This window comes from Sinohyriopsis cumingii, chromosome 1 (assembly GCF_028554795.1).
Source record: "Sinohyriopsis cumingii isolate HCF-2022 chromosome 1, ASM2855479v2, whole genome shotgun sequence".
Lineage (NCBI taxonomy): Eukaryota > Metazoa > Mollusca > Bivalvia > Unionida > Unionidae > Sinohyriopsis > Sinohyriopsis cumingii.
In genome coordinates this window covers 54,225,174-54,369,352 of record NC_142961.1, presented here as the reverse complement: position 1 = coordinate 54,369,352, position 144,179 = coordinate 54,225,174, and the positions used below count along the sequence as shown (strand labels likewise).

The 144,179-nt window shown below is 35.8% G+C and overlaps 2 protein-coding genes across 4 annotated transcripts; one reads left to right on the top strand and one right to left on the bottom strand.

Moving 5' to 3' along the window:
• The first annotated feature begins 31,462 nt into the window (after positions 1-31,462).
• On the top strand, positions 31,463-72,803 carry LOC149806890 (cell division cycle protein 20 homolog). Of its 2 annotated transcripts, none has more exons than XM_089931860.1 (8): positions 31,463-31,834; positions 48,837-48,971; positions 52,614-52,816; positions 56,461-56,558; positions 59,671-59,893; positions 69,836-69,961; positions 71,534-71,720; positions 72,052-72,803. In XM_089931860.1, the coding sequence occupies exons 1-8, from the start codon at positions 31,585-31,587 to the stop codon at positions 72,165-72,167; spliced, it is 1,338 nt and encodes a 445-aa protein (XP_089787986.1). In that variant the 5' UTR covers positions 31,463-31,584; the 3' UTR covers positions 72,168-72,803. The 2 variants fall into 2 exon arrangements, with proteins under 2 accessions (XP_089787986.1, XP_089787914.1); XM_089931788.1 differs by having other exon boundaries at positions 31,487-31,837.
• A 17,412-nt stretch (positions 72,804-90,215) lies between these two features.
• Positions 90,216-133,280, bottom strand: LOC149806889 (acid sphingomyelinase-like phosphodiesterase 3b). 2 transcript variants are annotated; one of them, XM_089959165.1, is made up of 7 exons: positions 133,101-133,280; positions 122,048-122,264; positions 119,757-120,010; positions 109,607-109,770; positions 106,617-106,803; positions 104,453-104,487; positions 97,819-97,930 (listed from the first exon to the last, which is right to left on the bottom strand). In XM_089959165.1, the coding sequence occupies exons 1-6, from the start codon at positions 133,180-133,182 to the stop codon at positions 104,462-104,464; spliced, it is 930 nt and encodes a 309-aa protein (XP_089815291.1). In that variant the 5' UTR covers positions 133,183-133,280; the 3' UTR covers positions 97,819-97,930; positions 104,453-104,461. The 2 variants fall into 2 exon arrangements, with proteins under 2 accessions (XP_089815283.1, XP_089815291.1); XM_089959157.1 differs by lacking the exon at positions 104,453-104,487 and having other exon boundaries at positions 90,216-97,930.
• Positions 133,281-144,179: the final 10,899 nt, after the last annotated feature.

Sequence of the window (144,179 nt, the reverse complement as noted above, 5' to 3'; positions counted from 1 at the left end):
AACAAGTTCAAGAAAATGTTTTACTTACCTGTTCACTCCCACGAATACACTTCCAGACTGACTGGGATAGAAAAATTCTGGGTGTCTTTTATAGTCATCAGGCATACACAAAATGTTCCAGAAAAACTCAATCACGTGATTTGTAGGTTTTGGAATTCTATTAGTTTTGAAATTCAATTAGTTTGAAAACTGTCAGATTTCGAATTCAATTAGTTTGTGATTCTATTAATCGGAAAACTCAGCCAAGTATTATATTATTCTGGAATTTAATTAGTTATTCTAGAACATTGTGCGCAGGTGGCCCAGAATTCTTCGTGGTGTCAGTCTGGAAGTGCATTCGTGGGTGTTAACAGGTAAGTAAAATATTTATTTAGTAATCTGTGGGCTATTTTTGCGCTATATTACACAATTGTATATCGTCATGATTGAGGAATATAATTTAATTATATATTTATTGTATAATGAACTATGAAAATATTAATGCCATTAGTTCCGCAATTAAAAAATTAAAACATGACGGTATAAAAATATCTGAATTAAATACTGAGAAAATTATTTGGGATTTTAAATCACTACAACTACGAAAAATTGAATATAGATATACACTACCAGCAGAATACATATTGATTAAGCTAATTCAACAGTCAATGTTTCAATCCTTGGCGACAGTGAAAGATACAGAACTTTAGAAAAATTCGTAAGTCTCACGCGCAGTTAAAAAAATTAGATTAGAAATTTAAAGGAGGATTTTAAATCACGATTTTCTAAATCGGACGTAGATTCTTACACAGTCATTGCCTCGTTATAAATCTTAATCATTTCTGTGAACTCAGTATCTGATATTATTCCATCACTAATTTTTGATGATATCAACGAAGATAATTTGGAGTAGGCTATCGTCGCTGCGTGCAACTTTATTGTATACTCATGTAGTTTTGTATTTGCACACGTAGATATTTTTCGCGATGATATTAAGAACACCAGCAATTGTTGTTGCAGCTGAAACACAAATTGTTGTAATTGCTGGTGATGTCATTGTTATTCGTGATAGCAATACGCCTGTTCCAGCGATAACAGCGGATGCCAAATACACAATTATTTCAACGACAAATACAAACCAGCGCTATTTTTTTACTTTTACTGTCAACAATATTCTTTAATTTTGTTTGCCATTTACGTGCTTGATTGTATCTAAAACGTTGAACGTCGATTGGGGGTTCATCATATGTTAAGTAGGTAGTAGTTTAGCGAATATTTCAAGACACCAATAATGCAACACGGGGTTGCCTTTTTCTTCAGGTTCCACCACGAATGTTTCCTCGTCGTTTTGATCCAACATAACTAACTGGTTAATTGGAAGACGCCGTCGTATTGTGGTGGATATCGTAAATGTCGTAGTACCAAGTACTGATAATCTGTATAACCCGGTAACCTCAGTGTGCTGTTTAATGGATTCATTAAGTGGTGATCATAGAGTTGATCCAGATGCAGCCGTATACACTACACTGTCGGTAATTGTTTTTATGTCAACCAGTTTAATATCGATGACTGGTGGACTTCAACAAAATTCATTAATGGCTCTATTTATGTTTGTACGAAAATTTTAAAACGTTTAAACATGATTAGAATATTAAGATCTAAATGTGGTTATTCCATCATTGATTGTCATTAACGAGTTCATCAGCGAAATGTTGCTATCATCTATATATTTCTTCGTCGCAGCGTCATCGCTTGATTCTGGTTCTCCAAGACCAGTAATATATTATTAGTCATATTGAGAGAACCAGTCATTGTATCACCTCCTGTTAATAAACGATCATTTATACAAGTTCTGATTGTCTTGTTGTTGCTGTCTACATATCTTTTTTGTTACCACATCATCATCTGATTTTGATTCTCTCACATTATTAATTGTATTTTTACTCATATTGAGATCGCTGTACATAATATCCCAAATTCTTCTGATACGTTCAGAAATTTCTCCCATGATTGATAGAACTTATTTCTCTGATTTTTTAATTTTACCGATTATAGTAAACGCCACTAAGTTATCTTCGGTCGCATCTGGAACCCGCAGAATAATATCTGTCAACGGGATATTACTCGTCTTTAATCGTCCTTGTTTATCCTGAAAACAACGACTTCATTTTGGTCCACATTTGCAAGACTAAAAAAATTAACGAGTTCATCCTTGGCCTCGTCATGGGTTGCATATTTGGATAAGTCGCTTTGCTGAGTTTTACTCAGGCGAGAAGATCTTCCATAAATATCTACCATTGTATATTAACTACGATCTGTTTAAAATGTTGGACAACGTGGTATACTCGTGCACAACTTTATGAGGTGGTATTAGGGACTTTGACACAGCATCGAGTACAGCAATTACTTCACGTCCACAAATTGACAGATCTGTTATTGCCTGTGTTCGTAATGTTGAATACCAGACTGGAGCGTTTATCGTGCTTATATATTTTAAAAATTCTTTTGGTGGAGCCAGTCCATACGAATAAAAATAAATAATTCCACATGGATCAATCACGTATGCAACACAGCGAGTACCTGTGCCAAAAATTTTATCGAGATTAATAATACCAGTTTCAAATTTATTTGGTTGTTTTGGTAATTGATCACGCATAAAAACACCTACAATTTCTTATATTTAATTTATTAGCAGCTTGATGTAAATCAAAACTAGACATAGGAATAATCATCGAAGTGTTCCTGGAAGTCTCAGACCTTTTCCGTGCAGTGAGGGGTTCCTGGCAATCTTAGACCCCTTCCCCTGTTTTAGAAGTCTTTATTCATTTTCCTGTTGCCTTCTTTAATGTCATTCCAGCGCCAGTTCCAAAAGCACTAAGTGCATCTGCTTTTGCAACAGTTAGTGCCTCAGCAGCAATTAACTCTAGTATAGCTGCAAGAAGTGGAAATATACCACCTGTTTTAAATACGTCTTTAATGGCATCCGCAGAGAGATCAAATTTAACACCGGTATTTGATCGTTTTGCGTTATTGAAGTGTTTGAGCTAACGTTCAGTCAGTGATAGTTTATTTTGACCACCTGTAATCTGATCTTTTTTGTTCCAGAATTCTTTTTTGATACTGATTGTAGATTTTTAATCTGACCAGGAGTCAGACTGACACTAACATGAAAATATGACATTATAATTATAATGAGCGATTTAATTACATGTTTTCTAATGGGGCATCAATAACTCTCATTCGTCCATCAACATCTTCAAGCAAGATTGTTTTATCTGAGAGTATAACAGCGATTGCTCTATAACCATCATCAGGCAGTCGAGCTACGCAAGCTCGGAAGTGTATATCAACGACTGTTTGTCTGAACAAATCCAAATGTTCCAGTGAAAAGTAATAGATTGGATATAATGTTGTGAAATCCCGCTAAGATATCTGCAAACCAGAATCAACATTCTGATCACGTCCCATGAATGTCATCAACCGATCATAAGCAGATGCAACATGATTTTGATCAAAATTAGCAAAACTTCTTCGGAAGGTTCTTGATGTCCATTTATCTTTATAGCAACTTCACTAACCCCAAGCGTGTCAAATACCATTGGATTTCTTTCCTGCGAATCTACTCTGGCATTTTCCTGAAATGCGATGAATATATGTCGAGGTGCTGACACCCAACCTGCTGTGATGCTATATGCCATGTGAATAAACCAGCAGCATTAATTTGAACGCTATATGTGGTCACCATTGTCAAGCATGACAATGTTGATTTACCGCCTTGACCCATGAAAGATAACAATCGTTGTTCTTCATCGATCGATGGAGTCATTACTGTTAGTATTATTTTACCGGCATCAACTGCGTTGGGTCGCCAGATTGCATCATTGTCGGTGGGTTTTCTTACAAGTACCATGGTGTGTTTAGCACCAAATATAACTTTTCTTACATTTCTACAGAATCCAAATATATGTGATAGTGGGATCACACATGAAAAATGTTCTTCTCCATTTAATACTGGTCTGCGCACTGCCAATCCGAAGTTGAAATTTTCATTCATCGATGTAACTTCAGTTCCAGCTGCATTCGTTGCCTCGTTATTGCTATATGGGTGATCAGTGGTATCCTTTGCAAACATCGTGCCAAGCCCAATATTGTCGTAGCAATATCAACATTTTCGAGACATGATTCAATATTATTTCCGTCAATCATGTATATGGCACTGTTAAATAATGCCATAAACCATTGTTAACAAAACCAGGTCGATCTAAAAGTCCGTATGCTGTAACATCTTCTTTCAAAAGTGTACCTTCTATTTCAATAGACACTTTAGCAGTTAAAACATATTTACGTTATCTTGAACTTGTAATTCGATTCGTCCAAGTGCGTTAGGTACACGTGCGTCATAAGAATAATACTGATATTCGCACATATTCATCTTTGAGAACTGGCGCATCTTTGTCAAATGCTGGATCAGATACACGTAAAAGCATTTTATTATAATTTTTTTGTCTAACACGAAGACCACTTACTGCTATAAACTTACAATTATTCTTTTTTCTTTTTTTTTTTTTCTTTTTTTGATAGTGGTACACCAGCCAACTCTGCTAGTTTTTTATTTGCAGCTTGATTGATTATTTTACTAAAATTTGCAGGTATAACTTCAGTGCTGGGTAATTTTACTGGCTAAGGTTTCTGCGTATTAATCGTGCTAGTCTATCCTTGATTGCTGAGAATGATTTACCGGTAACATCATCAGCAGCAGTTATATCTTTATCACAAACAAAATCAATACCTTTCATTGATAATTATTTTGCAATCGGCATTGCTTTTGGGGCTATCTGTCTGACAAACATCACTGAGTCCATCTCCATAGGTAACTTTATATATTGGTAATCACAACTTTATCACCCTGACCATTACAGGTCCACGTTGAGCATTATGCATGATCATCTTATTTCCTTGTCATTGATCTAATTGTATACCCTCAATCACTGTGATAATCATCCACGATTTAATCGATTAACATTAATATACATGATACTGCCTGTAAGTAATCTTTGATAAATATCCGCTGCTTCATTAATGATTTCTGGGGAATTATTACCGGCTCGTTTTCAGCCAATCAGAATTTCTAATCGATCAACATCTGCAAGAACTTTATTGGGCATGAGGTAACAAGACCACTTCCTTGAGTAGCAAAACCACTTCTAGTTGCTCCTTCTTCCTCACTTGTTGTTTTGTCTGCTTTTTTCTTAATTGTTGCTCAGCGTAATATCCGTTTTTTGTTTAGTTTTGTCAAGTTGCAACTTCATGTCTTCATCTTTTCGTCTCCTTTATTTTCTTGTTCAATATACTTATCTGCTGTCTAGTTCAAAATATTAAAATTATTAATATCTTTATCAGATCTGATTTGCGGAGTATCAGTAGCAATGCGATATACATCCTTGACCCAATCAGCAGATTTTAGTTTTAACATATTCGGGTTTTACATACTTATCTCGTATGATATCCATACACAGCAATATTAAGTAATTGGTCTGGGTCATGGATAGCGGCAATACCTTTGGTCGTAAATTTATCTATTATTTTGGGTATTATCTTGCTTCTAGATTTTAACGGTTCAGGTTGTGATTGAAGAGGTTGCTGGAGGGGGGGGGGGGCTTGAACTGCTTGAAGACGGCCAGCAATATCAACAGACAATGTTTCAAGAGCTTTCTGAACCGCCTCAGTTGCTATAACAATTGTCTTTGTTGGTTCGACAATTGGTTTGAATACCTGTTCTGTACCTTCTGCTAATTCTACCTGAGACTCCTGACGTGCTTGTAATTGCTGCTAGACAGCATCACGGACTGGAATATATTTCTTAATTGACTATAGTCGCTCCAGAACTAGTCTAGCTGTGCGGGATTCCATTACTGATATAATAATGATTTAATTACTCACACAATACAGCAACAGGGAGGGTGCGACCAAAAATGAGTGTCCCAAAGGTAAACAAAAACAGGCACACAAATTTAGAAAAACAGGAACGACAAAAATGAAGTATCAAAATGAGCTAATCCAAATTAGAAACTCTGGGTTTTTAGTTGGAGGCTTCCGCTCTGCGTTATGACCTTGTATTTTCCATTTTTTTGTTATGAAGTTGTTTTTCTTCATAAATGGACTTTCAAGCATGTTGTCTGTTCACCCTCCCTGCTACTCTCTCTCTCTCTCTCTCTCTCTCTCTCTCTCTCTCTCTCACACACACACACACACACACACATACACACACACGGATTAACAAGCTGACTGGCCGCTGGCCACGAGAATTTGTTTTACATTCATCATGGTGAATGCGACAAGAGTTAATTCAATTAAGCATTTATATCGCGCTACATTATGTTATGTATAGGATAGAAAGAATCACGATTTGCTGCGGGAATGTACACTATTAGATCCTCGATTCAAGTCAGTTCAACACATGTAACCTACTAGCTTTGGAAGCATTTCTAGTTAACCAGGCCGTCAGCATCGAACATGAGCCTGGGATATCTCAGCCATAGCTTCCTGTAGATCCATTCCTGCCAGAAATCGTTGATACTTGTTAAGTTATTGTACTTTTTTATTTTGTTGCTATCCTTTTGGATTATTAAGCTAATTAAGGCACCGCTAGCGTGCGTGGTAGGCGTTGTAATTTCCATTATCTTCACATAAACAGATTTATTAAAACCGAATTTGTCAATTCTGTTTCTTTGTTTGTGTCCTGTACTTCAAAAAGGTTTACCTTCTTAACAAAAATTATACTACATGTGCATAATATTCTTGTGCAATTCCCCCTCCCTGTAAACCTTTTCAATGACGAATAAAGTCATATTTAATGTGAAATTTACGCAAGAAAATATGAATGAAAACCTTGAAAGAGGTTGACCTACTGAATTTCATTTTATCATATTTTTCAGGAGATGAGGTTAAATCAAATGAAACATTTCTCTCTGAAAGTAAGAGCACACCACTGACTGGACTTGGTTGTTCTTAGGTGACGTTGTATTTGTTAGGGTAGGACAAGCCGACCGAATCCAAACTTGACAGAGTGAAGCATGAGGTTGGCTTGTTTAGAAATGAATCCCTCCTTTGAAATGGTGGAAAGCTCAGAAGTACAAGTTCCCACTCCCTGCACAACTAGCTAGGAAAAGCTCGCATTCCTGACACTTCCGTGCTTTCAGATAGTCTCCACTACAGTAAGTGACCCGCACAGAGGGCTGTTTTAAGTTCAGACATAGTCGATATGTCAATTTTCATTAAGAAAGATATGCAGTGAGTTGTTTAGCGTCTTGCTAACAATGCTCTTGTTAAGTTTAACATGAAACACAGACAGACTCGAAACGGCAAAGAAATAACATGACTGTTTTCAGGTGTTTGTAGACTTGTTTCATTTGTTAATTAATTTGTATGTTCATTTGACTACCTTTGAAATCTTGCAGGGTAACATCACTTAGAGATCTTGTAGTCTTCAAAAAGAAAATCTTGTAGCAATTATTATATTGCTTTCATTAATTGTTCCTGTATTGCAGTATGGGTTTGGTATAATGCAGTACGTTTTGGGGCGTATCGTTGCACCCCTAGATAATTCACAGCACATGAAGTATTGAAAAATAATCAGTAATACTTATGTTTAGCTCAGTATTTATCTTTGATTTACTTGTGTTATATTTGTAATATACAATAATACAAACCAAATCATTATGTCAATACAGTATATTCAATAACACAGACCTAATCATTATGTCATTAAGGAGATTCAACAACACAGACCTAATCATTATGTCATTAGGGAGATTCAACAGCACAGATCTAATCATTATGTCATTAGGGAGATTCAACAACACAGATCTAATCATTATGTCATTAAGGAGATTCAACAACACAGACTTAATCATTATGTCAATACAGTATATTCAATAACAGAGACCTAATCATTATGTCATTAAGGAGATTCAACAACACAGACCTAATCATTATGTCATTAGGGAGATTCAACAGGACAGATCTAATCATTATGTCATTAGGGAGATTCAACAACACAGACTTAATCATTATGTCAATACAGTATATTCAGTAACAAAGACCTAATCATTATGTCAATACAGTATATTCAGTAACACAGACCTAATCATTGTGTCCTTAAGGAGATTCAACAACACAGATCTAATCATTATGTCATTAAGGAGATTCAACAACACAGACCTAATCATTATGTCATTAAGGAGATTCAACAACACAGACCTAATCATTATGTCAATACAGTATATTCAGTAACACAGACCTAATCCTTGTGTCCTTAAGGAGATTCAACAACACAGATCTAATCATTATGTCATTAAGGAGATTCAACAACACAGACCTAATCATTATGTCAATAGAGTATATTCAATAACACAGACCTAATCATTATGTCATTAGGGAGATTCAACAGCACAGATTTAATCATTATGTCATTAAGGAGATTCAACAACACAGATCTAATCATTATGTCAATACAGTATATTCAATAACACAGACCTAATCATTATGTCATTAGGGAGATTCAACAGCACAGATTTAATCATTATGTCATTAAGGAGATTCAACAACACAGATCTAATCATTATGTCAATACAGTATATTCAATAACACAGACCTAATCATTATGTCATTAGGGAGATTCAACAGCACAGATTTAATCATTATGTCATTAAGGAGATTCAACAACATAGACCTAATCATTATGTCAATACAGTATATTCAGTAACAAAGACCTAATCATTATGTCAATACAGTATATTCAGTAACACAGACCTAATCATTATGTCATTAAGGAGATTCAACAACACAGACTTAATCATTATGTCAATACAGTATATTCAATAACACAGACCTAATCATTATGTCATTAGGGAGATTCAACAGGACAGATCTAATCATTATGTCATTAAGGAGATTCAACAACACAGATCTAATCATTATGTCAATACAGTATATTCAATAACACAGACCTAATCATTATGTCATTAAGGAGATTCAACAACACAGATCTAATCATTATGTCAATACAGTATATTCAATAACACAGACCTAATCATTATGTCATTAAGGAGATTCAACAACACAGACCTAATCATTATGTTAATACAGTATATTCAGTAACAAAGACCTAATCATTATGTCAATACAGTATATTCAGTAACACAGACCTAATCATTATGTCATTAAGGAGATTCAATAACACAGACCTAATATTATGTCAATACAGTATATTCAATAACACAGACCTAATCATTATGTCCTTAAGGAGATTGAACAACACAGACCTAATCATTATGTCATTAAGGAGATTCAACAACACAGACCTAATCATTATGTCATTAAGGAGATTCAACAACACAGACCTAATCATTATGTCAATACAGTATATTCAGTAACACAGACCTAATCCTTGTGTCCTTAAGGAGATTGAACAACACAGACCTAATCATTATGTCATTAAGGAGATTCAATAACACAGACCTAATCATTATGTCAATACAGTATATTCAGTAACACAGACCTAATCCTTGTGTCCTTAAGGAGATTGAACAACACAGACCTAATCATTATGTCATTAAGGAGATTCAACAAAACAGACCTAATCATTATGTCAATACAGTATATTCAGTAACACAGACCTAATCATTGTGTCCTTAAGGAGATTGAACAACACAGACCTAATCATTATGTCATTAAGGAGATTAAGTAACACAGACCTAATCATTATGTCAATACAGTATATTCAATAACACAGACCTAATCACTATATTAATACAGTAGATTCAATAGTACAGACCGAATCAATACAGTATGTTCAATAATACAGACCTAATCATTATGTCAATACAGTATATTGGATAATGCAAACCAATACAGTAGATCCAATAACAGACATAATCATTATAGGAATACAGCAGATTCAATAATGCAAACCTAATCATTATAAAAGTACAGTATATTCAATAATACAAACCTAATCATTATATAAGTACAATATATTCAATAATATAGACCTAATTATTTTTATAAATACAGTATATTCAATAATACAGACCTAATCATTATGTCAATACAGTATGTACAATAACACAGACCTAATCGTTATATGGGTATAATAGATTGAATAATACAATCATAATCATTATGTCAATACAGTATATTCAAAAATATAGACCTAATCATTATATGAATACATGAATACAGTAGACTCAATAATGCAGAGCTAATCATTATGTTAATACAGTACATTCAATATTATTATATGCTCTTTTTTTCCCCCGTTAACTTTACTTTGTCAGAATCGTTCGATATTACCCGGTACTGAACTCGCGCGACAATACACATATAACATTCACTTGCATAAAGGAACTACTTTCTATTGTAAACAAACAATGGACGCAGACGCCAGCACTTTTGATTTGTACACAAATCATGTACACTCGCGTAGAGGCTCTTTACGTTGTGGTTGTTTAAATTTGTTTCTGAATGAACTAAAACATGTTTCGTGGACTGCCACATACCAGCTGCTTTGGCACATTCCGTGTTGATACAATGTTACGGATTTAGGCTAGCTACATTATATAAGATACGCAAGATAAGGTCCTTACAAATAACATACAAGTGACAAGTCATATACTCTCTTCTTTAGCTAGTGATAAGAATGGCAAAATAAAATATACTTACAGTTTTACATCCTGAATTTCCCCAAAATGTATTTTCTTAATTCTGCAAATCCGAATTACATGAGCCATGTCATAGGTTTTCAATCTGGATTACACTTTTCGAAATTCTGCTGTAATTTCGATGATAAGTGCAATTGCATCCTCCTTATTGCACTCAAAATGAAATAAGCATTCAGTTCCATAGCGTCTTTTTGATAATTGCAATTGAAAGACTTCATATTTTTCCCACATTATGATTTCAAACATTCAAATGACAGAAACAGAAACACATTTGCAGATGTAAACACGCTTCTCCCGCGCCACTTCAATCCGATGTATTTCATGTAAAATTTGCACAGATGAATCCAGTCCAAAATCACAAACTTTCGTCGAATCGAAACAAAATACCAAAATATATTCATTCCAGATTAAATGGAAAAGTTGTTGCAATGCGCATTCATTCACAATATGACTGCAAATTTCAATTATAACTAGACACGCCATTTTCTTTCGAAAGTTATGTCGAGCGCGCGACTAAGGTCAAATTTATCTGGGCGGAGTTATATGCGTATTAATAATGATGTCATTGTGTAATGACAAATCTGCGCTTGCGTATTTAGTTTGGAATACTGCATTCATTCATTTACGTTGTTTCTTGTAGTGTATTTTGTTTATTTAATTAAACCTTAGGTAGAATTTTAAAAAATGAGCATATAATAAAAAGGTTACTGCATTTGTATGGGAAAATATGAACTCATTTTGTCGGAAAGGATATACTGCACTCCCAAGGTCGTGCAGTATTCCATCCCAAAACTCGTTCATATTTTCCCATACAAATGCAGTAACCTATAAATATAGACCGAATCATGTCAATACAGTATAGTCAAGAGTATGGACCAAATCATTTTATGAATACAGTATATTCAACAATATCGACCGAATCAATACAGTATATTCAATAATATAGACCGAATCAATACAGTATATTCAATAATATAGACCGAATCAATACAGTATATTCAATAATATAGACCGAATCAATACAGTATATTCAATAATATAGAACGAATCAATACAGTATATTCAATAATATAGACCGAATTATTATGTCAATACAGTAGATTCAATAACACATACCTAATCATATAAATACGATATTTTAAGTAATGCAGACCAACTCGTTGTGGCGAGACGGTAGAGTCAGTGGCGCAGGCCGACTCGATGTGGCGAGACGGTAGAGTCAGTGATAATGGCCGACTCGCATTGGCGAGACGTCAGAGTCAGTAGCTCAGGCCCATTCGGTGTGGCTGGACGTCAGAGTTAGGCGCAGGCCGATTCAGTGTGGCGGGACGTTGGAGTCAGTGGCGCAGGCCGGCTCGGTGTGGCGGAACGTAAAAGTCAGTGGCGCAGGCCGATTCCGTGTGGCGGTACGTCAGAGTCAGTGGCACAGGCCGGCTCGGTGTGGAGGGACACCAGAGTTGGTGATGCAAGCTGGCTCGGTGTAGCGGGACGTCAGGGTCGGTGTCGCAGGCCGGCTCAATGTGGCGGGACATCATAGTCGGTGACGCAGGCCAGCTCGGTGTGGCGGGATGTCAGAGTCGGTGGCGCAGGCCGGCACGGTGTGGAGGACGTAAGAGTCGGTGGCGCAGGGCGATTCGGTGTGGCGGGACGTCAGAGTCAGTTGCGCAGGCCGGCTCGGTGGTGCGGGACGTCAGAGTCGGTGCCGCAGGCACACAAACACATATTTCCATGAATATAGTAAATCATAAATATGTAAGGTCAAAACTGTATGCGGCTATTTCATTTTGCATTAGTCGAGGAGACTCATGCTTGTCATTTCTTTAAATAACAACTACTCCGTTTTATTGTTCAAAAAAGATGCTTTTCTAGTAGCAATCATGAGCAGCTGATTTACTATCAGTTTTTATCAACCGAAATTGATTTAGTCTTGTTTTATTCCTCTCTCTCTCTCTCTCTCTCTCAAGACAAACATTATGTTAAGTGGACGTATTTGTCATTTGCAGTGAACTATATACCCAGTCAGATTAAAATCAAGGTATACTTATGATTAGTATTTTAATCAGACTAGCATTAGTATTTTAATCAGACTAGCATTAGTATTTTAATCAGACTGGCATTAGTATTTTAATCAGACTGGCATTAGTATTTTAATCAGACTGGCATTAGTATTTTAATCAGACTAGCATTAGTATTTTAATCAGACTAGCATTAGTATTTTAATCAGACTGGCATTAGTATTTTAATCAGACTAGCATTAGTATTTTAATCAGACTGGCATTAGGATATAATGCAAAAGCTAAGAAATAAAATCCATTTTCTTTAATAGCGAATGGTGTAGGTCGGGAAGGCGCCACTCCCATATTTCGATATAGGGAAATACGGGTAAAATTAATTAATCAAATTTAAATTAATGTTGCATTTTATAATCATATGATTATTTTTTATCCTTTCAAAAAAATTATGGGGGGTCATTTTGGGAAATTGGACTATAAAAACCAATGGAACAATTTTTTATAAGCATTGACCAGTTTTTGTTGTTGTTTTTTTTGGAAGCATGAAACGAAAAGATCATACAGATTTAAGCATAGTTTGCACAATGTTTCTCTGGCTCATAATTCAGTGAACATGCAAAGACAAAAGAATTCTTAAATAGTAAATACATGATTTATCAATATTTGGTGCAAAAAGAAGTGTTTGAAAATAAATGAAATCATTAATTTCCAAAAACTTAAATTTTTTCCTTGCGTTGCTATTAGTCGCTGTGAGGTCATTGGCGTTAATATGACAAGAAAGCAACAGTGAAATTTAGGGCCGTTAAAAATGGTCACCATTTACTACAAGTGTGCGGCGTTACCACGTAATCTGGTTCCCTGCTTCGCATACTCCCTGCGTTACACTACCCAATGATAAATACCACGATGCTTCTTAGCTGGTACCCTGGCCCTACCTAGTGACTGGGTGGGACATGATGCTACATGTCTGTGGTATGATGCCCCAGTGCTAGTAATCAATATAAAATGTTTCAGCCCAGACATCGTAGCGATATGATTAAAATTGTAAAAGCTACATTTAAACACACACACACACACACACACACACACACACACATTTTGTACCCTAATTTCAGCCTATCATTTTGTGGACCAGTATTCAATTCAATCAAATAATTTCACAGTGAGCGAAATGTAAGGATATGTGTCTATCATTATTATATTTACTGATTTTTGCTAAATTTTCACAATTTATGAGACCATGTTCTCAAAAATTAAGCTTGCATTGACCTTTCATTCTCCTGTGACATTAGACTACATATATTACAAAGCTTGAATAGAGTGCTTGTTCGTCGGACTGTGCTCCCCCTTAAGAGGGAATACAATCGCACCATCATCAGGACCTATATTTCCTAAACTAAAGTTTGCAGAGACTTCTCATGCCCTTGCGACTGTGTAAAGTTTGAACAGAATGATATTGCATTGTACGTCCGCCAAGTCCCCTTAACATGGAATGCAACTGCACCATCCATATCGTCTATATTTCATGTCACGTGTGCTTATCTATATGTTGGTGTTATCTGCACCACATTAAGGAAACCTAATGTCTGCTTACAACTGAGACATCTATAAAGACAAGCTTAATCACTTGGACGTACTTTTTCAAATTTGTGACTATTTAAAGCTTCAATTTTTTTTTTTTTTTTCGTTTTAATTTTGCAGATTTCTCTGTTGGGGAATGAAATGAAATGTTTCATCATTCATCTTGAAATCTACATCACCATACGTCATGCAAAGTACTTTTGATAACTTGCACTGCTCGAACTGTTAGATTTAAATCATTTATGTTTGACTACTGAGGAAATCTGATGAAGAGATGCATCTAGAGGACAGGTCATAATGTCAAGAATAAGTCACAATAGCATACTTTCTGCTATCTGCTGGCATTATTATTAAGGAAACGATAGGAAAATGGCCTATTATATACACAGAAAAAAGCACAAATTGTGTAAAGCGTTTGTTATTCTTCTCTGTGATCTATATATATCCACGTGACTGTACACATGATACATGACCCTTTTAAAAGCAACGTCTATGCTCATTGCTTACAGATTGTGTTTGGGGTGGTGACCCTTTTAAAAGCAACGTCTATGCTCATTGCTTACAGATTGTGTTTGGGGTGGTGACCCTTTTAAAAGCAACGTCTATGCTCATTGCTTACAGATTGTGTTTGGGGTGGTGGTTGATGCATACAACAAAAGAAAATTAATGTTCAGTAAAACATTTTCTGTGCGCCAATAAAGAACAGCCGAAATGTAGCACTTTCAACGTGTGAACAAGCTACTGTCAGTAAGATAAATATAATGGAACCGATTTTTTTTTCATCCCGGACGCCAATTCTTGTATCGTTGTTGTTATTGTAGTTATGGGGTTTAACGCCATTTTTCAGCACACGATAGGCTATGCATGGAGGCCAGTATTAATGGTGGAGGAAGAACCCGGGAAAACCCCGGGAAGAACCACCGACCCACGAGAAGCTACTGGCAAGCTTTCTCACATACCCACATTAGCCGCATCCTAGACTCGAACCCACGCACACAGAGGTGAGATGGCAGTGATCTGTAACGGAGAGCGCTTTAGACCACTCGGCCACTCGGGGCCCCAATTCTAGTATCAGTTGTTCCAGAGCTACATGCCCTTTTTAACACATTCACTCGGTAAAGCACTTAAAACACGAAACCATACAACATTATATCTAAAGTTTTACTTATCATTTTCTCCGATAAATTTGATTTATATCAGTATACCCGATATTACCTACACATCGGCAATTTTCTTTATATCAGAAGGACTCGGGTCAAAATTATAACTTCCGGTCATTTTTGCAAATGTCAATACTTGTTTACAAGTTTTGCGGATTAGAATTTCACATTTAGTTGATGCTATAGGATCGATTGGTACCTATAGCAGATCTGCGAGGAACACAACTGAATCTGTTCACTTGAAATATTAAAAACTGTTATTTCCATTATGAATTTGACCGCTCCGGTGGCCTAAGTGGATAGAGCGTCCGCCTCGGATGCGGGAGGTCACGGGCTCGAACCCCGGCCGAGTGATACCAAAGACTTACAAAAATGGTACTAACAACTGCCCCGCTAGGCGCTCCGGTGGCCTAGTGGTTAGAGCGTCCGCCAAGGATGCAGGAGGTCGTGGGTTCGATCCCCGGCCGAGTCATACCAAAGACTTACAAAAATGGTACTAACAGCTGCCTCGCTTGGCGCTCAACATTAAGAGGTTAGTGTTAGGACTGGTCGGCCTGGTGTCAAGATAATGTGACTGGGTGGGACATCATGCTACATGTCTGCGGCATGATGCCCCAGTGCTAGACATCACTATAAACTGTCACACTGCAGACATCGTAGCGATATGACTGAAAAATTGTTAAAGCTACGTTAAAAATCCAAATCACACACACACACACATACACACACACACACACGTCCACCATATTAGTTCAAATAATGATTACTTCCATTCTCAGCCTCGTTTGTTTGTGTACCATATAAGGACATTTAGGCCTTATTTGGAAACGTAAACAAATCGTAGTAAAAATATGGCGCGGATTTTGAGTCAGAAATTAAGCGCAAAAGTAAATACGGTTTATCGACAACTTTGAAATTCCACCAAGAAGTCATTATTCGCCACTTGATTAATAATAACATAGCGTAGAATATCCAAATATGGTCTGGCAAGCCTTACATAGAAAAGGGTTCACGGCGAGAGTCTCGCGTTATCTGTCATGGCGGACACGGTGTGGTTAGTGTAACATGGCAATTTATTTTATCGTGTAAGGGCTTAATAAATTTAAAATAAGCCAAACTTCTTTCACAACATGATTATACTTATGTAGTAGATTTCTACACTATTTGTTTTTCTGACTTTAGTGATGACTTTTATTGCTCCATTACATGATATGGGATCAATTCGTAGCCTCAACCACAACAAATCAAGTTAAGGCTACAACACACACACACACACACACACACACACACACACACACACACTCCATTATGAATTAGCTTACTTATGGTAATATATTTTAAACCAGTACATCGTCACTTAGATTTCCTGTATATCTAAATCTGCCCAAATTGCCTTAAATTTTATGATAGCTACTGTACCTTATTAGTCATTTAGACTGTAAATGGCAGAACGTAATCTGATGAACATACTTCTTGAAATCCCATATATTTTTGCGATAAATAGTCACTTTAATACATGTCCATTCCTTAACATTTCTTTGTGTCCCTACGACAAACTTAACGAGTTTTTTCCTGTGCTGGCGCACGTAATATTATTTTGAAATCTCCATATCTAGCACATTTTAACTTAATCTACCCACATTTTCCTGATCTATAAAATTAAGCGAAGTATATTATATCTTTTCAGGTCTAGCCTGGTATCTGGAACAAGATGGAGGAGTTAGATTAGATGAGTATCTCTCCAGTAATTAAGTGGTGATACGAATGTCCCATTAAAACATGTCCAATCTAACTGTTATAAGTTACCAGGATTAGTTTATATTACCATACTGACATATAGCAATTCAAAGACATTGCTTATATCTTCACGAGAGAGAAAAGCACAATTGCTCAGTAAGATATAATCTTCAAGGACCTATGATGTCCTAATACATTGTCGTTTATTGTGGTTGTTGACACTGAAACGCGATGCGTTTTTCTGAATAAAAAAACATGTAAAAAACATTGTACTGGTTCCATCAAAATTGAAAATTTGAATACGCTATGCCAGAAACTGAGTATACAACACAACAAATGTGGAACATAGTAATTGTCATTGTTACTGGACCGCTCCGATGGCCTAGTGGTTAGAGCTTCCGCCTCGGATGCGGGAGATCGGAGGTTCGATCACCGGCCGAGTCATGCCGAAGACTTACAAAAATAGTACTAACAGCTGCCTCCATTGGCAATCAGCATTAAAAAGTTAGTGTTAGGACTGGTCGGCCTGATGTCAGGATAATGTGACTGGGTGGGAATTCATGCTACATGCCTGCGGCATGATGCCTCAGTGCTAGACATCACTGTAGACTGCCACACTGCATCGTAGCGATATGACTGAAAAATTGTTAAAGCTACGTTAAAAATCCAAGTCACACACACACGCGCACTTATTGTTACTGTACACCTATATGCTTTTGAATCGGCATTATGCGACAAAAATAAATGTGTTTTCTAGCATCACTACCCCTAGATAAAATGTTATAAGTTGTACAGGTTCGAGCTACCACTTGTTGTAAATAATATTAGTTGTTGTCTACAATTTGTCAGTCTGAATTTCAATACTTGTATACAAAATTTAATGTTACGTTAAAATTTATTTTTTAATTTAAAAGTTTATTTAAAATTGTAATAAAATTTAATTTATCAATGTTTTTATATTTCAAACATATTTTCAGATTGAAAATAACTAAAATTATATTTAAAGTTTTACTACACTGAAAAATTCCAATAATTAAGGAAGACAGTTTTGGCGTCTCAATAGCTCTTGTGCCAAAACTTGCACTCTGTACAACACCTATACTACACACTTTCTGACAGCTGTCACACACCTTGTTTGCCATGAAAGTCATGAAGACTTCTTGGGTAAAGTTGAAATAGGTGTGGCATGCAAATATAAAATTTTATTTGACTTAAATGTTCCCTAAATATTTTGGCCTGATAGGACTCGGGTCACAATTATTTCTTCCAATTCAGTAGCCACGAATGTCGTCCCAATCTATTTTTAGATATATATAAAAATTCCTCATTTTGTTGGTGATACTATAGTTTTAGGCATTTTTGGTTTTTATGTAAAGGTAATTTTTTATTCCTTAGAAAATGAGCTTCATGGTGTTGATGTCTGTGCTTTATAAGTGAGTAACGCGGCAGTAATGCTGATCCGATAGTGAGATCGGCGACCAATTGCATGTTGCTCTGTTTAAAGTCCAGGCTCAAAAAAAAAAATCCATTTAAACTATGGCAAGAACTTCACTGTGGGTTGTTCTTTGAAGGCCTATCATTAACATATCATCTATTAGGATATGGTCATAGTGGAAAGCTCAGGAATGAGACTCAGATATGGAGACTATACAGGAAAAACAAATGTGATCTGTCTCCTGTCACAGTGTCATTGGTCATTTAGTTTTAGGAAAGGTCAATGTTGAAAACGATCATCCCAGTTGTAATTATATGTAGAGATACGATATGGGACCAGTCAATGTACTTTTCACTGTACTGGTACTTCGATAGTTTCTGTCAGTAAGGAATGTAAGGAAATTCATGAGCAATCTTGTTACTAATTTGATGTTATTAAAAGCATGTTTTCATTTTTCAGGATAAAATAATTCCAAAAGTTATTAATTTTTCTTATACAAGATAGTAGTATTCATCAAAAATTAGTTCTATAAATTGGAAATATTTTTTTTAATTTATGAATCTTTAATGATGCTATAGTTGGAAAGTTCCAAATATGCCAACATTTTGTGAAATTCGGGCCATATCCAAATTTTTGGAAACATTTCAAATTCAAAATAATTTTGTAAAAACTTTTTATCGCTATTTATTAACGTGTGTGTGTGTGTGTGTGTGTGTATGTGTGTGTGTGTGTTAATTATATGCATCCCTTTGTAAGACTAAGAACTACCCCAAGACCTTAACAAGAGCAGTTGATTGAATTTTACCTAATTTCTCAAAGTCACTAAATATTTTCTCGTTTGTTGAGACAGTGTATTTCTATTTTCTGGTTGTCTCTGCTAAACATCTTGTCCCGGGTGTTATGATTCCACTCAAAATTACCCTACCGAGTATATCAATAGTGTGATTAGTGTACGAGTCTATGCTCTTAAAATAAGTAACAGAAAAGATTTAAAAGCAACAAGCTTTGTAAAATTCGAACAAATAATTTATTTCCCTAGAATAGAAAGTGAAAATGAACTAAAGAATTTACATATTGCGAATTAAATCCCAAAAATAATCATAGAATTACAGACACAAGTCCTAATAATTTGATGTTCTGAATAAACTTTAGTAGAAATCCAAATTAAATACAGTGATGAAGGTGTTGATGTGTTGTGGCGGCCTGTATCCTGTTGTTGTACCAACCGTGTTTTGTTGAAACAGTAATATATTTCCAGCGTTTGAATTCGTTATTAATCCCAGTGAATGTCTCTGTCCAAGAATCGTATTGTTTTTATGAGCACATGTATTTCCAGAGAAAAAAATCACTGAATTAAATAATTTGAATAATTAAATTCCAGCACAAATAAATTATTGGACACAACATAATGCAATTGATTCTACCTCAAGATCTTATAGCACGAATGAATAATCTTTCTCGTGACGAAATTATATAGTCCTCTACTTGATCTCAGGTCACAATTAGCATTTTCTACAACGAAGAAAAACTATTTCCTAATGGAAAATAACCTCATTGAAACTTCCTAATATTTGCAAAATAAAATGCTACTTATAATTAGAAAGTCTGTTACTAAAAATATAATATGTAACCTGGATAATATCAGAATCGCCAGGAAAATTGTAGGTGAATTCCAATAACCTAGACCCAGACCCAAACAAACGTGTTTATTTCTATTAATAATGATCCTGACGCTAAACCAATACACATAGAGAATATTTGTTTAAAAATAAATAATTCCGGTCAAGTTGAAAATAAACTTGATTTTGGACAAGGTTAAGTCCAGGAGAGAGTGTTACAATACGATAGCATTTATTGAAATAAAAAAATAAATTATAATTACAAAAAAAACAAAAAAAAAACAATGCAAATTAAATATACTCATCATTAAGAGGTTAGTGTTAGGACTGGTCGGCCTGGTGTCACGATAATGTGAATGTGTGGAACATCATGCTTCATCCTGCGACATGATGCCCCAGTGCTAGACATCACTGTAAGCTACCACACTGCAGACATCGTTGCGATATGACTGAAAAAAACGTTAAAGCTACGTTAAAAATCCAAATCACACACACACACACACACACACACACACTCGAAGTCTTTCACAAAGTGTCAGCTATAGCGTGAGCTTAATCACATTTCCGTTACAGTTCTTAGATTACAACTTGTACAACAATGAACACACACATAGTACATGCACATTTACTGTACGTGTGAGGTAATGACCATACAATGTTCAGGAGGGGACTGCGTTTTTCTTTCGATCCAAGAAATATTTTCTTTTATCACAAAATAATTATAATTTTTTTCAAATAATGTAATAAAAATACCATATGTTACTGTTTTGCTTTCAATCAGAACATGATATTTTCCCACCAGTTTGAGAACCGGAAAAGAGAAGATAAGAAATACAAAAATCAGAGGTCCCTGCTTCATAAAATTAAATCTGTAGGTCCCTTATACAATTGCGATTTACCGTGATATGTATAGCGGTATGTTAATAAATATCGAGGTATACCGCGAAGCAAAATTATTCATGGTACCAGTTGAACTATTTAGCTGAGGTTGTTTGTTTTTTCTTGCTTTTTTTTCCACCCCACCTAATTTATGATAGGTTAACATTATAGTTTTCCCAAGAACACTCTGCGGCGTGAACCACTGTCTACATTTGACTAAATAAAAACACGGTATTGCTAACATTTGCATGAAAATTATTAAATTCTTTTAAATATCTTGAAGTTTTAACCATGCATACCTAAAAATCAAACAACATCGTATATATTTCCACTCTGAGTACTTATCGTTTGCTAATGTTAATTCTGCGCCATAAGTTTGGAACCCAAAATACCTTAAGGGATTCAAGCCGTTGAAGGTCCCAAATTCAAAAGCTGGCTATTGGTTCGAGGCAACAATAGATTTTTATTAGCTATGCATATTTTCGACACTCTTAGAGCAACAAAAGTCAACGAGACCTTTCTACAGCGTTTGAAAATAATATTGAATTATCTAACAGTTATCACGCGGAGATCGCAGAGATTCTTGCCGTTTCACGTCATCTGTAGTATCATGTTTAATAATGAAAACAGTGAAATGATTCGGTACACACAACTGCAACATCACTATCATCCAATTTTATCAACAAAGTTCTAAGCAAGAAAGACGATTAAAATTATTGACCCTGACAACCAGTACACCCTACGTAAATACATTCATGGAGAAAGACACGAGTCTCCAAAAATGTTACAACATATCTACACGTGTTAATCGGCATCTATCACGTATTCGATAATTGTCTTCAGCTATAGTTCGTACTTCGTACATACAATGTGTGAAGCTTCAAAAATTTTGATATGCCAACATATTAACGTATCACTTTATGTGAATCGGACTGTTCCAAACAGACCCACGAAATTCTTGCGCAGTATTCTCATTGCAGATTGACTGCGACATAGGAATTTTCCTTGCCCCGCCTTCTGGTGGTTGTTGTAGGGTTTAACGCACTTTTTCAGTACAAGATAGGCTATACATGGATGCCAGTATAAATGGTGGAGGAAGAACACGGGAAAACCCCGGAAAGAACCACCGACCCACGAATACATTTTGAATCACTATTGGACAAAGTAACACATTTATAGTCTAGATTTAGTAAAATGTCTGCATCCAGTAAACCATTAATATGAGTATCCAACAAACTGAATGCTACTTTAGTGGAATCAACACACTTTATGTGGAAACATTGTAAACAGTTTAATCAACATCCATATATATCTCGTCAAATGCTCCAAGCGAACGAACTATGTGATACCACACAGGAATTTCGATTGGAGATCCAGTGTTGAAAATGATGTCCGTATCAAGTGTTCTATTGATATTACATTTTCTCTTCGAATTATAATTAGTAAAAGAAAATCTACTTCTAAATGTTACTGGTTGTCATTTGTGCATTATTGATTAAATTCGCATCTGCAGCTATTATATCATGCACAAGACTTTAAATGTGAACTGTCTCAGCCAGAACTCAGTGAATGCCGAAATTAACCGGTTCTTCTATCCAAAATCTTTCCACTAAAATAAACACTGATAAGCAGAATCTCAAATGGGAACTCATTCAATACTAAATTTAGGAAACTCGTTCAATAATTTCCAGCTTTTTCTCACCAACGCTCGCATAAGTTGGAAATTGTTCTACTAGTTCCATAAACTCCGTATTAAATCATTACCTATTTGAGATCCTCTATATATAAAATATCTAATAAGTTTGTAAGACATCCAGAAATTGTTTTTCATGCGATGTATAGTTTTAGAAATAAATAGAAATCTGGTTTGCCAAAAACATGAATCAGTCAGGCGTCCTTTCCTACATGAATGTCATGTACATTTTTCTTTAAAAAAATAACTTTGAAATTAATCTACATCATGCCTTGACGCGGAGTTAAATTCCCTTGTTATATTTTAATCATATACAAACTGATATCTAAATCAAATACAGACTGGTTTTCATGTAGCTTCTTTTGCAATTAAATAAATGTGCACTAAAATAGAAGGTTTAATGAACACATGTTGACAAAGGAAGAAAATATTGTGCTCGAAACAGCAGTTTATCAGAGTTTTAATTTTGCAAAATTATGTATTATAACATAAGAAAGCATGAAATTCAGTAGTGGAACTGGTAAATACATCACTGGTAAGCTCCAACGAGTGCGCAGACTAGCAGAAATATCAAAACGTACGGCACATCACTCGACCATTCCATGAACCGTCATGTGATCTCTGTCTTGAACACTACATTCAAGAACTGGAAATTGATGGATCAGTAACTATGGTGACTATATATATGTATGCGCGCGCGTGTGTGTGTGTGTGTTGTCTTTAACAAAATGATATCCATTCGATGTAAATCAGTGTGACGGTCGACATCCCATTCTATTTTGAGGCAAGACGAGACACATTTCATAGTCTCCGTGTCATTCTATTTGTGATTTTGAGTATTTTACGAGTTTTTTAAAGTTGTTTTTCATAAAGAAAGAAACCAGTTTGTTTATAAGAATCGATAGATATAAACATATGCAAATTTGCGGATAGCCACCGAGCAGCATCCTTTTTGAAATCTGAATGCAGCATGCTATTCCATCAAGATGTTCATGGCGTATAATATTATTCATTTTGTTTCATGAACTTCATGTACACACTTTTTTTATACTTCTTTTTGTATATAAAAACTTTATTGACATACATAAACTTCACGTACACACTTGCATTTATTACTGGCATAAATAAACTTCATGTACGTCATTGTATTTATTACTGGCATACATAAACTTCATTTATACTATTGTATTTATTACTGGCATACGTAAACTGCATGTACACTATTGTATTTATTACTGGCATACACACATTTCACGTACACTCTTGTATTTATTACTGGTATATTTTGTAAGGACCTGTCAAACATTAGACAACTGTGCATGTGTCTTAAAGGACTAGAGAGGCTAATTATTTATAATATTAAACAGCATACAGTCTCTCCTTTTACTAAACACTTGAGGATTTTTTTTCCCCGTAAACGCGTCACGTTTTTTGTAAAATAAGATCTGCTTATTTTGACGAAACGTATCGTGTGTGCGCACTGAATCTGTTTACATAGTTTCGCTGGTTATTGGTTATGCACGAGGAAGTGCAAAGACGGCCACATATTTCGGTTTATATATATATATATATATATATATATATATATATATATATATATATATATATATAGCAATGTGACACCGTAATAGCTATTGTTAGGATATGACCCCTCCCCAAGGGTATTGTCGTAAAAAAGCTGTTAAAATTCAGTCAATTAGTGCTGTTGTGGGTTTAACGCCTTTCTCATCGCACGATAGGCTATACATGGCGGACAGTAAATTTGGTGGAGGAAGAACCCGGAAATAAATTAGTTTTAGTCAGCATCTTCATATGTGTCAGACCGTACGCCAAACAGTGCACGATGGAACATGATATCTGTCAGACCGTACGCCAAACAGTGCACGATGGAACATGATATCTGTCATACCGTACGCCAAACAGTGCACGATGGAACATGATATCTGTCAGACCGTACGCCAAACAGTGCACGATGGAACATGATTATCTGTCATACCGTACGCTAAACAGTGCACGATGGAACATGTTATCTGTCAGACCGTACGCCAAACAGTGCACGATGGAACATGCTAAATTAGGACATTATTACAAATTCGAATGAAAGAAATGAGTTGCCAACAAGAATATTGGGTGTTCGTGGTGAAAATTTCAGTCATAATTTAAAAACTAAATACGCAAAAGAATTTGCAAATAATGTATTAAAAGGATGGATCCCCAGACATAATTTACCTATATCCGTTTAGCTTATTCTAAAACCACTGAATAAATTGGTATGAATGTCAGCATAAACCATCGGAATTGGATCATTAAACATAAATTTCTCAAGGTAAGGGAGAAAGAAAAAAAAAACAGAAATCGGAAGGAAAGAAAGAAAGTAAGAACAATAACAAACGGACAGAAACGAATGAAATAATGACTGAACGAAGAAAATTAATGCAATAGAAGCAAAGAAGAACTAAGAATATATATTTAAAAAAACAACCATTTTCTAATGGAAAATAACCTCATTGAAACTTCCTAATGTTTACAAAATAAAATGTTACTTATAATTAGAAAGTCTGTTACTAAAAATATAATATGTAACCTGGATAATGTCAGGTTTCCCAGGTAAATTGTAGGAGAATTCCAATAACCTAGACCCAGACCCAAACAAACGTGTATATTTCTATTAATAATGATCCTACGTTAAAAAAGAACCATATACATAGATAATATTTATTTAAAAATAAATAATTCCGGTCAAGTAGAAAATAAACTTGATTTTGGACAAGGTCAAGTCCAGGAGACAATGTTACATTACGATGGCATATATTGAAATAAAAGAATAAATTATATTTAAAAAAAAAAAAAAAAAAACAATGCAAATTAAATATACTCATCATTAAGAGGTTAGTGTTAGGACTGGTCGGCCTGGTGTCACGATAATGTGAATGGGTGGAACATCATGCTTCATCCTGCGACATGATGTCACAGTGCTAGACATCACTGTAAACTACCACAATGCAGACATCGTAGCATATGACTCGAAAACGTTTTGTTAAAGTTACGCTAAAAATCCAAATCACACACACACACACACACTCGAATGTCAGCACGATGTCTTTCACAAAGTGTCAGCTATAGTGTGAGCTTAATCACATTTCCTTACAGTTTTTAGATTAAAACTTATACAACAATGAACACACACATAGCACATGCACATTTACTGTACGTGTGAGGTAATGACCATTCAATGTTCAGGAGGGGATTGCGTTTTTCTTTTGATCCAATATATATTTTCTTTTATCACAAAATAATTATAATTTTTTTCAAATAATATAATAAATACCATATGTTGCTGTTTGGCTTTCAATCAGAACACGATATTTTTCCACCAGTTTGAGAACCGGAAAATAGAAGATAAGAAATACAAAATCAGAGGCCCCTGCTTCATAAAATTAAATTTGTAGGTCCCTTATACAATCGCTATTTACTGTGATACGTATCGCGGTATGTTAATAAATATCGAGGTATACCGCGAAGCAAAATTATTCATGGTACCCAGTTGAACTATTTAGCTTAGATTGTTTGCTTTTTCTTGCTTTTGTTTTTTGTTTTTTTCCACCCCACCTAATTCTTGATAGGTTAACATTATAGTTTTCCCCAGAACACTTTGCGGCTTGAACCACTGTCTACATTTGACTAAATAAAAACACGGTATTGCTAACATTTTCATGAAAATTATTAAATTCTTTTAAATATCTTGAAGTTTTAACCATGCATACCTAAAAATCAAACAACATCGTATATATTTCCACTCTGGGTACTTATCGTTTGCTAATGTTAATTCTGCGCCATAAGTTTGGAACCCAAAATACCTTAAGGGATTCAAGCCTTTGAAGGTCCCAAATTCAAAAGCTGGCTATTGGTTCGAGGCAACAATAGATTTTTATTAGCTCTGCATATTTTCGACACTCATATATATATATATATATATATATATATATATATATATATATATATATATATATATATATATATATATATATATATATATATATATATATATGTGTGTGTGTGTGTGTGTGTGTGTGTGTGTGTGTGAAAATTAGGCTAATATGTTGCCTGTTAAGTCGCTCGCCGGGGCCCCTAGTGGTCGAGTGGTCACTGCCATCTTACCTCTGTCTACGTGGGTTCGAGTCCCGGAATCGGCCAATGTGGGTACGTGAGAAACTTTCCAGTAGCTTCTCGTGGGTCTGTGGTTCTTTCCGGGTTTTCCAGGGTTCTTTCTCCACCGTTTATTCTGGCCGCCATGTATAACCTATCTTGTGCTGAAAAAATGGCGTTAAACCATACAACAACGACAAGTCACTCGCCGACTAAAAGCTTCCCGTGGAGATATTTTCCACGCAAATGAAGATGAGGCTAGTCGCATTAATAATAATAATAATAATAATAGCAGCAATTGCAACTTTGGATGAAGCTGATTAGGAAGAAGACAATAAAGAAATAGAACTATAAAAAGAACAGTCTACAACATAATAAATGTGGGTTTTTCTTCTTCTCTTTATTAAATTATTTTGATACTCCATTTTTGAAACAATACGTGTACACGCTGTAAAAACATACAAACGAAAAGACAAACAATACGTGTACACGCTGTAAAGACATACAAATCAACAGACAAACAATACGCATACACGTTGTAAAGACATACAAATAAAAAGACAAACAATACGTATACCTGTTGTAAAAACATACAAATAAAAAGACAGACAATACGTGTACACGCTGTAAAAATATACAAACAAAAAGACAAACAATACGTATACACGTTGTAAAGATATACAAATAAAAAGACAAACAATACTTGTACATGCTGTAAAGACATAAGAAATCAAAAGACAATACGTTTACACGCTGTATAAATATACAAATAAAAAGACAAACAATAAGTATACACGTTGTTAAAACATACAACAAAAATACACAAACGTGTACATGTTGTAGAGACATACAGATAACAAGACAAACAGTGCGTGTACACGCTGCAAAGACATACAAAACAAAAGACAAACAATACATGTACAAGCTGTAAAAACTTACAAACAAACAGACAAACAATACGTACACACGTTGTAAAGACATACAAATCAAAAGACAATACGTGTACATGATGTTAAAACATACAGATAAAAAGACAAACGATACGTGTTCACGTTGTAAAGACATACAAATAACAAGACAAACAATACGTATACACGTTGTAAAAACATACAACAACTAGACAAACAATGCGTGTACACGCTGCAAAGACATACAAAACAAAAGACAAACAATACGTGTACATGCTATTATAACATACAAATAAAAAGACAAACATTACGTGTACACGCTGTTAAAACATACAAATAGAAAGACAAACGTGAACACGTTATAGAAATATACAACAACAAAAAAGACAAACAGTGCGTGTACACGCTGCAAAGACATACAAAAGAAAAGACAAAATTACGTGTACACGTTGTAAAAACACACAAACAAAAAGATAAACAATACGCATACACGTTATAAAGACATACAAATAAAAAGACAAACAATACGTGTACACGATGCAAATACATACAAATCAAAAGACAATACGTGTAGACGCTATTAAAACATACAAATAAAAAGACAAACGATACGTGTACACGTTCTAAAGACATTCAAATACAAGACAAACAATACGTGTACACGTTGTAAAGACATACAAATAACAAGACAAACAATACGTGTACACGTTGTAAAGACATACAAATAACAAGACAAACAATACGTGTACACGTTGTAAAGACATACAAATAACAAGACAAACAGTGCGTATACGCGCTGCAAAGACATACAAGACAAACAATACGTGTACACGCTGTTAAAACATACAAATAAAAGGACAAATAGTGTGTACACGTTATAAAGACATACAAATAACAAGACAAACAATACGTGTACACATTATAAAAACATACAAACAAAACGACAAACAAAAAGTATACACGCTGCACAGACATGCTTACAAAAAGACAAACAATACGTGTAAGCGCTGTAAAAAGATACGAACAAAAGACAAACAATACGTATGCACGTTGTAAAGACATACAAATAAAAAGACAAACAATACTTGTACACGCTGTAAAGACAACAAATCAAAAGACAATACGTTTACACGCTGTAAAAATATACAAATAAAAAGATAAACAATACGTACACACGTTGTAAAAACATACAAATAAAAAGACAAACATTACGTGTACATGCTGTAAAAAGACAAACAAAAAACAAGCAATAGGTATATATATTGCAAAGACATACAAACAAAAAGACAAACAATACCTGTACACGCTGTTAAAACATACAAATAAAAAGACAAACAATACGTGTACACGTTGTAAAAACAAAGAACAAAAAGACAACACGTGTACACGCTGCGAAAACATACAAATAAAAAGAAAACCAATACGCAGACATGCTGTAAAAACATACAAATAAAAACAAACAATACGTCTACACGCTCAAAGACATACAAATAAAACGACAAACAATATGTGTACACGCGGCAAAGACATACAATTATAAAGACAAACAATACGTGTACACGCTGCAAAAATATACAATAAAAATACAAATAATACGTATTCACGCTAAAGAAAACCATACAAATATAAAGACAAAATGCAGATAAATAATGTAGATATACAAACATATTTACAAAGAAACAAAAAGTTATGCTGTGAGAAAATGGAGAAGAAATATGCAATAAAGCTGCCAACCAGTACTGTAGATGTCGAGATGATTTTATACTTTGTACTTATCATTTTATTTGCAGACAACTGCTAGGGGCTAATTTTGATTTCTAAATCTGTTTTTTTTATATTTCCAATAATCAAGTGATTCTGCTGATATTTGTCTTACAATAAAAGATAATCAGCCGTAAAGTTTTCAATAAAAGTGCCAATATTTTCTCTACTAGGTCATTAAAAAACATAAAGTGCTTTACTGTCATATTTGGTGTCAAATTAGCCGGAGGTGGACGTTTATCGTATTTCCTCCTTACCTGTGAACGACTATTATAAAAGTGTGTAACACTTTGTAAGTTTCAGTTATCGTGGTCAGTGGAAGGGAAATATTGCATAGTGGACAGGATGCACAAATTATTACCGCATGTGTAAGTATGAAGGACATTTTCCTGAAAGCCAAATAATGATAAATAATAATTAATCATTTAAATTTTATGCTGGCAATAATAATAATAATAATAATAATAATAATAATAATAATAATAGTAATAATAATAATAATATAATAATAATAATAATAATGACCAAAATGAAAACGTAATGATGATATTCATCATTATTATTATTATTATTATTATTAATAACAACGATCAAAACATTTATTTTCTCATTATAATTTTTTTCTTGTTATTGTTTATTTTTTTCCTTGTCATTGTTGTTTATTGCTGATATTACTAATGATTTTGGGACCCCGAGTGGCCGAGTGGTCTAAACTTTATTGATATACATAATACGTTACGGATCACTGCTGTCTCAACTCTGTCTGCATGGGTTCGAGTCTCGGGCTCGGACAATGTGGTTAAGCTTGCCAGTAGCTTCTCGTGGGTCGATAGTTTTTCCCGGGTTCTTCCTCCACCAATTATATTGGCCGCCATGTTTAGCCCATCTTGTGCTGAAAAATGGCGTACAACTCTATAACAACAACTAATGATTTTGAAGCCCCGGTTGGCTGAGTAGTCTACAGCGCTCGCCTTTACCAATCACTGTCATCGCATCTCTGCCCTTATGAGTTCGAGTCTCGGGCTCAGCCAATGTGGGTATGTGAGAAAGCTTGCCAGTACCATCCCGCGGGTCGGTGGTTCTTACAGGGTAAACCGAAAACAACAACTAAGGAGTTTAGTTCTTGTTGTCATGAATTAGATTCTATCGAGAGATGGGTATTAGTTTTATTTGGAAAGACGACGTCAACAACTTGTAATTTTATGCTTAAACTCTTACGAGTTGCACTATATGAATGCGTTTGTTGGTAAATCACAACTGCAAAACCTATATGTCATTATAACCTATTATCTCTTGATCTTCCGCTTTTACGATTTTTACTCTCAGTAAATATTATACAAATGAATACAATGTTGAATAGTTATGTTTAAAGAAACTGATATTGCGTTTAATATATTGATTTTCTCAATACTTTGAAATTGGCCATGTGAATCAAATAATTTCATTAATTAAAATTTGTAATTAGTACACATGTTTCTACGTAGATTTATAAATCTCTGGATTCTGTTCGTGTTTGTTACATGCACGGTGTAGGTCATTAAACAATGCGTAAATCACGTGCAAGAAGTGTTACAAGAAGGCCACGGATAGCGAGCTGTGTCACTGGGGCTCTATTGGGAATTCATTATTTCAACAGATATATTGCAGTGAATTACTTTACACATAATGTGTCTTTAGTAAACACTCACAAATCAGTATCACCTTTGTTATTCTCAGGAATAACTTTTATATCATAGTGATTTGGAGACCAAAGTTTTCTTCGTATATGAATTAATAAAATATAGTAACCTTTATCGTAACCCATTACATGCCCCATTGTATGGATTGGACACCTGTTTATTGTGAGTAGATCTCTGGCAAATCTCAAGCAATATTCGCTCAAAGTGGTGACCAGACGGACGGACGCAGAACACACGAACAATAAACTGACTTTTAAATTGAAATTCCAGAATCATGGACACTGCATCAGCCACATCAAATGGACACCGGAGAAGACCTTATGACAGGTTCATCCCCTTCCGGCCCAATCTAAACGTAGAGGAGTCCCATGCCAAGTTATTTTCCCCCACCCCTAGCCAAAAGGAAAGCGTACCGGGTCAGTATCGCCAAAGTGGGGCCAAGGGCTATTGGAGACTTTTATCCGATGCCTTTCACGAGAGGGACCCAAGAATTCTACCAATGACTCCAACTAAAGCTACACCAGGTAGTAAGTATACTCTTCAGTAACGATTTTCACCTGTATATAATTAGCAGGATTAAGGGCTATTGGTAATGCACAATGCAGTAAAGGTGGGAGGGTGTGGTATTCTAATTGTGTAGAAATAGCTTACAATTGTGGTAATAGTTATGTCCTATTTATTTCAGTTACAATCATACACCGTTTAGCAATGGGTGTGTGAAATAATAACTTATAATTAATACAATCCCATACCGGTTTGTCTACAAACTTTGATGCTGTGTACAGCAATATGGAGTATGTATGTAGTGAAAATGAAATGCCACTGACATGTATGATCCATTTAGTGGCAAAGAGAAGAAGATTTTGAAGAAAACTTGGAGAAATTGAACATGAGATGATTTTATATTGTTTGCAAATAGAATGGGTTATAGTCAGTCCTGAACAACCTTGACAATAGTTCCTAAAACATTTTAGTAAAATAAAGGCATGAAGGCATAAACAACATGCTATGACGAATATAAAAACACAACTCTCCATATATTTTGGTAATAATAATAATGACTCATATTTAGTCCCAAACATTACGATGATCCACAAATTCAAGAATCTGGAATATTAATAGCCTTTTCTCATGTATCTTTCTGTACATGTTTAATTATCTATTGTACTACAATTGGTAATTCAGTTTTCTATATTATACTAATTAATGAAACTTGAGTTAAAATCTCTTAATAATGGGTTTAAGGCAAAATGTGCGAAATCTAAGACTTTGATATATTTTCCCTTTATATAGACCACCAGCCATATTAACATATCACCTTGTATCCAGGTGTCTCAAGCATCCATGTCTTTGCTAATGATTACATGTCTTTGCTAATGATTACATGTCTTTGCTAATGATTACATTGTACAACGCTCAGAACTAATCGATCCAGTGTTAAAATGTAATACACAAAACAACATAAATAATTAGTTATCACAAATATAGAAAACGTCACTGAATCATCACTAATATATGTGTAACTAATTGGCCAAATGTGTCGACTCTTTCCCTATAAATGACATATTCGACACACCGTAGAAACCAATGGATGAAAGCACATGGACATTTAGATGAATACGTGTCATATTCACCTTAACTGAGAATGCTGCGCAATACATTCTCGATTAGTGACAATCGTGACATACACCAGAAATGAAAGAAGTACCACCTTATAAAGTATACAACTGTTCATATATCTCACCTGTTCTGTTTATAATTTTGTTAAAATTTGTCTTTTTCTAAGTGCCTTCTCACACACACTAACGGAAACGCATACCATAAATACAATAGTTCTAATATAAGAAAATTCAATATACATCCCACTGATGCACACATATTAAGTTCATTTATTATAAATAGCTAATGGTATTATTTTTAGATGGGTATTAAGAGCGAAAGACTGGTGATAACCGAAGATATAATCTTTGGCAGATTAATACGTAGAGACGTACATTCGGTGAAAGATGATGTGAAAAGAGGTTGTAGTATGAAAAGTCCATTCTTGACCCAGTGTCCCTCTTTGTGGCCCTTCCACCCGTCCTCGACTCTACCCACGTGATAATTTGGCCCACACGCGAGAGTCGCCGTTTGATCACTTTTAATTATGTCCCGGGGCAGTACAAGTACACATGTGACGTTCTGTGATTCAGTCATGAGGGGCAGTGTGTGTGTGTTTGTGTGTGTGTCTGTGTCTGTGCGTGTGTGATTTAGATTTTTAACGTAGCTTTAACGTTTTTCCAGTCACATCGCTACGATGTCTGCAGTGTGGCAGTTTAAAATGATGCCTAACACTGCGACATCATGCCGCAGACATGTAGCAATGATGTCCCACCCAGTCACATTATCCTGACACCAGGCCGACCAGTTCTAACACTGACCTCTTAATGCTGATCGCCTAGCGAGGCAGCTGTTAGAACCATTTTTAGAAGCCTTTGGTATGACTCGGCCGGGGATCGAACCCGCAACTTTCTGCATCTGGCCGGGGATCGAACCCGCAACTTTCTGCATCCGGGGCGGACGCTCTAACCACTTGGCCACCGGAGCGGTCATGTGGGGCAGAGTCTCATCCAGATGTAAGGACCCCAAAGAGCTCCAGTGGATGCCAAAAATCCAGCCGTTGATACTTTTCTGTTGTGATTGTATAAAGGAATATTCCGCAAAAGGGAAGTACTACTTCAGGTAAGTCTACGCACGTGATCAATATATAATTCTGCGGACCCAGGAAATAAATGATCGTAATGGTTAGCAGTTAATGTATTTTTTAATTGACTATTTCTGTCTGTAAATTTGAGTTTTTTCCTTTTTGTGCTCGTAATTGTCTGTGATTTTCCATTTCTGCCCATACAGTCTCAAACTGGGCTGCACTGATATTTTTATGTTCATTTGCAACCGAGTACAATTTATTGATCATATGGAGACTGGTTTGTATGGCTTGGCTGCAAAAATAATTCGTAGTATACGTGTATTCGGGAATGCTGTAGCATGGAAACTAATTTATAAGCACCACCAGAAACAAACAGTTCCTATTGATATATCACCGAAAACTATCCCAATTGCTCCCAATACGATGGCTAATGTTGTAGTGATTCCAGTCACACCAAGACCAACAATTGCTGCCGCAACAAGAGCGAAAATAGCACATACAATTCAATAGGATGGTTTTTATTTCACGATTAGCGCGGTTCTCATGGTGATATCATTTTGCAGCTGCTTTTTCGCTTTGACTATTTTTTCCCGTTGGTAAGAATAAGGGTTCGTCATAGTTCTTCTATTAATAATACAATCGCGTATTTTAATTGCACGAAAGGTAGACCTTGTCCGGTCTCATCCTCACGTGTAGGCGCAATGCATAAGCGCGCTTCTAACCAATTATTCTGTTGTTTTTTACTGGCACAGTTGTCATGCAGTTATAAAAAGCCTGCCTCGGGAAAACTTAAATCTGCTGCTATTGTGCGTGCTGGTGGACTCGTACTCAGGGGCGGATTAAGGCTCACTGGTGCCCTAAGCACTGACAAATCTTGGTGCCCCCCTTCTTTCCACGTACACCTGGGAAGATAACCCTAGGGTGCACCATGATCAAGAAACAGAACATTATGATCAATTTGCACTAGTTTTATCAATTTTTTTTACAAATCTTCATTCGTTTTTTTTTTTCTTTTCACCCTTTTCTCAACTTTGTGGTGCCCCCTTTGGCCCTGGTGCCCTAAGCACGTGCTTAGTCTGCTTAATGGTTAATACGCCCCTGCTCGTACTCCTCTCATTCAAAACACTAATTACGCCAGAACCTTTTACATATAACGATCGTCTTTGCGCAATATCTGTTACCTGAACAAGTGCATCCTTGCTGAATAACAGTCGATACCTTTCTTTTCTTAGTTGAGTCAGTATTGGTTTAAAATATTCGATGGTGAACGTTAACTGTGGGTAGATACATAGGTGAATGCCACTACACCATTGTAGAAACAATCCCGGAGTACTTTTGCATCTGTTGCTGAATTTAAAGCTTCGGCTGTTTCATGTGTACGTGCAATGACTCCAAGCTGACCTCAGGTTGGTTGTGGTACATCAGGTGATCACAAATGTCAATTTCTACTTGACCATTAACACAATTATATGACGGTTCATACGAGTGTTTGGTAACACCACTTTGACGCAGATATTCGACAAGTGGAGCACAATTGTTGTTAATAGCAAATCCATCACCCCGCCATTTAATTATGCCACTACATCACATAGGTCATATTCCATTACATATATATACAATGAGAGAAATCTAATCTTAAGCCCAAAACACCAAAGACGAGTAAGTACTAGTCAGGATAAATGCTGAGTGCTTCAATTGATTTTCATCTCCGGTGACTAAAGATGTGCTGACAATGCAACTGTGTACAATTTATAAACTTGACTGTCCGTCCTGGTAACAAATTATGATTATTTATCTCATGCAATGCACGCCCAGCCATTTAAGGACGTCAAGATCAGCCTTTGAGCTTGACAGTGCTATCTTGAATGTCTATGTTCGACGTTTTCAGTTTGCCAGTGTGATCTTCAAAAATCACAAGCTCACGTGAAGCGACACCAACAAAACACGACTAGTAAACTCCACTTTGGTGGGAAACTGGCTCAGATCCCCATCAGCGCACTGTGTCGTCGAGCAGTGTAACGTCCATAAACGTTAATAGACATTGTTGTATAATATCAAACGTACTTTAATGTGAAATCAATAAGTGTTTGCGAGGTTGGTGAATGCATTGATAAGCGTGTTTTATTTTTCAAGTCGATTTCAGTAAGTCCGACATTTACTTTGTGACAGGACATTATTACTCAAATATAAAACCGATTTTAATATGAATTTATGAAAATTCTACGAATTTTCCATAGATACATCAGTCATTCTCATTTAAATACCAGCACCTTTCTACAATAGTGTTTTGTCAGAAAGTATCAAAACATAGCACCGATAACCACCACCAGCGTTACCGACACGTGCATGAAAATACATATCAAAGGCGGACTGCTTGAACAACTTCAAGTGTTCCAATTAAAGTTAATAAATCGGGTACAACGTACGAAAATCTTGAGAAAGGTGCAAACCCGTGTCACGTTTGGATGCCGGTCCATACGCGACCACATTTTGTGATATGCACATACAATATGAGGAGTGGCTTCTGCATAGCAAAGCTGAATTTCTTTAGAGGATTCATGATGGCCGTTTAACCGCAAAAAGACCTCAGTCACTTCTAAGTTCTCAAATGTAATTTTTCTCAGTTCTCGGCCGATATCTCTCTCACGCTGTAAGTTGAAACGCTAAAACAAATGTTTTGGTGCAGTAAGGTCATGCTGAGCACTTAATTGCCAAGTAAATTGTCCCACAATAACAGTTGGTGGGTGTGCGTCTGTGGCAAGTGCAAGAAACGACAATATTAACGTGGTTCTCGACTGCATAAACGATAACAAGCGTGATTCTGTACTCAGTGAGGGGATACGTTATCCACAGTGTTAACGTTTCAAATAGACAACTTTGCTATCATCACGCCAAATGGCATCACTGGAGTTGTTTTTAGAAAACAAAGTAATTAAAATGTGACTGAGGAGAAACGCACGCGAAATGAGATGTGATCGACGCTGTGCAAATCTAAAGTTGAAATAAGGAAGCGTAAAATTTTCTGCAACTCCAGCAGCATTGCCTACATTATTTCGAGGCCGTCTAATTATGTTAAATCTGTGATCTGCATGATCAGTTACATCTTTGACAAACTTCATTGTTGGGCAAGCTGTTCTTGCGTAATCATCGCTGTATCTCGCGAGTCCGAGAATTTTTGTGGCCACGTCAACATTTTTCAGAATAGATTCAATTTCCTTTCCATCAATGGAATAATGTGCACTATAAAACAACGTCATGACACCGTCCTTTTACAAACCCCTCTCGGGCATTGGCATCCTTATCAGCATTGTTCTAGCATACCAGTTTGCCCTCAACTTCCAAAAATGCCTGAAGTGGAAGAAAAAACCTGGACGTGTCTTGTACGTGCAATTCTATTTTGAATTGCTTGGGGTCTCTAGCTGCATATAAGTAATAATGGAAGTTTCTCTTGCTTATATTCACTAACACAGGCGCTCCTGTGTAAAATGCTGGCTCAAATACGTATTTGAATTGGGCCATTAAACATATACTATATAGTATTGATTTTCATTAATACCGTACAAATCCTCTCCCCATTGTCAGATTTGCAATCACTGGCTCTAAATTAGCTGTTAAGCGGCCTCGTTAATAATTTTACTAACTGTAGACGGCATTGACTCGGTCCATGGTAATGTAATTACAATCGCCTTTGATGGTGCTCGTGCGACTAATAGTCGTAATCGGACTCGAATTGACTGAAATGCTTGTGATTTAATTGTTCTGATCGATCCACAACGATATTTGTAAAACTTGCTACGATTTGCATAACTTATTGTTAAAGCTACATTAAAAATCCAAAACACACACACAACACACACACACACACCTTACTGTGGGCACCGCGTGGTGATAAGGCTGTGAGGGCTTTTGGCGCACGTGTAAAAAATTCACGAGCAACGTCATCGAGGCCGGTTCCGTAATATGTCAACTATACGTATTTTTTCGCATTAACTACGCATATGGATTTTACATATCCACGCACGACTAGCACTGGTGTTATCATTAAATGTCAGGTCGATCTCTAATGTGCAGTTGTATTGTCAATAATTCACTACGCTGTGAGGGCTTTTAGCGCACCTGTAAAAAATTCACGAGCAACGTCAACGATGCCGGTTCTGTAATATGTCATGTATGCGTGTTTTCTCGCATTAACTACGCAAATGAATTTTACATATCCACGCACGACTGGCACTGATGTTATCATTAAATGTCAGGTCGATGTCTAATGTACAGTTTTATTTTTCAGTACTTCATTACGCAGATCACATGCCCGTCTTGATCAATAAAGGAAAAAGGTACATGTGTCAGCCCATTAATATAGCATGAAAGATACACAGATGTTGCGGGAGTAATCGATATCAAATCACCTGGTTCTACGGTTGGTGACAACCATATCTTTATGTAACCTCTGAACAACTAGACTTGTCATTTCAGACCTGTCATAACTATTACTGACGGAGTCTCAAATTGTAATGATCTACGTCGTTGAAGTAATTTTGACAATGTAAGGCCCGATATGATATCGAGTCCATTTAGGTCCTGCACGCAAAATGTGCATACTTTTCGGAAGATCTTTGAGCCAACCAAGCATTGTTTTCAAAGACGACTGTCATTGTTAAACAGGTAATGTTGATGTTAAATGGCATTTACAAAGCTGAGTGTGGGTTCTTGTTCACGACTATAAATTTTTGAGTCCTTGCCCGTCAACTCCGAAATTCTTCGTAGAACCTCATCATTGACTGAGGTAATATCGTATGCGCTGTAGAAAGATCAGTAGTATTCCAAGTGGTACCATTATCTGATGAAAACACAAATGAACTATTTGCGACCTGACCAACAAACGGTTCGGACCAACTATTAGGCCAGTTGTATTACACTCGCAGTGATGATAGTATGATATCAAGTGAGCATGATTCCTTAGCGGTCACGGGTACAGAACAAGTCGCACTGAATTCTTTTTTTAATATTAGATGGGATGGTAATCATCGAGGTAATGATCTGTGCTGTATTTAAAACAACGTGTTGCACTGATGCATAGAATTTACGTAGTATACGCACCATCTCAATTGTTTCAGAACTCATCATCGGTGTTGTTTATATCATGAATATAGTTCATGTTTCAGCGCAAGATATGTCTCTGTCCATTAAATCGGGGGCCCCGAGTGGCCAAGTAGTCTACAGCGCTCACAGTTACGGATCACTGCCATCTCACCTCTGTCTGCGTGGGTTCGAGTCTCGGGTTCGGCCTATGTTGGTATGTGAGAAAGGTTGCCAGTAGCTTCTCGTGGATCGGTGGTTCTTTCCGGGGTTTTCCCGGGTTCTTCCTCCACCATTAATACAGTCCGCCATGTATAGCCTATCTTGTGCTGAAAAATGGCGTTAAACCCCACAACAACAACTGTCCATAAAATCATCAGTGAGCAATCGCTAATTATTCGATATAGCTTCATTAATAACTTCGGGTACATTGTTACTTGCACGAGCCGATCACACCAGTATTTCTAATCAATCCGCAAGGTCTTTTGGATCGCACAGTCCACCGAGTCCGCTTCTTTTTTACTATTCATCCATCCATCTCTGCCCTTCTTCTTTTTGTGTGCGTTTATGTCTTTGAACTTTCTCTGCAGCTTTTGTTGTTAACTGTTCGAGGAGTGGTGTTCTACGTCTCTGTTTGTGTTATTCTTTGGTGAAGGTTTGGCCAGAACATTTCCATTTTGTTTAACTACCAGCTGGACAACTTTTTCCCACTCTTTTACTTCTTTTACTTAATTGTTTATCCACTCGTCTTATTCTTCCTCTGGGCGAAATAGGCGGATATTTTGTTTTGTTAGCCACTTGCTAAATTGTGCAGATGCCTCCCCTGCTTTACTTCTTCTTCTTCTTCTTCTTTATTTAGTCGAGGTATTTGTGGTGGTCGTATTTGTAAAAATTCTCTCCATAACGAATCGCCTTCAGTTCTTCAGTACACAAATGCATTATAAGTTTGCACAAAATGAACCCACCGACTACCAGTACATTTTAGCCTTGCGGTAAACTCTCTGAATACCATTTTAGGCCATTCCCAATTTATATGTGCAGAATTTGCCTTTGATGGCATTTTTAGCATGGACTGACGAAGAGTTTCTTTAAAGAATTGAGGCAGTGTTGACAAGTCTGACTTGTTTGGTGGCACCTCTGGTGTTTTGGCAAGTGCCTTTCTTACGTCTAAGTTAAGTGCCTGGGTACCTTTTGCGAGTATACCCTGAGATTCGCCAAGTTCTTCAACGTCTTCTTAGACTTTCTCCATCACCAGTGGCAAACGCGCGATAGTCTCTGCAGTTGCTCTTGCGGCTTTTAATATCTTTGATGCGTTTTGTTACCTTAAGATCTAGACCAGGTGCTTCTTCTGTTCCAGAAAGTGGTGCCACTTGTTGTACAGATGCGTTTGCTGCTATTTTAATATCCTTAGCACGTTCGGAAATTTCTTTTGTGGGTTTAATCAGCGGGCAAATATTTGTTAAAACCCCGTTGTAAGTTCTTGTTGTGTAGTCATTAGCGACTGTGACTTATCTTTGACCTTTTTTGCGGCATTCTATCACATTATTTTGAAGCAATATTTGGTATTACTGAGCAGCTAAGCAGCGTCGCTTCTCTACTGTATCCCTGTCGCAAATAGAACTGCAAATTTCGCACGTGTAATACATCACTGTGTCTTTGTGTTTGGTCCGAAGACTTAGTGCCACTTTGATGAATTCAGTTTTTCTTTGCTGCCTGACTCTAGCACTGATACGGATACAACCAAGTAACAGGCACCAACGTGGTCTCTAAGGCGAGAGGGTAATCATTGTGTGCCTCGTGTAAATGCTCAGGATATTCCAGATCCAACTTCAAAGAAGTGTCCGTGGTCACCAAGGATGTTCTGATCGTGCACGTATTATTGTGAGCCCAACCAATCCACTAAAATCCACCAACCGGAAGTAGATGTATCATGGAGCAATCGTAAAGATTATTTGTATATAGATGCATGATATAACTATTGGGGTCAGCGGGGTCATACTCATCCACGTTTGGATTGCTGACACGAACGCATCTGTGACTTGACATGGATATACCACTACGAAGTGATCGCTCGATAAACAGATTCTGATCAATATCAGTAAGCAGTTTCAGGTCATTTCTGGATTTTGACAACAGTGTATCCCAACCCATACCGGTAACGAGAAGTAATATGCATGATCGAACTTGTACATATGTATGGAAGTGTCACGAAATATTTTAAACACATCAGTAAGAAATTACACATTAGTGCGTAAAATCGTGATAGTCTCAAAGTTTTTGCACCCTAATGCTGACCAAACTTTATCTGCATGCTCAAAACAATTTCTGAAATATTTTAACGCAACAACGATGAATAAAATGCTTCCATTGATAAGGATATAAGCCTTTTTCTTCAGCAGGTCTTTACTGAGTGGACAGAATCTGCGAGTGATTTTGAAATTTTTCGGCCTCAGTTTGTTTACTAAGTTGTTCAAGGACGAATCCATAAACCGTATCGAATAGATAAACTGGAATTGCCCCAGCCGAAATATCTTGCATTTTTTCCATGTTGTTGGGGATCACAGTTATTGAGGAGTTTGATGTGGCTACTGCTTGCATTATTAAGTGGTCATGATGCACCACAGGGATTTTGGTTTTCTGGGGATAAATTCTCAACTGCAAATTGCATACGTTGTGTGCGGTACCTCTTCACGCACGAGTGATGTGACATTGGTTACGGACTTTCGACTTTCTTTGCTCTTTTCTCTTTGTCAGTAAAATAGCTTTTTCACAAAGCCAGCAGTGAGTGGCTGCGGAGAATTCACAAACGTTATGACCAGTCATAATTATGAATGCTGATGGGAAAAAGTGCTGCCGAATCCATTTTACCTTAAGTATGATCGATCTGAGAAACACAAAAACTGTTTCTGGACACCCTGGACACGATAAAGGACTGGCGGATCAGTTTTGCTATTACATTGAATTACTACATAACAAAACCGAATAAAATTTGTTAAGCAACTTGCACTGTTTGATTCATATCAGAACCAGTTGTGTCTTTGTCAGCGTCTGTAAAATCAGAGCATTCTACTGAAACGTTCAAGCAATCAAAATCCGCGTAGATAATTTAGGAGACTTTCATCTTCAGTTGTGCTGCTGGAAATTTGACAATGATTTTACCAGGCTCCGGCATGACTGTACGCTGTGATTTTTCACTGATAACACCACACTAAACGTTATGCCTGGTGAGTAGTTGCAGAGTCTTAAATACATTCAGGCAACGTCTGCAAGTAAAGTTTTTATGTGCATGCTTGTTGTGTCGGTTAAGTTACCGCGTAAGATTCTTTATCCATACGTAGTGCGATATCGAATTATGATTCTTTCATTTCACTAAGCAACAACTAATTAATCTGAACTTGTTCGCGCTGTTCATATGGGGATGATGTTAGCGGATCAGACCCTTTGTCATACCTGAACACATCAACAGCGATACTTGTGTTGAGTGTTTCAATGTGGCTTTGGTAACCTACACATGAAATTCATTAACATCAAAGTTGAGTTCATCTAAGTGTTGCTAGTATTTTCAAGGCGTATCTTGGTGATGACTAGCAGGATATAGCGCCGATAAAATTGCCCATTCAAAAGAATGATTGACAAAATTTTCCACGTTTATCACTAATCTTGGCGGGAACCACTTGTTGGTATGTAACTGGATCCACGAAACGGTTGATATATTTAGAGATGTACCTCGTCCTGTGTACATCTTTCAAGAGTCCATCCTGATCTTGCGTTGGTGTAGTTTTCTAACGTTTCGAGATCATTTTCAATGCTTTGTCAATTTTATCAGGATTGGAAACTACTGCAGTTGCTTCATTCCTGGTTATTATTTCACCTGTTTATGGTTATAGTTTATTGTTGTGGTGTCTGTGCTTGCGCAGCCATATATTTTTAGTTTTATTTCTGCGCGCTTTATAGTACTCACGAATAGATCCACAAGGCTGGCAAAGTTGATTACGTGATTTGACACGGATGCCACATTTAAGGCAGGTGTCGTGCACGTGGACCTTCAGGTAATATTTATGTGTGTTTTGTAGTTCTCGTAATGGCACGTTAATTCAGAGTTCTTATTTTCCGAGACAGGCAGCTTTGCATTTATTGCATGCCAATGCCACGGAGCTTTCCATATATTCGCCTGAGCGTTTTATTTAGTTAGCAGAAGCACTGCTAAATTTCAGTTGATCAGTCACTGTGGGTTTTTTTATTTCTCCTCCGCATCAGGTGGTACACGGATTTCAATACTAATCGGATAACGAGCCTCATAGAGTCCATTGCGCAACTTTATGATAACTCGAAATTTCAGATCAGATTTTTTCCGAAAGAATAACTCATTACTGCAATCACTGGCATCATCAAACGCCTTTGCAAATACAAGCAAGTTAAATAAATTTCAGTACCTCTAGGTCCCAAACGAGTTCGAATGACCCATCATGGAGATCAAATTAACCGTCAGTGAGTACTACACCAACTCGAATACGACCATACTTTGTGCGCTGGAATCCAATGACATCAATTTTCTTAGGACGCTGGTAAATTTCCTCGATCGTTTTTGCTTCTATGCTTTTGGCAATAGCTTCATAAAATTGTTTCAGGTGCTCGCCTTTCCTCTTCTGCGGCGGTGTAATGCCTTTTGTATAACCACTGAACAGAAGTGAGTTCGGATGCCATTCCTATCCTCATGACCCAAAAACATGTTTTATTAGTTCGTTCTTGAACCATCTCTTCACTGATCTCATCAGAAACGTCTCTCGAGTCATACGCAGTGGGCGAGTTATATTTCTTTCGAGGATTTACTCTTTCATGCAAGATATTCAGCAGATTCTTTTAGTTTTATTTGCCTCAAAATCTCCAATTTAGTTTGTTCTGTTTCTAACGTCACTCCCAAATCCACAAACTTTTCAATGTGGTTCTGGAGTTTTTTTCGAAGAATGCATATATCATCTTCTGTACTGCTTCGATAAAACTATATGATGCAGTCAAACGATACTCCGATCTTAATTTATATCCCTTTTTTGACATTCCATTTCTTTGGCAAGTTTACGCCAATTCTACAAAATAAATTACATTGTTTCAGTATATTTAGTGAATCAATGTCCTGGCTCTTTTTTTTTGTTGTCATTTCTATATAAACCACAGCAAGCGATTTTTAAATACAAAAATATTCATAACTCAACTTTTTTGGTCAGTACAAAACCATTGCTGTAAAGAAAATCAACACAGCTTTTTGATATAGTAATACAAACCTGTCAATAGTCAGTATTGATCAAAACACAGTACATTCAGTAATTACACTGAGGCTCACAGTCTCAATAAGATAAGTAAATTGTAGACTCCGCTCCTCATGACAGGATAATGTGACGTAATGTGTGTACTCACACACCTGCGGGGTCCACCTTGGATGCGGAAGGTCTCGGGTTGGAACCCCGGCAGAGTCATACCAAAGACTTGTAAAAATGGTAATAGCTGCCTCGCTTGGCGCTCAGATTAAGAGGTTAGTGTTAGGACTGGTCGGACTGGTGTCAGAATAATGTGACTGAGTGGCACATGATGGTACATGTCTGCGACATTATGTCCAAGTGATAGACATCACTTTAATCTGTCACAGTGCGGACATCGGTGCGATATGACTGGACATTTGTTAAAGCTACGTGAAAAATCCAAATTACACACACACACACACACACACACACACCTCTGCGGGACAAAATTAAGCGATCAAAAGGCAACGCTCGCGTAGGGGTTAAACTATCATATGGGTGGAGTCGAGGACGGGTGGAAGGGCCATAAAGAGGGTCATCGGGGCCTTTTTATACTTCAGTACTGACCACAGCTTGCACTTTCAATATGGAAAGTTTGATAGCCATGAAATTACAGGTCTGTTTGTAATATGACTGTCAGTCAAGCGACCGAGTTGACTAGAGGAAGGTCGATATGAAAGTCCCCATTACCAGGCATCGTGATGTTTGCTATATGCATTGTAGGCAAGACCCAAAGTATATGACAAATGTAATGCTCTTTGCATCTTAGTTTTCATACAACAAGACAATTACAATGCAGTAACTCAATATTTCAATGTCGTAAAATACAACATAATATTGCTTTATTTTAGCTCATATAAAATACATTTTCCGTAAAACAGATTGTTCTTGAACATATAAATGACAATTTGTTTATGTTAATAACATATAACTTTAAACTCGTTAAGTACTATACGCGATATTCAACAATACTTCCCTCACCCACCAATTTGTATTTGTATTGCCAATAGCGAACGTTCATAAAAGAAATGATTCGATATTGTTTCAATCAAGTATCGTTGTTCCGAATAGCGAAATTCACCTTGATTCTTCAACTTAGAGACGAAATTGTCTTATCTGCATATTTGGTGAAGCTCTACTGTTTCGCATTTTGCATAGGGTTAGAATTTTAAAAAAAGTAATGGCTATTTAAATTAAGACCTTGTTTATCTTTAGGTCATGTTCAAGAAACTTTAATTCTCCTTATTTTGTTATATGACTGATTGGTGTAATATAGGTTATAGAGTATACAGTTTGGCCTTATTTCAGACGTGAATCTTTAAAAAAAAAACCTGTTCCACTTGGTTATTTTCATTTCATGGGTTTCATAGGTAAATTGTAAAAATGAAAGAGCCGATTCATTGAATTTTCAGAAGCTGATACAGTCTAGTATGGTAAATTACATTTCCTTATTTTAATAACTGCTAAAGATACTGTACTTTGGACCAATTTGAGCTGATATTTCAAGTACGTGGGAGCAGTCAATTTGGTTAACTGCGTGCTTAGATTATGCACAGTTTCCACAAGTGCAATATCCAAAGAAACTACATAAAAGTAACATAGGGGTATGCCAATATTCTCTCCATTGTGCATGCCGCAAATGCAAACAACTTCCCCTTTCATCGGTCACACTCTCAGAAGTTCATAATATCTGTAGAGCGCCCCCTTTCTCGTACACATACATAATTTATTCCGTTGTCATTTACATGTTTGCATATCTAAGAAAGAAACTCCTACCAAAAGGGCAGATATAAAAATACTTTGATTCATTTGAAATTGTTTACTAACTTTTTTCGAAGTTTCCTAAGTCATTTACACTTTTGATGGGCCAGCCGATTATTTCAATTTCGATTAAATGGATCCCTCTCTACGCATCAGATGTGTTCACCCTAAATCAGCCTCGATATCTCCATGTTGAGTATTATTTAATGTGTATCCGTCTCATCTTGTATATGTAGCTCGATCTTCTCAAACTCTAGATTGAAACTCGTGCAAGAAAAGGGATATAATATGGCTCCATCTCACAGGGGTCTCGGGGAGGTGTACAACTCTAAAGGTGCAACAATTTAAATGACATCAATTTTTATGTGTTTTTGAAACTTTTTATAAATAGTCATAGTACTAAGAAACAAATTACTTAGATAAATGTTTGTATAATAGCTCAGAATATGAGAGTACCATATCAGTGGAATATTGCATACATTCCATTCTAAATAACATCAGTTGGAATGAAAGAGGATTTTGGAATGGTGATTCCATCTCTAGAGTCCGCATATGGAGAAGCTAAGTTGTTGTCCATTTGATTTATATTACCTCCCCAAGCGTCATAAAAAAATCCTAATGTTTAAGTAAACTATAAAAAATTCACATTTAGTCAATACTATTGACATACTTACCTGGTCCAGAATTTGTTTTAATTTATTCAATTCATTTGAAAAGATATTTTTCTTTGTGTTATATATAATATCATACTAGCAAAATGTTTGTCTGTCGACGTTGTTGTTCAAGTCTTCTCTGAATATCCCAGTTATGACTTGTTAATATTTATATAGTTTTGTACTTTGTAGGGTATCTAAATACAAGCTGTATTTATAGTATTGATCCTTTTAAATGTAGACAGGGATAATTAATCACAGAATAGTCAAACATGTTTACATGATAATCTCGTGTAGTAAAATGCACCTTTTTGTATTTGTCGTGTATAAATTAATGCAAGGGGACAATATAAAAATTTATTATGAAGAAGAAAATACGGTTTTAACATTAATATTTTGTGCCTTATGACCAATTCATGAGTAAATGGTATGTCTTTAATGCATGTCAGTTCCAGGTGCAGAACATGCTCATTCACAATTTCGCGGTCAATCTTGAGGATTAAACCTCGAATGTATGTCTATATTTGCCATTCGGACCAACTTTGATATTTAGAAAGCTACGATTGATCAAGATAATGCGAATGCATTGACCAATTTTTATTCATAATTCCTCGGTCAATCCAGTCGAAATAATACCGATGTGGTCTGAATAGATTACGGTTTCTTTTTTAGAAGACATTTCCGGCATCAAATTGTATGCTTATTGCATAAATTACTGTGTCGACAAACATTTGAGGTACATTGTTGCCTCGCAGAAATATGAGATTGTCAAAATTAAGGTATGATTTCTATATACACCTTTATGAGTTCAAACCTAGATGTATTGGGAAGTGGATTCGTTCCATATTTACAGAGGTACTTTTGGACAATTTAAATCTAAATGACGAGAGCAAAAAAAAAAAAACATTAAGTTAATGTATGAACAATTTTCAGACTTTTGTTTTATTGTTAACACCTATAACAAATAATATAAATACGTGTTTTATAGTATCACCTTTCTATGGCAGTGATGTTTTAAGTTTTTTATCCACAGTTTTATTGGTCATGATTCTGTTAAAAAAAAATCTTCTCAGCATGTTTTCCAGTGACCTGATGAAATGTGAACGAATTTTCTTATTTCAATAATTATATTATTCAGTTGTCAAACTTGTATTATGTTATGGATATTAAAAGATTTCCGATACTCCACATATTTTGTTCTTTATGGAAACAGCAAAAAGATGCTCTGGGTCTCGTGCTTTCTCAAAGGACTTAAAAGCAATTCAGCGAAAAATGAGGCACTTTAACTTTTGCGGTAATAGACGTTGTGTGCTTGGGCATCATTAAAATCAACTTACAGCGTTCACGCGCGATTCTGTTTTTCTCCCCATTAAACTGAACTAGGATATGCTTTGAGCATATTCGAGAAGGTTGGTCTGAATAGCACAGTTATTTTATTTAATGCTGACCATTATTATAAAAGAGCAACATGTAATCCCGCGCGTGAGATGACCAGTAAAAGGATAATACTGAATGTACGCGCATGTGAGGTAGACACCATCGCATGCCCTGATATTTATTTATTGAAGTTGATGATGAACAAACAGGAAAGTAAAATATTGGGAAGGAAATATGCCTGGTATAAAACATACATACACACAAATACTTTCCAAACTATCTGCTCTAAAACTTCCATTGTTATTTTTTTAACTGCAACATGCGTTGACATAAGACAAACATTTTACCACACACACCTTTATAAACTACCATTACCTCCCCCCCCCCCTTTCAGTAAATTTTCCATTATTATTGTTATTTTGATCAATATTAAACGGCAAATGAATCGCGCCCCATTCATGGAATCTGGTAGACTCCCCTCTAAGATTCATTTTCCAAGTAACCGCCATACTAAATTTTTCATTCCAGTAGATGTTTCCCGTATGTTTCATACATTATGATGCTTGTCATGTGAAAACAAAATTTAAATGAAAATGACACTAAGTGCTGAGAATAGAATGTATGATTTTTTTAAATAAATAAAAAATTGAAATTGAACATTATCTGTTGTCTGTATCAGGTTCACCTTTTCCGTGGAGTTCCCCCTGCCTGAGCCCAGATGAAGGATACGAATCCCCTCTCAACGGAAGCAAAAGAAAGGTGGCTACTTCACCGGACTGTATCATGGACATGCCGGGACTCCTGGATGATTTCTGTAATAACAACCTCCTGGTTTCTCTTGACTCCACTCCAGTTCTTCTCCCATGTAAATCCATCCTACCCAATTTCTTCCAGTTGTATCTCCTACTAGACATCGTCATGTACCAAGTATCTGACTCCAGGACCAGTCGTCACAAAACCGTCCTTCGGGAGTTGTGAACGGATCCTGTGTTTAAAATCGATGTATGAGTTCAGTGCAAATGTGCTCATTTTCAAATCACATTCACAAAATTTGGAGAGGAGATACATTAAGACACCGAAAATTTGAGAATAGTATCAAGCTTGTGTGACACAGAATAGAAACTTGTATATGCTTCTATCCATATTAATTTGTTATCAGAGAGTTAATGAATATCAAAAGTATGAAGAAAATTTTTTTTGTTGTTTCTCTTTGCATTTATCAAGATGTCGGCGTTATTCAACTTTTCATACATGAATTTTCTCAAAAAGTAAACGATTGTATGCATTTAAATGGGTATGAACATAAATTAATCAAGGAAATATATGTACTATATGGAATCGTAGCCGCTAACAAATTAAGGAAATATGTGTACTATATGGAAACATAGTCACTACTAAATCAAGGAAATATGTTATATGGAATATTGGTTACTGCTAAATCAAGGAAATCCGTTATATGGAATAATGGTTACTGCTAAATTAAGAAAATATGTTATGTGGAATAATGGTTACTGCTAAATTAAGAAAATATGTTATGTGGAATAATGGTTACTGCTAAATTAAGAAAATCTGTTATATGGAATAATGGTTACTGCTAAATCAAGGAAATCTGTTATATGGAATAATGGTTACTGCTAAATCAAGGAAATCTGTTATATGGAATAATGGTTACTGCTAAATCAAGGAAATCTGTTATATGGAATAATGGTTACTGCTAAATCAAGGAAATCTGTTATATGGAATAATGGTTACTGCTAAATCAAGGAAATCTGTTATATGGAATAATGGTTACTGCTAAATCAAGGAAATCTGTTATATGGAATAATGGTTACTGCTAAATCAAGGAACTCGATGTGCTTTTGAATAATAGACGCTACTAAATGAAAGACGCTACTAAATCAAGGAAATCAATGTTCTGTATGGGATACTAGTCACTACTAAATACTGAGAAATGTCAGTGCATAAGGTTACCTTTTTATATCTGTAGGACCTTTTCGGGAGCTAGATGTTGTAACCATAAAGCTAATGTGCAGGCAATCAGATATCAAGGTGTCATTACATTGGTGCGTTTATTTCTTTAATTAGTTTTTACTTCTAACTTGGGTGTCTCGGCCTTAACTTGCTGAGGAAGAATATCATGCATTTATTCTTTGTAAACATTACAAAGTTCTTGGGAGCCCTGGGTCTGTCCGTTTGAATCTTGACCCCGTCAGTGTAGGTATTTCAAAAAGCTCTCCAGTAGCTTCCCTTTGATCGGTGGTTCTTCCCGGGGTCGTCTTGAATTCTTCCTCCATCGAATATACCGCTGTCACGTGCTGAAAAATGGCGTAGATTCCACAAAACCACACAGTTCTTAGTTGTTGTTGTTGTAGCGTTTAACGCTATGTTTCAGCACAAGATAGGCTATACATGGCGGCCAGTATTAATGGTGGAGGAAGAACCCGGTAAAAGCCCGGAAAGAACCACCGAACCACGAAAAGCTACTGGCAAGCTCTCTCACATACCAACATAGGCCGAACCCGCGACTCGAACCCACGCAGACAGAGGTGAGATGGCATTGATCCGTTACGGTGAGCGCTTTAGAAAAAGTTCTTAGAAAAATTATTAGATAAATGCTGGTATTCTAGTCCATCTTTAGAAATAACACATAGCCTGATGTTATCACATTATTTGCTAAACATTAAGCAGTACTTAATATCTCACTTATATTATAAACTGTGTATTGCGATTAATATTGCCCCTTTTGTATATATTAAATTATTATGGGATGGTGACATAAATTGTGGAAATAAATAATCTTGAATCTTGAACTTTGATAGTCATAAGAATGGACATATTGTGAAACAATAGCACTTATTTTCAAATAAAATAACAAAAAATATCCTTATATTCGATACACATTCAGTTTCCACAAGATTTCAACCACATAGTATCCTGTACATTTTTCGGGGAGCTTTTTATTGCTTGATGCGCCCTCCGGCATGTCGTAAAAGGACACTAATGGAAACAACTTTTCTGCCCGGGATTCGTCCCCTTATGAGTTTGATTTCTATTTAAAAATATTATTATTTTAAGAATTTTGCATTTTTTTGCCTTTGTCTTTTTTCTTTGTTGGTATGTTTGCGATATTTTTAAGCTTTTTACCTAAACGTGCTTTGCAATATATAGACAGGATTGACCTGATGTACTCTGCACTATATAGACAGGATTGACCAGATGTACTCAGCACTGTATAGACAGGATTGACCTGATGTCCCGTTAAACCCCATGTACATTTTGATCATTTAGGAAAGTTAGCTCTTTTTCCTTAATTTCTGAGAGACTTCAACACTCATTGACCAGTTAAAACTCTATATGATTGTTTAGACGTTGTTTTGTTGTTCTGGGTTTAACACATTTTTCAGCACATGATAGGCTAAAAACGGCGACCAGTAAATATATTCTAGTGGGAACAAAACGCGGGAAAATCTGGGGTGAACAACCGACCCACGGGAAGCTACTGCCACGCTTTCTCACATATCCAGCTGGTCGATCCCGGGACAGACCGCTCTGGTGGCCTAGTGGTTAGAGCGTCCGCCTATGATAATGGAGGTTGTGGGTTCGATCCCCATTCGAGTCATACCAAAGACTTATAAAAATGGTACCAACAGCTGTCTTGTTTGGCGCTCAGCATTAAAAGGTTAGTGTTAGGACTGGTCGGCCTGGTGTCAGGATAATGTGAGTGGGTGGGACATCATGCTACTACATGTCTGCGGCATGATACCCCAGTGCTAGACATCATTTTAACCTGTCTCACTGCAGACATCGTAGCGATATGACTGAAAATATTGTTAAAGCTACGTTAAAAATCCAGATCACATGCACACATACACACACATATGATCCCGGGACTCGAGCCTAAATGGACAGACCACTCAATCATCTGGAGACTCTATTTTAGACTACTTATGAATTTTCTTGCATTAGTTCCATCAACTTAAATATAATCCTGTGATAGCATATTTGTATCCCCACGCTTTAGTGTGGTGATATTTTATAACCATCCGTCTGTCCTTGACCATTTTGTCAAAATCAATGGCTTGAAATTTACCAACTTGTACTTATTTGGTACATCTAGCGACCATTCGCGGAGTGGCGTGAATTTAGGGCCCCATGCCAAAGTCCCTGGAAGGGGCTCAAAGGTCTAATGTAAAAATAAATAAAACAAAATAAAAATAAATAAATCTTGCAATTGCAATAATATTTTCGAATAGGTTTTATATTTTTTACACCAAACTTTTTACGTGCATTACATAGGCGTCCGCAGACATTTTTTAAGGGATAGCAAAGCCATTTTTCTTGGGTGGGGTGTATGTAAAGGTACGAATAAAGTGAATGCTTTCACCCATTTAAAATGTTCCCTGACCCAAATCCTGAAGTTGCGGTTATAATGCGATTTTTTAACATGTTTTATCAGATACTAATGTTTTGGATTGGGGAAACAAGAATCTAATCGCCGTTGCTCTGAACACGATCACCTACATATGGAATGCTGAAACACGTGACTGCTTGCAGCTGGATTTAAAAACCACAGAATCAGAAAACTACTACGTGACAGCTCTGACATTTGACGTCAGTGGGGCGTTCCTTGCAGTAGCGGATAACTTGGGTGACATATTTGTAAGTGTATTTTGATATATTAAAATTTATCACTGGATGAAAAATGATGGCGCCACCATAGTGGCGATATCACGTTTGGAACTACTTTCTGTTTCCTTGTGCATTATTTCTGTCTTTATATGTGTTCTTCAGTATTTCTATATTATCTTAGTCTCCTCTCTTTCTGTCTCTGTCCCTGTCTCTCTGTCTCTCTCTCTCTCTCTCTACACACACACACACAAATATATATTTCCTTAGATATCTTTTAAATCGGATTCTCATTCTCTCTCTCTCTCTCTCTCTCTCTCTCTCTCTCTTCCCATCAGGATGAATATATCTTACAATATGTTAAGACTGTTGACCCAATATACACTTAACGTGATCAATGAAACGGCGCCATAAAGTTGTGTGTGTGTGTGTGTGAGAGAGAGAGAGAGAGAGAGAGAGAGAGAGATTTGGATTTTTAACGAAGCTTTAACAATATTTTAGTCATATCTCTACGATGTCTGCAGTATAGCAGTTTATAGTGATGTCTAGCACCGAGGCATCATGCCGCAGATATGTAGCATGATGTCCCACCTAGTTAAATTATCCTGACACCAGGCCGACCAGTCCTAACACTAACCTAAGAGCGCCTAGCGAGGCAACTGTAAGGACCATTTTTATAAGTATTGGGCATGACTCGGCCGGGGTTCAAACCAGCCACCTCCCCTATCCGAGGCTGACGCTATAACCACTAGGCCGCCGGAGCGGTCCGCGCCATGAAAAGTGCATACTAATGAACAACAAGCATCAAAAAGAAGGCCTCAAATTTTAAATTTCGTACAATTAGTCGTCCACATGAATCATGCAAATTGTCAATGACTGAACTTGCATGACCTGTTTCTATTTAGTAATGTTTCACTCGTACAGTATCGCACGCCTGTTACACTCAACAAATAATGATACACGTTTACTCACAATCATTAAAATGATATTTAATGTTATGCTCTGAAGCCTATTGGAACGTTCTGTCATGATGCTATAGCATTCCCATCCAGAAATGTTCACTGTATCAAGCCTGCGCATGAAATTGTGAAGGAAAAAAATATCTTCATTTTCGCATGAAAACATTCATTAATTTGACAAGATACAAAACAAATAAGCCTATAAAATTATTGTGCATTTTTAAACTCGACTCGCGGAAGGAAATTGATGAAAACTCATCTCTGCTGTCTGAATATTGGTAATTTACTCCAGTTTGTTATGTCAGGCATAACAATATCATCAAAAGAACAATGGCGTAAAATACCAAGAAAAGAACAATAAGAAGTAAAACTAAGGGTATTGCTCATTTGAGAGTGGATGTGTGGGGTGGGGATGGAGGGGCTGTGAATCTGTAACACAGAATCCACCTATATACAAGCATGGCTTAAATGTTAACTTACAGAAGTAAATAAACTCACCTTTGTTCACAGAAGAATATGGATATAAACCAGTCTCTCAAATGACAGAACTTTATCCTACCACAGCATATGTCGAGTATCAAATCAGTGTGTGTGTTTGTGTGTGTGTGTGTGTGTGTGTGTGTGTGTGTGTGTGTGTGTGTGAGAGAGAGAGAGAGAGAGAGAGAGAGAGAGATTTGGATTTTTAACGTAGCATTTTTTATATATAAAAAAAAGATTAGTACGTCGAATGTAAAGTTAATGATACAGGAGTGACGTGAGTGATGAATTAAAGTTATGTTTGTACAATAAAATTTTTCCAAAAAAAAACCTATATATTTCCTGCTTTGCAGTCTCGGTTAACACGACTCTGAAACTAATTTCATGGTAGGCTAATGAAAATCTTCTTGCATGTAAATTTCAGAATATAACTGACTTCTGCTAAGTGGTATGTTGAACGCAATAATTTCATTACTATTAATTGCTTAGAGTAGTTTAAGGCCATAATTTCTATAATATTCGTTGTTCTGTGTTGTGTTCAAGGCAATATTTAATATTATTCATTGCTTTGTGTTGTGTATAAGGCATGACTTTCTATACCATTCGTTGCTTTGTGTTGTGTATAAGGCATGAATTTCTATGATATTCATTGCTTATATTTTGTGTATAAGGCAATAATGTCGACGCTATTCATGGTAGGGCTATGAACTTGAGGGCATGTATTATTATGACTCTGTGGTCTTAAAACAAGTAACAGAAAAAAGCCGAAATCAACAAGTTTTGTAAAATTCAAGAAACAATTTTTCCCTAAAATACAAAGTGAAAATGCAAATAAATAGTATACAGTATTGCGTATTAAATCCCAAATAATCCTATTATTTCTATATAAAGTCCTAATGATTAAAGTTCTGAATAAACTTTAGTGGTATTCCAAAATGAACCCAACGCTGTAAGTGTTCATGTACCTGTGATGGCCTGACTAATAATGATGTGCCAACAGTCCTTTGTTGAATCACAATAATAGTATGTAAAATATATCCTTATTTTAATTTCACTATCAATCTAAGTATCTATTTTCAAGAATACTATTTTAGATGAGCACTTTGTATTTCCAGTTAATAAATAATTTAAATAAATAAATTCCAGCTCAAATTCAATACTGGACACAACAATAAGGCGGATTCTGCTTTAGATGTTACTGTGGGAATATATTTTTCCCAATAAACAAGGTTTTATACCAGATCTAATCACAGTCAGCACTTTTTATATATAAAAAAACAACTATTACCTAATGGAAAAATTAATTCTAGAAGGTTACAGATGATTACAAGACAAAATCTTATGTTATAATTAGAATATACTGTTACTAAAATTATAATAAAGAACATGGTAAACACAATGTCCTTGGCTCTGAGCAAGATAATAATCCTAATATCTATCCTTCGGCCAGAACAAGGTAATCAATGTTGTTTACAAAACTGTCACTGATTTTGGACAAAGTCAGCAACAAAATACAAGTCTACATAACCCACAGCCTATCATGAAATAAAAACTAAAAACAACAATATAAATTAAATTTGCATAACAATATCCCCAACAGAATCTTGCCCAAGTATAAGAAGCAGGTCACAGTCACTTGTATTTTACACATACTTTGAATTTGTTTCATTTTTTATTGTTTTTGTTGTTATTTTGGTTTCTTGTGCAATCTTTGTAGTGAATTGATGCAACATGTCGAACATTTGTAGTCCTCTGTATTATACTGCTGGAGAATATGCTTGTTTACTACCTTGCTTTTTTCTTTTCTTCCGTCCATTCTTCCTTTCTTCGTTACCTTCTACCGCTCCGGTGACCTAGTGGTTAGAGCGTCCGCCTCGGATGCGGGAGGTCGTGGGCTCGATCCCCGGCCGAGTCATACCAGAGACTTAAAAAATGGTACTAACAGCTGCCTCGCTTGGCGTTCAGCATTAAGAGGTTAGTGTTAGGACTGGTCGGCCTGGTGTCAGGATAATGTGACTGGGTGGGACATCATGCTATATGTCTGCGGCATGATGCCCCAGTGCTAGACATCACTATAAACTGCCACATTGCAGACATCGTAGCGATATGACTGAAAAAATTGTTAAAAGCTACGTTAAAAATCAAAAATCACATCACATCATTACCTTCTTCCCTCCTTATCGCTATCATTTTCGGCTCGCTGTTATATAACGTTATTCACTTTATTTGTTTTAACTTCAGACATATGACATTGAAAAAATGAAAATGGTCTCCAAATCTTGTGGTGGTGGTAAAGGGTCAATAGGAGTCCTGCGGTGGTCACAGTCAGCATTAGCATGGTAAGTCGTGTCCATCTGTCTGTCTGTATATAGATCAATCAAGCAAGCACACTGTGACAAAGCAAAGAGCAGAATTGCAGTCTTTGATTTCTAAGCTCTGAAAAAGTACTTTGAGCTTCTTAAACGGGAATTTGATGTCCATATCGCTGTACAAAAAATGGCTCACTTTCATTTTCGCATTAGACTGAGACAAGTCGCTACCCAAATTTTAGCACATTTAAATACTTGATAAATCATCATAAATTCTGACCTTCGATTTGTTCCGAACGTTTGTTATGGTTGGTTTGATTGTTTTATTTTTGTGTGTTATGGCACAGTAAAGTTATTTGGAGCCGGAACCATTGGAGTAAAGTACTTTGTGTAGCGACACGCGGGTGTAGCCGACTAAGGCTTATCCCTTTTAGTGGAGAGGCTGCAATGCAAACTGCTGAACCTCCGCGCCTCCACTTGCTTAAAGGAAAATAATTCAATTTACCTTGTTCAGAAAAGTGCCGTTGTCAATAATAATAATAGACTACTACTAAAGATGGTTGTCAATAACAATAATAAACTACTACTAAAGATGGTTGTCAATAACAATAACAAACTACTACTAAAGATGGTTGTCAATAACAATAATAAACTATTACTAAAGATGATGTCAATGACAATAATAAACTACTACTAAAGATGGTTGTCAATAACAATAATACACTACTAATAAACATGGTTGTCAATAACAATAATAAACTACTACCAAAGATGGTTGTCAATAACAATAATACAGTACTACTAAGATGTTGTCAATAACAATAATAAACTACTACTAAAGATGCCAATGACAATAATAAACTGCTACTAAAGATGATGTCAATGACAATAATAAACTACTACTAAAGATGGTTGTCAATGGCAATAATAAACTACTACTAAAGATGGTTGTCAATAACAATAATAAACTACTACTAAAGATGTTGTCAATAACAATAATAAACTACTACTAAAGATGCCAATGACAATAATAAACTGCTACTTAAGATGTCAATGACAATAATAAACTACTACTAAAGATGGTTGTCAATGACAATAATAAACTACTACTAAAGATGGGTGTCAATAACAATAATAAACTACTACTAAAGATGATGTAAATGACAATAATAAACTACTACTAAAGATGGTTGTCAATAACAGTAATAAACTACTACTAAAGATGGTTGTCAATAACAATAATAAAGTACTACTAAAGATGATGTCAATAACAATAATAAACTACTACTAAAGATGGTTGTCAATAACAATAATAAGGTACTACTAAAGATGATGCCAATAACAATAATAAACTACTACTAAAGATGTCAATGACAATAATAAACTGCTACTAAAGATGGTTGTCAATGACAATAATAAACTACTACTGAAGATGATGTCAATGACAATAATAAACTACAACTAAAGATGGTTGTCAATAACAATAATAAACTACTACTGAAGATGATGTCAATGACAATAATAAACTACTACTAAAGATGGTTGTCAATGACAATAATAAACTACTACTGAAGATGATGTCAATGACAATAATAAACTACTACTAAAGATGGTTGTCAATAACAATAATAAACTACTACTAAAGATGTCAATGACAATAATAAACTACTACTAAAGATGGTTGTCAATGACAATAATAAACTACTACTGAAGATGATGTCAATGACAATAATAAACTACAACTAAAGATGGTTGTCAATAACAATAATAAAGTACTACTAAAGATGGTTGTCAATAACAATAATAAAGTACTACTAAAGATGGTTGTCAATAACAATAATAAAGTACTACTAAAGATGGTTGTCAATAACAATAATAAAGTACTACTAAAGATAGTTGTCAATAACAATAATGAAGTACTACTAAAGATGATGTCAATAACAATAATAAACTACTACTAAAGATGGTTGTCAATACCAATAATAAACTACTACTAAAGATGGTTGTCAATAACAATAATAAACTATTACTAAAGATGATGTCAATGACAATAATAAACTACTACTAAAGATGGTTGTCAATACCAATAATAAAGTACTACTAAAGATGATGTCAATAACAATAATAAACTACTACTAAAGATGGTTGTCAATACCAATAATAAACTACTACTAAAGATGATGTAAATGACAATAATAAACTACTACTAAAGATGGTTGTCAATAACAGTAATAAACTACTACTAAAGATGGTTGTCAATAACAATAATAAAGTACTACTAAAGATAGTTGTCAATAACAATAATAAACTACTACTAAAGATGGTTGTCAATAACAATAATAAACTACTACTAAAGATGATGTAAATGACAATAATAAACTACTACTAAAGATGGTTGTCAATAACAGTAATAAACTACTACTAAAGATGGTTGTCAATAACAATAATAAAGTACTACTAAAGATGGTGCCAATAACAATAATAAACTACTACTAAAGATGTCAGTGACAATAATAAACTACTACTAAAGATGGTTGTCAATAACAATAATAAAGTACTACTAAAGATGGTGCCAATAACAATAATGTTGTTGTTGTTGTTGTAGGGTTTAACGCCATTTTTCAGCACACGATAGGCTATACATGGCGGCCAGTATTAATGGTGGAGGAAGAACCCGGGAAAACCCCGGAAAGAACCACCGACCCACGAGAAGCTACTGACAAGCTTTCTCACATACCCACATTAGCCGAATCCGAGACTCGAACCCACGCAGACAGAGGTGAGATGGCAGTGATCCGTAACGGAGAGCGCTTTAGACCACTCGGCCACTCGGGGCCCCGCCAATAACAGTAATAAACTACTACTAAAGATGTCAGTGACAATAATAAACTACTACTAAAGATGGTTGTCAATAACAATAATAAAGTACTACTAAAGATGGTGCCAATATTCTTAATGAGTTTCCAGCTTTTATCGGCATTTTTACTTGAAACCACAACAAAACAACTACTAATACATCAAATGCTACTACTGAAAACAATACCAGCAAAACTACTAATGAATTGACGATGATGACAACCACTACTAATGATACTACTGCTAAAAACGACAACAATGATAATGACCTTTCTTTTATCTACAGTGGAACGCAGAAAGGACAAATAGTCCTTTTTGACTCACGTCAACCAAAGAACGACAATCGTACACAGCTGATTGGACATAAACATGAGGTGTGTGGCCTCCAATTCAGGGACAGCACACCGCCATACCTAGCGAGCGGGGCTGACGATGGACTGATAAACATTTGGGACATACGGGCGAACAGTTCGCACACCCGGATAGAAGCACACACCGCATGTGCCAAGGTATTTTGAACAGGGCTCAGCAGTGGCAAATTTCCAAGCTTGTCTTATTACAATTAAATCCGGATTCGTAATACAAGTATTTACAACATTAATGTTTAACATCTACAAGTCCGCAATGATATATATATATATATATATATATATATATATATATATATATATATATATATATATATATATATATATATATATATATATATATATATATGTGTGTGTGTGTGTGTGTGTGTGTGTGTGTGTGTGTGTGCATAACAAGTAAACTTCATTTAATCAGGATGTATTTTCACCCATCTATCTATTCTATGATTAAGACAATCCCCAAAATTTTGCATTTCTTTAAAACAATTTAATTTCTCCCAGGCTTTGTCGGAAATGTATTTAACATGTGCATGCCAAGTGGCATCACTGTATAATAAAATGCCCAGATGTTTGTGCTGAGAAACCTCTTGAAGGTGTGTTTTGGCCGTGCATAATATACAATGGAGGGTCTGGTTCCATTTTTGTGTTATTAACATTGATTCAGTCTTGTCTGGATGAAATGTAACTAACCATCGTCTGGACCATTCATGTATCTTTTGAATTTCGGTGTTTAAGATTTCACCAGCTGTGATCTGGTTATCAACTATTACATACAATGCCCTATCGTCAGCAAATAATCTGATTGATGATTCTATATTCTCTACAGTATCATTAATGAAAATTACATATAATGGTTGTCCCAAAATAGACCCCTGGGGGACTCCAACATTAATGCATCGAACGTCTGAGGATTTAAAATTTAAAACATCTCGTTTTGTTGACTGTAAATAACTTTCAAACCATAATACAAAATTTCCATGAATACCAATACATTTTAATTTCGAAAGCACGCCTTTGTGCCAAACTCTGTCGAAAGCCTTGCTAGTAACGAAAAAAAACCAAAAAAAAAAAAAACCGCCGTAATCTGCTTTCTTTGGTCTAACGCAGAACAAACGGTATTGTAAATGTCTGTTAATTGATGTGTTGTTGAATCACCCGGTGAAAAACATGACTGATTATGTAAAATTATATCGTGTTGAACAATACAATTGTTCGAGTATTTGTATACACACTTCTCAATTTTTTTAGATAAAGTACATAGTAAACATATAGAACGAAAGTTAGACAAAACGGTTTTAGACCCTTTCTTATGCACAGTGACTGTTAACTTTGTTAGTTTATAGTGATCTGGAAACTGCAGTTTACATGGAGATTGTGAATAAGCTGAAAAGAGGATATTTGATTGACTGTTCAATTTTTGGGAGCAATTTAGGGTGCAGTAAGTCAGGGCCACGTGCTTTCGATGGATTTAAACCTACTAAGACAGTATAACCGTCACCGTCTGTTATTTTAATCTCAACAAGTGGAGGATATGATAAATCTCTTAGAGCTAACTCGTGATTTTATGGTAAATGTAGGTTTATATAGTTGACTGCTCACAAAAGTTTTTTTTTTATACTTGAATTTATCTAACTAGTTTTCACTAGTAAAAGACTGGTGGAAACTACTTTGAAGAATTACAGGACATTTTCCATGTGAATGCCTGATTCTCTCCAATAGTTTTGCAAAAATTAAATTTAGACTTCCTAATCTCGCTAATAACCATGTTCATCTTTTGCCCATATAGAAATCATTGCCTGAGATTTTGTGTACGTTTTTCTTGGACATACAGTCGTTTTCTCTTCCTTATAAGTTTCCTAATTTCATTATGTATCAAAGACTGATTGTGTTTGCGAATAATAACATGACTGTGTAGTACACATTTCCTTACTGCGTCCTAGATATCTATAAAATTCTCAACGATGACATCGACGTTATTTTCGTTAATTACAGTGTCCCAATTGAAAGACTCGAGTATTGAATTCAAAAGAGTATAATTACCTTTGTCGTATAACCAGATTTCTCTTTCACATCACGGTAATGTTTAGATGGCAAATTTAAATGCAGCATGTATAGGACAATGGTAACGAACGCCTTCAGCGTGAAATGGGTCCAAAACGTCAGCGGAGTAACGAAATCCGGTTTTGATACCAACAAAAAAATCAATCGTGATCTCGGAATGCTCTGTACAATTTTTTGGGCTGGTTATTAACTGGTGGAGCTTACTTGACTGGTACAACAATGAAATTTTTGTTATTTGTAAGGAGGCAGTTTTTGTTAAAATCCCCGCTTAAAATTATATAGTCAGGATTAATGGATTGGGGATTACTTAATTCGAGACGCTCCCAAACAGATACATTGCAAATGGGCTGTCTTTACATTCCTGCTATTAACTATTTCTTCCCTTTAGTACATATTTCTATCCAAATGCATTCAAGGTCAGGAAGGTTCAAGTCTGACCGTTGAACTGCCGGAGTGGGGTGGGAGGGTAATTTTAATTATTTTTTTTTACATAAACAGCCACGCCACCGCCGAGAGTAGCCCTATCCTTCCTAAACGGTTCCAAGAAGTTTGAAATGGCTATTTCACAATACGAATTAGTCTGCTTAAGCCATGTCTCAAGGAAATATCAAAACATCAAACTCCTTCAAGTTTGCATTTGTCAGATCAATTTTAGATTTAAGATTTTGAACAGTAAGGTACGTAATAATAAGATATAACAAAAAATTCAGGTTTCCGGACCAGGGTTTGGTCCTATCCCTGATATCATTAATAGGATGCTTGACCAGTACATTAATATAAATATCGAGAACCATAAAATTGTTAAATAAAAAATGCAACTAAATGTTGTAAATAAGTGTTAAGTTGCATGAAGTCATTATAAAATAATAAACATATAGATAGCAATTGTTACATTGTACCGATTACGTAAATTGATTTTAAAATGTATAAATAACCGATTCCAATAGTGCCCTATTTCCATATATAAATGAGAACACCATTCATGTTATTAAGTCAAGACAACCGCGTACGTTTGCGCGTAGAACGCTGTGAAGCAAGCCAATGGCTAATCTATACTGCATAATTGAGGTTTACATAAAGGTATGTCTTCGAGAGGCGAAAAAAAGTCATTTGCAACGGCTGTTCACTGAATCTACACGTGTGGACTTCCCTGGTGAGTGTGTTAGTAAACACATCTATATATTTACGTATAAACATGTACAGTATATAAATCACAACCGGCTTTTTGCGGAAATATTTGGAAATATTACCTTAACTAAGCGTGCTGCACAGGCCCGGCCCGAGGGCGAGGCGAACGAGTCAAACCACCTTGGGCCGCTTGCTTTTAGGAAATTACTTCGCAATGCAATTTTTTGTTGTTGTTGCTTGGGGCTACGCGCTCATCTCTTGCTGCCTTGGGCACCGCCCATCCTAGGGCCGGGCCTGTTGCTGCAAACAAACAAGCGTATTTATGCAGTGTCCTTGAAAAAAAAAATATTCTAAACACCATAGATAAATGAATAAGTGGTAACAAGTGGTATAAAAATTAAAATTTCTAAAGCCCTCTTGGGCAACATTTTCTCATGGGATACAATCATTACAACTTATTTAAAATTCAAGTCTATAACATATTCGACAGCTATTCAAATAAATAAATGAAATCTGTTACAAAATGTGAATACTGTTAGTTTCTGTTTGTTACAAGCCTGAATGTATTTACGACATATATGTATTACAAAGAAAGTCTTTAAGATACCATTGACGATTGTTCTTAAGATGAAGAAGTAGGTGATTTATGCGATTTTAGAGTGTTGCTTCAGTGAGGACATTGCTGTAGATTGTGTGTTGATAAGAACTGTAAGGCTATGCGATTTAGAATGTTGCTTCAGTGTGGACATTGCTGTAGATTGTGTGTTGATAAGAACTGTAAGGCTATGCGATTTAGAGTGTTGCTTCAGTGTGGACATTGCTGTAGATTGTGTGTTGATAAGAACTGTAAGGCTATGCGATTTAGAGTGTTGCTTCAGTGTGGACATTGCTGTAGATTGTGTGTTGATAAGAACTGTAAGGCTATGCGATTTAGAGTGTTGCTTCAGTGATGATATTGCTGTAGATTGTGTGTTGATAAGAACTGTAAGGATATGCGATTTTAGAGTGTTGCTTCAGTGAGGACATTGCTGTAGATTGTGTGTTGATAAGAACTGTAAGGCTATGCGATTTAGAGTGTTGCTTCAGTGATGATATTGCTGTAGATTGTGTGTTGATAAGAACTGTAAGGCTATGCGATTTTAGAGTGTTGCTTCAATGAGGACATTGCTGTAGATTGTGTGTTGATAAGAACTGTAAGGATATGCGATTTTAGAGTGTTGCTTCAATGAGGACATTGCTGTAGATTGTGTGTTGATAAGAACTGTAAGGCTATGCGATTTTAGAGTGTTGCTTCAGTGTGGACATTGCTGTAGATTGTGTGTTGATAAGAACTGATGTGATACATCTGACAAATTCTAATAGTGACTAATGTAATAGCAGCAACATGCGCACATGGTGGACAAACTGGTTTGAGAGGGAATTAAGAGAAGCTGTCTTGCTTTTTGAATCGGATCTGAGATGAAAAAGCGTGCATTCGATGAAAATAAGACTCGGGTGAATACTGGTGATCAGCTGGTGCACTAGAATACTTTGAAGGGCGAACTTGGGCTGAAGACAAGCCCACTTGATTCCATATTAATTGGCAAGCATACGACACAGACTTGTAAAAAAAAATAACGTACGTCAGTTGTACCTTTAAATAAAAAAATATCATAAAGGCTAGGCCGAATACTGCATTGTATCAAAAATGAAAATTGTATATTGCAAAAGGATCACTTACCGTATCCAACATAGCGTGGTGTTGTTGTCTTATGTTTACAGCGGTGACGTCATAAAATTTTGTGTTCCGTGTTTCGGATGAAATCGTTTAACCCACGGATGTCGTCGATCAACATCTGAGTAATTCTTACACGCGAAAAGAGGCCGGGTTTCTTAGCGGGAGAAATTATATAGCTCATAATGTGATGAAACGTCGATATTATATGGTTTTAATGGATCCCAACAATGTTTAAGACCAGTATCATTCAATATTCAGTATTATTCAGATGAGTTGGCATATACGACTTTTTGCGCTTAACGGCGGCATTGGGGCTTTAATATGAACTAATTTTTGTACGATATTTAATGTTTGCATTTACTGCTGGAGATTGATAATGTGAGCTATGTAGTCATTGAGTACAGTTTTTTTCAGTACAAAGTTTCAGTAACCTCTTAATCGATTCATTTATACTTAGAATATAACATCGCCTCTTCGTACCACTTCTTTCCTCCGGGAACAGACCCTTTATTCAAGGATTATATTGTCATCACATCTTGGTTACAGGTTTCATTAATAAACTTCATATCTGGAATAGAATACCGTTACATACACCTCTTCTTTCAGCACTATTTTTGACCTTAATTTCTGTCCTGGTGGAGCCATAGGGATACGAATTTGAATGGGACACGTTTTGCGTTACATTCTTTACATATATTTCCATAACCTTCATATTTGAAATATAAAATCGTGATGCACGGCCTTATGGATTTTACTAATTCTGTGCCTGGGTCAATTTAATGTTTTGTACTATGGGATCAGTATATAGCGCACGTTTTAATCAAATTTTTCATTCCGTCTATTATGTTTTAATGAACGTTTTATGCATTCCCTACACATCTGAAATACTTGACGATACCTAATTCCACTTTCTCCCTAAACTGTATTGTACCCTGGGCTACATCCCTGTATCGGCCCCCATCCCCCCCCCCCCCGGTTAGGTTTATTGATGGGACTAATCGGTCCAGAAGTTCGACAGTTTGTTTTTTCGCCCATATATTTTTAAAAAAACTTCCTATTCACTTAATAGCTTGAATTTAATATGATCCAATACTTCCATTTTTCCGCATGCAACCTTTGACCTTTGGTTATGTCCAGAGTGGGGCCCTGGGCTCAAGAAGTACGACACTTTTCATTTATTTATTTATTTATTTATTTATTTATTTGTTTGTTTGTTTGTTTATTTATTTATTTATTTATTTATTTATTTATTATTATTATTATTATTATTATTGTTATTATCCAAGTCGGTGCATATTTTGAATATGACCATCACAGTCGTGTATAGGACCTCGCAATACCCCAGCTCTTGGATTGAGTCCTTGGACGGAACAAAAAAAATACTGTAATTTGTTAGTTTTATTTAAATCCAATTTACACCCTATATGGAATACAGTACATCATGACGTCTAGCTGGGCTTTCAAAAAAAAATGATGCCACTCAAATATCCAATATGGCCCACACAGCTGCCATCTTGAAAGTTATGTTACTGGTATTTATCGTTAATGAATAGTGATTTGGTCATATCAACGTGGGGTTTTCACTAAACGTCTCCTCACTTGCCGTCCCTTCAGTATGTACGCAAAAAATCTGCTATTTTCGATCCTCGACCCCTTATTTCGTGGCATACTGTTTTCTACCTCCTTCTCTACCACGCTAACGTATCCCTCTCCACTGTATCTCTCCACATAAACACTTCATAGTTTTATAGTTTAAGCAGCTCTGGCAACAATGAGGTTAGAAATTATAAATTGATAAATGAAATGATTAAGTTTTATGCATTTATGTATTCTAGATGCTTTTAATTTTTAAATTTGGTGGAGTGGGGGGTTTACAACAAAATTGATCGGTGTGTGGATACTTTGGTGTTCTTTGTCGGTAGGTAAAGGCACATAGATTTGACTAGCAGCTATAATTTGTTTGCGTTATAACGCGCGTACTACTTGGTCTTACTAGCCCTCCGCTATATGCACACATACACAAACTTCAAACCCCCTACCCCCTCCGTGCGTACATACTAAATGGACGGCCCCTTATAATATATAGTTAATCCCAAGTCAAAATGGCGCGGATCTTGCCTCCAATATGGCCGTTAAGGTTGTTATCAGGGCAATATTGTTATCTCTACTCATCCTCGACGGAATGTAATACCTTTATCGACTTTTTAAAGACGACATCTTGGTGATATCTAGTTGGTGCCGATCTAAGGGATATCTCGACATGGGGTTTTCACCAAAAGACTTTCTGTGATGTTTAGCTGATCCTAAATAAGATGGTGTCGATCTGACACCCAATATGGCCACTACGTCAGATATGTTGACGATCTTGTCATCGCTACTCACGGCAGGTTGGTCATATTCACTTGGTGTTTTCACCAAAAGACTTTCAAGTATTCTGGTTGGATTTAAATGACGTTGGTATCGATCTTAAGTCCAGTATGGCTGTTACAGCGGCTACTATTATTACTGCTAAAACAAAACAGATGGTTTCAATACTAAGCAGTTAAAATGAAGAAAATGTCATATCTTGGATTCCTGCAAATTCTTTCTGGCCGGTAGCGTTCTGAATCTTGGTAAGATTATGCGTTTAGAAAACCATTATCCACACCATCACAGTGACCTAAATTTTGCTGTACTAGTCTTTCAAGTCATACGTTTATGTATCGGCTGAACGGGCGAGACGTAACGTTCAGAGGAATACTGTTTTATCGCCAGGAACAAATGTTACCTCAGACGAAACATGGGAGTGATTTCACCATCCTTTCATCCTGTTGTTTTTTTTTTTTTTTTTTTTTTGTTTTTTTTTTACATTTTTTTATATGTCCCCGCCATATACATTAGAAGAAGCAAGTTTGGTCCGCCAAAATTTCACAGTCATAACTTCAGTTTAAGTCTATTGTGTTGCTGGTCATTAATAGTGTAGCTAATGTATCTTACTAAAGACCAGCGTAATAAACTATTTTTACCTATAATTCTAAGCACAGATCACGAACTAACAAAAAGGATGTGTACAGGCCCGGCCCTAGGCAAGGCGAACGAGGCAACCTCCTTGGGCCCCGCGCTTTCAAGCAATGCAAATCTTTTGCTTGGGGCCTCGCGCTCATCGCTTGCTGCCTTAGGCCCCGCACATCATAGGGCCGGGCCTGGATGTGTAATTTTGTTTGCGCCGAAGTTGTGCGTTAATAATTAACCGCCACCATATGGTTGCCATTATTCTTTTTTCCCCGAAGCATGCTCGTGCATTGGTATCTTATGCAGTGATATCTCGGTTTTGTTTAATGTCTTAAGATCTCACGGAATGTACATGTATAGAAAGTGCGTATCCTACCTTGTTATTGCTGTTGCGATACGGTTATGGAATGGACATGCTACGTTAATTTTATAAAACCTGGATGATCTGGATGGTACTGGTGTTTCTTTGATCAATTAATTTACATTTGCGCGTTTGGTGGAATTCAGTTCCTGAGTTATTTTACGCTCTTGATGTGTATGGAAAGATGTATAATTTTGACAACCTCTGTCAACTTCTATCTATATTCGGTATACATACAGCATGTAGGACACGTGTACTAACGAAACTTCGATGGTGAAACATCTCTTAGTCCATTACTTTCCGGTTTTTTTTATTTTTTTTTATTTTTTTATTTTTTACATGTGATGGAAAACCTACACAGACAGTTCTATCACTTTCCTTTTTTACATTGGAGGGAAAACCTACAAAGACAACACTATTACTTTCCATGTTCTTTTTTACGTGGGAGGGAAAACTTACAAAGGCAATTCCATTCATTGCTTCTTTTATATTAGAGGGATAACATCCAAAGACATGAAGTCCCATTCATGACTAAAACCTTCACGGTGAGATACAATTTAAGTATTTTGTCTGCTCATGAAGCATAGGGGAGACATGGGGTCGAATTTTTTTATGACGTATGCTGTTGACGCAGGCGTCAACGTTAAGTTTCTAGATATCATTTTTTTTGTTTGTTTGTTTTTGGCTTAATACTACTTTTGTAGCACATGATAGACTGTACATGGCGGCCATTGTATTTGGCGTTGGAATAACCTAAGCACAACCACCGACCCACGGGAAGCTACTGGCAAGCTTTATCACATATACACGTTGGTGGATGAGAGGATCGAACTCACGCTGACAGAGTTCAGATGTGGTTGTGGTCTATCAAGGCGAGCGCCCTTGACAACGAAGCCACCCGGATGTAATTTGTACGTTTAACAGTCCTCTGACACTGTTGCGTGCACAGACAAAAACAGGCAAACACAGGTTATGGGTACATACTTTCATTCTGTAGTTGTTGTTGTTGTTGTTGTGGGGTTTAACGCCATTTTTCAGCACGATAGGCTATACATGACGGCCAGTATTAATGGTGGAGGAAGAACGCGGAAAGAACCACCGACCCACGAGAAGCTACTGGTAAGCTTTTTCACATGCCCACATTGGCTGAATCTTAGACTCGAATCGCCGCAGGCAGAGGTGAGACATTCTGTAGTGATAACGTTCCTCTTCTGCATTTTTACAGTTTTTCTGATACTGTTGTATGTACAGTCGAGGGTACTATTCATCACAGGCAGAAGGGATTCGTTGAGGCATAGTGTTTATTTTGTACTTGTCTGTCCCTCACACATCGGTCAAGCTTTTTGGTCGGGTCATTTTGTACTGTGGTAGGGTATCCGTGCTTCATGAATACTTTTCTAGTTTTGTATTATGTCGACATTTGGTTTTCAGAGACTTAGCAATCCGCATAATTGTAGTACAGAATTACATTAATCAGATTTGCCACACACACCTTTTTTTTTGTACCAACGTCAACCATCTCAACAAGCGAGTCATGTCGGTTTTGAGGGTTATTCCTAAATCCGGTACATATAGCTTGCCGCTTTCCTATGTTTGCAACAGAATACAAAAAAAAATATTAAATTGAAGAATAAAAATCTGTATAATAAAAAATTACATTAAATCCCCCTTTGCAACCCTTTCCTTCCCCGAGCCAGGCTAAAACAACAATAAAAATGCACAGACCGAGAGTGTTAAAAGCTGTCAAACACGTTATGGATGAATGGATGGATTGGTGGATGGTTGGATGCATGCATGCATTCATGTTATTTTTGTTAATTGGCAGGCATTGGCTTGGTGTCCCTGGAAGTCGAACATCCTTGCGTCAGGTGGAGGTTCTATTGACGGTCACATACGTCTTTGGAACGTAAATTCTGGAGAGAAATCTGGAGAAATCTACACTAAATCTCAGGTAAAATAATTTCAGTGATTACGACACTTGTACATCACCTACCTCCAGCTTCTTATATTACGATATATTCAAAGTGTAATTTCAGACTAGTGACAAAGTAACGAATAGTAAATCTAATTTATGCGACAAATATGACTTCTTTAGATCAATTGAAGAACGGAAAATAAGTAAATATATATCTCAGCAGTAGTAATTTTGTGGCATTTGACTGAAATTCATATTTATTAAATCTGCTAATATTGCTATTTTCCTCATTTATCTTTGTCCTTGTTCACACATTCGGCAGACTACGGAAAAAAATTGTCCTCTTAAACACTGATGGGTAACTCGGCCATGGCAGATACAATAAATAGGCGAGGAATGCGCTCAGATTACGCTGAAAATACACTTAAACATTTAGCTAAATGCTCACTGAAGGTATCTTTTGTCCACTTCTTTCTTGAAACTTTATATTTTCAAGAAAACTTGCTCGGGAACATTGTAATCAATCTATTGTTTGAAATGTTAATTATTTGCTATAAATACGTTGTGGATTTTATAATTGTTTCACCTTTTGACTAAAGCAATCGTGAATGTAAATTATTTAATACATTTTCTCTTATATAATGACTGACTCACGACTATTTAAAGGTAAATGAGACCTGTAAGGAATATGTTCATAGTTCACTGGGAAATTTAGTTGATTTTTACGTATGATATCGTGATATTTTTTCTTTCAAATTGCACTGGGTTGTTTGATTGATTACACTGGAAATAAGGTTAAATAGAGATATCTGGAATTTATTGTATTTTAGATACTCTTTAAATCTTCTAAAATCACTAATATTTGGAATTATTTGGGTTAAATATGACGCTATTCATATTTAAGTGATGTGTAATATGCTTTCCGAAGAAATTCTTATTTTAGCATCATGCTCACAAAAGGATGGGAATCCAGCAAGCACATAAACCAACATCTTCAGCAAAGAGGTTACCAAGGAAAGAAAGAAAAATAATAAATTAGAAACAGTGAAGAATCCTTTAGAAGTCTTTATTCCATTTATGTCGAGCAGCCTTTAAAGCCAAAATAGAAGATTCCTTTTACGATGTCATTTTCATTATTGTTCCAAATATTTAAAAACTATGTTCATCTTATACTTAACGCTCATTGAACGTATGCAAACGAATGCGGTTATAATTCTTTTAGATAAAAAGATATTCAATCAGTACTGAACTTAAAAAGTTCTGTTAAAGATCTGTTAAAAAAAAACAACAACAACACTGAATCACTTGACGTGCGCAGAGTGGAAAACAGCCTGCCATAATATTATCGGAATGCTTGTACTCTAGTGTACGAGTTCATTCTCCATTCATGCGTTCTTTTTCTAAGCAGAAACCAAATATGTTAAAGCGCAGGAAATGTTATTGTTATTATTATTATTATTATTATTGAGACATATTATCATTTACTCGCCATGCGAAGAGATGTAAATGTCTTTCCGATTTCCCGATATTGTGATTGTGTTTGGCCTTGCTTTTTCTTCTAGGTATTGATATTTTAGTACGATCAAGTCTTTCATTTATATTCAACAGATATGTGGCCTGCTATGGTCTCCTGAATATCACGAGCTAGTGTCGGCGCACGGGTCAAGCAAGTGCGACAACAACGATGTTATACTGTGGAACATGAAGAATTCTGAGTTTGATCCCGTGGCTACATTACGTCATCACTGCTGCAGACCCCTCCATATTGCTCTTAGCCCTGACAGGACGACATTGGGTGAGCATCTATGACGACATTGATCAGTCGAATATATCCTATTACTCTGATATATCTATTTGGTGGATGTAGCTTAATATCTACATTTAATACTAAGAAAATCTTGAGACCACGAGACTTCAGTATATGCTATAATTTTCGCAAGATCAGGCATTACAGAATATTAACCAACCCAACAAAGATGTTAGACTTGCGTGTGCTTTGGTGCATACCTTGTATTACTCATCTGTTTCTAACTTTTATGAGAGATACTTATTTTTTTATATATTTCAGATGGTCAATAGATAGATGTTCAGTGCTAGATGTAAGCCAATTTTTTTATTTATTTCAGCATCAGTCGGTGCAGACGAAGCTATGTGTTTGTGGAAATGCTTTCCCAAACGAAAACCTGGTCCATTTTCCTCGAAGAATGTGTCCAAACTGAACTTGGATCTTGCAATACGTTGAGTATATAGATCCCAATGCATTTTTGTGCAAGTCTGTGAGAAAATAGTGCTATAATTTTACATTACAAGACAACTTTTGAGTACAAATAAAAGCAGTCAGCTAAAAAAAAAAAAAGCCAAGAATCCAGATTTATTTTGGCATCAACTGCGAGTAATTTTGCAATTATTATTTCACTCAGTGTGAAACTATATCCTCGAAGACCAGCAGAAAGAAATGTTGTGAAAGACAAAACTAGATGGATATGTGAACATTTACAAGCAACAGAAGAAAACTTCACCAGTGAATCGCCGACATAAGAAGTAGAGATATTGTCATTAGGCGGCGATGACAGTTAATGCTGTGCATTTAAAAGAAATCGTTACGGTAGAAGATCTTCAGAGTTTAGCAAGTTGACAAAGTCGTGAAATAGTTGTGAGGCGTTTGGAAAACATGTTTTACCCGGTCGCATGCAGAGTGCGATCCTTTTTTCCGTGGTGCATCGTCCGTCAACAGTTGCTTTTTATCGACTGCTCAAATAAAAACTAATCCAATTTCAATCAAACTTGGCATAACACATCCTTGCATAAATGCATTTCAGGTTTATACGAAAAGTGCTGATCATTCATCGAATATGACAACTACTAAAAAAAATAAAAACCTTCACACGACTTCTCAAAATCCCCAGATTAACCAAGTTTGACAGAAAATATCCTGCATGAAAACGTAGTTTTGTTTTGAAAATAATTGTCAATTTCCCATCAAATATGATGAACGTTATTACGAATGGAAAAAACTTTTAAAGGTCTTCTAAAAAATATGCTGCACAGAATGTGACCATATTTGATCAAAATCATCTTTGCATAAGATTTTTCAGATTTATAAACATAATGTCAATAAGGCAATACTAGAGTAAGAACAACCTTTAAGGACTTCTCTATAACCAATGAACAAAATTTGACAAAATATCTGAGAATGCATGCTTGTTTGAAAATTATGCCGATCTGCCATCATATATGGTAAAAGTTACTAAAGTATAAAAACCTTTAAACAAATCATTTTAAGAAACCTTTTAACAAAATAATACTGCTACATTTTATCCAAAGTAAATGGCAACAATGCCTCTAAAATGTGTACAGATGATACTGATTTGCCATACAACATGACTACAGATACTAAGAATGAAAACTTGGAAATACATCGTCCTGATATAAATCCTTTCCTGTTTGTATCAATGATACTAATCTGCAGTGACCGTTATTATTAAACGAAAACAAACACGGCATTAAACCGACGTCTTCAAAACTGGTGAACAGAATTTGAAAACGTTGCTGATCGACTATTCAATATGACCATTGTTATGAACATGGAAAATCCTTTAAACAACGACTTAAAAAAGTTAAAAAAGGCGGTCAACATAATTTGACTGCATTCTGCAAAAACCATTCAAGTTTTCACAAATGATGTTGACCTGCACTCGAATATGGCTGCGACTAACAAATATATATATATATATATATATATATATATATATATATATATATATATATATATATATATATATATATATATATATATATATATGTTAGTCGCAGCCATATATATATATATATATATATATATATATATATATATATATATATATATATATGTTAGTCGCAGCCATATATATATATATATATATATATATATATATATATATATATATATATATATATATATATATATATATATGTTAGTCGCAGCCATATATATATATATATATATATATATATATATATATATATATATATATATATATATATATATATATATATATATATTATGTGTGTATGTATGTGTGTATGTGTGTGTGGATGTATGTGTGTGTGTAAAATAAAAAGTATATCATACTAACCCTGTATAATTTTGGTCGACTGCTCTTGCGTGTAGCATGTAGATGAAGTCATCCTGGTGAGCAATCTCGTGCTCCTATTTAATTTAATTTTCTAATTCCGTTCATTTTTCCTTACTTTCTTCCCTTCTTTCTTTTTCTTTTTTTTTCTTTCTTTCTTTCTTTCTTTCTTTCTTCAATAAACCCATTATTTGAGAGATTGTAGTAAGTTCTGTGTTTGATTTCAAAGTAAAATATGATGAAGCTAAATAAACCTGGCATTCTCAACAAATTGCATTCCTTGAAAATGGTACGGGTAACATGCTTTGCATTTAATGTTTTCTTTTCTTAGAAAATTATGGTGGTTGCACTCTAAAAGATGTGGGTTTCTTCCATCTTACTCTTCACATCAAGTTCCTGGTGTCGTAATACGACACGTACAAGACAAAATAAGCCCCAAAATTAGAAAAGTTGAATTTTGTTTACCTCCATATTTTATAACAAGGCCCAAAATAACGTTTAACTGCATCTTTCTATGTCAGTGTTTTGATGTTGATACGTTTCATAGTTGTGTTAAAATAGTTTGATTGCATCAACCAATTCCAGTCTTGTTTGTGATGATTTATTTAGTGATAAATGGAATATTATGAAATATTTTTGTTTTATATACATTTAATATACTTACTTTGATAAAATTGTTGTTTTTTCAAAATGTTTTGAACAGAAGCTTGGCTAAAAATCTTTGTACCAAAAGTGGAAAAATAGAAAAATATTAAATATTTGTATGCCTTTCTCGATATTGTATTACATTATCTGTTGATCACTTAAAAAGTGAGATCAAAATAAATTGACTCATGAAAGTCAGAAACATTACTCTTGCGTTAGTTTCATTAACGTTAAGAAATCTTTCTACATCGGTGATACTCATTTCTGTCTCGGTTGCGGAATGTCGTGGATTCAAACCCCCGCCGAGTCATACCAAAGATATAAAAATAGTACTAACACCTGCCTCGCTATGCACTCAGCATTAAGAGGTTAGTGTTGTGACGGGTCGACCTGGTATCAGGATAATATGACTAGGTGGGACAGCATGCTACATGTATGCGGCATGGTGCCCCGGTACCAGATATCACTATAAACTGTCGCACTGCAGACTGATACTCAGTTTTGTGTAAATGTACACAGGTATATCAGTTTAGCGAGGTATTATTACAGTACTGGTATGTTGGTAGTTTCCGCCAGTAATGAATGTACGGAAATTCCGGAACAATCTTGTTACAAATTGAATGATATATAATATCGTGCTTTAATTATTCATGACAAAAGAGTTCGAAAAATTATCTTTTGTTTATAAAACTGTTGTATGTATGTATATTAATGGTGTTTATATGAATATATGATCCTTTGATCACCTCTGACACTTGTCCTGTATGGCAACGCAGATGGAGAAATGAAATGCTGTGAACATAATCGGTAAAAATAAAAATTTCGGAATAGACAAACAAAAAACAAAAAATCAATCTGAAGTCATGTTTTAGTCACTGCTCCTCAGATAAATATCTTGCGCAGGAATCCCACTCAAAGTTCCCTGCCTATAATATCGACAGCATAGCTAGAAACATTAGGCTTCGGTATCAACACTTCTATTTAGCAGAGGGGATATATGCGTTTTGCCTTTTTTTAGTTTTATGTACGTTACTGCCTTCCATCCCACATAACTTTTTTTCACTTTATCATAAAAACCATATACTATGCACAACCCGTTGATTTAATGATTCACACAATTGTATTAGGCAGACTCGTACACGATAGACGCAGTGGCCTATATAAACCCGACTAGTAACCGGAAAAACCACGTATTATGGTAGACGTTTTGCTCGACCGTTATTGTTTGTAAATCCATTATACGGTTACTCATCTGTGCTTGGAGTTGTCAGTGATTTTCCATTTCCGCCAACACAATCACGAACTCGGCCATGCTAATTATTTTATCCTCGATAGCCGCTGAATACAGTTTACTAATCATTTAGACTACGTTGTGCCGCAGCAAGCAGTTCAGAATAGACATGTACTCGTGAATGAGATCCCATCGATATTATTTTGACAGCACCACCTGCAACAGTGGTTTTTATTGATATAAACCCAAACACAATTTCAGCTGGTGCACCTATTATGGTTATGCTGACGTGATTCAGCTTCTGCAGCAGTAGTTCCGTAAACTGCATTAGCGACATTGGGGCCGTGAGTGGCCGAGTGGTCTAAAGCGCTCACCGTTACCGATCACTGCCAACTCACCTCTGTCTGCCTGGGTTCGAGTCGCGGATTCGGCCTATGTTGGTATGTGAGAAAGCTTGCCAGTAGCTTCTCGTGGGTCGGTGGTTCTTTCCGAGGGTTTCCCGAGCTCTTCCTCCACCATTGATGCTGGCCGCCATGTATAGCCTATCTTGTGCTGAAAAATGGCGTTAAACCCTACAACAACGACAAAAAAGCATTAGCGACAAGATATGAACGTTTATATTTTACGAGTAGCGCGGTTTTGGCGATCTCATTTTGTAATTGCTCTACGATTATGTTTCACATCGGTAAAGCTGAGAGTCCATCATAGTGCTGTTAATAAGTAATTGTGCCGTATAGTTCGACGGGCCGAACTTAATCAGTTGCAACAAGAACGCGCACTTCGAAGTAATTAATCTTTTTATATTGGCACAACTGTCATACAATCGCAGAAAATATCTGATTGGGAACATTTACATTTCCGACAATTTTGAGTTCTGGCGACCTAGCACCCTTTTCATTCAAAAATGCCGATTACACCACTAAACTGTTGTCATCCAAAACTGTTAGCAGAACAAGTGCGGCCTAGCTGAATAACGTTTGAGATATTTCCTACTCAGCTAAGTCAAATGTCGGTAAAATATTCGTTGATGAATGTAACCATGGGGGATTTGTCGGCGAATACCAATTCGATGTTGTAGAAACAATCCCGGATTGTTGCATTCAAAGATCGGTCATTTTCACATGATAATGCTATGACACCAAGCTGACCTCGAGTTGGTACTGGCACATTAGGGTGGTTCCAACTATAAATTTCTATTTTGCCCTTAAAAATTATGTTTGAGTGTATACAAGGGTCCGGTAACATCACTCTGACGCAGATATTCGTCGGCAAGTGCATTTACTATTGATGTTAGCATCTGCTGTGAGTTGATCTAACACGTACCCGTCAGGTAAATTCTGAAACCTCGACACCTCGATCAGGATCAGTTATGTATATAATGACATATCTAATCGTAAACACAAACGCCAAGAGGTTTAAATATCCTATTGGAAAAATGCTGAATGCCTCGATGTAAATTTTATCTCCGACGATAAATGTTGTTGATACTCTAAAAATGAAAAATATTGGAGCAGAAGTGTTTAGTATTCCACCAAGTGTTATCGTCCATACAAATCAGCAGCCCGAATTATAATATTTATCAACATGACTATTCTACCCCCAAAACCTTGTTGATTAATAAGTGATCCTCTTTCTCTCCTTATTTGATTATTAATCCTTTAATTTTGTCCCATGCAGTTTTTGCACATAGTGGTACGAACACGTCAGCGATTTCATCATCCACGTATTATTTTGTTGTAGCATCGGCATTATCAAGATATTCTTTGATAAACGCAACCAAATCACCAGAGTGTTTGATTCCTCCGATTCCACTAATCACAGCAAAATTATTTGCGACCGCCTCTCAACCGAACAACAATATCTTGAATTTCAGCGTTAGTTGTGTACAATTTACCAGTTCGATCTTCAAAAATGTCAAGTTCACCTGGGTCGACACTAACAACAGTACGAAAAAGTAAACCAAGTCAAATGGGTTTGGTGGCATACCTGTTCAATCAACATCCGCAACTTGTCGTCAGGGTGAGTAATATCCATACATATTAAGACATTTCGCATACTATTTAACGCACATTAATGTGAAATCAAAAACTGTTTGTGGGGATGAGTCTGAAAAAAAAAACTTGTTTCTCGCAAGAGCTTAAACTGCAAGATGACCACATACGGGTCCATCAAGTCGAGTTTGTAACGCAGATTCAGATACAACAGTGGTTATCGTCCTTAGAGTTAACTAATTAACAACTTCAGCTGGTGGCGCGAGTTCATAAGAGTCGAAACAAAAACGATGTTCAGGTGTCACCATATATGCGACCTAATGAGTGCCAGGCCCTGTTGTCAAATCCAGGTGGACAATACCGGTTTCACGTGTGCTTGGCACAAATCTCTGCAAGTTCCTTTCCCATAAAGGCACCACAAAAATGCTTAATTTATTTTGCCATTGCCATTGCAAATAAATCCAGATTGATTAATGTCTGCGTGTTGCACCGGGTAATCGAAGACCCGTTTCCGATGGTATCCGACGAATTGTTCCTGGTAATAAGTCCTTTTCATTGTTTGTTTCTATGCAACCGACAACCGCTATTTTAAAAGCCATCCCGGATGTGATCTCGATAATCCCTAACGCAACCGATTTTGCAACCGCTGTTGCCGCTGATGCTAACAAGGCTGAAGTCGCAGAATGGAATGGAAATATTCCACTGGTCTTGTTCAATTGCGCCATCCCTCATTTTGATTATTTTAATGTAGCCGAGGTGTCGTTTGGTCGCACTAAGCTGTTGCGTTTGGGTTAACCACTCTAGGACAATTCCATTTAATTTTGTTGAAGAAGGCCTCACAATCGCTTTTTAGTGCTTTGTTTTTATTGTTCCCAGCTGATTTTTGTTAAGGCAAACATAACAGTATTATTTAAAGACATTACAGATTAAATTATGAATTTGAGAAATTTCTATACATTTTCCACAGGCGAATCAAGGATCCTCATTCGATCACCAACACCCTGCAACAAAGTCTTGTCAGAAAAAAACATGGCATAACATCAGCAACCACCACTAGCGTCACCACGTACATGAAAATAAGTCAACAACCGATTGCCTGAACAACTCCAGACATTCCAGTGAAAAGTAAAATATAAAATACAGTATAATGAAACCGTGTTGGGAAATTTGTAACCTTCAATGGATTCCTGATGACCGTTTAACCGCAGAGAAACTTCTGTCACTTCTAAATTGTCAAATATCATCTTACTTTATATTGGTCATCGTCTCGATTTATACGAGATCTGATAATTCTGATAATGAATATTTAAAGGCTATTGGTAATACGAATTGGCTTCATGGGTGGGTGGGTTTGATTGCAAAATATCACGTATAATACGTGCTGAGTTTAAAGTTACATATTATTAACTTTGAACAAATGTCATTTAAATGTTCATGTGCAATCTGTTTTGCGGAAAATGTATTTTTGAGCTAAAACAGGCAATATGATATTGTATTGCACGCGCAATAGATCACGGCATTGAGATAGTATTGAGCTGTTGTTGCGTTGTAACTATCTTGTTACGTGAAGACTTGTCAATATGCAATGAGCGTTGCATTCTTCCAATATATTGGGCCTGCGTACAATGTACTTGACAAAATATCACGATGCCAAGCCATGGGTGCAGCCGTATTTGTCTTCTTCCAGTCAACCCTGTCTGACAGCCATATTACTTACACGCATCTCGTAACAGGATGGCTATAAAAATGTCCATGCTGAAGCAACAGTTATGGTAGGTACTGATAATAACAACGATAATTCCGAAACATTCCTGAAATACATACTGTAAAATGACTTATTTGCTCGTTTACATTTTACTTTCATCTCATATTTCACAGCATGTACTTCTATAAGTATTAATCTGCCAAAGTTTATATCTTAGGGTGTCACCAGTTTTTCGTTCTTAATGCCTATCTAAAAATAATGAGAAGTACTTGTCATTGCTATCTATAAAAAACTTAATATGTGTGTATAAATGGGATGTATATTGAATTTGATTGCACGTATGAGAACTGTTATAGTTGTGGTATGCGTTCCCACTAGTAAGAAAAAGACTATTTTAAATAAAGTTGCAAACTTATCAGGAATGACTAATTTCTCATGCAAACAAGATTATAAAGCCCTCTATTTAACCTAGGTCACAATTAGCATTTTCTGGAAATAATACGACTCAATGGAATTTTCCAATCCAGAACATTCTGGGTTCTCATCAAAATAAAATATGTTATAAAATTATAATGCAAATTAAAGCGTAAGCAAAACGGTCCTTTTTGTGTCTTTAACACTGAATATTAGAGCATACAAATGAATATTCATCCAATATTAATGCTTGATTAATGGAAAGAACACGTAGTATGTACTTATTATACATTAGTGTCTTTAACTGATGTGACATCATTGGATAAACTTTCAAGCAATCATATGAGATGATTTGAATTAAACGACTTGGTGGTTTGTGAGTTACTGTTGATAACAAATTGTCTATATGACTTACCAATCATTAAAAAATGACCCATATATTCAGACAGTTTAGATAAATTACATCTGATATATCAAGCCTGACTATAATGTAAAATCAAGGGAATTACAACGCGGCTTTCCTTCAAGGCTACTTAAAATGAAGGGAAATTACTCACGTGGAGTGTGGTACACTCTTTGGTCATGCGTTCTAAACGTTTGTCAAAACGTTTTGATGCACGATTTGAAATGAAAATTTGTATATAAACAGTTTATAACAAAATAAATTAGAGCAGTATGGTGCATTGCCATTTAATGAGGAAATTGTGTTTTTTTTTAAAAAAATATAAAATTAAAGAGATTTGATGCATACGAGTTAGTTTCCGTAGGTTATCAGAAATAGGACCATCAACCAATGCTATAAATCATTGATATTAACAATATCCGTGTGTGTGTGCTTACTTTTTTTTCCCGCTTCTTTGTATGCTTTGAGAGCTTTAGTGCGAATATATGTAATAGTGGGGTGTTCTTGGAGAGTCTTGGGGTGTCTTGGGGTGTTTAGAGAGACCGGGATATATCAGCAGTTACATACACTTTACAAGATCGTACTTTGTACAGTTCTAGTGGCTGTTACAAGTATCACTAATCGTTAACGTTAAACGAAGTATAGCGTAATATGTTTTAAGGTCGGTGTTTTCATGTAAATATCAGTGTGATTTTCTTCAATGGATTGTACGGTGTGTCGGATATGCCACATATTGGAAAAGAGTTTACATTTATACATGCAGTTATATATGTACATATTAATGGGAATTTAGTGACAATTTGCTGAATTTGTGATAACTAGTTATTAGGTTTGGTTCATTTTGCCTTGAATTCAATATTAGGATGTCAACAAAGCAGTTAGAAATTTACACTCTAAATCCATTAATTAATGAAGTTTAGAAAATTGAATTAACAAATGTGGTACAATAGATAGTTTAGCATGTACAGAAATACACATGAGCCGAGAATAAGACTACTACTACTTCAGCCTCTTTATATTGGGGAACATGATGATGTTTTGGACTAAAATAATGTCATTATTATTATTAGTACAAAAATGCATGGATTATTGTGTTATTGTGTTAATCATAAAATGCTGTTTATGGCAAATACAGGCTTCATATTGCATGTTCATTAACTTTATCATCCATACTTTGAAATGAAACGAAACAGATTGTTTAGAACATACCTTGATCAGAAAGGAGTTGAAACTTTAAAAATAGGCAGCAAGTACAGATGATGATTATTCCTTGATACACAAGGTTCCATTTGTAATTAAATCTTCCTCTCAACATTTCATACTCGTACGTGTACTTACAAGTCTCAAAAATGTGTAAATGTTTAGACTCGAATTTCTGATAATATGGATCAGAAATCTCTATATCCTCCCACTTGTACTTATTGCAAGGGCACTTTGTTTCTAGCCAGAGCTGTTCCGAATGCTCTTGTTTCTAAGTGGTCAATATCATTTATTAAAACAGATACAGTTGCTGGATCTTGCAAACCCCAGTCTAATTTTATTGTGGAGAATTATATAACGAACCATTCATGCCGAAGGGATTAATATTACTTGTTGATAATTTACCAAATCAACTCCTAGTAAGATATTGAGATACAGGAGCTTCTCAGAGTATTTTGTTATTAAGTACTTTGCCTTTTTTGAGAAGTCTTCTTCTAGTGAAAGTGTTCTAATACAAGGAGTAGAGTGTGGATCTGTTATTGTTCTTCTCATTGTGTTAATTTGTCATCAGATTTAGTTCAGGACCAGTGACTGAAGGAGCTGTCCTTTCTTTGCCTATTCAGGGTGTTCATTTCTTACTAGGTAATGACATAGCTGGAGATAAGGTTGTGGTGAATCCACGTGTGACTGACAAGCCTTGCAGGTATGAAAGAGTTGATCCTATTGAAGTTGAAATCCCTGGTTTATATCCAGCTTGTGCATTTATTAGAGCTATGACAAAGCATTCTCTTGAGAATGGTGCTGATCACGATGTTATTCCTTTAGCTGACACTTTATGGATCAGTCACTCATGGTGCTGTGCGACCATGGCTGTCCAAACAAGCTTTTTAGCAAATTTACCTACCAGTACAAAGAAAAATGTCACGTGGTAGTTTTATGTTCAAATACCAAGCTAGATTCATCAGGCCTATTTCTTATTTCCTTCACATTATCGTGTCATTGATCGACGCGGTTGAATGCACGCCTATAAATCATTTACAAATACTGTCGATGTTGCAAGCCGATACAAAGAAGCTCGACTTCTGACATCAGAAAATTCAGCAAGTGCCGCTGACGCGAACTTATTTATACACTTGGACTTCTAATATGGCCATGATTATTAAAAGTGGATCCTAGTAAAGAATTTCTTGGATCAGTTGCTGCGCTGTTAGGCGAAACATCAAGTACAAGTTCATGTTGTATATGTTCATATACATCGTGACCAAGCCATTGTGGAACGATTTAATCATAGACTCACAGAACAGTTATTCCGACAACAATATGCACAAGAATTATTAACGAGGCCTCATTGATCTAACGAATGGGTAGCATGTCTTCTGTTCAGCACTAATTGATAAATCGCACTTAAACTCGGATTGAAACCTGCTAATGCGTCTGAAAATTATTTCACAACAGCCACACCACCGTTAGGACAACTCGAAAACAAACTTTTTCAGTATCTGTATGCACCTGTAGAGTTAGAAGGTGAGCAATGTGGTGCTACTGGTCAGTATGGACCATTGACGTATTACAATCTCAGAATGGATTGATACTCCAATACAACCAACACATTACCTGTTTGGGACCGTCATTGGATGGAGCAAAGCCTCCCCAAACCAGCATTTGTGAGAGAGAAATCAGAAGTCATTCCTGCAAATAGGTAACTGCCACCAAGATCTATTTTAACACGTTGCATGCATCAGTCGTAAGGTGATTCACAATAGCATGATGTCCAAACACGTAAGTGATAATGCCATTAGGGAGTATTCATCGCTTGCTATGAAGCTGTGACATAGTTACTTCAGTGGATTGGTATACACACCCATGTGACATTTCTGACGCAGTATCACATTTGCCGTGTGCGCAAATTCATATCGCATTCGAAGATATTCCACATATATATCATGCCCAAGATCCTTTTGTACAAAAAAAAAAACAAAAAAAAACAACGTGCAACAACTTTAGCCTTTTTTAAGTTCTTGCTGGATCCAAAAATAATCAAACACATTTTAGGATTTTAGTCCCACACATTCTTCGTTTTGTTTACCCAAGCATTCATCTTTGAATTTGCCAGCAACCTTTATATTGGCATTACTACACAACGGGTGTTCTTTTGGATAATAGCTCTTAACAAATTCATTTGTGAGTACACTTGGCTATCGAAATAAATGTCATTGATGGTTACGTTTATTACAGGAACGTCTATGTTGGTATAAAGCATCTTGACATGATCCTGGTAAAGCCGTTTGATCCTGTTGTAAATAAACCCTCATACATGAGTATCCCACACAAGTCGAATAAAGTTTATCAAACATTAGTTGCTTTTGTTAACCTCAGCTTTGCTTTAATACTATGAACAGCATAAACCCACCATCAAATATCTTCCGACATTCAAATGCCGGGTCTGCAAATGAGTCTTCGAAGTTTGTCGTGTTTACTATAACGATGGTTGACTCGAATATGTATTAGAAATTGTCCATCATCTTGCAAATACAGAATTGTTCATGAATTTAAAGAAATCTTTATCAACGTCATTTGGAGGCCTTTGTTCTCAGATCCCTATTCATTTGAATGCACAAGCCCTTCCAAATGTGATGGTAAAATCCAAGCGCTCAATGGACTTTACTTACATGCATTCCCAATCACAAATACAGCTGCAGACTTTTGTAAGTGTAATACATAGTTGTGTTATGTCCTCAGACTTAAAACAAGTTTTGTGCAGTGAGTACATTTACTTCAGGGTTTGTTCACGATTGCGGACTGATAAGGTGGTAACTACCCACCAGGCACTGTCAATGCTTCTGGCGCTAACCGATAATCTCTATGGGTATGGTGAAGTTGTTCATTGTATTTTAGATCAACTTCAAAGTATCCATGGCAACTGCTGCTGCTGTAATCGCTTAAACACTTTTGTAGGTCAACGCGTGCCAAATCAATCAACTGAAATCCCCCGACAGGTAATGACTGTGTCATTGACAAGTCATAAAGGTTACTGGGATCAATATAAAAATGCAACTGCTAGGGGCACCGGGATAATGTCCATCTATGTTTGGGTTGTTCGCGCACGCATATCGATGACTTGCCATAGAAATCCAACCACGAAGTGAGCGCACAATAAACAGATAATGGTCAATATAGGTTAGCAATTCCAACTAGATTTGGCTCTTTGACAACAATGCATCCCATGCCATTCCCGGTCATGCGAAGTAATGTGAGGAAATCAAGCTGATATATGTACCCGAGTCCCTGGATTGCCAAATGAAATGTTAGAAGCCCAAAGGTCACTGGAATTAAGATACATCTCAAAGATTTTACGTGTGCTATGTATCTGTAACTGACATCAACCTTACATCACCAGATTCACTTTCATATTTCACCAACTCTGATGGAGATGTCTCCCCTGTTATTAAAGATTTTCTTTGCTCTGGTAGTTAGGCAAGAAATGGCAATGTTGTACTTGATAGCATGGCACTGTTACCAATTGAGCTATTGCCTTGTTAATAAAGTAAATGAAAAACCTTGTATGTAAAGTTGACATATATTGACAGATATGCACACGCACCCACCCCATAACAAATATAGAAAATATACGCCATTTTAAATTACTGTTTTATATTATGCACATCCATACATGATCCCTTGTAGGGTAAGCATGCAGAATCATAAAATAGTAATTTTAGGTCTACCAGATATTTGTAAGCATAACCTCCAGTAAATAATCCAAGTATTTTTTTTAATATTAACAAACAAAAATTCAGTTTTCTTTCCATATGAAGACAAGCTTGCGTTATTTTGGTTGGAGTTTAAAGGACACCAGATATTAAGATATTGCTCGATTAAATCTAAATAGCTTATTTTAAGATAAATAAGCTGATTACTGATTCAATTAATATGGAAATCTGACTCGTGTAAATGCACCAGTGAGTTTATGTTGCTATATATCAATCGAGCCAGTATCTGTTTCTTCTGTGTAAAATAATACCGTATACAGCCTCAAAGACGTGTCTGCATTTGGCCACTTCACTTTCGTAGATTATTAAATCCACAGGTTGCGTACAGTATGTGGCTGTATGATAATGGGAATAAAAGTCATAATGGATAGGAGGCGACGTATATCAAGCTAAAAATGTCAAAATGCTTCTTATCCCTCGACTTATTTTTATCATCAGTAGGCTCAAAAATGTCGGCACGATGTCTTTCACAGCGTCAGCTACTTTGTAAACTTGGTCATCCAGCCATAGTTAGAGCATTTTAGATTGAAACTAGTACAACAATTAATATACACATAACACATTCATTCTATTGTAAGGTACTGACCATTTAATTTTCAGGAGGTGGCAGTGATTTTCTTTTGACCTGAAATATTTTCTTTTATCTCAAGATAACTACAGTAATGTTTTTCAAATAATATCATGGATATAATGTGGTCTTAATGTGCTCTAAATCAGAGCAGGATACTTTTTCTAGCTACTGACAGACTTAAGTTAAACAAAACAATAGCAGGCCGCTACCCTAGAAGATTTAATTGTTGGTCACCAATATAATTGCGGTATTATGTTTCGTGGTATGTTCAGAAATACTGCGGAACAAAATATTTTGTAGTACCCAGTTCTAATATATATATATACATACATATATATATATATATATATATATATATATATATATATATATATATATATATATATATATATATATATATATATATATATATATATAATTATGCAGCTTTCTCTCAGTGCATCACACATCCCTTCGTGCATTTTCATGAAAAATATGTACGACTCAAACTGGAGCAAATGATGCAAAATTTTGGTGGTAACAGCTGTTCATCTTCCAGTTCATGGATGCAGGTAATCATGGTAAAGGATGTGGATTGGTGACATACCAGTTTTGGGTAGTATATTTATTGAAGATGAAAGCACAGCATATAAGTCATTGGAGGCACTACTTCTGGCAATATGCGTTTGCAAAACAGTTTGAAGTGTGAATTGTGAAAGATGCTTCCTTCTGGCACACTCAACAACTTGCACACAAGCTTCTCTGCATCCATCATTGAGTCACGTGCAAGTTCTCCTTTCTCATGGTCTTTGAGGAGGTGACTGTTTGTCCTGAATACTTCCATAGTCTTCTTGGTATGGCCAGCAAAGTAGGATATAAAATCGCATCCTATTTTTGAATCGAAAGGTTGGAGGGGTTCAAAGACAGGCTCTGAAGGAAAGTTTCTACCTGATTTCATGCACTGGAATATATTTATGACATTTGCATGTGCCTGCCTTCATCGACATCTTGCACCTTATTTTGTGGAAATGTATTAATACAACAACTCTCTGCACCAGTGTGCATACAATGCAGGGCAAGCATTGTATCTGCCTTCGTGTGGATGGCCTGTAGCTGTAAAATGTTCAAATCTGGGTTAGATGTCTCTATTTTGTCTTCGTCTCTCTCCACCAGCAACTTGTTGTGTTTTGTCTGTAGAAGCATTTGCGATCAGATGATTTGAGAAGAAGCGGGCTATGTCTGCCTTGTTAGCAGGCATGCTCTAGAAAGTCATTCAAGCTATGGTGGACTGGAAAAGAATAATCTTACAATAATCTTATGATAAGACAAGAATGTTTCAAGCATTTTTTCCTGATACCAGGCTTGATTTAAATCTCTCTATACTGATTAAAAGTAACATTGATTACTGTCAAAGGGTCTTCTGACATGAATGACATGTTCGACAGATGCATCTGCCAGTTAACATAAGTTTGTGACTCTGCAGTTTTTCAAATACCACTATTAGGACTCCAGGAAGGACGATCTATCAATAGTAACTTCTAGTGGACAGGTTATGCCCTTGGTCATCATACCCGCTAGAATGGCTTCGTTAAGACTGCCATTTGTGTATGCAAGAACAACTGGCAGTCATAAACTCGTGTAATATCTTATTTAGTTTCACCTTCCTATTCAGTCTCTGCCACTCATTTCTCAAATGTTTTTACAATCAAAACCAATGTAGGAAAGGTGTACGCCCACATTACCTCCCAGCTGATTAAAAAGAGTTTGTACATCCCATGCTATTTGGTTGTGGAAATATGAAAAAGATAGTCAAGCATCTTATCGCCCCATAAGGCACAGACCTAGTGGAAAGTTCCTGCCGAGACAACTCTGTATGAAGAAATTATCCTCCCTTCATAGCGAGTTGTCCAGGGCATTGAGCCAGACATGAATTTGTCAGACTTAAATATTACCTGATATTGGGCGTACCCATGAAGGCATTCCACTTCCATAAGGCGAATGTCTGGTGACTGCCCCACTCCCAATACTAATACCAACACCACTTACTTGCAGAGGTATGCCACCACAAATGAATTTTTTGATATTAATAGGACTGTGTTTCATGGATATGTTCCATGTATGTGTAGAAGGCATTAATCATGGCTTTCATTTCCAAGAGATCGATATGAAGAGTCTTCTCATAAAGTAACCATAGCCAATGACTATCGCAGGTCCAGCAGCAAGCTGGGACTGTAACAGGTGTATCACTGAAATACAATTTGCTTGGCCAGGATAAAAAAAACCTCCCTGCTTTTGTTGGAACTGCCTCATTGAATTCTCTGTGACAATCGTCTCTTTTCTTCTACGTTTCCAAACATGGTTGTGTAGGGATAGGATATTACACCGAGAGTTAAAGGGCAACTCTTCTGCCTCTTGTTTTCTTACCTCAATTCGACACCCTAACAGAAGTGGAGATCGAAAGTGAGGGAGTGTGTAGAAAGGCAACAATGATTGTTACTGGCTTTTTCGGCCTGATGTGTGAAGTCAAGTAAAGAATAAATTGACACAATGTTTCTGACTAACTTTGACATGGCACTAACGACTTGTCTGGCACTTAATCAACATCTAGACAAGGTATGCTTGGAGAAAATATCTCTGAACGTGACTTTTTACCAGTGATATGAGAAAGTTGCATCATTTGACTGATTGGATTTTAAAACACGACCCAAATAGGTATAACTGCTGACAAATGAAAAAAGCATGGCCATTAAGATGTACAAAGGGAGAAGATAGAAATCTGAAAGAAACTAAAAGATCATGGATACCAATTTTTGTGCATTATAGATGATATTCTCAAATGCATATTGTAAACATATCTTTAATAATTTCCTTAAACCTGTGATAGAAGGATTTATCAATGACATATCATCAGCAAAACTAAAATTGTTAAGAAATAACACATTTAGTATCAAATGAAACTCCATGTTACACTGATCCCGCTTATGATTTAATGTGTCTTTGTTTTATAATGAAGGGGGTGAAACACCTTCCTGCCTCACTCCAATGGTTACATGGAAGAAGTGGATACTTGAGTTCCCCAATGCAATCAGTACAACTGTTAGCCATTCCCATTAACTAAAGTATGAATTATACAGAGAGGTATTTGACTATCAAGCAACTTTTTTTTATTGAGTATACTTATGTTACTTGTTTAGGCTCTAATAAACAGTAACAAAAGAAAGCTGTGAAAACAACAAGCTTTGAAAAATTTAACAAATAATTTATTTCCCTGGGAAAATGCTGTAAAAATGAAACTTATGGTTTTAAGAATCAAATCCAAAACTAATCCAAGAATAATCCACGAATTAAATTTAGAAGTGCTGATAATGAAATGTTCTAATGAATTCAAGTTTGAGTCCCGATGAAGAATCCAAAATGGAAGGCAATGACGTATACTGTAGTCAGTATGGTGTTGTATCATCTATAGTTCTGTGTTTTGAATTTCAGAATAAAATTTAAATAAATGTCTTTGTCCAATAATTCTGTATGAGTAAACAAATATTTCCAAAAAAAACAGAATTAACCTTTTAGATCCAAATAATCTGAACAAAAATTAAAATGTAATTCCCAAACTGGTCACAAACAAATGAACACCTTGACATCAAGTCTTTTAAGCCCAAACTGACAAAAATCTCTATAAACAAAGATTATACAGTAACTCGAGACGCAAAACAGATTCCCGGATGAGGGTCACATGATCACAGTGTAGAAAGATTTATGGAGAAATTTACAAATGTTCCAGAATTAAAAGAATGATTACAACATTATTCAGTATTTATTCTTTTGTCTTCAATCAGTACTGAACAGCCAACCTGGTACTTGTTATGCTGTACCATAAAACATTAAACCAAACCAATCTCTTACTATAGTCAATCCTTGTGCTTAATGGTTTGTTTTTCAGCATTATTTGTACACTAGACTGATTCTTCCTCTCTCTCTCTTGGATTTTTTCAAGGTTATTGCTCATCAGTCACATTTTTATAAGACTGGAAATAGTGTGCCATCTTAAAAATGTGCTATGAACAAAGATGAGACTGTCATGAGGTCAAAAGGTCAAGGTCATGAGACTTATGGGGAAAGAGCAGCAACATTTTTTTTGGCAGCAATGCTAAAAAAATTCAGATATTAAAAAGACATATTTTTTGATTTTATTTTGGGAAGGAATAAGAAGTTAAAGTTTAATAACATGTCTAAAGTAATCTCAACAACACAACTCAGAAATATGAGAAATATGTTTTGTATGCTTTTACTTAAAATAATGTAATGACTTAAAATAACAAAATCAACACAATATGAAAAATTCCTTAAAATATGATCCTAATTATAAGACATTCAGCAAATATTAATTGTATTATATAAATCATTCAATTAAATATTTTAAACTAAAAAGAAACCCAGAGATACATGAATGCTAACTTATGGTCAATAATTATACTGCCACTGTGCAATATCATACTCTGCCATTATTTGATTTTATAACTTATCAAGGTAAATTCATATGCTGAAAAAATAACAAAAATTGGAAATGAAATATTGGTACCCTATATTTCTAATACACAAAAGTGTTTCTTAACAAGCATACACAAAAATATCATTTATAATTGCATAAGGGCATGAACTAAAAAGTAATTAGAGCTATGAATACATGTAATTGTAAACAATTTTGTAATGTAAGTATACAAGTTCTAGAAATGTATATACAAGGTATTAGCTGACCTTCAACATGCCAAACATTGAAATGGCATGAAAATTATATTAAAATTAGATGAAGTCTGGGAAAACAATAAGAATGTAATTTATTTTATATATGTGGACCTGCAAAGGTACTTTTCTGTTCAGCTTAGGTAAAACCAATGAGCCGCCTGCAGACTCAGGGATGTAGAATAGACCCAAAATGGCCTCCTGCTGACTCAGGGTATAGAATAGACCCAAAATGGCCTCCTGCAGCCCATGGTATGAAATAGTGTGCCATCAGATCTGTGTATGTTATAATGGGATGCAACTGATTATTTGTACACCAATTTTCTAAAGGCTGTCAATGTCTCCTTCTGCTTAGTCCATATAATCAACTTTGAACTGAAGATATATACAAGATTCTGGAAACCAATGATATCTTGACCAACGGCATACATCTCCTGTCAGATATTCAATGCAAATCTTATTCTTTTTCTTATACTGAACTTCAGTACTGTAAAACTAAATAATTTTAAACCATTTGTTCACAAAACAAACATAAGATAATAAATCTTCATAGGACAGGTGTCATACCGCCCCAAGTATCAGTCATTATTGCTCCCTAATCCTGGCTTTATACTTTCAACAAGAAAGCAGATTAAGGTATACACAGCCATACTCCAGTGATTGCATCTATACTGCTGTACACACTGCCATACTCCAGTGATTGCATCTATACTGCTGTACACACTGCCAAGCATCTAACAGAATTTCCACTTTAAACGGACAACATTGCTACAACAATAAATATTTTTGTGGCTTTATCATAATGTAACGTTCTTTCAAGGGACTGTCATTACAAATATTGAAAGTGGTTTTCGTTATCTAATAGGAGTAGGAAGTCACAACCAACCATGTAAATTTACATCCTATCTCTTCCTGAGTTCATACTGCTATAAAAAGTAAAACAAGATATCATATAAATGATATCACACCATTTTGCGCTTTGCTGTACACTTTGATTTTACAAAGAGAATTACCATAAAGACACTGTACTGACGAGTATATTACATTTTGAAAATCCCTGAATAATACCCATGAAAAGAAATAAAATCACAATATATATTATCTTATTTATATATGCTTATTAAATTGTTTACAAAACAGTGGCAAAGTAGTAGCTATACTGGGCAATCTATGGAAAGTTTTTACATTGATCTGAATATCTTTAATACAGAATGTTTTGTGGTTCTGTCTAATAAGTTGTGTGTTGCTCATATTTATTTTTATATAATTATCTGCTTACATTACAAAATAATCTGGAAATATACATTATTTGTACAAATGGAAATTCAAGCCATGGATATGTTTCTCAGTTCTGTCGGTAAAATAATCCATAAACAAGTGTTCAGGCCAATTCTGCAGCAAATGTAACATATCAATTAAAATAACATACTAACAGAAGCTACGTTAGTAAGATTTTTCTCTTGCATTTTCCATCAAGCCTATAAACTGGCCTTGAGAGTTTAGAATGTCATATTCAAGGAAATAAAAATTCTATTTTGGAATATAATATCTGAGAGATCAGTATAAATAGTCTTTTCTAAAACAATGTTTCACCAGATTATATTCTACAAATTTTATAACCCAATGAAATTTATATCAAATTCAACACAATTTCTGTTTTTTTTCCTTAGACATCATATATGTTTAACTTCGATATGCCTTACATTTTGAAAACACGAGTAAGAAATGTATTCAATTAGGGGCAGTCCATTTAGTGCCTATCCCATGAGTCAGCAATTTTCACACATCACCATTCAATGGTGTACTTTTTTCTACCCCCCCCCCCATGCATATGTACACTTTTGCTTAGTACACCTCCCCACAAAAACACTGTTAACTTGATGGCATTTCAAATCAAACAGGAGTTTCTTTAGTAACCAGTCACCATATTTACATGGGTGAGTCTATGTTTTCAAGTAACAGATGTGATCATTCACAGTGTTAGATAATCTCAATAATTCTGTAAATATTGGAGTTACATATCTTTGAACAAATGTGGACAAGAATTCCTCCTTTTTATTTGCTAAGTTTTTTTAATAGAAATATTACAACTAGACATTGCATATAATGGATGCAGATGATAAAGTTTTGACTGCAATGGACTGTTCAGGAAACCAGAAAAGGACACAGAGGCTTGTAAAATTATTTACAATTTACCTATCAGTCGTAAAAAACTACATGGGAAGACAAAGTTCTCTTGTGTAGCCTACATAAAATCAAAACTGATATTTCAAGCTACATTTTGCATAGCATAATAAATCTGGTACTGATGTTTAACTCATGCACACTTCACTCCAAGTATTATTGCTCCCTAATCCTGGCTTTATACTTCCAACAACAAAGCAGATTAAGGTATACACAGCCATACTCCAGTGATTGCATCTATACTGCTGTACACACAGCCATACTCCAGTGATTGCATCTATACTGCTGTACACACTGCCATACTCCAGTGATTGCATCTATACTGCTGTACACACTGCCAAGCATCTAACAGAATTTCCACTTTAAACGGACAACATTGCTACAACAATAAATATTTCTGTGGCTTTATCATAATGTAACGTTCTTTCAAGGGACTGTCATTACAAATATTGAAAGTGGTTTTCGTTATCTAATAGGAGTAGGAAGTCACAACCAACCATGTAAATTTACATCCTATCTCTTCCTGAGTTCATACTGCTATAAAAAGTAAAACAAGATATCATATAAATGACATCACACCATTTTGCGCTTTGCTGTACACTTTGATTTTACAAAGAGAATTACCATAAAGACACTGTACTGACGAGTATATTACATTTTGAAAATCCCTGAATAATACCCATGAAAAGAAATAAAATCACAATATATATTATCTTATTTATATATGCTTATTAAATTGTTTACAAAACAGTGGCAAAGTAGTAGCTATACTGGGCAATCTATGGAAAGTTTTTACATTGATCTGAATATCTTTAATACAGAATGTTTTGTGGTTCTGTCTAATAAGTTGTGTGTTGCTCATATTTATTTTTATATAATTATCTGCTTACATTACAAAATAATCTGGAAATATACATTATTTGTACAAATGGAAATTCAAGCCATGGATATGTTTCTCAGTTCTGTCGGTAAAATAATCCATAAACAAGTGTTCAGGCCAATTCTGCAGCAAATGTAACATATCAATTAAAATAACATACTAACAGAAGCTACATTAAAAAGTTTTTTCTCTTGCATTTTCCATCAAGCCTATAAACTGGCCTTGAGAGTTTAGAATGTCATATTCAAGGAAATAAAAATTCTATTTTGGAATATAATATCTGAGAGATCAGTATAAATAGTCTTTTCTAAAACAATGTTTCACCAGATTATATTCTACAAATTTTATAACCCAATGAAATTTATATCAAATTCAACACAATTTCTTGATGTTACATCTCAGAATAACAAACCTCTTCATGTGGCAAAAATATTAATAAGTTTGCCTCTTTCACAAATAATGTCCGAGTCTTATAAAAAAAGTAAACAATTTTGATGAAGAAAGAATAAACTAGTTTTCTTTTCTCTTTTTCTTAAAATACACAAGAGTACATTCTATGGAAAAGATAACAAAGCTTAGTTTCCTTTATCTGACAAAAAATTAAATTCATAAAAAATGCTAACATATTGTATCTCATATTGTGTCAAATAGGGAGTTTGGGAAAACAACAAGCACACACAGTTTATTTTATATTTGTGGGCATATAATAGTGGTATCTATTCACCTTAGTAACAATAATAAAATAAACTTCAGAAAATCAACTGCACAATATTGTCAAAGAAACACTCATTTCTTTCCTTGAAAAGAAAAATATTCAATTACTGAAAAAATTATGCAATCAGTGTAGCTTTCTTACATGAAACAAGATACAATGAAAATGTTCTCAAAAAGAATACTCAAATGGTGTATTGGTCACACAACTTTCTCCTATCTAGAAGTGTAATAATATATTTTAAGCTATCACAACACATCTGACAGTAATCACAACCTGACCTACCATACACATATCAAGGGAAATTTCTCAATTGTTTAATTTTGGCAATTTCTAAGACTGAGTCAAACCATGTAGAAATTCAGCTAGTGGAACCTGCTGTACATAGATCTACATTATGAAGTGTCTGTTTTTTTTCCTTAGACATCATATATGTTTAACTTCGATATGCCTTACATTTTGAAAACATGAGTAAGAAATGTATTCAATTAGGGGCAGTCCATTTAGTGCCTATCCCATGAGTCAGCAATTTTCACACATCACCATTCAATGGTGTACTTTTTTCTACCCCCCCCCCCATGCATATGTACACTTTTGCTTAGTACACCTCCCCACAAAAACACTGTTAACTTGATGGCATTTCAAATCAAACAGGAGTTTCTTTAGTAACCAGTCACCATATTTACATGGGTGAGTCTATGTTTTCAAGTAACAGATGTGATCATTCACAGTGTTAGATAATCTCAATAATTCTGTAAATATTGGAGTTACATATCTTTGAACAAATGTGGACAAGAATTCCTCCTTTTTAGTTGCTAAGTTTTTTTAATAGAAATATTACAACTAGACATTGCATATAATGGATGCAGATGATAAAGTTTTGACTGCAATGGACTGTTCAGGAAACCAGAAAAGGACACAGGGGCTTGTAAAATTATTTACAATTTACCTATCAGTCGTAAAAAACTACATGGGAAGACAAAGTTCTCTTGTGTAGCCTACATAAAATCAAAACTGATATTTCAAGCTACATTTTGCATAGCATAATAAATCTGGTACTGATGTTTAACTCATGAACACTTCACTCTGTATGCCCATCCAAAGATTGGCTTTCTATCATACCTTTAAAGAATGCCAGACCATTTTCCCATGATGCTACTCAACAAGGCTATGATCATGCCCATTTAACATGCAGGTCCAATGAGGTGAATGGAATACTGCCTTCTCATTGGCCAACTGAAAATCAAGTACTGCACCTACCTATAACTTATTTCCTTTAAACTTTTCACTTTTAAAATTGGTAGGGGGTACAAACAATTGGAAGGCGTGAGAATACTATAGGTTGTTTGTTGTTGGCTAAGGCAAATAGGTTTTACTTGTAGTAGCTATAATATAGTTTGTGTTATTATGTGTATACATACTACCTTGAATTACTACCCCTCCCCCCAACACACACATACACAAACTTCAAACCATCCTCCTGCCTCCATTTGTATGTAAAAAATGAACAATCTATGCCATGAGCTGCTTGCATATTGTAATTATTTAATTAGTGTCATAACTACCAAGACTTGGACACACTAAATAATGTTGCAAGGTGTTAATTAGTGTGACATAATTTGTATGCCATGTTTATAACATGGAATTAATATGATGAAAGATGACACCATTAAATTACAAAGGAAAATAAGTTTATTCACAGCTGACGCATCCTTCATGAAAATCATTTTATGAAATTTCAATTTGTTTTATCTTCCTTATTTTGTCTGAATAAAAGAGATCAGCATGACAGATACTGTGCAAATGTTTTTCTTAGGTAATGATGTTATTGGCAGGCATTAAAAAAAAACCCCATCCCTTTCCTTGCAGCACAAAACCAAAATTTGCTTGTAAATGAAATTCTCTGCAACTTGATTTTCATGTAATTTCTTGAAAGTCTGGATGAGTAGAAGATTTAGGATATTTCCAGCATTACATTATAATGGAGCAAGATGGATTATATTAATCCTGTCTAACAGCACTGTATTACATGATAATGGAGGCAGATGGATTATAATAATCCTGTCTAACAGCACTGTATTACATGATAATGGAGCCACATGGATTATAATAATCCTGTCTAACAGCACTGTATTACATGATAATGGAGACAGATGGATTATATTAATCCTGTCTAACAGCACTGTATTACATGATAATGAAGCCAGATGGATTATAATAATCCTGTCTAACAGCACTGTATTACATGATAATGGAGCCAGATGGATTATAATAATCCTGTCTAACAGCACTGTATTACATGATAATGGAGCCAGATGGATTATAATAATCCTGTCTAACAGCACTGTATTACATGATAATGGAGCCAGATGGATTATAATAATTCTGTCTAACAGCACTGTATTACATGATAATGGAGCCAGATGGATTATAATAATCCTGTATAACAGCACTGTATTACATGATAATGGAGCCAGATGGATTATAATAATCCTGTCTAACAGCACTGTATTATATGATAATGGAGCCAAATGGATTATATTAATCAAGGCTGTTTTCCCATATTGTTTTTTTAAATATATTTACAAAAGCATTAAAGACTTGGTTAGGTATAGCAGGATGATTAACTAAGCCACGTCATTTTCTCTGTGGTTAGAAGTGAGTAGACAAATCTATTAGCACCTGCCTGATTGTTTTCATATAAGGACCTGGCATCACGCCTGCATAGGTCTAACCAGTTGGTTTTAAAATCCTATGTTGAAGCTTGTTATAATTTGGTAATTTATAGTATTTTAATCTCAAATTGAAGGTTTTTATTAGATCAGTTAACGGACAAGGAACCAAATTTGGCATACCTAGGTGGTACAACTTTCCGTCTTCGAGATATGCATAAGAATCCGATTATAAGAAATATAACAAATATGACTAATGCAATGGCACCAAAAACATAATACATTAACTTTGAAAAATCATTGTCATGGTCATGATGTCTTTTTGTTGTGGAATCTGGATTGTCAGTACTGGTAGGGTTACTTGTGGTTTTACCTCCTGCTATACAATTCTCATATTCATCAACAACTAACTTAGTTATTGCACAAATATTCTGCTGGAAACATGAACTATTACATGCAGGAGTCATTTCTTGACTAACACTATTAAAGATAAGATACTTTTGAAAAATGCCATTTTTAATGTTGTAAAAAGAATTCAATAACTGTTGCATGTCATATGGTGTGATTTTATCCAGAGCATAATCTTCCCTTGTATCATATTCTTGCAGCCATGTGGCATTTCCGTCAATATTGGCAGCTGTGAGGTTAAGGTAGAACTGCTTATATCGCTGGATAATCCCAGTTTCAAGGTCATATTCAAAAAGCCTTATTGAGGGATTGTTGGCTCCTACACCTGGAAGTGTGCTCCTCCATGGGGTCACAGATGGACTTAACAGCAGACATCCTACTGGTTTTTCTGTCGAGGGAAAAAGATGATTCAGCATTTCAAGTACTTTACAACCAAACTAACATAGTCCTCCCAATACACAAGGATTAGTTATATGCAGTGAGTGGCAATTTTAAAATAGTTGTCTCAAACCATGTCCAGTTAGAATGGAATTACCTTATAAACAAATAGTTACCAACAAGGTATTTTCCTGTGTGTAAACTGAACATTAATTCAAACACGATGTAGCTGGAGTGATACCTGATAAATGAAAGGAAGAAACCAGTTAAAACAATGCCATCTGAGCCTATTTATCTAAATTAATTACCTTATATTTCATGAAAAACAGCAGGCTAAATTATTAAAACTTACCGGGAAGATGGAAACGGCTGAATAATTTAGAACTAGAAATGCAGTGTATATGCAAAATTATCAAGTCAATGAAGACTGTGGACATGGAATTGGTTTATAACTTTAGGTAAACCAAGATCTATTACATATATACAAAATGTAATGGGTTATTCAACTGATTCAACAATAGATTTTACAGTGTTAAAATACAGCACAAACTGTTAGAAGCATGAACATTTTTGTGATGTTGATGTTCCTTGTGTTAAAAATATTCACATGCACAAAAATTCTTCAAAGTGTTCATTTGAAGATAATATCCTAAAATCTTAAAATAAATGACCATTATTCCAATTACTTCCAATAACTGGAGTTGATTAAACAGAGGCTATACAGACTTTAGGATACATGATAAGTACCATTTTGGATTGTATCTTTGTACAGTCCACTATGGTTTGAATAGACTGAGTTTAAATCAATATGCTTCATAATGAAAAGCAATTACACTATTTAATGAACCAGAGGGGTACAAATGTTATTGTACAAACTATTAACATTAATAAATGTGCAGATTAACAAGAGGCCCAAGTGGACATGAGACATCTTACCTGACCTCTGCCTAACAGCTAAACACAAGAATAGAAAAGTATGAAATCTGGGTGAGAATGATGCTTTCTGTATAATTTTCGTCCAATGTTTTTCACTGCATATGTTTTAAAAACAATTGCATTCACAGTTTCTCTATTCTTTAATTATCTTAATCCATATTTGATGGCACATCTGCAAACAACTTGGCCAATACTGCAAGGCCTTTTGCCGCATTATTTGTGTCAAAGTCTGTTATAGTCTGTGTTTTTTTAAAAATAATTGAATAAATAAAAGCTGCTTAAATTCTATTATTTAGTGCCAGATCAAACTTGGGCACATTGTTAAATTTGTTGAAAAATTTAGACAGGTTTTTTTTAATTAAAAAAACATGATATCATTAATGGTTATATACATTACTGAGACAATGGGGGTACAAACTTGAAAGCTCCTCATGACAGAATACTTTGTAAAGTTTGGTCAAATTCTGCTGACTGATTTCTGAGAATAGGTTGTTGAATTTTTATTTTTATTTTTAATAATGTAGGTCCTATTTGAAAGGTCTTTATGCCAGAATACTTTGTAAGGTTTGGTCAAATTTTGCTAACTGATTTTTGAGTAAAGGTTGTTGATTTTTTTTTCTATTTTAGTCATGGTGGTCTCATCAGAAAAGTCTGCATGCAGGAATACTTTGTGCCAAATAATGTCACATTTTGTTGAATGATTATTTAAAAGACAGTGTTTAAAGGTTTCAATAGTTTTACAAAGAACAGTGTCCATATTAGATGGCATATTAATATCATTTGTATCAACTTGAAAGAACTTGCAAGCAGGATGCATTCTGTTAAATATGGTCAAACTCATTTAATTAGTTTTCACAAGTTCTTTTCAGATCCCACCCACCCACCCCAAAATAATTAAAATTTTTAAAAATAATTAAAAATAAGTTATGGTTATTTTACATTGTCACTTACATCACCACCTCACTAGGACTATGGCAGATTACCAAGTGGTCTGCTGGCCTCTACAGATCATTCACCTCTATCCCCATTGGCTTTGTCTTGACCAGTGTGGGTATGTGATAAAGCTTGCCAGTAGCTACATGTGGGTTGCTGGTTCTTCCTCCACCAAATATACTGGCTGCCATATGTGATCTATCATGTGCTAACATGGCATTATCCCACCCCCAATCACAAATTCTTTATGACTTGATGATTTCTGCCAAATCTGGTCCAATTCTGCAAAGTGTATTTTAAGAAAATGTCGTTTAAAAGATTTTGTATTTTTAGTAATGGTAGCCATATTTGATTGAGGACTGATAACATTTTTTAACAAATGTAAAGCCTTTCATGCCAGTACACTTTCTGTCAAATTTCATTAATTTCTGTTGAACTGTTTTTAAGAAGTTAATCATTTCAAGGTTTTTCTGTTTTTTTTTATAGCAATACTGCCATATTTGATGGAAGATTGGTATAATTCACATACATTTGATATTGCTTCAGGACAGGATGCCTTATTTTTTCTACAAATGATGTGCAGTTTTCAGACGTTATTTCAAGGTTTTTATACTATATTGTTAATAATGGTGACCATAGCTGGTGGATACTATATTGTTAATAATGGTGACCATAGCTGGTGGATACTATATTGTTAATAATGGTGACCATTGCTGGTGGATACTATATTGTTAATAAAGGTGACCATAGCTGGTGGATCAGTTGCATTATACTATATTGTTAATAATGGTGACCATAGCTGGTGATCAGTTGCATTATACTATATTGTTAATAATGGTGACCATAGCTGGTGATCAGTTGCATTATACTACACTGTTAATAATGGTGACCATAACTGGTGGATACTATATTGTTAATAATGGTGACCATACCTGGTGGATACTATATTGTTGTTGTTGTTGTTTTAGGGTTTAACGCCATTTTTCAGCACACGATAGGCTATACATGGCGGCCAGTATTAATGGTGGAGGAAGAAGCCGGGAAAACCCCCGAAAGAACCACTGACCCACAAGAAGCTACTGGCAAGCTTTCTCACATACCCACATAGGCTGAATCCGAGACTTGAACCCATGCAGACAGAGGTACTATATTGTTAATAATGGTGACCATAGCTGGTGGATACTACATTGTTAATAATGGTGACCATAGCTGGTGGATCAGTTGCATTATACTATATTGTTAATGATGGTGACCATAGCTTGTGGATACTATATTGTTAATAACGGTGACTATAGCTGGTGGATACTATATTGTTAATAATGGTGACCTTAGCTGGTGGATACTATATTGTTAATAATGGTGACCATAACTGGTGGATCAGTTGCATTATACTATATTGTTAATAGTGGTGACCATAGCTGGTGATTAGTTGCATTATACTATATTGCTAATAATGGTGACCATAGCTGGTGATCAGTTGCATTATACTATCTTGTTAATAATGGTGACCATAGCTGGTGATCAGTTGCATTATACTACATTGTTAATAATGGTGACCATAGCTGGTGGATCAGTTGCATTATACTATATTGTTAATAATGGTGATCATACCTGGTGGATACTATATTGTTAATAATGGTGACCATAGCCGGTGGATACTATATTGTTAATAATGGTGACCATAGCTGGTGGACCAGTTGCATTATACTATATTGTTAATAATGGTGACCATAGCCGGTGGATACTATATTGTTAATAATGGTAACCATAGCTGGTGATCAGTTGCATTATACTTTATTTTTAATAATGGTGACCATAGCTGGTGGATCAGTTGCATTATACTATATTGTTAATAATGGTGACCATACCTGGTGGATACTATATTGTTAATAATGGTGACCATAGCTGGTGGATCAGTTGCATTATACTATATTGTTAATAATGGTGACCATAGCTGGTGGATCAGTTGCATTATACTATATTGTTAATAATGGTGACCATAGCTGGTGGATCAGTTGCATTATACTATATTGTTAATAATGGTGACCGCAGCTGGTGATCAGTTGCATTATACTTTATTTTTAATAATGGTGACCATAGCTGGTGATCAGTTGCATTATACTATATTGTTAATAATGGTGACCATAGCTGGTGATCAGTTGCATTATACTTTATTTTTAATAATGGTGACCATAGCTGGTGGATCAGTTGCATTATACTATATTGTTAATAATGGTGACCATAGCTGGTGATCAGTTGCATTATACTTTATTTTTAATAATGGTGACCATAGCTGGTGATCAGTTGCATTATACTATATTGTTAACAATGGTGACCATAGCTGGTGGATCAGTTGCATTATACTATATTGTTAATAATGGTGACCATAGCTGGTGGATCAGTTGCATTATACTATATTGTTAATAATGGCGATCATAGCTGGTGATCAGTTGCATTATACTTTGTTTTTAATAATGGTGACCATAGCTGGTGATCAGTTGCATTATACTATATTGTTAATAATGGTGACCATAGCTGGTGATCAATTGCATTATACTACATTGTTAATAACGGTGACCATAGCTTGTGGATCAGTTGCATTTGTCAAAATTTGAAATTTCTTCATGCCATGATGTTGTCTGTCAAATTTAGTCAAATTCTGTTTACTAGTTTTTAAGAAGCCAAAAGATTTTTTCTCTGTTAAGTAACAGGGGCCATATTTGATGGCAGATTGGCATAATTTGTATAAAATTAAAAGGCTTTTATGCCATGATGATTTCGTTAAGTTGGGTGAAATGGGTCCAATGGTTTTTGAGAGGATGTTGATAACAGTAATTGTAGATAGATGCATAACAGAAGATGGACTATGCATAATGGACACAGGTCCATATCATAAGCTTATTAGAATTTACAGCATTGTGAGCTAAGTGAAGCAAACAATGCAATTCCATATTTTCCTGAAAATTTACATTTCCTATGTAATAAGATGAAATAAAAGGTAATGACATGGATATTTCTCTCCTAAAGCATCCCAGCAACTAAATGAACCATCTAAAAAATTCAAAATTAATTGTATAATCAATAACAAGCAAATTCCATAGTGAAACATCCAGATAAGCAAAATTCTTGGTTGAACACGTAAAACATTCTAAGTGTCATGTCTATGACAAGTAAGTTTTTAATCAATATGAAAAATCTGCACAACAATTGGTACATGTTAAGAACTCTGGTTTACCACTAATATGTAACATAATTCCTCTAAGTTTTAAACCAATAGCTTTCAAAACTGAATTATCACATTAACCCCTAGTGACGACTTAATGGGGCAGGAGGTAGTAGCCTACTGCTGAGCTCTGTAGCGTCATGGTCATGCATGATACACTAAAGTGGGTGGTATTATAGAAAGGTTGACAGCTGTAGCTCTACAATGATACCAGTTAATCTGGAATATCTAGTTGCACTACAAAATACAGATAAAAAAACCTCATTTTTGGACCTGACTTTTTTCTACCCAAAATTTGCTTGTGGTCGGAATCCGATTTTGTGTTCAGATTTTAGACTTTTTGGTCTCAGATCTAAAGCAAACCGGTATGAACTGCAAACAGACAGATGAGCCTTTGCAAAAAGTAGGATAAGATGGGCATTTGGAATAAGGAGTGGTCTCCATTCAGAAATAATGGCTCTGTTTAGCACCAAAAAAAAAAAAAAAAAAAATCCAACTTTTACCTTTCTGCTCATGCACAAGTCAAATAGCCAATGAAAAATGATGTTTCTAACACAACTAGGCAGTATGCTATTGAAAGATCACCAGGGATTTGGTGTTTTCAAGTCTATTCAGAAATAGCTTTCAAAATGTTTTTCCTACTTGATTTTCAGGTGAAAATGACAAAAAGCTCTAGGGGTTAATGTGTTATGCAATAGTTACATACATTTATATCTATCATAACATAACTGTATTGTATATGAGGCGATCCATCAACTCTGATGAAGCAAATGCTGAGTCTGGGGAAGCAGGTTACCTAGTTACATAGTACAATTATTTGATGATAAAAACAAATATCAGTGCTATTTAATCCCCAGTAAAACCTGCAGTTTTTTTAATTATTTGAAACCAAACTCTTCAAATTTAAAATAGTTTTGTAAGGAGAGGCAATTTATGGAAGGGCAATAACCTTCTTAGAAAATGAGAATGTTCCAATGCTTTTAGCAAACCATTAACTATTCAGACAAGGTCAACTGCATTACAATATAATTGTATTGCTGCACAGTAACAGTGGAATGGATAGTATTCTGAACTTGATCAGTCAAAACACTATGTGGAACACATTTATTTGATCCATGGAGTAAAATGAGCTGATAAGAAAAAGCCCATATTCTTAAGATTTCATTAAATGTAACTTAAAAGTGATGCTAGCAGCTTGATATTCTCCAGGTCATAAGAGAAATAAAAACAGCATGGTTAGTAATAATGGACAGTGTGATTGAGACTGAAAACTGCATGGAATAGTAGTAATGGACTGTGTGATTGAGATTTAAAACAGCATGGAGAGAAGCAATGGATTGTGTGATTGAGATTGAAAACAGCATGGATAGTAGTAACGTATAGTTTGAGTGAGATTAATCAGTCTTGTATAATGAGATGGAAATAAATCCAAGGCCCTACCGGATGAATCTACACTGGACGGATGGAAACAATGACTGAAATGAGATAAAAAATTATGCTCTGCTGAATAGAGATTGCATTAAATGTACACTTAAGTTACACAATATATGTAAACTGCTGAATAGAGATTGCATTAAATGTACACTTAAGTTACGCAATACATGAAAACTGCTGAACAGAGATTGCATTAAATGTACACTTAAGTTACACGATATCTGTAAACTGCTGAATAGTGACTGCATTAAATGTACACTTAAGTTACACAATACATGTAAACTGCTGAATAGAGATTGCATTAAATGTACACTTAAGTTACACAATATATGTAAACTTCTTTCTTCAAATGAAACTTAATTTTTGTAAGATCATGTAAAAGAAAATTATTGTTAACCACATTTGCCAACAAAAGGTGGTCTCCCTGGACAGGTAGTATCTCATTACACTGTAAAATTACGCTGAGAATGGAGACATGTGGTCTTTCATGCATCTATTTTCAGAATTTGAAAAATATACAAAATGTGCGGTTAATGTAGAGCTTTGTTGTTTATGCTAAAACAAGCTTAACATTCAAAGATCTGTGATAATTCAGGGTATCATCTTAATCAGCATTGAGAATTAGAAATTTTATTTTAAAACCTTTACAGCATTAGAAAAAAAAAACCAAAAATACAACCAATGTATATTGCAAATAATTTGTGTATTCAGTTTACATATTGCTAGGAGCAGACAGAAATCATGCATGCCTCACAATTCTATTTTTGGTGAAATTTGACTTTGATATACTGATTTTAATCATTTATCTTCAAAAACAAACTTTTAAATGTTTTTACTAGCTGTATAAAAAAGTAATAGAATATTTCTTTAAGTTAATAAAGTTTGTTCTGTAAATTCAAAGCATTGGGATATTAAATGCAAACAAAGTAATCTGTTCTACAATATTAAGTCTGTAATTTCTGCATTACTTAAAACCAAAGACTAAGTAATAAATTCTGATATTTTTCCAAGTCAATCGTCAATGAAAAGTGAATAAAAGAAAATATGTGCTCAGCCATGATCATCAAAGGTCATTGTGAGATCTTAGTACATCAACCTTACATCTGAGAAGAAGAGAAAAATATGAAGACATAGAAAAGAGTCATAAGAAGAAAATTGTTAACAGAATAACTTGTTGAAAAGATGGTGTCAACAAGAAATCAAATTCACAGTCAAAAGATATCACAAGTATTAGGCAATTAAATGGTATAGTTATATTTGTATCACTGTATGAACTGATGGGAGGCCAATTAGTATTCCCAGTGTCTATCACAGGTCAAGATTTAAATAATACATGTGTTTGCATGGGACTGGGAAATCACACAGAATAAGCAGTAAAAATACTGCCAGATTCTGATTCTGAGGCTGGAATTTCCCTTTCTCACACCACTGCATATGATAAATTATTTTCCTCCCATTTCTAACCAGGAATAATAGTGAATAAAGATGGCAGGTCATTGTTATAAAGCTGACAATAAAAATACTAAGAGAAATATAGAAAGAACAAATGTTCTTCTTAATGTGTTTTCATGATGTCATAAGCACATTAATGTAATCTACAGTGTCAGTGAGCACATTAATGTAATCTACAGTGTCAGTGAGTACATTAATGTAATCTACAGTGTCAGTGAGCACATTAATGTAATCTACAGTGTCAGTGAGTACATTCATGTAGTTATGCATATACACATGGCATTCTCACCTGGGCAAAGTTTATCTCAAATGTACACGGATGACAGAAATATAGTTTTACTCATAATTCATGTGGAAATGACAGCAGTGCCAATTTTATCTTCTATGTTTGGTGAAGTACTAGGACACACTTTCATAAAACATCTCAATATTGAGTTAAAACTTGGTTCAAACATTGAATGTAATGTACAACATGATAACTGCATTAAAAAAAGTTTAGAATGAAACTGGTTATCTGCAGGCTAAACATTTTGACAACAATCTAATATTTTACTTGATATAAATTTTACAAAAGGGAAAAAATAATATTAAGCTGGCTACACACTCTTGTTAGGAAGTTTTAAGAAAGCAGGGCTGGATTTAAGTACCTAGCAAGTGCAGCAAGAACAGAAAATGACAATGAGTAGTCACCAGGTTTTATTCACCCAAAAGAACTTACCAGTACTATTGCTGTCATACAATAGACGGAAGCTGTCAGTATGCTCATGGCCATAAAACTGTGCAGTGATAATATCAGCATGCTTCCGAAGCAGGTCAAGATATCGTTTGTTGTAATCTTCATGAAACCAGGGAAAACTGGGGATCTTCTCAAAGAACCCTGGAGGAACATGTGCTACTAGGAACACCTAAAAAATGTTAAGTTGGTGCACTTAGAGTTTAAGCATGCAAAATGCATATCACTGTATCAGAGAAACTGACCTATAAACCAAAACTTAAATGGAAGGATAATCAGACAAGGGTAACACTGCTACCATATTTGTGGTAGGGCATAAAAAGAAACAAGGCCAGGGCCTCCGTGTTGAGCCCACAATCAAAGAATTGCTGAAAAACTTGGACCACCACTGGAAAAGTGACTGCTATGTCTCACTTTCCATTAACAAAAGCTCAACAAAAATAGGTTTGAACTAAACTAATTTTAAAAAGTATCTAATGAAAACTGAAGGAAAAATTAAAATTCATTCATATATATGTTGTTTCTTGCTAGAATAGGATAACTAAAGGATCCAAAATTAAATTAAAAGCAGTTTTATTTGTTTACTTACAAAGTAGGAAATGCCACAAACATTATTATCCAAATAATTGTATTCAGAGTGAAAGAAACTGAAAGAAGGTAATTATGGAAGTCTTACTGTAACAGTAAAAAAATTACTGATTAACCAGTAATATGATTTATATTGGGATAGTCATGAAACTAAAAGCATATCCTCAATTCTACACATAATCAAGCAATAATCACTCAGTGATTCTGTTTACAGACATGTGTATACTAAAACAAAAAAGGGTCTGCAGTGGGTAGAATAGAGCAAATAGTTAATTTCAGTTGCATTTCTGATTTCATCTATTCATGATCAGTACATATATATTTTTTGACCAAACTGACTACACAAGAAGACTTCTGGTAAAAAAAGAAACATGGCAACATTACTTTCCCAAGACTGTAGCAGCTATTTTGGATGTCTGAATCACACTGGTTTCATTTAGGACCAAACAGACATCAAATGAAACCCTGAAATGGAAACTCCATGCTGATATGACCATCCATTCAGGATGATTAGTGATAATACTTTCAAGATGGCCAACATGGAGGCCATACTGGATGTCTGACCATTACCATTCTCATCTAGGACAAACTAGACCATGTGATGGATGTGTCAGTGAAGCTTCATGGCCATCCTCCACGTTGTTTAGGATAAATCGCAATAAAACTTCTGACAGTAGACATATGGATGACAGATGATCCCATAACCTCGTCTGGTCTTTGACCAGTAAAACTAAAAACTGCAGTGTAAGAAAGGTCTTGCAGTCACAGTCCATACGCTCGAAGGGAAGTTAAATTAGGGCACTTACAATCATGGAAAGACGTCACTCGGGAAATTTTTTTGTGTTCAAGTGGGTATTTGAGGGACAACAGACCATCCCAAAAGCGCTTCTCTCTTTCTGCATTGGGTTATTTAGTTATTTAATCAATAATGATGTACTTTAACAAAATACCTAAAAATAAACTCCAAACAAAAGAAAGAAGTCTTCAAGTATTAACTTTTTAAAATTAGTTCTCCACATGAATTCTGCTAATTATGACTGAACTTACACAAACTGTTGTTATTAGATATTCTGTCACCCTTACAGTGTACCTTTTACACTCTAGGACAAACACACATATTTTTAAGAAATCTCTTCGTTAAAAATAGTGATACAATAGTTTAAGTACTGATTCTACCTCTCAACACAATCATAATCATATCTGAAAATGATGGAGACATCAGATGAGTGTTGACAGCTGAAATTAGGTGACAATTGAAATTTGGGTGCAGTGTCTGCAAATTTGACTGCAAGATTACCATGGCTTGAAAGCTGAAATATAACCAAAATCTATACCAGTAAACTCACAATCATTCCAGTTTTTTGCTTAAAGAAGCTATGTTCTGAAATCTGTCGGATATGACTGTTCTGTGATATTTCTGCAGTACTCCTAACCCAACAAAATTTGCTTTATTAATCCATGAAAGAATAAAAAGCTGTTAATTTTACAAAACACAAAATACACAATTTGAAGAATTATGCATCCAAGATAATTTTCTGTCCTAAAATTATAGTAAATTTTGGAATTTATTTTCATCGATTTAGTAATGCAGTTGTTAATTGCATTGGAACAGAATTAAAAAAACAATTCCATGCAAACTGACCATGTTTGCCTCAAAAAGTATATATTAATAAAAAGAAAATCTACTCATACACTAGTAATATTTTGTATTGTCACTTATGGCTTTGCACAATTTTAAGTATTATTTGTACAAGTCATATTGATACAAAAGTTGCTGTCCTAATATTGTAAATTTTTGAAAATTCTATGTAGTAACGCAATTGTTAATTGCTGTGACACAGAATGGAGAAATGAATCCATGCAAATTGACAGTTTTTGCTTTTAAAAATAAAATATATAGAAAATCAACTCATAAAGAAGAAACATTTTGTCATTCATGGATTTGCCACACAATGTTTCCCAGTTCACTCATGAAATACTTCCTTTATATCTACTAAAAGAAACATATATGTCTTCTATGTGTTTGAATTTTGTTGAAAGTATAATAATCAGGTAAATACTTTATGTGACCAATTGTTTTCTAATTACCCCAATTTTAGACCCGTTATGAGCCCTTGGGCCCCACTGTTTCTATTCCTAAACACTAAAATCTAGTGAAAATTCTTGCATGTTTACAGCAGACAAATTTTCCTTAAGTCAGGCTGTCATTAGTGAACTAGAGTCCTGTATGTTGATGATGCTTCAACTTGTTTCAGATTGCCCCCAGAATTACAAAATCTCCATTCCTTTTGGAATGGTGGGGAGATTTTGACACCTACATTTTCAGTTAAAGTTGAGCATGTTAATACTGCCCTGTACTTGCCCAAATTTGTTTATTTGCAACATACATTTTCCTTGCTCTTTCTTGCATCATCCAACTGTCCATCTAGCCACTGGAACTGGTCAGCAGGGTCAACAAGATGATCAGTCAATGTATTGAGTGTGCTATACAGGTTCGTGTTGAGGGCAATAATTCGCAAGCCAAAGTGAGGACTGATGCTGAAGTAACCACCTGACACCAGAAGTGGAAGAAAATTTTGACTGATTAACATCCATATACTGTGAAATTAATTTATTTTGCTGGTAACAATTTTCATAGTATTGTGAAAAATACAATTTTTGTATGTACTACATGAATTGGATCCTACTGTTTCCACTGATTTGGGGTCTTTAACTTCATGGTTTGTAGCATGCAGTAAGAGGTTCTCATTACAGTGAAAAGTATCTAAAAAGGTCAATTATAGGATCAGGTAAATTGTCTTTTATAGACAGGTGTTTCAGTTAGATATTATACCTAAGATTTGCTTAGGGAAAGGAGGAGGAAAGATTGATATGTTCTCCCTTCTTTCATCTGTCTGTTAGTAACTTTTCTTTCCTCTTATACCTGAGGTTGCAAATTCACCAAACTTGATGAAATATCTGCCTACATGAAAAAACCATCAGTCAGAGGGGAGCAAATTTTGGGGCTCTCGTCATTACCCTTGGGTCCCTAGGAGGGGATCAAAAGTTAGGTGCATCAAAATAAGAGTAAGAATGACATTTTAAATTTGCAGTTATAGGAAGATGACAAATAATTTGTCACAAATTGGTCCTGGACTGGGAAGGCAGATGTGTGTGTGTGTGTGTGTGCAAGTGTGTGTACTAAAAACCATGAAAGTTAACCTGGTGAACCATGGTAGACACCCCACAGTTAGTTCTCCTTTAAGTTCAGAAAGCACTTTTGGTTTTGTACATGTGCATGATGTTGTTGTCCTCACCAATAATGGATTGACTTGTAAAAATCACATTTGATTGACATAGCGATAATAAACATTACTGTGGACATACTAAATTACATTTGATTGACATAGCGATAATAAACATTACTGTGGACATACTAAATTACATTTGATTGACATAGCGATAATAAACATTACTGTGGACATACTAAATTACATTTGATTGACATAGTGATAATAAACATTACTGTGGACATACTAAATTACATGATAATAGTAACACAATTATGCACCATTTCTCTGAATTAGAGTAGATATCAATAAAAAGCCAATGGCTTATGATAAAAATCTGCAACTTTCACTTCAAGACATTGGTACGATTTTCTTTACGCACTGGGAATACAAACAAATCTGACATATTGGCAAGCATAACTATTTTAAGGTGAATCATTCAGACATTTTATTGTGATTTCTGAAAATGTATTACACAGTATATGCAGGTGTCCTTTCTTTAAAGGTATCATTTAAGGCAGGTGTCAATAAATGAGATGTTACAGAGGATAAAAACCTGAATGTTTTCATGTTGTTGCTTACTTAAAAATAAAAGTCTCAAGTGTATGACACAAAAAATTGTGTGGCTTGTACTAATACAAAAATACACAAACCCATAAACAGCTAATTAATTACCACTAGGAATAAAGATACTGTTTGAAATCTGAGTACCAGTACAAATGGCATTAACACTTACAAAAACAAAAATTTTTGTGTGCAGGTAAACTTATTTGAATAATTCAATACTTACCTACTACTACTGCACTGCTTACCTTCTGGGCTGGGACATAAATTCTTGGCCAGAAACGGTTGGCAAAGAAGCAAAAATGAGCCATATTTACATTGAACTGTAAACAACCATCTTTTAATAATAAGCTCATTCCACTTCCTCAAAGAAGCTAAAGCAAGCTAGAAAACTGTCTTAAGGATGAGATTTTCAAAAGAAGCTTCCATCAATGGCTCATAGGGGGGTTCAGCCAATGCCCTAAGAACATATGACAGATTTCAACAAAGCATTAGTGAGCAAGAAACCAGTTTCTGAAGTTCAAAATACCTGATGAGATTAGAAAAATGAGGAACTCCAGGAAATTTGAGTGTGTTGCAAAAGGGTCACCCTACCGGCCTTAACAGTAGACATGCAACATTATTTCTCCTCAAACAGAAAAGAGAAGAAAGTCAGCCGCTGTGCTCAAAGAAGGATGGGTAGGATCAACATGATTCCTACTGCTGAAGATTCTCCATGTTGCAGCATAAACCCTTGAAATGACTGCCTTTAAGCATGGATGATTCTGCTGTATTAATTTCTATTGGCAGCACCAAAATTTTATATAAAAAATATATAAAAAACAATTAAAGTTTGTAAATTCTGATTGCCAGAACTTTCCCATCATTCTAGGCATATCCATTAACATATGTCACTAGATCTGAACTGCAATTTTACTCTTTTCCTTACCAGAAGTCATCTTAATCTGACATACAAAAAGCTTAAGTGAATTTAATTACACAAAGCCAATGTCCAAGCTGGACCCTAAAATCCGAACGAAATTAACTCTCCAGCCTGAATAGTTAAAGCTGGTGAAAATAGGGAAAAGTGGGTGTGCTAAGTTCAAACTAATCATCTTAGACTAATTCTTTTGCATATTTTTGAGTCAGATTATAAAAATGACGATGGAATTTATTAAAAGTTTATAAAAATATTAAAACTTTTCTTATTCTACTTCACCAGTGTTGTTGTATAGCAAAACTGCAACCTGTAAAACAGGTTACAGTTGAAAATCAGTAACATGTTTCATATCAGAAATCTTCTTTTCATCTCTTTATATGATGAATTATTGGATAAAATGATTAATTTCATCAGTAAAGGAACCAGGTACATTCTCCAAGTTATAATTTGCTTCAGACTGGGCAACACAAATTCAATTTTTCACTTGTTTTTCAAGGTTCCTGTGTGAACTTTTGGCAGGAATTCTGTAGATTGCAATGTCATTTCTGGTATGTACGACAATTAAATTAGCATCAAACTGAGTACAGAACACAAGTTTACTATTTCTATCTTTTGCCTTCCTCTCTGAAGGGAAAATAGACACAAAAGTCAAAGTTTTATTTGATTATTAATGCACTGCATAATAAAATAAAGTGGGGGTTAATGTCATGGTAATTCTTTTTATAAGAATTTTTTATGTGCTAAAAAGGAGCATGTATTTGAAAATAGATTACAACAAAAATTATGAGTGACATGGCTTGGTAGGTTACCAACTATAGGCTACATATCAAAAAATACTTGTTTTGGGATGAACATTTTCCATATCTTGAGAAGGGGGCTTCAAAATGTCATTGCTGGAGTTATCGATGCTTAGCCAAGGTGTTGCAATTTTCAAACTTGCCTGAAAATTGGTCATAGTACATTGAATTCTTCATAGGAACCAAGGATGGAGAATATTTGGCCTGATTTCAAGCAGAGACACCATGTACTGTGACACAAGGTCTCTTCCCTGTGGTAAACTCCTGGGCTTGTCTACCAAAAGGTCAAGGAGGTCAATGAATCATGACTATTGGAACTACTAGGGAGCTAAAAGTATGAGTCAAGCAGTGTAGATCCTTTCTTGGTGGAGCACCTGCAAAATCAGTCAGAGGGATGGGAAGGTGTAAGCAATTAGATGATCTCACTTTAGACTGAAGGCATCCACTACTCAAGTAATTTGATTTGGGACTGGCAGGACAAAAAACAACAACTTATTGTTTCATCTTGTTGCAAACATGAACATTACCTGCTACACTTGCATTGCTTACCTTCCATGATGCAAAGTCCCACATTCAAGCTGCATGATTCCATTCTTCTATTAACAAGGAAGGTTCTAAAACTGACAAACGAACCAGGTACCAGTCCATTACCTACATCACAACCCCAATCCAGCTTATATTTTTCTTTTCTTGGATGCCTAGTGTGTTGTAGATTTGTGCTTTTTCACTTTAAAAAATTGCCTCTGCTTTCAGTTTTGGCAATGTCTTACATATACATTTGTTCATTCAAATGTTCATTTCCATAGTCCTTATTACAGTTAAATGTTATCTTAACAACAATTAATTTGTAATTTCAGGGCTTTTTAAAATAGAGAAAAGGACCTTACAAGATCAGATGATACATAAAGGAAAAGTCTCAGTCAATAAGAAACTGGTATGCTCTTTTGATTGTGGTGACAATCCATTGTGAAATAGTGGCAGTTGAAATGCATATAGAGCCTTGAGAGGTAGGAAAAGATGCTTCCTACCCTTTCTTTTTCTTTGGTTGCCTTAAGACAGAAACATAGTGCCCTCACGGAATATAAAAGTCTATCTGTATCATCTGCAGCAGAGATTCGACTGAGACTGGGGATTTCTACTGGTAGTGGAGCTATGGAAGGTAATTGATTTTTGTCTCTAAATCCTGGATGACAAAGGAGGGAAACTGAATCATAATTCCTTTTAAACTGGAGACAGCCAGTGTCAATAGATACGGCATCAATCTCACTTCATCACCGTGCTGAGGTGAGGGCAAGTAGAGAAGATGTCCTGAAAAGAAGGCGTACTCAATGGTTTATAGAGGTTTTTGGTTAATGACCATAAACACAAGATTCCATCTAGGTGTAAGAGAGTGCAAGACAGGTCTCTGCAGCTTAAAACACTTGATAAGATCGGCATGGTGTGAATCCAAACAAATTACAGTGCCTTGAGAAAATTTAAGCGTCTTAGAAATGGCACCTCTATAGCATTTGATAGTGGATACAGAACATTTTTTGTTCTCCCAGAGGTTATAGAGGGGCAGCAAGGATCAACACGTTTCCTGTTGCACCAATCACAGAAGATTCTCCACCTGGCATCATAGACCTTGGATGTAGCTCTCCTGGCCTGAATGATGTAACTAGCAACTTGGCCCAAAAGCTATTCTGGTGGAGAGATCGCTTGAGATGAGCCAAGTGTGAAGGTGGAGAATTTGTGGGTTGTTGTGGAGGAGGGATCCCTGGTGCTGTGACAGGAGATCCCTCCTGTGAGGAAGAGACCTGGGTTGAATGATCAACAGGTCTAGAAGATCACTGACCACGAGCACTGAGGCCACAGAGGGGCTGTGAGAATGATCTGAGAAGTGGAAATTCTGACTTTTTGCAGAACTTGAGGAATCAGTTGGAAGTGTGGGAAGGTGTAAGCGAAAAGCTGATCCCACTGGAGACTGAATGTATCAACTGCCCAAGCTCCTTGATCAGTGACTGAAGACAGGTAAAATGGGGGCCTGGAGTTGAGCCTGGCTGCAAACAGATCTATGAGGGGCCTTCCCCACAGCAAGAACAGGGACTCTGTAATAGAATGGTGAAGAGTTCATTCTGTGAAGATGGTTCTTCCAGTTCTGGAAAGACTGTCAGCCAAAATGTATGTCAAACTCTGAATGATATGTTCTCTTAAGTGGCACAGTGCAGGAGGTTCCAGACTTCCACACAAACAGAAGGGGCATGTGTGCCTCCTTGACGCTGGAGATAAGCTACGAAGGACATGTTGTCAGAGGAGACCATGACACATTCACCCCTTACACTCCTGATGCATCCTTGCAGTGCTAGGAATACAGCTTTCCTTTCTATGTTGTTTATGTGGAGAGATGATTCAGATGGGGTCCAATGTCCTTCTAGAATTATATCCTCTGGTTCTAAATAAGTGCTCCAACTGGAATCTGACTCATTGGCGAACAGATAGGAGTGGGTTCAGGTGCAAGCATGGGGTCTTCAATCATGAATTTATCTGGAGTAATCCAACACTGTAAATGGTGATGAAATGCTGGTCCTAGAAAGAACATTGTTCATAGAGAATCTTTGTAAGGTTTTCACCTTGTAAGGAGAAGGAACTGAAGAGGTCATGTATGGAGACATCCTAATAGAACCAAGTCGGCAGCAGCATTCAGGGTTCCCAGAATGGACAGATATAGTCAAGCAGACAAAGAAGTTATTGCTTGTAGCATCTTTAACAGGGCCAGAATTCAATTTGTCTAATCCAGTGGAACTCTAAGTTTTGGTTTGTGAGGAAACTTATCCCCACATAAACAGTCTTGCGATGGAGTGAGTTCCAATTTTTCAAGGTTGGGCAAAAGGCCCAACTGAGTTACCATAGCCCAACAGTGGTACTGAACCAGATGAAAGAACTGGATTTGAACATTGAGGATCAGCCAGTCATTGAAATACTGGAGAATTGGTATTCCCAGTAACTGGAGGTATAGTGCCACTATTCCCAAAACTTTGGTAAAAACTCTGGGAGCGGAAGAAATTCTGAATGGTAGGACCTGGAATTGAAAATCTTCCAGCTCTAAGCGAAACTGGAGATATATTTGATGAGGTGGAAATATGGGGATGTGTAGATCAATGGAGACTGCCCAATCAGAAGATCAAAGCGCATTCCGGATTGAGGTGGTCTCCATATTGAAAGGTTCTTCCAGAAGAAACCGGTTTAAAGCTGAGAGGTTGATTACAGTGTAAAACTTTCTACTTTAGTTTGTGACTAAGAAGATAATGGAATAGAAGGCAGGTGACTGATCGTTCATGTCCCTCTCGACTGCCCTTTCTGCAAATGTATATGCCATTTCTGTAAATGTATGTGCACTTCCTCCCTCAGTTTCACCATATTGGATTGTTGAATAAATATGGGGGTCTTGGATAGAGGTAGTTCATTCATTATAGAAAGGACCCAACCATCATCTGTGATGCTCGACATGGCCTTGGAAATAAAGGCCTAAGTGAACACCGATGGGAATGACAGCGCAAATTATGGTCCTGTCATTAACAACAAAGTTTGGTAATTGATCCTAATTGATCTGATAACGAATTAAATGAAAAAATAACGTGGTATCACACTTTATTCACTCTACCACAGTAACAAACTACAAAGTGGTATGCCACACAAAAGAACACGGCAAAAACTATTCAAAGAAATTAGTTTGCACGTTTTTTTGTTTAAGATTCTTATTTTTTTGCTTGCTACCCAAACGCTCCAACAGTCACAAACAGGAAGCTACATATTTTACATTTCCATTGAAATAATTATAAGAATTAGATCAATTTATTACGATTAAATTATTGACACATCCTTTCCATACAACTACTTTTTGTATGATGATAATAGTTTTTATATTTTTCCCTTACAAGAATGAACAAATAATTGAATACACGTGGAGATATCCAAGCAGAATGCCATACATTTGTTGGGAATTAAAATCTCTGAGCATGGGCATCTAAGATTTGAACATTTTCTGCCTTATTATTAATTTCAACAATACACTGAGGTTCGATTAATTAGGAACATTTACCAAACTTATGATTTATGATACCGTAATTGGAGCTGTTAAATACAACACGCCGAGTGTCAGATGGCTTCGTTTGATGGGAACACACCTTTTCCAAGCTGAAACTAACATTACCTTCTGATGCTAATATTTTATAACAGTGTTTACAATAGCCACTGCATTGTTCATGCAGAACATCCGCTAAAGTTAAGTCTTTGTTAGGGAGAGGCCATTTAATTGTGGGAGGGGGCAAAGACACGTGTTTTGAAATGTGTTTCTTGCTCTGCTTTCTTATATAAAGGACACTGTGCCATTCCTTTTCTTGCTTTAAATAATTTGCATCAGCTATACTATAACATCTCGTATTTCAAAACAAGGCACAATTCCCTCCTTATAAGACAGGCAAAATGCGGCATTTGATAGAAGGTGTTCAGCCACCGGAAAAAAAGCAAAAGTTGAATGAGAATGATGAGGAATAATTCTTATGATAGGGAAAAGCGTAATGGAAAATTTCAGAAGAAATGGACAAAAGACAGGGAATGGCTGAATTATGATGAGGAAAGGAACGTTATGTGGTGTAACTGGTGCATGCAATTCGCAAAAACAAACACACAGAAAACATCCAGTTTTGTTGTGGGTTGTTCGAACTTTAAAATTGAATCAGTAAACGTACATAAAAGCTGTGTGACATTGTTTTGTGAACAGGACTAGTAAAGATTTGGCAGGACTAGTAAATTTCTCAACATACTAGTCCTTCTGGCTACAAAGAAATTTGTGTTAAATTCAAGCCCTGTAATGTAACACCACTAGGTATAATTAATGTAGAGGCCTGGTTGTAATTGCGGTTAAAATAATGCTGCAACAGGCAAACTGTCTCTGGTGTTTGGCACATGTCTGATCACATCAACATCCTTGAAAAAGATGTGTGTTTGATTTGGAATTTTAAAGTAGCTTTAACAATTTTTCAGTCATATCGCTACGATGTCTGCAGTGTGGCAGTTTATAGTGATGTCTAGCACTGGGGCATCATGCCACAGACATGTAGCATGATGTCCCACCCAATCACATTGTCCTGAAACCAGGCTGACCAGTCCTAAGACTAACCTCTTAATGCTGAACGCCAAGGGAGGCAACTGTTGGTACCATTTTTGTAAGTCTTTGGTATGACTCGGTTGGGGATCAAACCCACAACCTCCCACATCATGGGCGGGTGCTCTAACCACTAGGCCACCGGAGAGGTAATGACATGTCAATGTTTGGTAATGGTTTATTTGGCTGTTGCTAACTGTATGCGATTTAATTATGCAGATGAAACTTTTTTGGAGTGGACGAAATGCCTTCTTTGTAAAGGAAGCAATAGATTTATTGTCATGTAATTTTTGGTCTTTGTCTGATGCTGTTTTGTTCGAGGTTAATTTCTCTGTGGTACCCTGTTTTGTTCAAGGTTAATTTCTGTGTGTGTGTTAATCAAAATCTTTATTTAGCCTATGCTGACCATGTTACGATCTTGACAATTACATCTGGCTGTAATCATCAAAGAGAAGAACTCGACAGATGTGTGAAACCCAAAATTCTATCATAACATTGTTGAGACCATTACCTGTAAACATCGGCTTTTACAGATAATGATATAATATTAATCTTAGTGTTACATGTACTTTTTTAGCCAACATTTCTTTCAGTAACAGAAACCTGGGTCTCAGGACTGGCTAATGTGGGTCTGTGAGAGAGCTTGCCAGTAGCTTCCCATTGGTTCCTGTTGTTTCCTGAGGTTCTTCCTCTACCAGATATACCGGTTACCTTATCCTGCACCGAGAAATGACTGTAAACCCAACACAACAACAAGAATCTGACATGTGACATATACGATAACTCATGAATTATTTTACATTCATGTAAAACTAACCAGCCACCTCTAGTCAAACACACTGGGGCATGACCACAATTCTCAAGATGTTGGCACAATATGCACCCAAAGGACTATCAATGACCCAAGCTATATGTGCCTGTGTCTAACTTTAACAGTACAGTGGAACCTGTCTTGAAAGACCACCCCTTCTGCCAAAACATAATGGTCTCTCATGACAGGTGGTCTCTCATAACAGGTTATAACACTATATAATCTCTAAATCTGTACATGGAGAACCTGGTCTCTCGAGACAGGTGGTCTCTCATAGCAGTGGTCTCTCAAGACAGGTTTTACTGTATAGGATACATTATTTCACAACATAACCATGCTTTTTTTGAAAGCAAAGGGATAATCAAAGATGACATCATCAATCATCTTTCTGCCAAAATTTTATTTCAATATGGCTGAAGAAAAATACCAAAAGCAAAACCATAAGTGCTGCAAAAGGTCCTTGTGACCATCAAGCTAAAGGTTTGACTTTGGGTCAGCATGTGATACAACATCTAGTAACGATCAAGGTATAGGCTTGTAACAGAAATGGGTCACAAAAGTATATTTTAGCTGAACCTTTGAGCTAGAGACCAAACCATGGCATATGATACATTGTCTTTGAGCTAGAGACCAAACCATGGCATGTGATACATTGTCTTTGAGCTAGAGACCAAACCATGGCATGTGATACATTGTCTTGTCATGGTATTTACTAGCAGGTGGTTTAAGATTTTCTCTAGAAGTTAACAAGTTACAGCCCAGACATTCAAAAAGGTCAAAGGTTAACATTTTCCCTCATGATGGTCTGGATCTTTGAGGAAAAGACCTATGTTAAGCAAATTTATACTGACAAGTTATGATTTGGTTACCAAGTAAAAATCGCTGAGGTGTGAAAAGTCATGGCTCAAATGGATGGACAGATGGAAATAGAAATGAATGGATAATATGATATGCCCCCATAACATTTATGAGTACAAGTCAGAGCTTTGTGTTCCACAGTCTGAAAAGTTACACAACCTAAAATTTGTTCTTACCTTTCTGGAACTGTTTCTGACATTCATCGTCAAGCAGGGAATCCCAATGACTGGAAGTCAGGATCTGCTTGTAATAATCTGATACATTTATGTCATATGGCATTTCATTAGAAGGATAGGAATCATGATTTCCAAGAACTGGGTATATAGATGCATTAGGAAAGGTCTTCCGTATTTCATCTGTCACATTTCCAATGTTAATGTAGACCTTTTCAAGACTAATGTCTGCATCTTTGATATGTGGTATGCTGTCACTAAACGAAAGAAAAACAATGTTCTAGTTAGCAAGTTTGATCCAAAATTTAATTTTTAGTACATGCAAAGTGATTTTTGCCTATAATTTTCCTCTGTAATTATTATTATCACAACACTTTGTCCATCCATTCATATGGGCTTATGTCAATGGGGGTTGGTTTCGCTTTGAGTGTAAGATAAATGTTCCTTTGTCATTGCAGGGGCAGCCTAAGGTAGCTGCTTACCAGCAAGTTAAGAAAGCCACACCTGCATGAAATTGAAGGAAAGTGATTTATTTTCTGTAACATTATGAGTATTATACTCATTGTCATTCATCCACTCACATTCATTTCTTTCTTAACATCTGTAGAGGACACTTGTAGTTGTGTTCAGTTATAATTTGAGAGGATGATGAATTTATTTAAATTACTCACTGGAATTACAAATATCTCCTTGAGCTTAGTTAATCACTATTTTTTGATTATTGTATATTCATTTAAGGGCATCCTGAATTAAATCATTGTGATACATCAAGTTTGTTAGCACAACACCACATTTAAGACTGGCATTTCAGCACATTCAAGATTGGAATTCATTTGGAACACTGAATACATTTTGGACCTGTGATATAACTTTTAAGGTTATATGGGATTTAATTCACAATACTAAAGTTCTTTTAAATTTTCTCTTTGTATTCTAAAGCACTTTGTTTGGGTACATGCATCCTTTTCTTCAGCTAACTGACCTGGCTGCTTATAACACGGTTTTGGTCTATAACACGGTTGGGTTCTATGGCTCCCAACTACCGTGTTATAGCGGGGTCACACTGTATACATATATAACTTAGACCTATTTTACACTTTCATGTGCTTCTTTGCAAAGAAAATGGTTACATCTCATAACAACAGCCAATTTAATAATACCTTGGGGTTTGTGTGTGTGTGTGTGTGTGTGTGGGTGTGTCTTTTGGTGTGTGTTGAAGTAAGCAATCATATACATGTATGTAAAAATCAGGATAAAAGACATCTGTATGGTAATCCCCTGCAAACCAGGCAGATGGTATGTAGCGGAATAGAGAAATACATGAAATCCCGACAAATTACATTCAATAAAATAAAATAAAAACAAATTTATAGTTTTATGCTCAGAAATCATGTATGATATCTGTCTATCTTGCTAGCTATCTGCATATTTAATCTGCATTGTTTGCTAGTTTTTTTTAGTTCATTATATGCTATGGGTTAAATAAAACTGTAAAACTATTTTGTAGCTGTAAAACTGTATTTTGTAGCTTACATTGTCCAAAATCAAGTTCATTGTCTATCTGACCAGAATCACTATTTTGTTTTAAAATTCTGTAAACAACTAATATACTGCTAATATTTTCTCTATGAGTGTGGGTTTAATATTTGGATCATTATTAATGGAAGTAAACATACCACCAACCTCTAACTTCATCAGCAGCAACAGATCAAATTCTAAATTCACTGCACATCTTAAGACCACCTTCAATCCCATCCTATGGTTTACAGTCTCTGTCTCTATCACCTTCAATCCCATCCCATGGTTTACAGTCTCTATCTCTATCACCTTCAATCACATCCCATGGTTTACAGTCTCTATCTCTATCACCTTCAATCACATACCATGGTTTACAGTCTCTATCTTGAGCAGTAGAGGAGTTGCATGACAAACAAAACTCCTCAATTTCTATATATTTTATCATACTTGCAAAAGTTGCATCAAGTTGGAGGTTGACATAAAAACTAAACCTTCTGTGCACATCTACAAACCACCCCCAGTCATATTCCAAGGTTTCAAGTCCTTATCTTCAATGATGTCTGATGAGTTATGTAACATTATAAATACACACGTGCATGCACTTTCAGCATGGGCAAAGGGAAAGAAAATGTGGGGATAAAAAAGATCAGATTTTAATTGATTTTTAAAAATCTTTCTAAAGACAGCATTCCCTTTGCCAACATAAGGCAGGTTTTTTTTAAGACAAGTGATTTTTGCAAACTGCCAAGAAATCACTTTTACCTATATGTGCTTACCCCGTCCACAAAATGAAATCAGGATCAGGAGACAAATCTTTCATAGCCTGCACTGCTGATGCAACAAGTTTCCATGGAGCATCACAGAGATAGTTTCCAAACATCCCCAACTGGGTGAAGTTGGAGACTGAACCTTCATGGCACATTTTGGTGGGATCTCCATTGCTGGTATTGTAGCTAGCATCAAAGTGAAAATCACTGACTTGCCAGAAAACCCCTGCAAGTATTAAAAGTAAGGGTGAAATGATTCATTGATATATTGATGCATTGATACTTTTTGCCATACCAATACAAATGTTGATAAAAGAGGTGGAAAACTGATACATAATAATACTTATCGTATACAAGTAACTTTAATATTCAGCTGTCATGAATAATTATTAGTCACTTACCTTTTTTTAAACTGAGAATTTGTCTGAGAGAGATGTCACTGGCACAAGCATTCATTTTTGTCAATGAAAAAAGAAAACCTTTTAACAACACCTGCTCTCCTTCAATAAATTAAAACATGGTGACATGGTTCATAATCCCCCTCACCACCTCACCAATTCCATGCTAATTATCTTATCCAACTGCATGTACTGCATAAAGGAAACATTTCAAATGTGTTGCCCTGTGTACAGTGAAATACTTTATTCAACATTTAATAACATGAAGTTACTGTATGATTCAAATCTTGCCTAGAAACTGCATGCATAAGTGTTTATTAACTGATCTAAGCATATAAATAGATGTTATGTCTATGTGTGTGTTTGTGATTGGGATTTTAAACATAACTTTAACAATTTTTCAGTCATTTCACTATGATGTTTGCAGTGTGGAAGTTTATGGTGATGTCTAGCACTGGAGGCATCATGATGCAGACATGTAGCATCATGTCCCACCAGTCACATTATCCTGACACTAGGCCGACTAGTCCTAACACTAACCTCTTAATGCTGGGCGCCAGCGAGGCAGCTGTTAGTATCATTCTTATGTCTTTAATATGACTTGGCCAGGGTTTGAACACGCAACCTCTCACACCTGAGGCAGGTGCTCTGATACTAAGTCTATGTCTGTCTGTAATCTGCATACTCAAAATACAAACAATAGGTCAATACACATAAATGGACACCACATACCACTGACTGACCTTCTAAAGATGGACAGACCATCAAGTTAATATGTGTCTCAATAATGTACAGTATTGTAGGCCTAGCATAATGAATTGTATTGATATGCAACAAAGCTGCAGTTTCACCCCTAATTAGATGTGAGGCAAATTCATAGCTTCTGTCATATACAAGCATGCAAATAAAAGACTCAAAGGCATATTTTATACCCAGATTTATTTTTTAAATTTTGAGACATGAGGGGTGGTGGTTGGGGGAGGGTGTATACAATAGTTTGATTATATGCTTGCCTGCATGAATCAGTATTATATGTAAATGACTATGATCATAAAGCTGCTATGTCATAACAATGAGCTATACTTTTTGCTAGTGTGCCGAGCTTTCAAAGAGTTGCAACTCTATTAAGAAGTGAAGCAATCAAATGTCCAAATATTCTAAAGGAACACTTACATCTTTAGGATCTTCAGGCAAGGTTGTATAACAACTTGCAGCAAAACGACCTGCAGTTGTGCCATAATGCAGTCTTAACATTGAGTGACAGATGTGAACAAGAAACACTTACTAAACACTGATATTAATGGGAATGAAACCCTTAAAACAAATACATTATTTAAAGAAGTTTCAACATCCTAAAAGTTTATCAAAGATGAATAGCTGTTTATTTATATCATTACATAAAAATGTGGACACACAGACTTCAAGAAATGGTAATAGTACTACACTGTATTAGTTTGCCACATATAATACACGTAATGCCCACCATTATACATTATATAACACAATATATGTTTATTACAGCTGTATACTTGTAAGCCGAGTACAAATGCAAACTGCACAGACCCAGATCTGATGTTGCACAATGTACCAGAGGACTGGGTCTATGCAGTTTGTTTACGAGTAATTAGTAGAATCAACAACGTATACCCAGATCTGCTGGAACGTTAGTGCAATTAGGAGACAGACAATTTAGAGCAGATGATTATGAACTGACAACACAGAGACCGAAATTTAGAAACAGACATTTTGGAAATGGAACATTTCAAAGACAGACAATTCGGAGATTGTAAATAAAAATTCAGAGATGAAAATTCTGAATAAAAATACAAGGTGAATTAATAACACTTACATATAAATACACACTTCAACATTCATGAAGTAAAAAAAATTTGCTCTTTCTCAAGTGTCTAAACTTCATAATTATATCAGTAAGTAACAGTCTGTTTTTTTACGATAAGTGCATTTCATATTGTCTTTTCCTGTGCCTGCTAATGAATACGGCTCAACATAAAAAGGATTATGCCTTACTGAATAGACATTAAGACATTGCCTAATATGTTGTCCCTTCCAGAATTGTCCATTCTCCAAATTGTCTGCATCTGAATTGCCCCTTCTCCAAATTATCCACCTCTGAATTATCTTGAAATTATTGTCTGCACTTCAACTTGACTTAAAAGCAAGTATATTCATTAATCAAATCTTTCAAATATCCCTTTCATTTACCATCTTATTCTGAAGAGCTGAAATTGAAAGGCTGGAATACTTACAAAATGTAAATTAATAGTGGAGCTTTTTTTCTCAAGAGCTACATTTTCCAAAGTTATTCTGTGAATGATTAGTAAAAATTCAATAATTACATAAATTCAGAAAAGTAAATGGACATCATTCTGGAATGTAAAAGAAAGCATTGATGCCTATAATATATTCTGTTTAGCATATAGCCTAATAGTGTGTTCATACATGTACCTACTGATCATCCACTTAGGGCACAATCATTACAGGCACAAATTAGGGAATATTTTTCCTATAATGTATTATCTTCACTTAGAAAAATTCCATTTATTTAGCATTTCTCCTATGATGATTTTCTCTGCTGGTATTTTTGTTTTTGTAGGATGGCCAAAGATATTTGTGTCATACATTAAAAAAAATGAAATGGCTGTACCTAAATATGTTCCTGAGCCTGACTGCATGAAAAAAAAATACGTCCTGGACATAAACATAAATCAGACTTCAGTTATAAACAAAAAGTCCCTTAACTGACACTCTAATGGATGAAAAGAATTTCCAAGAATTCAAGATAAGACCATTTCTTCTTTGTAACTGTTAATTGTTGAGACCATCAAATATTCTTCAGCAATATCAAAATTTTCAAATTAGCTACTGTGGTGCATATACTGGTGTTAGCTCTGCACCATTTTGGTTTAGAACAAAGCAGACATCATCAGAAGTGTTTTGGTTAAAACCTGATGTCAAAATGATCAGCCATTCATGGGGAGTAGTGAGAAAAATACTTTTAAGAGAGTTGTTCTGGCATCCATATTGAATGTATTGTTACGAGTCTAGGCTCTTACAAAAAGTAACAGGAAAAAATTGAAAACAACAAGCTTTGAAAAATTTAACAAATAATTTATTTCTCTAGAATAAAAGTGAAAAAACGAGAAAAATAGTCCTAGTAATAAAAAGTCCTGAATGAAACTGAGTTCAAATCCCAATGAAATCTAAAATGGAAGATGATGATGTCTGTTGTAACCTGCAAAGTGCTGCAGTGTCAGTAGTCTCTAGCTGAATCACAGAAAATATTATTCCAGTTTTTTAATTCTGCATAAATTTTGATGAATGTCCTTGTCCAAGAATTAATTTAGAGCACTAGCATTTCCAGGGAAAACAATCACTTGAAATTCAATAATTTGAAGAAAATAAAATAATTAGCTCAAACTGGACACAACATAAAACACCCTGATGTCTCAAGTGTTAAGGCATGACTGACAATTCTTTCTCAATACATCAGTAATAAGTCTAACTAAGATGCAAAACAGAATACCAGATGGGGGTCAACCTTCTAGAAATGTAAGTTTGTTATATGATAAATACATATCACATAATCCAGGTATGACCTTGACTTAACTTAATCATTCTTACTCTGAGAATGAATTTTCTACCAGAAAAAGTTGTTTACTGAAACTGTCACTAGTTCTGAATCAAGGCCAGAAGCTAGATACAGTGTTTCTGTTATTAGGTGTTTACCAATGAATATTACAAAAGTAAACAATATTACATTACAATAACATATAGTGGAATAAAAAATTTAAAAAATCAAACATCAGAAAAGCAATTAAATTAAATCAAAGATACATAACAGTATGACTGGCACTATTTTCATTTAATACTAATTAAGTATCATAAAGCTATTGGTGAAAACACCATCTAGATAATGATCCATTTCGGGAAGAGCAGAGACAATAACATTTCCAAGTTATGACTTTCTATTCAGGAGTAACAAGATTTTCAAGATGGATGTCATGGCAGCTATATTGGAACAGACTGATACCATTTTCATTTGGGCCCAACCAGACATTATAAGGAGTCTTTTAGTGAAAACCATATGTTGATATGACCATGAACACATAAAGTGTAGTGATATCAAGATTTTCAAACTGCTGTGGTTGACATACTGGATGTCAACTTGGCACCACTTTCATTTAAGATCAAGTGGACATCATAAAAAGTCTCTTAGTGAAAACCCCATGTTGATATGACCATCCATTCAAAAGGAGTAACAATAACAACATTTTCAAGATGACTCCCATGGTGGCCATACTGAACATTATTAGATCAGCAAGATTTTCATTTAGGATCAACTAGACATCATAAGAAGTCTTGTACTGAAAATCCCATGTTGATATGACCATCTAAGTAGGAAGCACAGCAATTACAAGATTTTCATGTTGGTCACTGTCATGGCCATGTTTGATATCAGATCAGCACCATTTTCGTTTGAGACCAAATCATAAAAAGTCTATTCTGCTATGACCATCCATATAGGAGTAGTGATAAAAAGATTGTCAAGATGGTGGCAATAGTGGCCACACTGAATCTCACACTGGCACCTTTATCAACTAAGACCAACTTGATATCATAAGAAGTCTTTTAGTGAAAACCCATACATGCCAACCCCCTGAAAGGCATAAGCATAATTATTGCTAATATAAGTGGCAAAATAGTGTAATTTGGGCATAACATGTGTAGTCAATATAATACATGCCAGAATTACAATTTACAACAAGTATAATAAGGTACACTGTTATGACTAACCTGGTTCTGCAGCTGGTTAAAATTCTCAGGGCTCATATACATGTATGTAGGTAATACAGTAATACTAATAGTAAACAGGTAAAATAGAAATTTTAAAATACCAGTAGAATTGGGAGTTAACAATTTTAATCTTTTACACACACACACACACTTATCCAATGATAAGCCCATGTCATGTGATAACCCCATTGCCCCCCCACCAATATTTAGACAAAATTTTAGCAAATATTTAAAAAGGATATTTCTGTCTGGTTCTAAGCTCTCACACACAGACACTTTTTGGATAGATTTATCAGACTGGTGCCCTTCTTTTATTATTAAAGAAATACATAGCATACTTATGATAACAATACTTGGTTTAAAAAAGGAGGGTATCCCCATGAATTGATGAAAACTTTCTTCCAAACAAGTAAACACTATGCAGCAATACAATGAGCATACTCTACAGAGTTATCAGCTACATGTATGCTGATATCACGCATGCTGTACAAAGTTATCTTTATCAGGAACATGAATGTTGATATCAGACATGATGTACAAAACTATCAGGTATAAACATATTGCTATATAGAACACTGAACAAAGTTTGTTTGAAATCTGGACACTATAAGTGACTCATGCTTCAGCCTTCTTTCTTGCCTTTTCAATTGTTTAAGAAAACCAGATAGATATTGAGAAAGCCAACTATAGAAATATATACCACTAATACAATAACTATTACCACTAAAAACACTGTTGATACCCAGGACTTAAAATAAAGTTTCAACAATTTTTTTTAATTGTGTCATTCTAAAAATGAGTACTGCACTGAACTTTAATATTTGTATTGTTTTGGTCCTTTGTAACTTCACCCATCCCAGAATTCAGTAAAGATTAAATTTTTCTGTACATTTCTATGTCTAACCTGAATATTTCCACAACTCTGCAAAAACTATTCCTTCTTTCATCATCATTCCCTTAATGAACAAGAACAGGCTAAACAGCTAATATTTGTAACATAAATGTGTAATAGTAGACTTGGTACCCATCTACATGTTATTTCTTCTTCTTTCCCTTCCATGGTACAACTAAATGAATCACAAGTTTTTTGCCTCAAACCATCAAAGTTAATATAATACTTAAAATGCATTTATGTAATCAAGGTGTGACACTGAAAATAGATATTAACCTACAATATGAAAATCATGAAATATCCATGATTAACACAATGTGAATCAGTGCTGCACCTAGGATCCCAAAGAAGGGGCAGTGTGTCAGCCTGTCAAAAAACTTTTGGGACACACAAACTTTCTAAGAAATAAATTATGCTAGTAATTAATGCACCAGTAATGATATAAAACAAGAGATCATCTTTTTTGTTTTTGACAGTTTAGCCACCTTAACTTTTATCATCTACACTGCACTCTCACCTTTTCAGTGGACATTTGTATTATTGTTATAATACACATTTTATCAAGCTCATGTAACACATAATTTTTTTTTTACATTAATGAATATCTGGATCACCAGAAAAGCAGTATGAAATTTTCATTTCCAAATCTCATTTAACATTAATGTTCAATCATTATGGACCAGCATCTAATATAATTCCCATTTTTATGAACTACTTTTCTTTAAAAAGTTGTACTTCATTGAATACATGCAAAACGGTAAATTTCTGCAAAGTTATTCACCCAGAAATACAGGTACTTCTGTCCTATTTCAACCTACCAAAATCATGTTACACTAGTGGCTGTCAGTGACTTTGTACTGCAACTTGTGAGACTACTAAAACTTCTACATGTTGTATTAGCCAAAATATTTGTATTTTCAAAATGTAAATTAACAGCCATCTTTAAAATTTTATTGCTTTTAGTGACTATCCATTGCTTGAGCCAACACAGAAGTAAAGAGATTATTTTGTACTTTTCTCTGACAAAAAAACATGGCATGTGTGAGTACAGAAGTCAAAATTTGGGGAACAATGGAAAAATTTGCTTGAAAAGCAAAATTTCATGCTCATGGTACAATAAAGACTATTTATACAGCAACTGAAAAAATAGTCTGCTCACAACTTTTATATTATGCAATGATGTTTGTGGTATATTATGACTCTATAGTCTTAAACTAAGCAACAAAAAAGAGAGAGAGAGAGAGAGAGAATGCAGCAAGTTTTGTAAAATTTAACAAATAATTTATTTCCCTAGAATACAAAATGAAAATTTAAAAAGAACTAATAGTAATGCAAATTAAATCCCAAACAGTCCTAAAAGATTTATTACAAGTCCATATGTGTAAAGTTCCTACTGAATTTTAGTGGTATTCCAAGTAAGTTCCAATATTCAATGTGTTGACACGAATATAGTCTCAAATGTGGTAATGTATGTCAATAGCCTAGATTGTGGCCATGTGCTAAGAGTCTTTTGATGTATCAAAATATTATAATCCAAATATGTTCTTATGTTCTTGTCTGAACTTACTATAATTCCACATTAATATTCCAGTCCAAGAATATTACTGATGAGCACTTTGTATTTCCAGTGAATAATAATTTCAATAAATAAATCCACCCAAATGAAATACTAAACACAACAGTAAGAGTTAAATGCAAGAATGAGTAAAATTTCTAGAGTAAACAACATTATATAAAAGGCTAAGATACAAAGTCAAAAGTTCATTTATAGAATATTCTAAGCAGTCAACAAGACAAGGTCTATTACTAAAATAATAATAAAGAACATGGTAAACATCAGGCACTACAGGTTTATCCATGGGGAATACCAAAGTCCTAGACACAGGCCCAAAAAAACATATCTACCTCCATTGATAATGATCAAAATATGTAACCCACATACAGAAACATATTAACTAAGTATTGTTTGTTTACAAAATAAAAGTTACCAGTCAGGAATACAAGGAACTTGATTTTGGACAAGGTCAAGTCCAAATTACTAAAATAGATAACACTTAATCATGGAAAAGAAATACAAATTAAATATATAGTTAATCAAACAGGTTACAGAACAATCAAATGAAAATATGGTTACAACATCTAATAATAAACCATATCTTATCTACGTGGGGTCAGACAAGGGTAAACATTTAGGACAAGAAACAAATGCTTAACGCATGTGACTTAACAGGCTATAAAATAATCAAAATCATGAAGTTTATGAGTTCACATCTTGAATTTCTGTACATGACAAACATAAGAATGGAGACAGAAATCTTATACATATATATATATATATATATATATATATATATATATATATATATATATATATATATATATATATATATATATATATAATCAGCAGCTACAAAATTCAAATATCACATGTGGGTGAGAAAATTAAAAGACTTTTACTTCAGTCTGTAGTAGAACTATATTATTTGGACTTGAATGATGTTATTAATAGAAAATGTATTATCAGCATCAAACATGCATGCAAGATGTAGCAATAGCCAATTGGGGGAGAAGACTCTTCACAGTAAATATATCCAGGTGCCACTGTTCAGGGTATAATTTATGCATTAATACCATCCCTCTTATACCTTCTCTAGTATCAAAACTTGTGACTGGATATCAATGGTGAAACATGAGACATGAATCTAAATATACCTTAGATCCATTCTTGAATTTGAGGCTGGGGCAAAAGCAAAATATTTAGAAAATTGTACAACTAGTTATATGCAAGGAATATTGATAACTCCTATTTATTTTAATAACAGTAATACATAAATTAAGATCCTTTAACAAAAAAATAATTTACTTCACGGAGGAAGCAGTAATTGTAGAATCTTGCATGTGGGGTAATGCTGTGTCAAAACCGAAAGTGCATAGTTTCAAATGGCTTCCCCCATGTCAACCATGCATTTCATTTTTCACACTGAGAGTCTTGTATCAGCTTGATTTTAGTTGTCTTAATATTTGTCCTATAATTTCATTTTGACATTAGATGAATACCTTTCATGATCAATATATAAAGGCAAGGTACATCAGTTAGTAAACCTGCTCCTGAAAAATGGTACCTGGATATATTTGCTACTAAGATTAGTCTCCCCCTATTGATTATCACCATGCAAAAAGTGACTGATGATGCTATGGTACTTTCCTCTAGTACTACCACACACTGACTAGAAGCTGTAATTCTCTAAATACTACATCATTTATTTGAAAATAATAAATAACATCAGCATTTAAAAACATATTAACTAGTTTTATGCATTGTTGTAAATATCTTTGAAAGTTTGATTAACGTCTACTACTACTGTCATTAGGATGAATACTTTAGTTGAGCCAAGTATTTTTTTGTTGTTTACTTTAATTTTTCTAAAAACATTAAATTTTTTTTGAAGGAAAAAGTCGGGAATTAATGTTTGCTGTGCATGAGCAATGACACCAAACTGAGCATAATAAAGTGTAAAACTGTTCTATACATTGTTGTAAATATGTATGATGAAGGGGGCAGAGGTGATGCAAGTTTCAAAATTCTTGAGACTGTGCTTCAAAAATATGTACCATGTCGGACAATTCTGCGCATCAGGTAATTCTGCGCAATGACACATCATTTCTGTACACACTGGATCACGTCTTATTTTGGGTCAAAAATCCATTTTGTATCAAGAAAGAATGAATGCAATTTAATTAAGTTAAGTGATATTCATAAAGTGTATAAAAATATCCCTCAATTTGACTTGAAATGCATTTGAAAATGTGATTTCTAAATGTCAACATGAAGACCCACTCCATGACCTTCTTGAACCTGTAACCCATAAAATCCTATTTACTATGTATATTTTAGAATCATACAAATAAATACATTATTTAAAAGATGGAAATGTTTACTTTAAAATAAAAGTCTGCATCTTAATCCAAGTTTCCAATTTTGCAGAAAGTTGTCCCACACGTACAAAATCGTCTGCTACGCAACGTGTCAACTTGCCGCTAGAACGGCATTCTCAAGAAATTCACAGGCGTATAGTCTGTTTCTACATTTTGTAATAATTCTTTCACATAAACATCACATTGTAAACACGTTACATCCTATTCATTGTTGTTTCTCTTCACATAATAGCTTATTTTTTTTTATAAAATGTTGAACTGTGCTAAGTTTTTTACAAGATCGGTTTAGTTTGCTTAATATCTCTTGCCATTTATTGGCATTGTTATGTTGAATATTGTAAAACTAGCTAAAAACCTGACCTAATTACTCGACTGAAATGCTGACAGAAACAGTCGAAAGTAATGTATTTCATTTCTATAGCCTGTGTGTCCAAAATTAATATTATTTTGAACAGAATATTCTGGTGACAATTGCCTCTTTTCAAATGGTAAGCATTGAAGCATTTTATTTTCATCAATCGTCGAATTTGGTAAGGGTTTTGATTCAATATTGGAGACGGAAACCTTAGGTGCGCAGATATGCCCGACAGCATTGTAAATAAAGGAAGGAAATGAAAACTTAGAAAGAAAAAGAAAAAAAAGCATTTAGCAGATTTTATGGGGAGAAATTTAGCACTGATGAGAATTTTGGAACAAGAATTTTAAGTGGTTCTGAAAAACGTAATAGATGAAAACATTGAAAATTTGCCAAAATCAAATAGAACGCCACACTACGCAAAATAGTTCATTTTTTGCATTCTATTTTGCATAGCGATTTTTTTTCATAGTTAAAAATTTAAAACATTATTGGTGACCCTTAAACAATGTTTCTGTACTAATATTAATAAACAATGAAAAGAGAACAAACATTCTGGTCTAGTCCATCTCTTTTCACATGAACGTAACAATACCAAGTTAGTGTACACTGCAAATGTTACTGTTAAAATCAAGTATATATTGTCATCAAAAATCAAATTCATACTCGTGTTTCCTCGAGCACCGTCCACACCAAACCCTCTGCCAACAGCACAGAAACAGAAAATAATAACTGTAATATCCTTCATGATTTAGACATTACGGTAGCGTACAAATTATACACAAAATTATAAACCTTAACTTCTCTTCTACTCAGTTCGAAGTGCAACAACTGGATAGTATCATAATAAAGTTTTATGGCTTCTTTTTAATCGAGAGTCACACAGGGGACTCAACTCCTCCATGAACTAACAAGAAAGTCAAATGTTAAATTTATCGAACTCTTTGTACGAAATTGCGGCCGTACAAAACAGCAATTCTCGTACTACCATTAGAGTCAACGTGCACTTGATAACCGCTTAATTATATTAAGAACAAAGAGTTGCTATAATACGAGAATGGACAACGTACAACATCATGATTCAAAGCCCCAATGAAAAACGTTAAAAAAATGAATAAGGATGCGACGGAAGATTTATAATGTACATGCGTTGGAAATCAATTTTCATTTCTTAACTTCCATTACCTTAAACCAGAAGAAACACATATTTCAAATATATGTTTCTTCAGGTTTAAACATATGCTATTGCCATAAAGGGATACAAATGCATTCGGGCTACAAGTTCTCACAACTTAGAAAAAGCCCTTCCCCTACAATCGATACGAAATTTACACAGAGATCGTCAGTACATTAATTCGATTTCATACATTCATAAGAAAAGGTACATGATTCAGGCAATATGGTTGAGGGAGAGACAGAGTGTTAATACATGAATCAATTAATGGAAAATTAACATGTAAAGTCAATGGCAAATCAACAAAAAATAATATCCATAAAGCCATTATTTATAGATCTTTTCAAAACTTTTATACTGTTAAATTCCTACAAGATCTGAAACAGATTCCATGGAATACAGTCCATATCTTTGAAGATATTGATGATGTTCTAGATACTTGGGCAAATCTGTTCATCAGTATAGTGAACAAACATGCCCCTTTAAAAACACACAGGATAAAGAAAGACCACCAGCCAGGATGGATCTCCCCAGAAAATTTGAAGCAATAAAGCAAAGAGACCAACTGAAATCAGTAAGAAATCAAACTGAATATAGAGTTTGGAGGAATAAAGTTAATAAAAGGATACGTCAAGCCAAACAAGCGCTCTACAAAAAAGTGCCGGATGGAAACCCAAATATCCCAAAAGCTATCTGGAAAGTGTTTTCAGGGTTTGGTGCAGGCAAATGTAAGAGTAAAACTGAAATTTTCTCCCTCAGTCTTGACGGCATTTATACTGATAATCCAAATGACATCTCTAATACTTTCAACGACTTTTTTTCAAATTGCTGAAAAACTTAAAGAACCCAGAACTCCATCTCATCATCTGGAACTCAAACATTTTTGTGCTAAAAAACTATCAAACAATATAAAGTTTGAAATTCCTGAAATGAGTCCAGAATTTGTGTTGAAATATATTAAAACAATGGATGATTGTAAAGCTACAGGACTTGATATGACTGGACCAAGGCTACTAAAGGTTGCTGCACCTGCAATTGTAGAGAGCATAGCTTTCATTTGCAATGAAAGTATTAGGTCTAATAAATTTCCACAAACATGGAAAACTGCCAAGATTATACCATTGCATAAAGCAGGAACAAAAGATGATGTAAATAACTACAGACCCATCTCTATCCTTCCAAGGAAAGTATCACTTTATATCATGTCGAAGAAAACGAAGGAAAACGCTCATTTGCCCAAATCATGTTGAATAGCTCGGGTGAAATAATGGCACAACGACCATGTTTACCCAAGACCGGGTACTTGGCAGAACCCTCCCGCTACTAAGATAATATTTATGACAATAGAACATATATGAAACACGTGGATGTCGTTCGTGAAGGTATGATCCTAAAGAATTACGAAGAATAACCAGAATTTGTACTGGCCGACGAATTTGGAAATGTCATCATTGCTGCCTACGTGACGACCCACCCTCCCTTAAAATTGCGTGAAGCCTTGGAACTGATAAGAGATCGTGACCTGTACTTGACACGGACAGTTGCATCTACGTTTATCACAATCGTTGATGGATCGCACCTATTTGTCAGAAACGGAAAAATTGTAACGGTATGGTCAAACCATGCAACAACTTAAACTCTTTCGCCAGTAAGCTTTAGAGGAAACAGCTAAATTGAGACAGAAAGATTTCAAGACCATTTCATCACCAACACAACCCAAGTGGTTAAGACAGACGCGGCCACACGAATGCCAGGGGAAGAAGTCTTTCAAACGTAGTCGGCTCCCATGCCTAGTAAGATTCAGCATTTTTGTTGACCCCTTCCTCCATTTTCAACGAGAAAAACTCAAAGCTTGGGTTAAAAAGATGATGTCGACTCTTCTTCGATAGAAGTGAAAAAAAAAAAAGAAAGGAAGCCAGAAGTGAAAAAAGAAAGCAAGAAAAAAGCGATCCCATTGCCACAGCCACTACCACTGTCACCCTTGGCTCCTACTCATGTGGCATGTCGGAAACGTCAAGCAGTTTCCAAATCACACGAAACCAAGAGTAGCATCAGTGAACAATTGGTGACAGATTGAAGAGAACCTTCATAGATAACCTTTCAGCCAGCTGCCCATTATGCGGGTTATAAAGGAGTTTCAAAATGGTATCGTACTGCCAAAACCCAAGGAAAAGTGTATGTTTACCCAAGGTACAACCAAGCTTACAGGAAAAAACCACTTACACGCTATATAAACCAATTCTATGAAACGTTCCATAAGTCCTACCGAAGTGGAGGAAATCTATCATCATTGGCAAGCCGATATATCCGATATCTCTCATTGGCCACGTACAATCGCGGCTGCAAATATTTGTTTTGTGTATTCGACGTTTCCAAATTTGCTTGCATGGTACCTTTAACATCCAAGGAGAACTCGGTGTTATAGCGAGCCTTAAAATTTGTGTTCAAACAAAGTGGTCATGACCCTCTTCGATGGCAAGCAGACAAAGGTACCTAATTTTTTAACCAAGCTTTCGAGAAGGATTTGAAGAAAAGATACATCCAGTTTTAAAACACAGGGAATCCCAAAACCAAAGCCACCGTCGTGGAATATTTTCAACACACTTTAAAAGAACGCATGTGGAATATTGTATGCATCAACACACCCTCAAGTACATTGACGTCTTACCACGTCTGGTCAAAGGTTATGATCAATCCTACCATCGAAGCATCGGATGCGTACCCGATGAAGTGACTCCCGACAGCGAAGTGACTGAGATTGGGTGCGCACTGGAAAAACTAAACGCATCTTCGACAAAGTTTATTTATCGAACTGAACTACCGAATTGTTCCATGTCACTGGAAGAGTGCGTGGACGCCATCCTCCCATCAATAAACTGGAAGACATGAACGGCGAAGTGTTAAAAGGAACTTTCTATTTGGCCCAGTTACAGCGAGTGACCATAAAAGAGGACATGTGCGACATCGAAATCATGCTCGATCGAACGCCAAGCCAAGGAAAAGAAAACGCGTTGGAAAGGATACCCCCACCCTCGAGTTTTGATTCTTGGATCGACGATTCGCAAGTGTCATCCACTATAAAAAGAAGTGACCATCATGCCGTTAATCACAGCAGCAGCGACACCTTCTTATTAAATTTCTTCTCTTCAACATCTACAAAAGCAACCGCTGTGGTTGTGGTGCGGAGAATGTGTGTCTAAAACGCAAATCGTCTTCTTCTGCCAAATATTTGTAGTGTATTGTGTCATAGGTGCCGCCATCGCCAATTTGAGTTTGCAGCAAGATGACAAACAATTGTGGACCATTTTATGCAGCAGTTGCATCGGTTGCCTTCTACCCAATCCTTTCTGAACTATTCCAGTAACAAAGGGAGCCTTGCGGCCAACGCATGTCACCCCCAGAATATCAGCAACAGTCCTATTTTCGAACCTATTTTGACCTCGAGTAACTCCTCGGAAAGCAGAGCCCTCGAGTTGCGAATAACCAGCTTTACTGAACTTTACTCAGTGACGGTTTCAAGGACGTGTTTCCCAACAATTGGATCACGAAGCACATTGGGAGGTCGCTTTTGTAGAAATCATTCGTCCCACACAAGCCCAGAATGCCATAGGAAATCCAACAAACAAGTGCAGGAACACTTGGATACAAATGATCCTGGTTTTTACGAATACAAAAGACCAGTGCCATCATGAACATTCCTACAGGCTATTATTTTAGTGCTCAACATTTGGTGGAAACGATTGACGTTCGACTCGAAGTTTGGCAAAGCCCTAGGCTAAAATAAATACAGCCTAGTAATGGTGTACCATAAAATAGCCCAACATCTGCATATGAACTTGTCGGATGTCAAAACGTTGTTCAACACGTCTTCTCCCACTTTGTCTGAGATATTCTGGGTGGGCACCTCAAATGGCCCCGAATTCCATAGATATCAAGAACAACAACGATCGATTTTACAAGTATTTTCCTTACCATTAGAATTGAACGAAGGATTTAATTTGATCTTTGCGTACTTTGATGTGGCTGATTACATCGTGGTGGGAAACATAACCGCACCGTTACTGAGAGTCATTCCTTTCAAAGTGGATTATGCCCTAGCTTCTTACGATGAGGGTGGAAACACATATGAATTTGTACATCCTCATTATTTGCATGTCAGTAAGTCGTATTTCGACAGTGTCAACATTGGTATAAAAGGATATCTGGGATAAAATATTCCATTCTCGAAAGGAAAAAGACACGGTCAAAATGTATTATCGAAAAATATTCTCTAGCGACTTATAAGTCAAATATCGAGGAGTCGCCCGACAACAAGGACATGGTTAAGGATTTATGCTCAAATTTGCGTTTCGGTAGATGTCCCCATCTTAAAACCGATATTGACACGAGAAATTGCACACTTTGAAAGATACCGCGTTGACGCAAGGGAAATACTTTTTTTCAAAATGCCATCATCAACAAGGAAAATCCCAAAGAAGCCTTCTGGAAAGCAAGCAAAATCGTGTTGCTTCAATTTGGAAAGACCTTTAGGCTTCCCGAGACACTCCTATAAATGCACTGCACGATGCCGACCAAGCCATTCCTTCATCATTCACGCCATAGCAAGGACATGGACTGAAAGACAAATCAGAAAGAGATGCTGACGCACTGCCAAAGCTCATAAACACGTTGGGAGAAAGACTAAGGAAAATAGAACAGCCATATACACCTAGATTGTTGCGAAAGCTATATTTCAGAACTGGATGTGAGTAGTGAATGGGGGCACCCTACGGACAATGGGAATTAGCATTAAAAACACCCTTGGGGCACTCTACGGACAATGGAAATTTAACATGGAGAAAAATCGTGGGGCACTGTACGGACAAGGGGATTTAACATGGCAATAAATCGTGGGTCACTCTACGGACAAGGGGAATTTAACATGGGAATAAATCGTGGGTCACTCTACGGACAAGGGGAATTTAACATGGGATTTTTTTTTTAAAAAATTTTTAAAAAATTTTTTTAAAAAAAGGGGTAGGCAATTCAAAGACTATCTCTTTTCGAGAAATATGGCTGGCCCTAAAAAGGGCCTTTGGGTTTTTTCTTCTTCTTTTTAACTTCTTAACTTCTTCCACCATCCTCTTATTTTATCCATCATTCCTTTCTTCTTTTTCTTTTCTGTTTCCGGCAGCCAGTCCGGGTGGCCCATGGCCCTGAACTTCTCTTGGATTTTCATCCAGTTTGTGTTCAGTTTTTCAAATTCATCCCTTTTTTCTATTTTCTTCTTCTTTTCTTTCTTTATACCATCTATCTTTAATCTTCTTGACTTCTACCTCCATCACTTTTCTCATCAACTCCTCTCCTTTCCTCAGTCTTTCCTGGCCTCTCTTCACATAAGAGCACTCTGTTCCATGTGACATTTTTTCAAGAAAGCACCTGACTTTGCTTGCATTGTCAAGTGCTTCCTTTAGGCTTCCCACTCTGACATAGGTGGGATTTATCATACCTCTCAATCTTTTTTCCTCCTCTTCAATCATTCCTGCTATCACTTCTTTGGCTATGTTTAGACATTTAGCGTAGTCCAGGTACTCTGCTATCTTCCATTCTTTTTCCAGTCTCTCCACTACATAGATACCATCTATTATCCAGTTGTATATATGTACCAAATTGTTGAACAAGTCACTTGCAACCACCATCTTCGTTTTTATTATTCCGTAGAATGGTTCGAACGACGAACGTGGTGGGTTATTATAGTGAAAGCGCGGACGTGATGGAAAACATCCCCCTAAAAAACATAAAATGGATCTTACCTAGATCATGACCCAACAACGCGCGAACGTGAAGGAAAACATCCCACTTTTCTCATTTCATATAATATAACCCAAACTATACTCTCCACATACGCTAAGAAACAATAAAGAAACCCATAATCTACTATTCACACAAACTTACTTTATTAGTTACTAACACACAATCACATACACTTCCACTATTAATAAAGAGTTAGTGTTTATTTTCACACTACTCTACCTACACACATTGGCAAATCGATCGTTATTTCTTTTCTAGAGTATTGGGTAGCCCTGAAAAGGGCTGTTTTGTTTGGAACTTCATGGACACCTGGTTAATGGTGGCACCTTCCAGGCCTGGCGCCACATACACATCTTATCCCCCAGTTACTTTTTACCTTTTGGGGGGAGAGAGCAGAGGCAGGATATGTCGCTTCAGAATCCCAATTTTCGCTCTCTGGGATTTTGAAATTTCTTCTCTCCTTTTCCTCCTCCTCTTCTTTGTTTCTTCTTTCCTCTTTATATCTTCTTTCTTCTTCTTCTTTATATCTTCTCTCCTCCTCTTCTTTGTTTCTTCTTTCCTCCTCTCTTATCCTTCCCTCCTCGACAATGGCTTCCGCGGCCAGTTCATTTAATATGCGCCCGGCATATTCCAGATGCACACGAAGCTCCAACAGTTTCTCAAGTCTCGTGTTCATTTTTTGGTGTTGATCAATCAACAAGGGTAGCTGGACTGCCGAACGAGTTTCAATTTATACTGAAAGCGCGGACGTGAAGGAAAACATCCCCCTAAAAACATAAAATTCATCTTACCTAGATCATTAACCAGAACAACGCGGACCTAAAAGAAACACTCACTCACTTTTTATGCTACCCATTACTTCAATAGACTATCCACATACGCAAAGCAATCCAATCTAACCCAAAATATACACCTCAAACAGCCCCAAAAAACAAACATCATTTTAATCTACTATCCACACCAACCTACTTTATCACTTACAAACACACAAACACATACCCTCACAATATCTTAATAAAGAGTTAGTGTTTATTTTCACACTACTCTACCTACACATTGGCAAATGGATCGTTATTTCTTTTCTAGAGTATTGGGTAGCCCTGAAAAGGGCTGTTTTTTGTTTTTTTTTGCTATGGCATTCTTTTTAGTTTCTAAGAATGCGATGTCCTCTGAGGATAGACTTTCTGGCAATAGGTCTGCTTCTTCGGAAAGAGAAGAAGAATTCTTTGGTGTCGATACGACAATCGACAAAGCCTCTGTCAGCTTCAGGTTGTTGCTGCTGCTGTTGTTGTTGCTGCTGCTGTTGCTGCTGTCTCTGAAGTCTGTACTTCTCTGTCCATTCTTCTTTCTCCCTGTTCATTTCTTCTCTGAAGAGCTCTTCTATCAGGTCTTCAGTGATTTTTAACATTCTCACGTTCTCTATTTCTTCTGGTTTCGGTATCAGACTGTGTCTGACCCTATGCAGATTCACGTAGGCTTCGTTGAGCTTAGCTAGTTTGGAGCACATCTTCGTAGGAGGATGAGTCGACAATGGATGGTTAGACTGGGAACAACCCGGTTCTTAAAGTTAAAGCGCGGACGTGAAGGAAAACATCCCCCACACGGTTTTCGAACCGCAACGTTCATGAGAGGGATAGTAAGAAATGAAAGAGCATCAATCCAACATTCTTATAGCTAAACTAAAGACAAAGGCATTTTTTCTAAACACAACATTTTTTATTCAAAAAATCACTTAACACTAAACAACATCAACATTTTTAACAGTAATCCAACATGATAACATGAAACAATTTTTTCTAATCACAAACATTTTTTTCTTCAAATACAATTTACTTTAAACAAGGCTGACAACGTTGTGAATGAAATTGTGATTTCCACTGTTGGAAATCATTAGGCCATTGATGGACACTACGTTTCCTAGCTTGAGACAAAAGATAAGCATAATGGTCACAAAACCATCGATCTACTTTCACATCGTTTCTAGCAGAAGAACGAGGATCAAAATGAGTCACTAAATGTTCTAAGGAATAGCCCAGGCTGCGATGATGCAGAAAATACACACAGTACTGTCCACACACCAAGGAATCTGTGCCTTGTAATTTCACGTTATTGAATCGGGTGGTTTGAGCATTTCTTCTCATAAAGTCGATGATATCGTCTTCCAAAGGGGGCAATCCGTACGAATCGAAATATTCCACACAGCCTTCTTGAGGAAAGTAGACGGCTACCCAGTGGGTTCCTGGGAGATGACTTTCGTCCGTGTTGATCACGTAAGCTTGATGGTCTTTAGGTTTGCGATGAGGGAGTTCATCTTTAGCACAGACGACGGGATTCCAAGAAGCTGTATACGAACTGTGGTTCAAAAGGTAATAAAGTTCCCAGGTATCCATTATTTTCTGTGTTGTTTTTTTCTTCTTCTTCACAGGTAATAATAAGTTGTCAATTCGATCCTGACTTTTTGCTTGAAAATGTCTGACGAATAAACGGTTATTCGTTCTGTTTCCTCACTCTGATTCAGGAGAGCTTCGATACGATGGATCTCTTGAGTGGTTAATGGTGGACAAGAATGTTCACGCAAGTCTTTATACCACTGGTGCAACACGTCTTTGTTTGAGATGAGACTCCAAGCTTCGTCCAGATACTCGTCCAATTTTTCTTCTTGACTCAACATCAGGCATTTATCGTGTTGAATTTGACTGGGATGATCGTTTTGACATCCATAGCAATTTTTCTTGATCAATTCCGTCATTTTTTCGACCAAGTGTTTGGCAAAACAGGAGACTAAATGGGCTTCTTGTTCTGGCCATCTTGACTTCATCATGACAATTTCTTCGTCTTTGTCTTGGGATTCTCCTTCCACGGTCTCCTCACATTCCATCTCCAAAGTTTCTTCACTAGGTAAAGAGGGATAACAGTCTTCCATGGCTTTCTAGTAATCTAGAATGATTTCTCTCAAACTGTTGATTTCTATCGTATTGTCAAATTCTGCATACAGGATGACGTTCAACGTTGGATCAGCAGGGTCTCGATTTGCAAACTGAATTTCCACACGAATCTGTCCAGATTTTATAGGGTGGAAATGTCCCTCGTCGCTGCCTTGGTCTGGAGTGAAATCGAAAGCCCACAAAGCGTAGCCTCCTGCATAATCCTCGTACGTAATACCGTGACTGGTATTGGTTCCTAACTGTCCGGTGGCTTCGTACAGGGACAAGTACGATCTCAAGTAATTGTTCTGGGCAAAGTTAGGCTCAAAGGGTCGTGTACACAAGGTCTTGCCGTCGCGACTGACTTCGATTTTGGACACGCTAGAGTGTCGAAACTCAAAAGGATTTTCGTTGTGAAGTCCATTGAAAGCTGAATTCCTGACGATACCAACGATCAAACGCTTGGGTAACTGTCCTTGGAACAGATGATCTTCTATCATGGATCGCTGTCCAACAGGAATGGTGAACGTTTTCACTTCCACACGTCGTATGGGATACTTGGCGGTCGTTCTGCTCAACGTCTGACTGATGTCGTTTCCCACTTTAGGTAACACTTCCACACGGCGTACGTAAAGTCTGGCTTCTTGGATAACAGTTTTGTATTCGTTGGCATGGGCCATCAAATGGAAAGCGGCAGTGCTACGATTCAGTCTCAGGCGAATATCAACTCCGTTCAGTAAATACTTTTCTTGTAACCACATGTCCAAATGCAAACGATCCATCAGTTCTAAACTACGTCCTTGCAGAATTTTAGTTCTACGTGTGTTAAACCCCACATTGTGAGGATTGTCATCTTCTGTCAGGGCTGTGTCGCTAAACGTGCCTGCACCTGCCGTGTCAGGTTTCCATACCACGCAAGCATCCAGATGAGTATTCTTGGCTTCTTTTCCGTAGGTCAAGAGATTTTCCAAGTAGGCACGATATGGGTAAGTATCCATGCTGCTGCTGACCAGTTTGTTATTCAAGTACAAGTCCACTTCGCTGAACAAGGAATGCATGAAATTGTTGACGGGCGCTACCCTATCATTGGCTCCAGGATTGGTGTTGTCAGTTTTGATCACTTTGACTTTCAAATACAGGTAACTGCTATTCAGATCGATGTAATCTTCGGGTTGTCCTTTGATTTCGAACTCGATGGGAGCGGAATCCGTCAAAGAGGAGACGGGATGAAATTCCACCCACTGGGATTCTTGCATCGTCATCATGGTGGGGGGCATGGCAAACATATCCAGTTCCGTCTTGGAACAAGCACATGACTCTCGGTGCATCATTTTTTCTGTGTCTCAATAATCGAAAACGTCTAAGTCTCGAACGGTTCTTCTTTTCTTGGCTTTTCTAGCTTGAAGTCTGGTGAAAGGGTGTTTTCTTCGTCGTCTCTTTCTGCCTTGTCCTTGCTGAATGCCTGACTCGGTAGCGTGCAGGGCATTTATAGGTGTGTCTCGTCGGCCTAAAATGTCTTTACCCGTTTGCAGCAGGACATTTTTGCCTGCCCTCATGAAGGCTTCTTTAGGGTTTTGTTTGTCGATGATGACATTTTGGAGAAATTCTTTGCCTTGCGTCAGTGCCGCATCTTTCAAGGCGTGCAATCCGCGTGTCACCATCGGTTTCAACACCGGGGCCACCGAACGAAAGGCCGATTTTAACATGTCTCCTAAACCGTGTCCTCGCTGTCGTGCAACCCCTTGGTACACTGGATACATGACTTACTTACGAATCGTGAGAGAACCGTTTTCGAAACTGGAGTTTCACCGTGACTTTTCCTTTGGTAAATGGAATATTTTGTCCCAGATCTCC

Coding starts and splice junctions, on each gene's coding strand:
- LOC149806889 (XM_089959157.1), bottom strand. CDS start 133,182: ATGAAGGATATTACAGTTATTATTTTCTGTTTCTGTGCTGTTGGCAGA. Junction 120,011..122,047: donor GATTTCATTTTGTGGACGGG/GTAAGCACATAT, acceptor TCTTTCGTTTAG/TGACAGCATACCACATATCA. Junction 97,931..106,616: donor GTATGACAGCAATAGTACTG/GTAAGTTCTTTT, acceptor TTCCCTCGACAG/AAAAACCAGTAGGATGTCTG.
- LOC149806890 (XM_089931788.1), top strand. CDS start 31,585: ATGGACACTGCATCAGCCACATCAAATGGACACCGGAGAAGACCTTAT. Junction 31,838..48,836: donor AACTAAAGCTACACCAGGTA/GTAAGTATACTC, acceptor TGTCTGTATCAG/GTTCACCTTTTCCGTGGAGT. Junction 56,559..59,670: donor TCACAGTCAGCATTAGCATG/GTAAGTCGTGTC, acceptor TTTTATCTACAG/TGGAACGCAGAAAGGACAAA.